We start from the raw sequence: 144,179 nt of genomic DNA on the forward strand, positions 1-144,179 counted from the left end.
CATGGCGGTGTTCACTTTAGCAATCTCACTGGAATAAAGATCTCATCCATTCCTGCCATATCTCAAAATAGGGCTACTTAATGTTAGATCCCTCACTTCCAAGGCAGTAGTGTCAATGAATGGAGAGATCATGAGCAGATGGGCTCCTGCATTTGCTCAGCATGATTTTACAAAAATATAGATTTAGAGATAGATTAACTTGGATTTTTCCACAAGGTCATATACAGGATACTACCCTCCACAACTTAACCATCACTCCAAATAAAAACTCCAAACCTGCAACCTGATTTTGGACAAAATTACCTGGAAGGATTCCTATCATCAAGGTTCTTATTTCCAAGGAATTTACAGCTAATGCTCTGGCAAACCAACGACCAGCAAACGAAGCACAACAGAAACCTGAAAACACCATCCAACCTGGAACTGAGTGAGTAATGTTTAGTCTGAAGCTACTTTTAAAGCCAAGAAGAAAAATACATTACAATGATATATTTTACTTTATAAGGACTGAATGCTATGTTAAGTCGACCAAGCTTGCTAGGACAGAACAGATCCGGTTGCAACTTCAATTAGCACTGAGGTGTCAAAGCCCTTGAGCCCAACAATGACAGGATGTGTTTTCTGTAATGACCTTAGTGATAAATGTTTTACAGCCTGTGTTCGTAGTGGCTGCTCAGTGAAACGACCTGTCCTGATTTGTCAAAAGTTTAATGAGCAAAGCCCTCCTTCATGACCTGGCCTCTGTAAATTGGTATAGAATATAGCATAGCATGATCCCCCTCTGTTGAAGACGCTTGGACCTTATTTTATTTTATTTTTCAGTGGTATTTTTAACAAATGCGCCCCCATAAATAAAATGAGAATTAAAAACCCGTTCGGACCCTGGTTCAACTGTGATCTGGCAGAGTTACTCCACCTCAATAATTCAATTTGGCGAAGGGCTCGGCACACGCATACTCAGACTGACTGGCTCTCGTTGAGAAATAAGTGCGCTCAGGCTATCCGGAAGGCCAAAGTTAGCTACTTTAAGGAACAGTTCTCTCTCTTTGGGTCTAACCCCAAGAAGTTCTGGAAAACAGTTAAAGACCTGGAGAATAAACCTCCTCCTCACAGCTGCCCATATACATTAATGTTGATGATGTAGTTGTTACTGACAAGTAGCACATGGCTGAGCTCTTTAATCACCAGGATTCCTATTTGACTCTAAAATTTACTCATTTCCCACCCCTTCTAATGCGACTATCCCCAATGCTCCTCTCACCAACTGTCTTTTCTGTTGGAATCCAGTCCGTCTGCTGGAGAGTATATCGACAGAAAGTCTCTGATTGTGTTCATAATGGATGGTTGTCGCATAGAATAGATGTTTTGGCGGTTGGCGTATTCTCGTACTAGACTTACGTAATTTCCAGCTGCAGACTAGTAATTATACGTTTCGGATTTGCTCTTATTCTGTCATGATCGATAGTCTCAGAGTTTAACCATTTCCAGCAGTGTAGCCAAAACTACAGCTGTATGGCCTCCATGGCCTGTAGAATTGTAGCCATTCCAACGTGGGGACTCTGTCCTGGTATTCTCAGACTTAATGTATTACACCCTGACTACACGCGCGAGCGTTGCAAAATACATTTAGAAATCTATATTATTAAATTATTGTACCCACAGTGCTCGTGGCGTCAACGAGCATCTGTGTTGCCAAGGGCTAAAATAAAAGTGACGCAGATCATGGTTATACCCACGTGGGTGATTGAAAGACGAACTGTGTTGTCAATCATCGTGGTAATACCATGAAAGTTTAGATGCCAATCACCATATAAGTTCAAAGAAGAAAAAGCCTGGAAGGAGGAGAGATGACTAGAAACGATTCGGTTGACTGTTTATGTGTGGATTAATTGGCAGAGTAGAGGACCTTGTTTATTTCAGTAAAATAACAACTCAATGTTTATATCCCAGGACAAATGAGCTAACAACAGCAAGCTAGCTAAATGGGACAAATTAGCTAGCTAGTGCAAACTAGCTAGCCAAATTGGCATAAATGTTTAATGCTTTTCGACCTGTCCGCAAATTAATGTAATTGGTTCAGAGTTTGTTTTGATATTTAAACACGCATGCCGTGATCACGTTTGGTGTGGGGGGGACTAAATAAATGTTGCACGATGGCGGACGATCACCACATGCACGCAGCCGGTATGGGTTCCGTGTTAATGTAAATTTAGTAGGAAGTGGGTTTTATACTCTGTGGAAGAAGGGGCGGTTCCATGACGTCGACTTAATGTCTATGCTCACGTGGGCATGACCACTAATTTGGTTAACTTTATATGAAAACCCATATTTTCTCATTTAGAAGGTTAACATCACATTACATCTTTTCAGAAATAGTTTCATGTTTAATCACATACGTTTCACAATATTTAGCTGTAAACCTGACAGCTGGATACACTTTAAGAGATACAGTTATGTGTGTTTCCCGTCCTTCATTGGATCACCAAAGGAAACACACTCGACATGACTGTCCCTTAAGTGTCCACGGACCATTCCCACATTCTCAAAAATAGATTTTATTATAAGAATTATTCAAACTTTTGATTTCCAAGGGTCTCTGTGTTCCACAGTTTACGTTCCAATCTCGAATACTACAGAGCACAGGGGCAGCATATTTTCTGACCGAGCATAAAACAGTCGACTTCCCGCTCTCCCCCTCTATGAGAGAGAGCACACTGTCCAGTCGTGGCCAAAAGTTTTGAGAATGACACAAATATAAATTTTCACAAAGTTTGCCACTTCAGTGTCTTTAGATATTTTTGTCAGATGTTACTATGGAATACTTAAGTATAATTACAAGCATTTCATAAGTGTCAAAGGCTTTTATTGACAATTACATGAAGTTGATGCAAAGAGTCGATATTTGCAGTGTTGACTCTTCTGGGCCACATCCTGACTGATGGCAGCCCATTCTTACATAATCAATGCTTGGAGTTTGTCAGAATTTGTGGGGTTTTCTTTGTCCATCCGCCTCTTGAGGATTGACCACAAGTTCTCAATGGGATTAAGGTCTGGGGAGTTTCCTGGCCATGGACCCAAAATATCGATGTTTTGTTCTCCGATCCAATTAGTTATTGCTTTTGCCTTGTGGCAAGGTGCTCCATCATGCTGGAAAAGGCATTGTTCGTCACCAAAACTGTTCCTGGATGGTTGGGAGAAGTTGCTCTCGGAGAATGTGGTACCATTCTTTATTCATGGCTGTGTTCTTAGGCAAAATTGTGAGTGAGCCCACTCCCTTGACTGAGAAGCAACTTCACACATGAATGGTCTCAGGATGCTTTACTGTTGGCATGACACAGGACTGATGGTAGCGCTCACCTTGTCTTCTCCGGACAAGCTTTTTCCCGGATGCCCCAAACAATCAGAAAGGGGATTCATCAAAGAAAGTGACTTTACCCCAGTCCTCAGCAGTCCAATCCCTGCACCTTTTGCAGAATATCAGTCTGTCCCTGATGTTTCTCCTGGAGAGAAGTGGCTTCTTTGCTGCCCTTCTTGACACCAGGCCATCCTCCAAAAGTCTTCGCCTCACTGTGCGCGCAGATGCACTCACACCTGCCTGCTGCCATTCCTGAGCAAGCTCTGTACTGGTGGTGCTCCGATCCAGCAGCTGAATCAACTTTAGGAGACGGTCCTGGCGCTTGCTGGACTTTCTTGGGCGCCCTAAAGCCTTCTTCACAACAATTGAACCGCAATTGAACCGCTCTCCTTGACGTTCCTGATGATCCGATAATGGTTGATTTAGGTGCAGTCTCTCTGGCAGCAATATCCTTGCCCTATTTGTGCAAAGCAATGATGACGGCACAGGTACGTGTTTCCTTGCAGGTAACCATGGATGACAGAGGAAGAACAATGATTCCAAACTCCACCCTCCTTTTGAAGCTTCCAGTCTGTTATTCAAACTCAATCAGCATGACAGAGTGATCTCCAGCCTTGTCCTCGTCAACACTCACACCTGTGTTACCGAGAGAATCACTGACATTATGTCAGCTGGTCCTTTTGTGGCAGGGCTGAAATGCAGTGGAAATGTTTTGGGGGATTCAGTTTATTTGCATGGCAAAGAGGGACTTTGCAATTAATTGCAATTAATCTGATCACTCTTCATAACATTCTGGAGTATATGCAAATTGCCATCATACAAACTGAGGCAGCAGACTTTGTGAAAATTATTATTTGTGTCATTCTCAAAATTTTGGCCACGACTGTAGAGTGGATCCCCTGTAACCTGATCCTTCAGATCATCACAGGAGAGTTATGACACCTCCAATTACCACAATGATATTGTAACTGTTCACATCCCTGACATTGCTTTCCCAGACATTATTTGTGCGCTGTGCATGTTTCAGCCATTGGAGTCAGTGGAGTAGTAGACAATACCGGGCCACTGTGGAATTCCATTGATTGCCAAAAGTCACCAATTGCATAGGAAAGACGTAATCATAAAGGAAGGTGTGGCAGAGGTGTGTCTAGAGACACACCTCTAAGACGTATTCTGACCTTGACTTAATTCCCTCGTAATTCCACCACCTTTACGAGTGAGGAAACCATGAATGATAAAGATGGCGCCGAAGAACATGGCTATTTTGTTCGTTTTTTTTGTGTTTTATTTTTTAACTTATTGTGTACATAATGTTGCTGCTACCGTCTCTTATGACCAAATATAACTTCTGGACATCAGAAGAGGGATTACTCACCGAGGACTGGAAGAAACCTTTTCCTTTAACGAATCTGACGAGAAGGATATCCTGCTTTCACTGGAACTGGCCCAGATCCATGCTTTTTGCATGAAAAGACGCAGGAAAAGCGGGCCGCAGATCGGGCAGCCTTATGAGAATCCGTAGGCAAGCAAGTAAACTCCCACAGCAATCCGTTCTTCTTACTAACGTGCAACATTGGAAAATAAAATTGATGACCTATGATTAAGATTATCCTACCAACGGGACATTAAAAACTGTAACATCTTATGTTTCACCGAGACACGGCTGAACGACAATACGGACAGTATAGAGCTAGCGGGATTTTCCATGCACCGGCAGAACAGAGACGTTACCTCTGGTAAAACGAGGGGTGGGGGTGTGTGTCTATTTGTCAGTAACAGCTGGTGCGTGATGTCTAACATTAAAGAAGTCTCGAGGTATTGCTCGCCTGTGGTAGAGTACCTTATGATAAGCTGTAGACCACACTATCTAGAGAGTTCTCATCTATATTATTCGTAGCCGTCTATTTACCACCACAGAACGAAGCTGGCACTAAGACCGCTCTCAACCAACTTGATATGACAATTGAGACACACAACACACTTGAGGCCATGCTTCATTTTATTCAATGCAAAAGAAACAAAACAAACCTACAATGTTCAGCAATATGTTGAATGACACCAGACGGTCTGATAAACAAAATGGAAGCAGTGCTTCATCAGGAGGATGGACAGACTAATTTACGCCAACACTGTACAATGTCCACTCATTTATAAATAAATAGCCATTAATCTTGGCCTTAAACGGCCTAATAAGACAACTGTAACAGTAGTCCCATAGCAATATCATTTTCTACAAAATTCCAGAGACACATAACTTCTCTTTTGGTAATTCTATAAATATACCCCAATGAAAACCAAACACCAATGTTTGAATCGTATAGGGTGTGGGGAGTACTGTATGTTTGTGATATCTTCATCCTTTAATCCCCAACCTACACAAGTTGTTGCTCGACGAGGCTACTTTAATAGACAAAAGGAAAGTGTTGACGCTGGTGGGAGACAGTAAGAAGCCTCTACCCGTATTAGAGTGACAAAGTTTGCCACATTCTGCCTTCAGTCAGCTATTAGAGGAGGGAAAAAAATATTTGCCTTACAGAACATCAGTAGATGTGGGGTCTCTAAAATGTACCAAATGAGTGTGGCATCTACCACAACATGTGATACATAATTGTCTTGAAATACTTAAATGCAAATAAATCAGTATTTTTCTATACCTGATAAGTATGCAAAATAATACAAGCTGTGTGTTAATCTCACTGTCAAGCAGTATCCTATAAACAAACTTTTGACAAGGAATTTTACATTGAGAATTTAAAAAATGATAAAATTCTGAAAACATTTTTGACTGAACTAAAACAGAATCAACAATAATGACTGTTTATGGTATAATACATGTAATGGTACCTAACTAGGGCTGTAGTCCATTTTCATAGTCCAAAATCTAAATCACAATCCTTAATAACATTAAATTGTTCTATATCATAAGTTTATATCCATAGTTAAGAAACTTCATTACAGACAGACATAACAGACATTTCACCAAATCTGGTCCATTTTGTGACAATTGAAAGGATGTAACGTAAAAACATACGTTTATTTTTAGTTCACAAACCTGCTGTGAACACACAGCATTAAGAAAGTACAGTGTGGTTTAAGATGTGTTCTTTAAAACACATTTTTCAAATGGAGGGATAAGCTGGAGAAAAAAAAAATTGGCCTAGTCGTGCAATGTATTGGGTGGCTAACACTAGCTGTGTGCTTGTTGGTTTTTTGCTCTTGTTTTTTGGCCCTCAATGTTGTGTGTAGCTTATGCAGACTTATCAGGTTGCATTTGAACCTAAAACATGGAAAAAGCGTTGTCACCTCAGCATACAGCATACAAAAAGTCTCTGAGCTGATTGCACTAGGTTTACAATCAGCTCATTGCACTGACATACAAAAACAAAACAAGCGTAAGGCCACACATTTGAACAGATAAGCAAAATTCTGTCTATACAGATGAGTAACATTCAGTGCTTCAGTGTGCCAAATAAAACATATGGCATCTTTTCTTTTTTGTCTCTCTTTTGGCATATACAAAACCACATACACACACACACACACACACACACTTGCTGTAATAAAATGGCTAAAACCAGACAATCTCTTGTACTAAACACATCAGTGATATCCATTTACAACTCTTAACTAAATAGTGTTTTACATTCCAGTTGTGCATATCTTTAACTGAGTCACCATGTCCAGTTTGGAATTTTAAAGGAAAATTAACAGGAATGAAAAGAGATAACAAAACAACACAAACAGAAGTATGCATTCATCTAACTGGCATTGCAGGTGCTGAATCCTCATGGATATGTACAGTGAAGTGCAAATTGAATGTGGACTGTTCCATTTGAAGGGAAATGGTGGGGGTGGCTGGGAGTGTACAGCAAGTTCCATTAGGGCTTGGCAGGTACCACTTTCTTCGGGGTGGCTGGTTTCTTTGTTTGCCACAGGTGGCCGTGGATCGTGATGGCGTCCACGCTCGCAGACATGGTTTTGGCGGGGATCTGGCTGAACTGCTTCCTGTCTGAATTGTACTTGTAGAGGCCCTCAATCATCTTACGGGTGATGCGATTGGGCCCAATGCCGGTCAGCTTGGTGGCCTCGTCCGTCTCGGGGCAGTACGTGTACAGAGAACGGAATTGGCAACCCCCATCCCGGAACAACACCAAAAAGTTGTTGGCCTCAGATTTCTCCATTTCCTGCAAAAAGGGAGCAAAGAAATTATCATTGTCCTCATACAGCATAGTAGAAGACAACAGACATGTCTAGCTGTCATCAAGGAAAGGGGTGGCTACTTTGAAGAATCTATATATACATTTTTTTTTATTTGTTTAACACTTTTATGGTTACTACATGATTCCATATGTGTTATTTGATAGTTTTGATGTCCACTATTATTCTACAATGTAGAAAATAGTAAAAATAAAGAAAAACCCTTGAATGAGTAGGTGTCAAAACCTTTGACTGGTACTCAGTGGTGTTAAGTCATTTTTTGGGGTATCTGTACTTTACTTTACTATTTATATTTTTGAGAACTTTTACTTTAACTCCACTACATTCCTAAAGAAAATAATGTAGTTTTTACTGGGTGACTTTCACTTTTACTTGTCATTTTCTATTACGGTATCTTTACTTTTACTCAAGGATGGCAATTGGGTACTTTTTCCACCACTACTGGTACTGTATATAAATATATTTACAAAAAATATATGGAGGATTGGAAATGATGCAGCCAATTACAATAATGGAAGCTACAATCTATAAGCAATATTAAAGCTTATCTACACCCCCAAAAATAAAATGTAAACACATTCCTAGTAAACATCACCATAATCAAATTAATATAATGTTAAGAAATTATTCATCTGAGATGTTATTACATTGTATTGAAGAGCTACCAACACCGTAGAAATAGAATGACTAGATTGTAGAGAACACATTACCTCTAGAATCTTGTTCTTCTGGCCTTCGTTGACCTTGCCTGCCAGGCAGCAGTGGGCCAGTGCGTTCTGAATGATATGCTTGTTCGATTTGGAACTTGGCTCCTTGTACAATTTGGGTCCTGTGCACACAAGGGGAAGATTATCAGTCATCATAGCAACCATTCTATCTGGGGCCTCTGACTTGTCCCAGCTGTTTGTCAATAAATAATTTATAGGCATTATCTTAACATTACTCATCATGTAATCTTAAGACCAAGGGCCCTCTACACTATCATCATCTCGCTCCTCTGTTTTGTTTGTCTCAAGTCAAAAACATAATAATTCATGCTGACCAATCATGGCATTAGATTCAACATGTTACCCAACCAATGTGCAGTGACAAAAACATAAACTGAAGCTGTTAGTAGTACTTCCAACTTTGAAAGGGTCTCTTTGTAAAATGCACCCCCCTGGTGGAAACTAGGTGAATTGCAACAACAGCCTGAACTAAAACAACTCTTCCCCCACCTTAAAGCAGCAATATGTAACATTTTTTGGCGACGACCAAACTCACATAGAAATGTGAGTTATAGATCTGCCATTCTCATTGAAAGCAAGTCTAAGAAGCGGTAGATCTGTTCAATGTGCAGCAGTTCTATGATTTCTGTTCTTACTTTCAGTTTTGTACACCAGCTTCAAACAGCTGAAAATACAACATTTTTGGTTTGGTCTACAAACTATATTTGCTTGTTTTGTCACAAACTGAAATTAGAGGAACTATTAGAATTTTAGCAACCAGGAAACGGCAGACCAATTTCTGCATAGTGCATCTTTAAGTTTAGCTTTGCATCATTTTACTTTTGGTTTAGCACACCAGTTTCAAACAGCTGACAATACAATATGTTTGCTTATTGAAAATATATTTCACATCAGTTTAGATGGTACAATGATTCTCTACACTGCTTGTTTTTCCTCACATAAACTGAAATTAGGCGAACATTATAGCATTTTAGCAACCAGGTACTGGCAGGGCAATTTCAGGGGGTCTATACTTGCAAACATCAGAAAAGGTTTAAGTTTAAAATGTGCTTCAGCCGATTAAAATCGTCCACCTAATTGCGTGTGATAAAACGCTACATGTTAGCTGTTCCCATTAGATAACCTGGCACATCTAGCCCTATGCTAACCTGACCAGCTGGCCGTGATTGACCACTTGTTCATAAAATCAAAGATCATACCTCCAAGAAATGCGAACCATTACAAGTACTGTAACAGGGGAGATCTTAAGGGTATGATCTTTCACAGTATTCACGATTCATTCAGGATTATCCGTAATCATGGTAGCATCCACATTAATTTGGAAGTGTTCAGAAACATATTCTAATTTATTTACAATAAAGGTGACTCCAAAATGACACAATACATGATTTACCGTACTGAATAGCATACTAATGGGCACAAGATAATCTGTAACACAACCAAAACTAATTGCAAATGCATCCAACAAGTTTGGAGAGTCAAAAGCTCGGTGTAGTCATTGTGTGATAGGAATATGGGACAAAATACTACACTTTTGACTACCTTATTTTACAAGAATCTTTAGGGGTGTCAATCATTTAGACGCTTACCTTTTACCATTCATTGTCTTTCAAAAGAGATATTGAATTGTGTTTGGTTGTCAATGCAACCAGGAGCGTTATGCACCCATTATTTTAGAGGCAACATGAAGTACGTATGGATGGATGGGGGGTGGTCCGGAGTGGGGCTGATGTTGGAGAAGGGGGACTGATGTTGGTGAATTTAGAATTTTTCAAACACCTGAAACAACTTTTCCTTGCAATCTAGAGCCATAATATTATGCTTTAAAAAAATGACAAATCTGAGGGGGAACATGCCCTTTCTCCCCCTTATGGGCATGATGCCTCTGAACGTAATCAAATATCAACAAAGAATATAACTAAATATAGACAAACTGGAATTAAATCCAGAGTAAATATGTGGCACAGATGGAACTATGCAAGCAGAAGATACATCTCCTTCAAATCTTGCTATTTGGTTGCGGTGACAACAAAACACATTTCAATATCACTTAATATCATTAAACTTGAAATCAACCAGAGCTTGAAATCCTAGGTCTATTTATTGTCTATTTTTAGTTTAATTCTAGGGTTAATTGAAACAATAGTTGTTGATGACATTGTAAATGCTATATAGGCCTAAATAGTATAATTAATGATATATGAGTGATAAAGTACGGTCACATTTAATTTCCTCTGTAAAACCTACCTTTTGGAAGGACTTTGATAGCAACAGTGAATACATTTTGTTTTTAAGTGGAGATCTCTCAACAATCATTCTCACCATAGCACATTGGTAATAGTCAGTGACAAATTTTATAGCGAAGCAGGGCTTGATTAAACCCCATTGGGTAACGTGTATTCTGTTGAGTGTGGAATGTACAGTGTCTATTTTGTATACAGCAGTACTGTGTCTCTAAGACAATTTCCCCTCACGGACATTAAAGTTAATCCTATATCCTAGCCTATATAAAAGCAGTTTTTAGATTAATGAACTGGACCCAAATCAGATATCTTAAAAGCATGAAGTACACTCAGTTAGCAAAGCCAATCATGAAGAATTATAATACAGCTAATACAAATGATCCAATAATGTGCCACTGGTGTGTGTAATGAGTTGATCACCCACCGGTGTACTCTGTGTTAGATTTAACAGACGAGGTGGTGGAACCGTTCTCCCAATCGTCCTCCCCATTCCGGCTCCCAGATCGACAAGGGGACAGAAAACCATCTGCAGAATCAGGCCTGACACACACACACACACACACACACACACACACACACACACACACACACACACACACACACACACACACACACACACACACACACAGACACACAGACACACAGACACACAGAGACACCAACACAAGCACTTAGGTCACCTCTCTCCACAGGTATTGCCTTTGTTACCACATATAGAATGATGTAAGAACTTCTCGCTTGCCATGGGAAAACTGTACAAGCTATTTGTGTGCACAGTATAAACAGTGTGTACCCAAGTCATTTGAACATCGCTAACAGGGATTGGCTTTGGCTACTGCGGTCCTTTGCTTATCGAAACCTTAAGTTCAAGTTCTCTAAAGGGCTTTTCAAACAGCTGAACCAAACCAAGCTGTACTGAGCTGGCCTGAATACCGATCCACCATAGTTGCTGGAACCATACTGAAAAGGACCATGTGTAAACAAAATATCTGAGCCAGCACAGTTTGGTTCGGGTCGGAACAATAGCGTGAAAAGGGTATATCTTTACTCTCATACAAGCATGGGCAGCAGTGAAGCAATGTGATGCAATCAAGTGTTCTTGAGGGATAGATATTACAAGCGCCTATATCACGAAGCATCTTATCTAGGTACACTTAGCATAGGGAAGAGGTTAAGAAGCAGTAGTAATATAGGCAGTGACAATGTGACATAGGGAAACAGAACAATGCTGTTTATTGTTCTGTGTAATGCATTGGGGAAAAATGCATTTACGCAGGGGTTGATGCTGAGATCTCTGTCACATTGAAGGATGTTGGTGGGACCATGAAGCAACACATGGGTCGTGTTCATTAGACACCAAATGGATAAAAATGGACTAAAACAGGAGGGAATACCTGGACTTTCCAATAAGAAACACATATTTTAGTTTTCTGTTACAAAATGTTTTCCTTTGCGTGTCCTAATGAACAGGACCCTTGACTTGGTATTGGCCCAGTGTCTTAAGAATTCCCATAAGGACTCTCATTCTTATGCTACAGAAGCTGGGACAGTGAGGTGGATTCAGAGTTAAACTACTACACAGGAACTAACCTTCTCCTTCTCAGTTTAGGAGAGCTCAGAAAGAAGCACAGGCTGCCAGAATGTAAGCTAGCACTTCTGACAGTTCCAAAACATTAGTGGTCAAAGAGAGTAGGTAGGAAAAAAGAGTGTAGAGAATACAGAAATGTTAGGTTGAAAGCTGTTGGCTAGAGAGAGGGTTAAAAAGCAGGTCAGAAGTGATACTCAAATTCAATGAAACAAAGTATGAATAAACATTTTGGGACATTTTTCAAACTTTAACTTAGGTAGAATTTTCACTTGTCCCATTGACATCAATGCATGACTAAGTGAAAATGAAACTTAAGTCAAAGTTAGGATTCACCCCTTAAAGTAGAATAAATGCTAAGAGGAAATTCAACTAGGAATATGCAGAAATGTGTTTCATATACTGTTAATATAAAGGAATCTCACCTTGGTGTTCTCTTCTCAGAGTGCACACTGTCACTGTCTCCCAGGTTGAGCGAGGCCAGAGACAAGCTGGAGACTGAAAAAACACGAGGTCGTGAACCTGGATGTGAAACAAGTTTTGCACAAGATGGGACAACACCGTTACACCACGATCACAACACAGTCCGTCCACAGTATTTTGTGCCCACCTTGTCACAGCTATCTGCAGCATCATTTGATGTTTACAAACACACACATATAGCTGTATGGCTCCTTAAATTTGGCAGGATTTTGATTTTGAGTTCACTTTCGTAGTCAAAGAATGACGATGGATGCCATGGAAACCATACAGAGTCCCACATAGCATAATGAGATGTCCTTGCCAGATTATCAGAGATCGATTCAAGCCTCACATTACATTACATTACAAGATCAAATTGGTTGAATTGGTTTGGCAAAGCAGTTAAGAAATCAGGCAGGGTTAGCTACTGAATTGAAAAGAAGTTGCTTTCATAATGAAGCAATTTCTTAATAGTACTAGTTGGCATGCAGATCTCAACCAGAACTAGTACACTCTCTAGTCTACCATAAGAAGCCACACTGAGCTGCAGAGAAATCGTGTTTTATTGCAGATGGCACAAAGCTAGCTGTTGTGCCAGATGGGTGGCACTTGGGCAGACACGTCACACCAACACGACACCGACGGTGAGCCCTGAGAGTGGCTGTCTCCATGGTTACCTGCCACCCTGGTCGGGGTTCTGGGGGAGTCCATGCTGTCCCGGTGGATGGACTTGGGCCGGGCTCTCCTCTGTTTGGAGCCGGCCAGCCGCGGCTTCATCACTGTGTCCATGTCCTCCATGAGCTTGAGCTGCTTCCTCCTCATGTACTCCTGCTTGATGAACTCCCGGCGGGCCTTCTCCTCCTCCTTCCTCACGTGCTCCTCCTCTGCTTTCACTCTGAAAGGAGAAATAGATGATGACCAAGAATCAAGAACATGTAAAACTATGACCGGGACACAATCATACATAGACAATGGTATGCAATTGATCAAAGTATTTGAATATTGATTGATGCACATTACCAGACAATCAGTAGTAATGTACTTTGATCAATTGCATTAGCATTTCATGCTTCTACACATGTATTGCTTGCTGGTTGGGGTTTTAGGCTGGGTTTCTGTACAGCACTTTGTGACATCAGCTGATGTAAGAAGGGCTTTATAAATACATTTGATTGATTGATTAATGTACTTTGACAAATACAATTTGATTGACTAACGTCAAACAGCTCAAGTGTGAGTCTTTGTATGTGGGTGTGAATATGTGCATGCTTGTGCATGATTGTAGTGGAAGGGAATACAGACCGTGCCTCCTCCTTCTTCTGCTCTAGCTCCGCCTCCTGCTGCAGCTTCTTCTGCTGCGTCTCCTTCTCCCTCCTCAGCCTCTTCTCCACGAGAGCAGCCCTCTTCTGAGCCATGTTGTTCTCCCCCTTACCGTCATCCTGGGGACAGGTACACACAGTCGGTGGTGTTCTTTCATAACCAGTGGTGTACAGTTACAGGAACTCTCAGGACTTCCCTGGTTAATGTGAGATGTTATTTCTTCTGGTACATTTAAAGGGGCAGCTGCACAGACCAAGATTATACCTACCACTCAGGACTTGAAAGCAGTTTTAGTGGAGACTTTTCGCTGAACATGCTAGCACTTTCAATGGAGACTATTAATTGAACGTGTTTTTTAGTCTAACAGTAGGCCGCCCTAGGCAGAGGCCCCTTGCTGGGTGTATTTCCTAAGTAATTACAACTAAACTGGGAGCGATGCTCTCTCTAATAGCAATACGCCTCTACTGACGACTATTTCTTACTATGGCACACAAGATCCAATACCATGTGCAAAATCTGATCATTTGATCTGAATGCTGAAAATTGCATGTGAACCTCATCACAACTATCCTACAACGAGCTCAACATCTCTATGAACCCACTTCTCAGCAGCTGCATCTGAATTATTCACAAGCTCCAGTTTCCTGACCTAGATAAAGGCACAGACAACTGTAGCTAGCTAGATACCCTCCCCAGAACAGGAAAGACCAAGTTGTCCTTGGCTTGACCTATTTAAAAAATAATTCATCTCATATTATAAACAGAGTATTTCCTTCCAAAAAACAAAGCACAGGCTTTTTCAATTACATTAGAAAATAGTCATTTTTGGCGGCCAAATATCCAGAATCTGACATTTACACACTAATGTAACAGTTATTGTTTTGGAAATTATTCCCAAACATAAAAAGGTCCCGAACAGTCAAAAAAGTGGTCTCTTGGAACAACTTACACCGGGTTAAGCCGCCTTAAAATTGCTGTACTGAATGAAATATTACCACTACCATGTCTATTTTTATTTACCAAACATATTTCAACATAATCGCAATAGCTTCTTTTTTTTTCGATTACAGGCTCAAAATGGCTAGAAACAAAGACCTTTTTTCTGAAACTTGTCAACTTGTTCTGAGAAATGAAGGTTACTCCATGCGAGAAATTGCCAAGAAACTGAAGATCTCATTACAACGCTGTGTACTACTCCCTTCCCTGGCTCTAACCAGAATAGAAAGAGGAGTGGGAGGCCCGGATCACAACTGAGCAAAAGGACAAGTACATTACAGTGTCTAGTTTGAGAAACAGACGCCTCACATGTACTCAACTGGCAGCTTCATAAAATAGTACCAGCAAAACACCAGTCTCAACATCAACAGCAACATCAACAGTTCCTCTGTCCAGTGTCTGTGTTCTTTTGGCCATCTTAATATTTTATTTTTATTGGCCAGTCTGAGATATGGCTTTTTCTTTGCAACTCTGCCTAGAAGACAAGCATCCTGGAGACGCCTCTTCACTGTTGACGTTAAGACTGGTGTTTTGCTGGTACTATTTAATGAAGCTGCCAGTTGATGACTTGTGATGTGTCTGTTTCTCAAACTAGACACTCTAATGTCCTCTTGCTCAGTTGTGCACCGGGGCCTCCCATTCTTTCTATTCTGGTTAGAGCCAGTTTGCACTGTTCTGTGAAGGGAGTAATACACAGCGTTGTACGAGATCTTCAGTTTCTTGAAAATTTCTCGCATGGAATAGCCTTCATTTCGCAGAACAAGAATATACTGACGATTTTCAGAAGAAAGTTCTTTGTTTCTGGCCATTTTGAGCCTGTAATCGAACCCACAAATGCTGATGCTCCAGATACTCAACTAGTCTAAAGAAGGCCAGTTTTATTGCTTATTTAATCAGCACCACAGTTTTCAGCTGTGCTAACATAATTGCAAAAGGGTTTTCTAATGATCAATTAGCCTTTTAAAATTATAAACTTGGATTAGCTAACACAACGTGCCATTGGAACACAGGAGTGATGGTTGCTGATAATGGGCGCCTATGTAGATATTCTATAAAAAATCTGCCGTTTCCAGCTACAATAATCATTTACCACATAAACAATGTCTACCCTGTATTTCTTATCAATTTGATGTTGTTTTAATGGACAAAAATTTAGATTTTCTTTAAAAAACAAGGACATTTCTAAGTGACCCCAAACTTTTGAACGGAAGTATAGGTATTTTCAAAGAACCGTCAGTCAAGGTAAGCTCCCCGCCTACTCAGTCTAATAGCTCCCCGCCCACTGTCTTTTCAGACTTCCCGGTAGTTTGACATGAGAGAAAAAGTACTTTTTCTAAAAATGTTGAGTATTTATATATCGGGAAGAAATATTATGGGTGATGTTTTAGTCACTCAAAATGCTATTTTACATGGGAATCAGAATGATTGTTCGGGATCTTTAAATTGTACAGAACGTTTGCCTCTGGGGATACTCTTGAGCCAAAAGGGTTCTAAATGGACAGAAATATTGTGTCAAAATTAGCTCACAACTATTAGCAAAAAAACTTCTATCATGTATCTTTAACTTCCTACCTTAAAGAAAAAGCCACAGGACATTTTCTCGTCATCGCCATAGATCCCCTCCATGTCTCCACTCTCCTCCATGCCTTCTCCCTCAAGAGGCTTGAACACATACAGAGGCACCTCAATCAGGTTGCTTCTTGCCCCGCCAAAGAGGTCTGAGATAAGGGGGGTCTCGGTGGGGGTGACCGTAAAGGTCTCTTTCACTGGCTGGGCCAGTACTTCAGATACAATCGACACTATTATGGGTTTGAGCTCATCCATTTTCACCTGCTTCTTCTCCTCTACTTCCATCTCCTCATGTTCCTCTGCTTCATCCTTCTTGGCAATCTCTCGGGTCCCTTCTTGTCTTTTCTGCTTGTCTTTGGCTGGGGAGGAGGGAGAAGAGGCACTACCTGCCTCTGTCTCTGGGGATAGCAGTGGTTCAGTGTCCCTGTCCCTATCCTTGTCCTCTGTCTCTGTGGTTTGACCGGCGGGTTTCTCCCCCATGTAGGCAAAGGCCATGGGCTGGAATGGGGAGAACCGGCGCAGGCGGGGGAGGCTGTCCACAGACTGGGGTGCTGTCAGGCAGCGGTTATAGGGGGCCAGCTTGAGCTCGCTGGGGCGCGGTGTGCGGGGGTTCCGTGAGTGAAAGGAGGCCGACTTCCTCTTGATGCTCGTGGGCGAGCGGTGGGTGGAGCGGGGTGAGTCGGCCGGGGAGGGTGAGCCGGAGGAGCGGGTGGAGGCGCGGGCGTATTTCTGTGGCGAGGTCTGGGGAGGGGGGATGACCCAGGCCTGTTGTTGCTTTTGTTCTCTCATAGCCATGATGACCTCCTGTTGTTGGGCCAGGCGCTGCATCTCTGTCTGCAGGAAGCCCAACGAGTGGTTCAGCTTCTCAATGGAGCGTGTGTATTCAGCTAGATCCACCTCACCGGGTCCTTGACCTCCGGCGGGACCTTGTCCTCCCTCTTCTCCTCCTCCTCCTCCTCCGGAGGATTTCAGCCAGCGGGCCCCAGAGAGTCCCTGCCCCTGCTCAGCCCCGTCGGGCGTGTCCGCTTTGCTCCTCCCTGTTTTTCTCTCATCTTCCGTTGTCGTCTTCCCCCCTTCCTCCTGTCCTCCTACCCCCGAGGCACCGTCACCCTTCCTCTTGACCACGTCCAGGAAGATGGAGCGGCCCATCCTCTGGCGGTGGCGAGTGAATGCGGCCTCCACCTTCTTCTTCTGCGCCTCAATGGCTTTTCGCTTCTCCTCCAGGCGCATGCGCAGCTCCACCATCTCTGTCGCCATGGCCTGGGCCGGGTCGCTAGGGAGAGGGGCCTGGGCTGGCCCAGTTGGAGTGTCTTGGGTGAGAGGTGCAATCTGTTGATGCACGGGGCTGTGTTCCGGAGTGGGTGCCCAGGAGACGGACAACGGGAGGCCCAGTTCTGAGCCCTCGGGGGTGGTCTTGAGGGAGCTGCCGCCCCCGCTGCTGCTGCTTCTTCCCCCCGATTCGGGGACACTGAGCTTCCGGAACTTCTGCTCGGCAAAGCTGGTCATCTTGGTGCCGGCGCTGGTGGAGGGAGATTTGGCGTAGCCGGAGCTGCTGGGGCAGGGGCTGGGCGTGTCCATGTCCAGCTCCATGCTCAGAGCTTCCCTCAGCGATGAGTCCTCGTCCAGGGTCTCAGCGATGTCCTCGGTCCTCACGTGGATGCCCGTGTCCACCTCCGTAGTGTCTGTGGTGCTCAACGAGTCCAGGTCCCTCTTCTCCGGTCGAGCATTAGGATCCAGGCCAACTTCACCACCTCCTCTGCCCTGGTTTGGACTGTGCAGGAAGAACCCATTTTTTATGCCCTCTGTCAGAGGGCGCTGTGGGGCCTGCCTACCGGTGTTGTGGATTATCTGAAGGGCTTCCTCCATGCTGGGGGTGGCGATGCCATTTCCGTGCCTGTCCAGGTTTGAGCCACCGTTGGGGAACCTCAGTGGGCCTCCAGGGGGTTCAGGCCTGCCAGGCTGTCTGGGCAGATCGGGCCCTGCCAGGTTGTCCAGGCGGCCTTCCTCCTCGATGCCCGTTCCCTGCCCGTTGATGGGCTGGAAGGACAGGTTCCTCTTCATGCCCCGGGGCATCTGTTGAACCTTGAAGCCCTCTGTGCTGGCAGAGCGAGTCATGCTACGGCCGGGGGGAGTGGATGTCTGGGCGGTGTCCTCTTTGTCAAAAGGGATGTCGAAGGATACACCGTAAGGCCCAGACCTGGCAAAAACAAACAGCCAGTCAATCAGTCAAATGCTATTAGAATTGCACTTTTTTGTTGTACCAAACAATAATTGTATTTTGTCTGCTACAAGTCATTAATTGACTTGCTCCATGATACTAACCTTTTCTCCTTGGGCCAAGTTCCTACACAGCCATCCACAAAGGACATTGAGGTTGATCTCTTTATTTCACCTGGATGAGAATATGCATCTCATATTAGATCCATCAATTGTTATTATACTTTAATCTGTTTAATGATCAATTGGTAGAAGCCAAAACTTCTAGTGATCAAGTTACCTGAGTTCCTAGGTTGTGGTTGGAGAGGCAGGCTAGAGGGGGTGAAAAAAATACATAATAATATTGTCAATCGCGGATGCCTACAAAAGTTAAAACATGCAGGTTTCCAGATGACCAAGACATTATCACCTCTGTTGAGAGATTGTGGAACGGGGTCTTTTTTTAAGCTTGGCACCATAGCTTGAGCGCTGTATGTACAGTATGCGCCCACCCCAGACTACTTATACATTCCAGATGGGTTTGCTTAACCTCTTTGGCCCAGCGCTGTCCGGGTTAGGGGCGGGTTTTGCCGGGCCGGGATGTCCTTGTCCCATCGCACTCTAGTGACTCTTGTGGCAGGCCGGGCGCATGCACGCTGACTTTACTTGTCAGTTGTACAGTGTTTCCTCCGACACATTGGTGCGGCTGACTTCCACGTTAAGCGAGCAGTGTGTCAAGAAGCAGTGCGGAGGACGCATGGCTCTCGACTTTCGCCTCTCCCGACACCGTATGGGAGTTGCAGCGATTGGACAAGACTGTAACTACCATTTTGGGAGAAAATGGATTACATTTACAAAAATAATAGTAAAAAAAAGTTCCAACGAGTCTTGTTCCATATAGACCTGGTTCGATTCGGAGGAAGAAGAAGAAAAGTCCATTTTTCAGCTAGCTGATAAAGTGCGAGGGGGAGGAGGTAGAAAGAGCCATTCTTACAATAACAGGGGAGGTTAGCATTTGTTGGGGGTATGATATTGTACATCTGTAACTTTCTCACTCATCATTATTCACAATTCATTTAGGATTACCCGTAATTATGGTAGCATTCACATTCCTGTAAGAAGTGTTTAGAAACATAATTCTATTCTTATTTACAATCAAAATTATTTTCCATTGGGCACAAAATCATCTGAAACACAATCAAAACCAACAGCAAATGCATCCAACAAATTTGTAGAGTCACAAGCTTGATGTAGTCATGCTATGAATCTGGACCAAATACTACATTTTTACTACATTAATACACATATAAGTGAATTTGTCCAAATACTTTTGCTCCCCTAAAATATATATGCGTGCATACATTTTCGAATGTGTGCCCCCAGTGTGAATCGAACATGACGTACCAACTTAGCCAAACAGGACCATAATTTAATAAGAAATAGTACCTGGGTCGTTCTGGGCTGGGCGGTCTCTCCATGAAGCTCGTCTTGGTGACATTGGAGATGGGAACAGAGGGCATGTTCCTCAACGATGTGAGGGCTGGCTCTAAAAACCAAACACAAACACATTACTTTCATTAAAAGCCCAATAGAGCTGTTTTTATATCAATATCAAATCATTTCTGGGTAACAATTAAGTACCTTACTGTAGTAGATTTCCATTAAAATGGGCAAAAACTGCTTTTCAGCAACAACAAAAAATATCTTGCTAGGACTATCTGGGAGTGGTCTGAGTGGGGAGGGGAAAACTGAAAACTAGCTGTTATTGGTTTGGAAATCTCGTTGTTATTGGTCTATTAACTCATTTACTGCATTTACTGTGATGTCACCATATAAAGACAAAACTCCTGCCCATGCAAACCTGCTGATTAGAAGGTCCAGTGTAGATTGTATTTTCAACCAACAACTATCAGGAAATAACACAGATAAAATTGTTTCACACTTTTACAGTAATAGTTTCATCAGCTGTTGCAGAATATGATATAAAACAGAGGGAAACCATATATTTTGACTGTACTGGGCTTTTAAAACCATTAAATAGAACAGGAATGATTTAATCTGAATGTCTGAAGTTTACAAAAATACAAAACAGTTCTGAAGTACAAAAAACTGCTTTCCTTCTGTGTCCAGAACTCTTGGTTGTACAAAGGAGGGCTTAACCACTTCAAACCACCAGAACAGCTCGGCCATGAACACAAGGTAGTTATTCTGGAAAAGACAAAAACAGACAGGATGTGGTGGTAAAGCTAAGGTTAATAGAAACAGGACTGCAACATAAACATTACACACCAGGCAAAAGACCACTGCAACATGAACTCTTGTAGAAAAACGTAACGGTTCAAAACTGTCAAATGCAGTATACCTGAGCTTCCACAAGATGTCTCTGTTAACTTCAAAAAGACAAACTATTATACACATCATAAATACTTACTTGAGATCAGTCAATTAAATACATTGACATTTTCTTTACGAAAACCTTCATAGACCAAAGAGAACCCAACTGGTTAGAGTAAAGAGTGAGCTAATTTAGTCACTTTGCTTACCTTGTTTATACAGTGTTTCCCCCATCAATTTAATAACCCTCAAAACAGAGGAGCTGTTACACATATCACGTGTCACAATATTTTACAGTACACAGCCAGATCCCTTTAGTTAATATATAATTTACATAGTGGTATCTGGTACTGTTGGTACTTGAATGTGCCTGTGCGTGAAAAGAAAACCATTTGCCTAGTTTCTGCTCCTCTCGAGATGGTCACAGAACCAATGAATAGGGTTGACCCACAAGGACCTGTTTGGCCAGATCGCCTGTACACAAAGAGGGGAAAGCCTTTCTTCCTTTCCCTTGCTATCCTTATAATCGGATTGATACACCATTGCAACTCATGCCCTGGTCAGAAACCAGGTCAGAAAGAACAGGAACGAAAATATATTCAAAGAGGTGCTGTCAAAAATATTGATTGATGACACTTACGAATTATGATAAAACACAATCAACGAGTCCCAGAAATGGAATGTGATATATGCCTAGTACACATTTAGATAGATGGGAAAATGAACGATGGCCACATCCTCATGACCAATCATGGTGTGTTATTGTTATTCCTTTGTTACCATCCTCATCCACTGACACTTAGCCCAAAGTCATACTCATTAGCCAAGAAAACACACTGCAACAGGAAGGGACTATCTTGACTTGTCCAGTAAGAAATGCTTATTTCCATTTTCAGTTGCAAAATGTTTTGCTACGATTTGCCCTGATGAACATCACCCAGGGTTCCCCAAGGAGGCGGGCACACACACGTGTTCCGATATGACCTTGAGTATATGCAGTGTTCATCAGGTCAGCAACACAATTTTTAACAAAAGGAACATTCCCTTAATCGGTGCAAAAGCAGTGTGTGTGTGTGCATCTACAGTTGAAGTCATAAGTTTACATACACTTAGGTTGGAGTTATTAAAACTTGTTTTTCAACCACTCCACAAATTTCTTGTAAACAAACTATAGTTTTGGTAGGTCGGTTAGGACATCTACTTTGTGCTTGACACAAGTCAATTGTTTACAAACAAATTATTTCACTTTTAATTCACTGTATCACAATTCCAGTGGGGTCAGAAGTTTACATACGGTAAGTTGACTGTGCCTTTAAACAGATTGGAAAATTCCAGAAAATGATGTCATGGCTTTCTGATAGGCTAATTGACATCATTTGAGTCAATTGGAGGTGTACCTGTGGATGTATTTCAAGGCCTACCTTCAAACTCAGTGCCTCTTTGCTTGACATCATGGGAAAATCAAAAGAAATCAGCCAAGACCTCAGAAAAAAAATTGGAGACCTGCACAAGTCTGGTTCATCCTTGGGAACAATTTCCAAATGCCTGAAGATACTACGTTCATCTGTACAAACAATATTACACAAGTATAAACACCATGGGACCACATAGCCGTCATACCGCTCAGGAAGGAGACGCATTCTGTCTCCTAGAGATGAACGTACTTCGGTGTGAAAAGTGTAAATCAATCCCAGAACAACAGCAAAGGACCTTGTGAAGATGCTGGAGGAAACAGGTACAAAAATATCTATATCCACAGTCAAACGAGTCCTATATTGGCATAACCTGAAATGCTGCTCAGCAAGGAAGAAGCCACTGCTCCAAAACCGCCATAAAACAGCCAGACTACGGTTTGCAACTGCACATGGGCACAAAGATTGTACTTTTGGAGAAATGTCCTCTGGTCTGATGAAACAAAAACAGAACTGTTTGGCCATAATGACCATCGTTATGTTTGGAGCAAAAAGGGGGAGGCTTGCAAGCCGAAGAACACCATCCCAACCGTGAAGCATGAGGGTGGCAGCATCATGTTGTGGGGGTGCTTTGCTGCAGGAGGGACTGGTGCACTTTAAAAAATAGATGGCATCATTTAGAACAATTATGTGGATATATTGAAGCAACATCGTGGTCGCAAATGGGTCTTCCAAATGGACAATGACCCCAAGCATAGTTCCAAAGTTGTGGCAAAATGGCTTAAGGACAACAAAGTCAAGGTATTGGAGTGGCCATCACAAAGCCCTCACAGACCACAATCCTATAGAAAATGTGTGCAGAACTGAAAAAGCGTGTGCAAGCAAGGAGGCCTAGAAACCTGACTCACTAGCTCTGTCAGGAGGAATGGGCCAAAATTCACCCAACTTATTGTGGGAAGCTTGTGGAAGCCTACCTGAAACATTTGACCCAAGTTAAACAATTTAAAAGGCAATGCTACCAAATACTGAGCCACTGGGAATGTTATGAAAGAAATACAAGCTGAAATAAATACTTCTCTCTACTATTATTCTGACATTTCACATTCCCAAAATAAAGTGGTGATCCTAACACCTAAAACAGGGAATTTTTACTCTGATTAAATGTCAGGAATTGTGAAAAACTGAGTTTAAATGTATTTGGCTATTGTGTATGTAAACTTCCGACTTCAACTGTATGTGTGTGAGTGTGTTAGTGTGTGTGTGAGAGATTCACCTCTTCAGCAATATTTACCCTCAGCTGTTTAACAGTATGTCAAGACAGCAGAAGCAGCTAACTAGAGGTGACTCCCCAAAGTGACTACACTGCATTTAAAATAATTGGTACCGTGAGCAGTTTTTGGTCATGCAGAGCATAGCTCCCCGAGTTAGCATGTGTCCATATCAGACCACAGCCAATAATCTCTGCAATCCAAACAAACAGTGATGCAAAACCAGAGCACAGTAATCATCTTTGCTCATATTCCAGGGTGTTATGTCATAACAGGCATAACATTTTAATGTTTTTATCTGTCATGACAGATTATACAGTAGCCAAAACACTGACAAACACAATTATCCAAATTCAAACTCTGTAGCAACTGAACTACAGTAAATTATCATAATAACTATGATCAATAAAATGTAAACCAAGTTCAATGATTCAAAACAACACATAGCTACATCTCAACAGAATCTCCACCACAGCCATCGTTAATCCTAGAACTCCATCTATATAACATACAGTATAGCAAACAATCACAACAACCATTTTTATAGCCTGGTTGCAAATCTGGTAATGTTGTTTTGCCAACCCCTGTCTCACCAACACCAGATTGCAAGACAGCACAAACTGATCTGGTACCAGGCTACAATTTCCATTGCAGTGAGCTACAGTAGCCTACCTCCTCTAGGTCAATTCAGCTGCAGCATGAGTGGGGTCCTCCCAGTCCCAGTCTGATAGAGAAACGGTAGATAAAAGAGAAAGAGAAATGGTCTCCCCTAGCCCAGATAGCAAAAGCTTGTCTGCTCCCTCCAGATGTCTGTCTACCTGCTTCCTCTCACATTCGATAGTGAGCGTTATCTCTCCTAACGCCACTGCCAGTCAAACATCCATTCTGTTCTGCCCCTGATTTTCTACTGATCTCCAACTCACAACACCGCAACCCTGTCGCCTGATATTACCCCGCCCAGTTGCCAGATTGTCAGATTTGACTGTCACTTACTGTTCTCTGGCGGGTTGCCAGGTTTGGAGATTGCAGCGTGTCACTCCATGTCTGAGATGAGAGCTGATTGGTGCTGAGTGCAAACAAATCTGACGCTAAAGCGTTGGAATGGATAATCTGTTTAGTAGGGACCACACTGGCAACCCCACCCCTCTCAGTGGGTGCCCACACACAGGCTACCATGGGCTATGATGTCATTAATCACTTTACATTAGCCAAAGGGCTGATTAGACCAGAGACCTGTGCGTCTGAGGCCATATGCATAGTCTCAGGTCCCCCATGTCCATAAATGATTTCTCTCTCTCTCTCTCTGTGTCTCTCTCTGTGTCTCCCTCACTGTGTCTCTCTCTCCGTCTTTAAATTATTATAAAAGTAAGAGGTTTGGGCTGAGTGAGTGGATGATTTTGTGGTCAAGCTGCACAGAAATAGCAACTAGAAGCTCAAACCCCTAAGAAGAGGTTCAAATGAAGTGCACAGAGACTATATCTATAATATATATCTATAATATATATGGCTTTTGTCAGTGGCTAGTATACAGGTTGTTGTGAAATATAATTATGAGAAGGGACAAGCCTCTCAGACTACAGCAATTTGACTGGAACACTCGTGGGTACACTCAATATGGCGGCCGGTCCACCTATCACAGAACATTGACTTGAATGGGAATGTAATTCTAATAATTATATTTCTACTGTGGCTAGCATAAACTCAATGTCAGTGTCATGATAGATGCAGTAGGACTGATTTGCCTCTTCAGCCCCAGGGCTCTGTTTTACTTGACCCGCAGCCTGAATCATCTCCTTCCTAAGCCTTCTGTGAAGTGACTTATTCAGAATCTGCCAGTGTGTCTGGGGTTGCTTAAAGGACCATGTCAGACACAGCTGATTCCAACTCACTAGTATTCCCCCCTCCCCTTGTGAACTGTGTGCTTTAATAGCTACTAGCAACACTTCTCCACTGAAACAACCAGCACAACTGACAGCTGGGTAGACGCCAATACTCAACACCCAGACAGGGCCAGTGGTACACTGTTGTTTGCAGCACACAAACACACAAACTCAGCCCCGACTCACCTTTTCTCCACTATGACACTTTTCTGCCACAAAAAAAGCAACACATACCATTTTTAACCGTTCATCAGTTTTCAGTACAGTACTTGTGAAACCATTAATGTACAAGAATAGAGAAAATGGGGAATGCAGAGATGTTTGTTTCCCACCGGTTTCTATGACTGTCCTAAAACATTGGCAACAACACACGTGGCCAACACCCACTATTCACATCCTGGGAGCCAAGACAAAGACACAAGCCAAGTGTTATGTGTCCATCCTTCCTGCACATAGATACAATACATACCAATATAATAGCTTCCAGTGAAAAATGGAGAGAGAGAGAGAGAGAACGAGAGAGCGAGGAGCGTAGAAGAGAGAGATGAGAGAAAGGTATATAATGAGAGGAAAGAAGGAGAGAAGAGAGAGGAAAGCGAGAGAAATAGGGAAGGCAATACAGACAAAAGAGAGAGGGACAGACATAACAGAGACACATCTCGCACAGACAAACCAGATCTGTGGTTTGTGAGGACAGAGAGTTTACAGAATCCATTTCAGACAGATCCCATTTTCCACCAGGCTTTCTCCAGCTGTATTACATAATATGAATATACACGAATCACCAACTCTGGCAATGCTGCACACACTGTAGCTGCCAAGCCTTATGCCTAGTTTTACCCATTGTCCCATTGCTCTTGGACTATCTTCCTTCCAAATGTATTATTTTCTTTGCAAAATCTCCTGAAACTTTTGCTGCCCTTTAAAAATCAACAATTCAAACCGAGTTGGCTGAACTCTGTGTGCAGTAACACCTTTTCCACACTACTGAGCTGAGCCAAGCCATGCTGAGCTGTACTGCGCTGGCGTGGTTACACATGCAGTCTAGTTGCTGGAACGGTGCGGGAAAGGACCATGTGAAAACAAAATATCCAAGCCAACACTGTACGGTATAGACACAATAGTGTGAAAAGGGAATACATTTGTACCTCAGAGATTCTTTCAAAACACACTTCAAAAGCCATAACTTTGCCTTGTGGACTTACTTTGACTGAAGAGGAGGCGTAGACCATGTCCTCCAGACTGAAGTGGCAGCAGCGGTTGAGGTGCTGCTGACAGAACTCCTGCACCAGCTGCAGGTTGTACAGGCTGTCCACCAGTGACATGCTCTCCTTAAGGCAGATATCTGACAGGGACAGGCCACATGGACACATAATTGGCTAAGTTGGTTAAAGGGGGTCTGAGAGACGAGTGATGCACAAATCTCTTGGAAGTGAATCAGAAAGTTAATATCCTTTAGGAGTAAGGCTTCTGGAGGTATTTGTAAGGTATTTGTCCCTTCTTTGTATGGGATTGACCAATCAGGGATGAGAATACTGGATGTTTTCCAGAAGGTAATCAAGCTGTTTTGATGTGAAAACAGAATCTAATGGAGTGCATTTAAATCAATCATCACTCTGAATTTGGGGTACTGAGCCTTGTGTGTGTGTCCACATGAGATCCCATCCACTTCATCAGTGGATTGATGGTTGATGAGATTAAGGGTGAGTTGAGACTTGATGTTCATCACTAATGGATGGCTCACTCACTCCTCCTGGAACATGAAAGGCTAGCCAGGGGAGAGCCCTTAACACCTTCAGGCTAAGTGATTGAATAACTCAGACAGCTATAGGCCTCTCAAAAAGGTAATGTGTTGATAGGGAACCACAGACACCCCCCATCCCCACGGTCAGAATACAGTTTAGTGCTGTCTAGTTAGTGTACCTTCCAGTTTGACTAGCTGTGGGCAGTAGAAGTGCAGCAGAGTGGCCAGGGCGCAGCCGTCAGTGGTGTCCTTCAACAGGTTGTCCACAGGGGGGATCCAGGGCACCTGCTGTGCCACCGCCTGCTCCTTCCTGTAGCGAGCCTGGAGCACCACAGGGAAGACAGACAGACAGACAATGGGTCTGGGAATGGAGATAGATGGTGCAAGGGAGATTCATACACACATGGACAGACAAAGAAATACACTGGCAGAGGCGGACATGTGGGAATGCAGATTTCCATATCGATGGAGGGCATCTCTCATTGGAGTTGAAGAAGGATGATATTGTATCATGCAGGGACTAACGACACACAAACCATGGGAATACTTCATCGGACCTCAAAACATGACAATGTAATATCGACTTCATAATAGAGAACATCACCATGCATCAATCAGATGTTCAGTTACCTCCAAGTAACACAAATGATCTTTTAATGAAATCAAATTCAGGGAAACAGAGTTAACTGCACAAAAAAGCAACACCAATAACTGCAATCACATGCTGACGTTCACTTATGGAATGATGACATTTACTACGGTGACAGTCACCATGGAGACACTATGGAGATGGCGGTGAGAGACATTTCACTATGGAAATGGACAGATGGAAGAGGAACATATAAGCTGGTCATCTGACTTACAGGCACTAGTTTCATGTACCATTTGGTCGGAGACTTCAGGAGCAAGACAGAGAGAGAGAGAGAGAGAGAGAGAGAGAGAGAGAGAGAGAGAGAGAGAGAAGGAAATACAGAGACACATAGGAGAGAGTGGAGATCGAGCGATACATGGACAGAGGGGCATAGAGAGAGAGAGAGAGAGAAACAAACAAACAGACAAGAAAAGATGAATAATCCAGTCAGCATTGGACTTTGGGTATTTTTTTGCCATGCTGGCTAAAATGTCAAATAGAGGATTCTCTCAAGTCAAACAGACATCTTTCCTTGAGACAGCTAGTAGAGTACACCCGCAGCAGCAACCAGGGGGATTTGAACCAGGGGGATTTGTCATGAAGCCTAAATTGTGACTGTTCTCCTAGTTGAAGAAAAACAAACCATGTTTGTGTATTTGTACTGCGTTTGCGTGCTTGCAGTCTGTTTGCCTGAAATGGTGCTGAAATTGCTTTGTGCTGCCTTCAGTGACACTGGCCCTTTTTGTGTCTGTTTCCAAAGGTTTGAGACAAGTATTACAGTACATTGGCAATAAGTGTTGACTGAGTTTGTGTCAAGTCTGACATGACTTGTTTCTCACACACTTTCAAGGCTACATCAAAGACGCGTTTTGTAAGAATCACTCCTATTGGGTGGCAAAGGCTTTCTTAAACACCAACCGTCAATGGTAGCAAAACAACTAACCTACAGTACATTTTGAATGTTGCAGTTCCAGGTTGATGAAAAGGTCCGATTCTTGCAGTCCCGGCTGATTGAATAGCACTGTTCTTTGAATACTAATGTGAGTCATTCATAGACTGACCTCAAAGGGTCACAATAAGAGATATGTGCCATACTTCGTGAAGTGGACGATTAGAAGGTATAATCTCATTCACAGGCAATCTATTGATCACGCTGATCTTTCATAGTGTTGGCTGGATAATTTATTCAACCACACTACATCCAAGCCGAGGTCTTGAAAAGTCTTTGGTTTGGCCGTGTTACTTGTGAAACACTAACCAGTGTTTAGGTTTCAAACAATTTAGCTACATTTTATGTTTTTTTTAAGTATACAGAGATCCTTAAGGTTTAGCAAGAACAACTTCTGGTGTCTGAGTGAGTCCAGACAGTGAGAGTAGGATTGCAGCGACACATAGTGGCAGAGCATGAGGACTAGCGATAACTTAGTACACCTTTATTCAAAGAGATACAGTGCAAATGGATCAAACCCACAATTGCTGAAATCATAATAACGGCTACTAGGCATTACTTCACCTCTCCAGGCACAAATGGCCCATAACATACTGCTACCCTTAATTGACACAGCAGAATAAACACAAGCTGAACATTTGGCAGGGGGAGACTAGGGAGTGTGTGTGGGAAGGGGGGTTGGTGGTGGTTATGGAGTGCCAGTAGGCATGTCCCAGCAATGACCCAGGTTGTGGGACTATGGCAGGAAAGGCTATAGGGCCGGGCTATGTCAGCGCTATGTCAGGGCTAAACCACAGCTAAAAGACAGGGCAGGGCCTCCTGGGTGGCGCAGTGGTTAAGGGCGCTGTACTGCAGCACCAGCTGTGCCACCAGAGACTCTGGGTTCGTGCCCAGGCTCTGTCGCAACCAGCCGCGACCGGGAGGTCCGTGGGGCGACGCACAATTGGCCTAGCGTCGTCTGGGTTAGGGAGGGTTTGGCCGGTAGGGATACTTTCAACCTTCCTCTCTCCCGAGCCCGTATGGGAGTTGTAGCAATGAGACAAGATAGTAGCTACTAACAATTGGATACCATGAAATTGGGGAGAAAAAGGGGTCAAATTCAACAAAAAAACAAAAAAAAGACAGGGCAGCCACGACCACCACTAAAACCCCCTAAAGAGCGCTTAGGCTTAGCCCCAATCCCAACCATCCACCACCACATCAATCAACTCGCTGTCCTGACAGTGTTCTCCCTCTATGACAAATCACATCCTCTCCAACCAGACATGTTCAATTCATCCCCGCACAGATTTGCAACTTAAAGGGATTACTTCTCTTAGTTCTATTTTTTGTATTTTTTTTTACTTCTCTGCCCTGCCATTGCCTTTGACTCCACATTGACCACAAGTGTTTATTGTGTTTCGCAGCGTACTGTGCTGCAGCTTAAAATAAACCCTGGGTCGCACTCAGCTCTTCTTTGTTCCGATGACTGCAGCACATCTGTCCGTGGAGGGTACGCGTCCCTCAACGAAGTCAGCGACTCAAAGAGCGTGACCGATTTAGGAGGTGTCTGGAGCTAGCATCCAGGTCAGAGTGCCGGGGGGAGGCGGAGAGGGAGAGGGAGCTGGAGAGAGAGAATGTGTGTCTTTTCACTGAATGCGGGCCTTTTAACTGAAGAATTTGTTTGCTTCATATGATTGTGTTTTGCGTTTGCTTTTCATGTATTCTGTAATTGATGTGTATATAGATACAGTATGTATTGTGTAATTGATGTGTATATAGATACTGTATGTATTGTGTGATTGATGTGTATATAGATACCGTATGTATTGTGTAATTGATGTGTATATAGATACCGTATGTATTGTGTAATTGATGTGTATATAGATACAGTATGTATTGTGTAATTGATGTGTATATAGATACCGTATGTATTGTGTAATTGATGTGTATATAGATACAGTATGTATTGTGTAATTGATGTGTATATAGATACCGTATGTATTGTGTAATTGATGTGTATATAGATACAGTATGTATTGTGTAATTGATGTGTATATAGATACCGTATGTATTGTGTAATTGATGTGTATATAGATACAGTATGTATTGTGTATATAGATACAGTATTGTTTTGTGTAATTATGTGTATATAGACACAGTATGTATTGTGTAATTGTTGTTTTTTGATGTGTTCATGCAGGGATCATCTGCGAAAGAGACAGTGGTCTCAGCATGACTCCCTGCTTAAATAAAGGTTAAATAAAAAATATATATATTTAGCAGACATTACAAGTCCAGCACAGCTCACTGTGCCCTTGTATGCCATCGCTAGCCTGTGATGCCTCATATACAATAGCTGCTTAACAAGTGGTATACAGAAGATAGCCCTATTTGGTAGAAGATCAAGTCCATATTATGACAGCTCAAATAAGCAAAGAAAAAATTACAGTCCATCATTACTGTAAGACATGAAGGTCAGTCAATACAGAACATTTCAAGAACTTTGAAAGTTTCTTCAAGTGTAGTTGCAAAAACCATCAACCGCTATGATGAAACTGGCTCTCAAGAGGACCGCCACAGGAAAGGAAGACCCAGAGTTACCTCTGCTGCAGAGGATAAGTTCATTAGAGTTACCAGCCTCAGAAATTGCAGCCCATATAAAAGCTACACAGAGTTCAAGTAACAGACACCTCTCAACATCAACTGTGTGAATGGTCGAAATGCTGCAAAGAAATCACTACCAAAGGACACCAATAATAAGAAGAAACTTGCTTGGGCCAGACCTTTGAGAAATTTGAGACTTTTGGTTCAAACCGCCATGTCTTTGTGAGACGCAGAGTAGGATTCCAGGTGAAGCTGGTTGAGAGAATGCCAAGAGTGTGCAAAGCTGTCATCAAAGCAAAGGGTGGCTACTTTGAAGAATCTAAAATAGAACATATATTTAGATTTCTTTAACACTTTTTTGGTTACTACATGATTCCACGTGTTTTTTCATAGTTTTGATGACTTCACTATTATTCTACAATGTAGAAAATAGGAAAAAATAAAGAAAAACCTTGAATAAGTAGGTGTGTCCAAACTTTTGACTGGTACTGTGCATGTGCCAGTACAATGTCATAGTAACATGGTTACAGTAACATCTATTGAGAAACTTGTTAGGCAACTTGACTTGTAATAAGTGAAGGGTCAGGGAATCAGACAGGCCTATAACCAGACTCAGAGGTGCTTTTCATGAAGATAGAGGGGTTAAAGTGAGTCATCTACAGTGCTGCAGTCATGTTCACATACATTATATATACCAATGTATGTGGACACCCATTCAAATGAGTGGATTCGGCTATTTTAGCCACATGCGTTGCTGACAGGTGAATAAAATTGAGCACACAGCCATGCAATCTCCATATACAAACATTGGCAGTAGAATGGCCTTACTGAAGAGCTCAGTGACTTTCAACGTGGCACCATCATAGGATGCCACCTTTCCAACAAGTCAGTTCGTCAGATTTCTGCCCTGCTAGAGCTGCCCCGGTCAACTGTAAGTGCTGTAATTGTGAAGTGGAAATGTCTAGGAGCAACAACGGCTCAGCGGTGGTAGGCCACACAAGCTCACAGAACGGGGTCGCCGAGTGCTGTAGCACGTAGCCCGTAAAAACTGTCTGTCCTTGGTTGCAACACTCACTACTGAGTTACAAACTGCCTCTGGAAGCAACGTCGGCACAAGAACTGTTCATCTGGAAATTCATGAAATGGGTTTCCATGGCCGAGCTGCAGCACACATGTGCATTGCCAAGTGTCGGCTAGAGTGGTGTAAAGCTCGCCACAATTGGACTCTGGAACAGTGAACATGCATGGAATCACACTTCACCATCTGGCACTCCAACGGACTAATCTGGGTTTGGCAGATGCCAGGAGAATGCTACCTGTCCCGATGCATAGTGCCAAATGTAAAGTTTGGTGGAGAAGGAATTAACGGTCTTGGGCTGTTTTTCATGGTTCGGGCTAGGCCCCTTAGTTCCAGTGAAGGGAAATTTTAACAGCATACAATGACATTCTAGACAATTCTGTGCTTCCAGCTTTGTGGCAACATTTTGGGGAAGGCCCTTTCCTGCTTCAGCATGTCAATTCCCCTTTGCACTGGTTTGACCCTCCTTTGGCAGCAATAACTTCAACCAAACGTTTTCTGTAGTTGCGGATCAGACCTGCACAACGGTCAGGAAGAATTTTGGACCATTCCTCTTCACAAAACTGTTTCAGTTCAGCAATATTCTTGGGATGTCTTGTGTGAACTGCTCTCTTGAGGTCATGCCACAGCATCTCAATTGGGTTGAGTTCAGGACTCTGACTGGGCCTCTCCAGAAGGCGTATTTTCTTCTGTTGAAGCCATTCTGTTGTTGATTTACTTCTGTGTTTTGGGTCGTTGTCCTGTTGCATTACCCAACTTCTGTGGGGCTTCAATTGGCGGACAGATAGCCTTACATTCTCCTGCAAAATGTCTTGATAAACGTGGGAATTCATTTTTCCATCAATGATAGCAAGCTGTCCAGGCCCAGAGGCAGTAAAGCAGCCCCAAACCATTATGCTCCCTCCACCATACTTTACAGTTGGGATGAGGTTTTGATGTTGGTGTGCTATGCCTTTTTTCTCCACACATAGTGTTGTGTGTTCCATCCAAACAACTCAACTTTAGTTTAATCTGTCCACAGACTATTTTGACAGTAGCGCTGTGGAACATCCAGGTGCTCTTTTTTAATACTTCAGACGTGCAGCAATGTTTTTTTTTGACAGCAGTGGCTTCTTTCGTGGTGTCCTCCCATGAACACCATTCTTGTTTAGTGTTTTACGTATCGTAGACTCGTCAACAGAGATGTTAGCATGTTCTAGAGATTTCTGTAAGTCTTTAGCTGACACTCTAGGATTCTTCTTAACCTCATTGAGCATTCTGTGCTGTGCTCTTGCAGTCATCTTTGCAGGTCGGCCACTCCTAGGGAGAGTAGCAACAGTGCTGAACTTTCTCCATTTATAGACAATTTGTCTAACCGTGGATTGATGAACATCAGGCTTTTAGAGGTAATTTTGTAACCTTTTCCAGCTTTATGCAAGTCAACAATTCTCAATCTTAGGTCTTCTGAGATCTGTTTTGTTCGAGGCATGGTTCACATCAGGCAATGCTTATTGTGAATAGCAAACAAAAATTTTGTGAGTGTTTTTTATAGGGCAAGGCAGCTCTAACCAGCATCTCAAATATCGTTTCATTGATTGTTCTCCAGGTTAGATGACTCCTGACTCCAATTAGCTTTTGGAGAAGTCATTAGCCTAGGGGTTCACAAACATTTTCCAATCTACACTATAAATGTTTAAATTATGTTATTAGTTTAAGCACAGTATGTTTGTCTATTGTTGTGACTTAGACGAAGATCAAATCAAATTTGATGACCAATTTATGCAGAAATATGGGAAATTCCAAAGGGTTCACATACTTTTCCTTGCCACTGTAGATCTGGTAAAACACATTACCTCTCATACTCTGAGATGTATGTTTTGTTGTATATTGTCCCTGCCAAACACACACAAACAGCCAGGTGTCTAGCCTATCAGGCAGCACTTCGTGCAAGGTCTCTGCAGGCACATACACGTCTGTTCTGGGATGGGACATCTGCCTTGCCGCAGTGGCATTGCCTCCTGGGAACTATCCAAGATTTTCTCAAGGCTCCTTTATAGACGTACCTTCTCTCCAGGTTCACTAAAGGTGTTGTGTCACAATTACCACACAAACTGTGCCCTCCTCTGGATGGGAGGCCCAGCCAAAGTATGAAAAGAAAGACTACTATATGTTCGCAACAATTTAATGGGTAAGCCAACATTTCGGCACACTGTGCCTTCTTCAGGCTTTCTTAAGGTCCAGCCACGGGAAAAGGATGGCGTGTTTAGATGGGAAAGCAAAGAAGACTGAGAAAGCGATGGGGGAGATGAGAGGAGGGGGAGAGAACCGAATGGGAGAAGAGGGAAATAAGGAGAGGAAAAAAGGAGTAGAAGACAGAAGAGAAGTAGAGAAGAGGAGAGAGGAGGGCAACAGAGCGGAGAGAATGACATCATCTCTCTCTCTCTCTCTATTGTCACTTTTGCTGTGTCAGAGGCCATGTTCCCATGTCAACCCTGCTGCTCGGCAGACCATAATACTGAACCAGCCTGCCTGTGATGACAGAGCATGATTCAGCAGGTACAACAGACACGCAAACAACAGCCTGTCATAAGGCATTAGAGTCTGCATGTAGCGAGACGCAACAACTCCTAGATAGGTGGCCAGTTTAGTTTCTGACCTGTGTGACCCTAGACTAAATGACAGTTGTCTTTGTAATTAGCATTGAAATGACTTGACTGTGTGGGGTGTGAAGAAAGTAGGAGAGAAAGTACAGTAGTTGTTTGTGCCAATGGCATGACAATTAACATCTGCCTGTACTGGGTCTGAAGTTCAAATGTATGCAGATGATACAGTGATATATGTGCATGCAAAGAGCAAACAACAAGCTGCACAAGAACTCACTACTGTAATGGTCCAGGGTACAAAGTGGCTCAGTGACTCATGTTTGCATCTCAATGTGAATAAAAAAACTGTCTGCATGTTCTAAACAAAGAGGGCAACTGATGCTACTGAGCTAGATGTCTATGTGTCAGGGGAGGAGCTGACACATACCTTGGCATCATACGTAATTCCAACCTCTCTTTTAAAAAGCAGGTGAAAAAGGCAGCAGAACCACAAGGTCTGCCATGAGAGGTGACAGTATAGTTCCCTTAAGGAAAAGCACCTTTAGTCAATCTGCTTTCTCTGTGAGAGCTTCCCATGCCTGGAACACACTGCCATCAGACACACAGAACTGCACCACCTATCGCACCTTCACAAAAAAACGTTAAAGGCCAATCAGACTTGTGAACATAATTTCTAGCTGTGTATTGTCGCTTTCCATGTTGTCTGTAGCTTGCGAGGTGTGGAAACACGTTGTTTCTTTGATGTATTTTGTTTTGTTGCTCTTTTTGCTCTGTCTGCATGCTACGTGTTGCTTGTCCTATGTTGCTCTGCATGTGTATTGTTATTGTAATTGTTTTTAATAACCCGCCCAGGGACTATGGTTGAAAATTAGCCGGCTGGCTAAAACCGGCACTTTTACCGAAACGTTGATTAATGTGCACTTTCCCTATGAAAAATTAAAAATAAACACAAAGATAGGATTTAGCAGGACCGCACAAACAGATCTGGGATCAGGCTGAGAAAGGGAATTGCACAGAAATATTATGTTGTTCATGTTGAATGCTGCTATGTAACATACAGTATAAACATTGAGGCATAAAAATGGAGAGATATACACTGAGTATTCAAAACATTAAGAACACCTGCTATTTTCATAACATAGAATGACCAGGTGAATCCAGGTTAAAGCTATGATCCCTTATTGATGTCACTTGTTAAATCCACTTCAGTTGGTGTAGGTGAAGGGGAGGAGACAGGTTAAGAAGGCCTTTTATGCCTTGAGACAATTGAGACATGGATTGTGCATGTGTGCCATTCAGAGGGTCAATGGGTAAGACAAAATATTTAAGTGCCTTGAAATCGGATACCACCTGGAGCTCCTCCCCTGTGTATCAAGAATGACCCACCACCCAAAGGAAATCTAGCCAACTTGACACAACTGGGGGAAGCATTGGAGTCAACATGGGCCAGCATCCCTGTGGAACGCTTTCGACACATTGTAGAGTCCATGCTCCGACGAAATTGAGGCTGTTCTGAGGGCAAAAGGGGGGGATGCATCTCAAAATTAGGAAGGTGTTCCTAATGTTTGGTATACTCAGTGTATAAGTGACAGCAGAGGTTGAACCAATGACGTGTATAAACCCTGGATTGCTGATGCTATGTAATGGCCAAGAGAGGCTTTGAAGCCACCAGCTGCCATATTGATACTCCCCAGAAGTGTATTGTATGTTTTATTTAACTAGGCAAGTCAGCTATGAACAAATTATTATTTTACAATGACGGCTTACCCCGGTCAAACCCTCCCCAAACCCAGACAACGCTGGGCCAATTGAGCACTGCCCTATGGAACTCCCGATCACGGCCAGTTGTGATACAGCTGGGGATCAAACCAGGGTCTGTAGTGACGCCTCTAGCACTGAGATGCAGTGCCTTAGACCGCTGTGCCACTCTGTAGCCTTTCAAATGGAAGGTGCAGTCCTCCTTAGAAATTCGTGGAATTTTACAGTATTTCAGTCAAAAGGGACAAAATTGGAAAATTACATTGTAGTGGGGATAGTAACATTAGTACTCTCTAAAATAATACTTTAAGGAATATGTTTTTATATTATTTTTAGATCACATACTATAATTTAAAGTATGCATCAAGGTGTCTGTAATAGAACATACTTGGCAAAAACAAAATGTAGACATTAATAAATGCATTTTTATAGCTTCCAAAATATTTCTTTACAATGGAGGAGTACCAAAATGGCTCAGCGGTGCATTCAATACAGCGCCCCTGTCAGTCATCCAGGGTTTATACACATCATTGGATTGAACTTTAATTTAATCATTTTCAATTCAAAGAAATTGAATTTGAATTCAATAGTTTTAAATTGGCATTACACATGATGAATTACTAAATTCATACATGCAGTCACGTGCACAGATAGAGCCCTAGGGGTGCTGGAGTATCTGTCCTTTTGCCCTCCTATGGAAAAAGTGTCCTTTTGATCAGTGCTATTTTTTTAACTAATGAACCCCTCCCCGCCCTACTGCCCCCGGGAGCTGGCAGTGCATTGCTGCCAGAGCCGCCGGAAAACATGTGGCGAGAAAGCATTTGCCCCAGTACTTTTCAATCCACTTTCAAAGCAGCAGCAGAAACAACGGGGCCAGTTACTTCTCAGTGCAATTTTGCATTCTGGTTCAACATTTACCTGCTCTGTCGCAGTCTACCATTGAAAACTATTGAAGACTAGATGCAGAAAAGTATTATTTGTATTTGAGTGAAGTATTATTTGTATTTGAGTGAAGTATTATTTGTATTTGAGTAATATGATTTCCTGAAAATTCTGAAACATTATCTACTCAGATGTTTTTTTTAAAACTACACTTACAGTGGCAGCCTACAATGCAATGCAATGCAATGCAATGCAAAAGAGTAATATGATTGGCCATTCATGAAAAGGTTGAAGACCTCTGATCTAAAGGAAATAGCAATGGTGAACTTGATCAAATGTCTGGAGGTGTTTGTAGAATGTTTTCTTTTGCAGTGACAGTTGCTGTATCTGACCGTTTCGGGAATAGACAAAAACAGTTTCAAATTGTGGATGACATGTATACAAATAGTTTCAATTCAAGAAACCCGAACCTAAATATGCTGTACTGCCTGAAAAGCAAAAGATCAACTGTCATTTCACCTGTTAAATTCTACTGTAGCGTACAGTGCATTCGGAAAGTATTCAGACCCTTTGACTTTTTCACATTTTGTTAAGTTAGTCATTCTAAAATGGATCAAATTGTGTTTTCCCCCCTCATGTACACACAATACCCCATAAGGACAAAGCGAAAAACAGGTTTTTGAACAAAAAAGATTTGTACATTTATAAAAAATAAAAATAAATAAATATTACATTTGCATAAGTATTCAGTCCCTTTGCTATGAGACTTGAAAATGAAATCAGGCGCATCCTGAGGTGCATCAGGCGCATTGAGCTCAGGTGCATCCTAAGGTTGAGCTCAGGTGCATCCTAAGGTTGAGCTCAGGTGCATCCTAAGGTTGAGCTCAGGTGCATCCTAGGGTTGAGCTCAGGTGCATCCTAAGGTTGAGCTCAGATGCATCCTAATGTTGAGCTCAGATGCATCCTAAGGTTGAGCTCAGATGCATCCTAAGGTTGAGCTCAGGGGCATCCTAAGGTTGAGCTCAGGTGCATCCTAAGGTTGAGCTCAGGTGCATCCTAAGGTTGAGCTCAGGTGCATCCTAAGGTTGAGCTCAGGTGCATCCTAAGGTTGAGCTCATGTGCATCCTAAGGTTGAGCTCAGGTGCATCCTAAGGTTGAGCTCAGGTGCATCCTAAGGTTGAGCTCAGGTGCATCCTAAGGTTGAGCTCAGGTGCATCCTAAGGTTGAGCTCAGGTGCATTCTCAGGTTGAGCTCAGGTGCATCCCAAGGTTGAGCTCAGGTGCATCCTAAGGTTGAGCTCAGGTGCATCCTAAGGTTGAGCTCAGGTGCATCCTAAGGTTGAGCTCAGGTGCATTCTCAGGTTGAGCTCAGGTGCATCCTAAGGTTGAGCTGAGGTGCATCCTAAGGTTGAGCTCAGGTGCATTCTCAGGTTGAGCTCAGGTGCATCCTAAGGTTGAGTTCAGGTGCATCCTAAGGTTGATCTCAGGTGCATTCTATGGTTGAGCTCAGGTGCATTCTCAGGTTGAGCTCAGGTGCATCCTAAGGTTGAGCTGAGGTGCATCCTGTGAATCCTGGTGAACGCTATGATCCCTTATTGATGTCACTTGTTAAATCCACTGCAATCAGTGTAGATGAAGGGGAGGAGACAGGTTAAATAATTATTTTTAAGCCTTGAGACAATTGAGACATGGATTGTGTATGTGTGGCATTCAGTCATGTTCAGTTTTGATATGTTTTGGGGCATAAATGAGGCCCCGTCAGTGGTTCTAGTAAAGTTGCTGTTCTTTTTAAATCCCTTTCATCTGTGGTTCTAGCTTGTTTAACCCTTTTTTTGTGCAGAAAATGAAGGCCTATGTTTGAAAAAAATCACTTTGAGCACCAGCCCCATCAAATGTTCTGTGCACAGCACTGCATGCATTGAATTTGAAACAAGTGCTTATTTAATTGTAAGACCAGGTCATTTGAATGTAGAAGACGCTTCTGAAAGCAGAATCATAAGAGAGAGTGGAGTGGGTAGGGGGAAGGAAGAAGACATAAGAAGACAAGAGAAAAGAGGAGAGGGAGGTACTCACCCCTGGCTTGCCAACTGGCTCAACACTCTGCATCTCTCTCCTCAGCTCCTGAGAGATGATATCTTTCAGATACTCATTTACCTGGTTAACAAAGGACAGAGAGAGAGAGAGAGAGAGAGAGAGAGAGAGAGAGAGAGAGAGAGAGAGAGAGAGAGAGAGAGAGAGAGAGAGAGAGAGAGAGAGAGAGAGAGAGAGAGAGAGAGAGAGCAGGATTCTTTACAAACGGCAACAGGGAGAGTGTATGTCGCAAGATAAAGGTAAACCTAATCAGTTATCCAATGTTCTCATAACGTAACATCTATCTTGTAAATTGGAGGGCGTCCACCTTAGACTGTATAAAATCAAATTTTACAACATAATGTATGTCAACCCATTTTTTTCCTTCCTTACTGCCATGTGAAATAACAATATGATTTAAGAAATCTTTACAAAAACACAGTCCCTTCAAAACATTTTTGAGCCTTCCAGCAATTTCCTTGATTTGAGTATTGGAGTTCATTGTTTCCTGGAGACTCCCACAGTTTGTCAACATCTGCAGAGTACACCACATGGTTCCCCCGAAAGGTTCCATGACAACACCAGTATGTATATTTGACGTTTGGGTGTGTGTTGTGTCATGTGTTTGTGTGTCTATATGTATACTGTATGTCTGTGTACAGGTGTGTAGAGGTGCCTGTGTGCATCTGTAAAATGGATAGCATTCATGACAGTGTATTTTAGTGTACGAGTCTCCAGCAGGCCAGAGCTGGCAGCCCCCGAGTGTTCCCAGCAGTGGAATGTAAACAACAGCCTGTACTGGGCCATAATGATGAGGAGGTGGAGTGTCTCCCTTGACTGGTTCAGCAGCACTCACTAAGCCTGCGTCCCAAATGGCACGCTATTCCCTAATTTAGTGCGCTAATTTTTGCCCAGGGTCCATAGGGCTCTGGCCTGAAAATAATGCCTATACGTTCCATTTGGGACACAGACTAACACCCCCCTACTACTGTCACACTGCAGAGGCAGCTGCATAGGGACGGGCCCAGGGCAAGACCGCCTCCTCACAGGACAACATGCGCAGGCGGTCCCAATTCACTCCCTAGCTCTTCTCTGTTGTATTTGTTTATACAGGAAAAAATTATGCCAAGTATACAGTTACTAATAATATTTTTGAATTTTCGAAAACTTGAACCCTTCTCAGTAGACCTACTGATTTTCAGTGAATTTCCTGTCCTACATAGAGGAACGAGAGAGCAGAGTAATAAGAACCAGTGCTGCACAGATTGGCTTAGCTTAGCTCAGTTCGGCTACGTAGTGGGAAAAGGGAACAAATGTATGGTGTCCAGCTGGTCTAGACTGTAAATGGTCCTACTTGTGTGTGTGTGTGTGTGTGTGTGTGTGTGTGTGTGTGTGTGTGTGTGCATTAAATGCCATGCAGATATCTACCTTGTTGATCCAGCTGGTCATGGCGTCCTCTGTGTCGTATGGGGTGTCGGCGTCTTCGTCGTTGTGGGAAGAGTACTGGAGGACGCACGCCACCACCTTCTCCAAGCTCACAGTCTCCACCGTGTACGCAATCATTAGTGTGTCGATCACCGCCAGGTGGGCGCTCTGACAGGGGACACAATAAACAGAAATTTGGCTCATTATGTACCGTGGAGTCATGGACCTCCTTCTAATATGGTTATGTAGCTTCCTTATTCCCTCTGCACTTGTCAAATTGGCTAACTGTTACCATGGCCCTAGACTTTTTTGGGGGGGCCAGGCACAGAAACACAAAGCAGCAAGGTAAAACCTACACAAAGCATCAGTGTAAAACCCCAATTACCAGTGTGAAACCCCATATTGGAAAAACCCTATAAGAGTTTGGAATATTGTGGAATCTACAGAAGACCAGGCCTATCAGAAGGGCGTGGCCATCTATTTCCATCTTGATAAGACCTATCCAGATCTATCCAATCTACGAGGGGGCACAACAAGGATAGAGGGAAGGGAGTAGGTTATGGGAATGGAATTGAACCATGGAGTGCTATTCCTCCTCCACATATTGCCTGGCAGATCTGTCTCCAGTTGGCCGCTCCCCAGTGGCTGCTGCCCTGGAAACAGTTGGGTCCGTCCCTCGTTGTGCGACCCAATTAAATTTGTGTTCACGCACACTGACAGGGAGCGAGAGAGGGGCCTACACCAAGCCTGCAGCCTGAGTCAGGAGTTTAGAGTGTGTCTCTGTCTCAACCACAGACTGAAATAGAACAGTAATATAATGTACCTCTAAGGTCTCAACATCCCACTATATAATATTAATATCATCATTCCTATTCATATTGGTTCTAGGAAATATAGGATGCTGGTGACACGTTTAGAGTGCATAATAAAGCTGTTGAAGACTTAAAGAAAGATGAATTACTATAATAAACACAAATTAAGAGGCACTACTTGCCCTGAGACATGGCTGTGTAGACTCATTAGAAGCCATATGCTGCCATGTTTTAGGGCAATGGTTACAGCAGGAGAGTGTGGCGTATAGTACCCCGTCCCTACAGGCACTCCGTTCAGCTCAAGGGCTTGACTGGCTCTGATTATAGCCATGTGCAGAGGCCTTCAGTGGAGTACAAACCCGTCAGAAACACACACACGCTAAAAGCAGAAGCCGCCCACGCCAAGCCAACAATGGATTCCCCAATGAATACACAGAGGCAATATGAAAAGTGACTCACCCCCTCCCCCTCCCCGTCATACTGGTGTCCATGTGTACAGCTCTGGCTAAAAGTAGTGTACGTTCGGACTCTGTCATACAAGAGCAGTATCCTGAAAGCCCTATAATGACAAAGACACTGGCTACCCTGCAATTATGTTATTTTAAGTCCCTCTGCACTGTAGCCAGGTCATGGTAGCGTGCTAGGAATATGGGACCAAATACAACACTTTTGACAAATGTATTTTCAGAATCTTTAGGGGTGAGACATGTCAATAATTTTGACCCCTACCTTTTTGAGAATATTTTGTATTATTAGTTTTAAAAAAAATCTCTTTCTCTGAGCAAATTTTCCTCTTTTTTTTGCACAAAATATAGCTCAGTACACAGTCATTATTTCTCATCTTTATCAAGTGTCAATATTTTTAAACCCCTCTGTATACTATCTGGGATGATGCATTACACCATGTGGAAGCCAAATGAAACCACTCAGCGGCAAAGAGACTTGAGTCATGGGTTAGGATTGTGTTCATTAGGCACCAAATATAAGAAAACAGACTGAAATAGGGAGGGGCTACTTGAATTTGTCCAATAAGAAACACTCATTTTTGTTTCCCATTGCAAAACATTTTCCGTTGTTGTGCCCTAATGGAGATGTGGCATACTCAATTCGGCTTCATTTCATGTTGAAAAAGTTTCTGTATAATGTATACCAGTGAATTTCCATATAAGGCCTAAATAGGGTTTGGAATAGTGGGGTAGGATTAGTCTGAGCCATATAGATTACGATTGAATCTAAACTGTTGGCTATGTAATCCCATTTTTCAGCAGCCATATGAAACAATGTTTAAGGTGAGTTTTGGGGGTTGGGTTACCTTATCCCATATCTATGATTAAGGGCAAATCCTGCTAACGCTAGCATTTCAATAAACTAACCTGCAAGCATTTCTATACGCAATCAGCACATGCTAACGCTAGTAGCCTTGCAGTAGGCTAGCCTGCGCTCGCATCTGTAGCAGTTTGTTACTGACTGTGACACCCAGTGAGTGTACTGGCTAGCTATATAATTACACACCACTCCAACCTAGCAAACCAAACACCATTGGAGGACTTTAACCCCAACAGCATTTAATAACATACCGTGAAGACACTTTGCAATGCCCTCAATTTAGCCATCTAAACAGAAGGGCAACAACACACTACTCTTCACACACACCCCTCATTACCGAAGAGAGCACAGCGCAGTGAGAAATGAATCTGGCATGTCAAAACAAATTAACATCCCAGACCGGCCTCATCTGGAAAGGCCAAAGGAGCAATGTCATTTTTCAAAGGGCTTTTTCCCTTTGGTGCATCCAGTGGAAGGATATTGATTTTGATCTGCTTTGCTGCTGAGACAAAATGACAACAATAAAGATCTTATTATGTTGTAGAGAGTGTCTGGGATTGCTTGGGGGAATGTTGCTATCCGGTATGAATGGGATCATAAAAACACCTGCGGTACTACCAAGGGTGGTATTACTATGTGTGCATCCAAAATGGGACCCTATTCCCTATAGTGCACTCCTTTCCACTTAAAAGTAGTGCAATATGTAGGGGGGTAAGGTGCTATTTCAGACAGAGTCTATGACTCTTGTCCATTGAGATCAAGGGCAAGATTGTTTGAGTGACAGCCGAGCTGTTTACCTATGCTTTTAAGTGTTTACTTGGTAATACTGACACGTCACTACGAGCGTTACTGTTATGTGGACCTGTGACCCACAAGTCTCCTTGATCAAAGCAGCTATGAAAACTGATATACAGTATATCCGGTAGTGATCTCATAGTAGGCTACATAAACCTATCTATCGTATTAAACAAACATAATGGAAAGCATATTGGGTCGTTCCACTTGATTTCAATCACTTTTTGACCTCACCCCTTTTGATTTAAACAAAACTTTCGATACATATTTGCCAATGGTAGATGTGGTCAGAAAGTGACTTTTTTGACCTGAGTGCTATAACATTTAGGAGATAGAAGTGCTCAAAGTTGACCCGTTTCACATACCCCACCATACCATGAGACATCCATGTCTTCATCACTAGAAAATAAAAAAGGTTGAGTTTAATATAATTTAAAAGCTTACAAACAGGGTTGTCAAACTATTTTGTGTCTCAATCCACCGCATCCGCTTGTGTCGGTGGCCGAGCTACAAAACGTTTGTAGCGTCCGAATGGTTTGGCCTACAAACTTTTACACTCTATGGGAAGGGGAGACTCTCTGTTTTACTCTACGACCCTCACAAGTAAATACAGGATTGATCTGAAGTCAGGTATGCTGATGTGCCAACTTCTGTCTATAGCTTCAGAATCGCAGTTTTGCTCTATGTGTCACGGGACTCATCTGAACGTAGCCCATACAAACTAATGGAAGTATGGAGTTAGTTTTGTGCCAACAAAAATAAGGGGTTAAATATGTGTCCAAAAAACTAAAATATTTCCTGAGCTGTCTTATATCTCCTAAACATAGGACAGACACTTTACAACCTTATTCTTTTTAAATGTTATTTAAGAATGTGTTATTCAATTAGTTTTTCTGAGCTATAGTAGTAAAGGCCAAATTCAATATTTTATCAATATCATTTTTTTGATACCTAAAGGGGTCTTAAAATTCTAAATAAAATAGCTAAATGATCCATGGTATGACTATCTTAAAACAATTCCAGATGTTAGCTTAGCACTAACCCAATTTTGGAGGTATTAAGGCCCGCAACAAACTAAAATTGCAGTGGAAAATGAATGTTTCTTATTCGACAAAGTCTAGATTTTACATCCAAGTTTCAGTCCGTTTTTCTATTGTTTGGTGTCTACTGAACATGACCCAGATGTGTACTTTTCTGCAGAGCTGTTTGTCTTCCAAATGGCTAATTTGGAAGGTATTGAAAGCAATGTAGACAACCCTCTATTGAAATCAGCTTAAACTGAGCACAAATGAGGGACAAATATGTACAGTCTCAGTCTCTTATGTAATTTGGGTGATACACAACAATGTTTAATTGTTTGATCAAACATTTGTTGCGTAAGAGGCTTGACCTGATTGTAACCTCCATTGGGAGAGCTGTAACCTGCTTGTGGAACATTAAGCTAGGGCCTTACACATCAAGCACTGACTGGCTCTCAAAGCACACTGTACCAGGATGAGGAGACAGTATCACAGTATGTACTGTACATAATATTGTCATTTAGCAAACGCTTTATCTATGGTGCTTGCGGTGATGCAAGCACCATGCTCCAACCAGAGCCAAATACAGTGCCTTGCGAAAGTATTCGGCCCCCTTGAACTTTGCGATCTTTTGCCACATTTCAGGCTTCAAACATAAAGATATAAAACTGTATTTTTTTATGAAGAATCAACAACAAGTGGGACACAATCATGAAGTGGAACGACATTTATTGGATATTTCAAACTTTTTTAACAAATCAAAAATGGAAAAATTGGGCGTGCAAAATTATTCAGCCCCCTTAAGTTAATACTTTGTAGCGCCACCTTTTGCTGCGATTACAGCTGTAAGTCGCTTGGGGTATGTCTCTATCAGTTTTGCACATCGAGAGACTGAAATGTTTTCCCATTCCTCCTTGCAAAACAGCTCGAGCTCTGTGAGTTTGGATGGAGAGCATTTGTGAACAGCAGTTTTCAGTTCTTTCCACAGATTCTCGATTGGATTCAGGTCTGGACTTTGACTTGGCCATTCTAACACCTGGATATGTTTATTTTTGAACCATTCCATTGTAGATTTTGCTTTATGTTTTGGATCATTGTCTTGTTGGAAGACAAATCTCCGTCCCAGTCTCAGGTCTTTTGCAGACTCCATCAGGTTTTCTTCCAGAATGGTCCTGTATTTGGCTCCATCCATCTTCCCATCAATTTTAACCATCTTCCCTGTCCCTGCTGAAGAAAAGCAGGCCCAAACCATGATGCTGCCACCACCATGTTTGACAGTGGGGATGGTGTGTTCAGGGTGATGAGCTGTGTTGCTTTTACACCAAACATAACGTTTTGCATTGTTGCCAAAAAGTTCAATTTTGGTTTCATCTGACCAGAGCACCTTCTTCCACATGTTTGGTGTGTCTCCCAGGTGGCTTGTGGCAAACTTTAAACGACACTTTTTATGGATATCTTTAAGAAATGGCTTTCTTCTTGCCACTCTTCCATAAAGGCCAGATTTGTGCAATATACGACTGATTGTTGTCCTATGGACAGAGTCTCCCACCTCAGCTGTAGATCTCTGCAGTTCATCCAGAGTGATCATGGGCCTCTTGGCTGCATCTCTGATCAGTCTTCTCCTTGTATGAGCTGAAAGTTTAGAGGGACGGCCAGGTCTTGGTAGATTTGCAGTGGTCTGATACTCCTTCCATTTCAATATTATCGCTTGCACAGTGCTCCTTTGGATGTTTAAAGCTTGGGAAATCTTTTTGTATCCAAATCCGGCTTTAAACTTCTTCACAACAGTATCTCGGACCTGCCTGGTGTGTTCCTTGTTCTTCATGATGCTCTCTGCGCTTTTAACGGACCTCTGAGACTATCACAGTGCAGGTGCATTTATACAGAGACTTGATTACACACAGGTGGATTGTATTTATCATCATTAGTCATTTAGGTCAACATTGGATCATTCAGAGATCCTCACTGAACTTCTGGAGAGAGTTTGCTGCACTGAAAGTAAAGGGGCTGAATAATTTTGCACACCCAATTTTTCAGTTTTTGATTTGTTAAAAAAGTTTGAAATATCCAATAAATGTCGTTCCACTTCATGATTGTGTCCCACTTGTTGTTGATTCTTCACAAAAAAAGACAGTTTTATATCTTTATGTTTGAAGCCTGAAATGTGGCAAAAGGTCGCAAAGTTCAAGGGGGCCGAATACTTTCGCAAGGCACTGTATATATATATATATTGGCTTCAACCAATTGAGCCATTAGAACCCACATTCTGCCGGTGCTTTCCAAACAGCGGGTAGCAGCAGTCCCCCTTGAGATGCTCCTAAACACTGAGTGGTTACTTACTAGAAACATGGTTCAGTCTATTTTGGGACTCACCAGGAAATGTTAAAGTTTAGGCAAAAAAGTTTGGGCATCCTATGCAATGCGTGCAGAAAGCTGGCACTGACACTAAAACAGATCTATAATGCAGTGTGGGGATTCAATATTAACAACCAAAACGGATATAATATTGAAATAAGGACTGGTTTTAGAGCAGTCAAAAAATGACTTGTCAATGTCCAAAGGCTCTCTCTCTGCCCGACGGATTTCTAAAAATGGAATCCTTCCCATTCCAGGTAACCGTGGCAATAGCCTCACGCCATCTCGACTCGACACAGAATAGCACTCAACGTTGGATGTCTGCAGGACATCAGTATGGTTGGAAAAAGCTGTGCTATAGAAGGGGTTGTTTGGTTAGCAACTTAACCGATGAGTGTGCAATTATGGGGTAAAACAGACAGGGTTGGCTTAGACTGCTGACATCGTGAACTATCTCTAATGTTTATTGAAAACATTAAAATTGATTTGCACAATGAGCACTTGTTGTCTCTCAAATACATTGCTACAGTTGTTGGTTAGCTACAGCTACTATATTTGAGCCATATTAGCATAGACGTGACATCAGTAAAAACACCTCAAAATGAGACATGGTATGAAGAACAAGATAAAACTAGCTGAAACAAGCCACATATGATTCCCCACGTCAGCTTCTTGTCATCGTATCTAGCTATCTGGACATCCAGAATCACAACAACAGTCGGCCTTCTGCCCCATTGAAGCGCGCGCATTGGTTTCATGATGTTGTCAACTAACCCGTCTATTGGAAGGCTTGAAACTGCTAGTTTGAGAGTGGAAGAGGTTCGAACTGCTCAATACAATTTTATTTATAAATATATAGAGGAAAACTATTTTATTCAATACAGCATCCCAATAATTAACTGTGAGAATCAAGAGTCTCACGAGTGGCAATACACTTCCCATAGAAGAGATTATAAAGAGCACTGAACATCAATTTAATTTTGGAAGAATTCCACCACTGGGCATCCAAACTCTTTGTAGTATATAGATCTCTTTCGCTCTCTTTTTCCCTTTGAAATAGATGGAATGGATCCTTTGAGAGAGTGCCCAGATGCAGGCAGACACACATACTCGTGTACACACACACACACACACACGCACACACGCACTCTGCAGGAAATAGGCCCACTGTAAGAGACAGGAGAAGACCAGCAGGCAGGATTGTTCCTTTCTAGTGTATACGAGTAGACAAGGCCTTCAGTGAGGGTTTTATAACCATTTGGGTAACATGGTTCATCTGTGCATCTCAAGAACACATTTGCCTACTGAGCTAAAGCCTATCAGCTTTGGGAACCAACATCACACAAGAATAGTTGACCAAACATCCTAAATTACAGTTGGAAGGTCCACAGTGCCAAAGTGAACCGAAAGGAGAACAGTGTGTGTTATCTAAAAGCATGCTGTTCAACGAATCCCAACCTTTTCATATCCATCCTTTGTAATAAGATACATTTGAGGAAATCTTCCCTGATCTAGCAAAAATCCTCTACTCTGATTTCAATAGAGTGACGTGAAAATGAGATTTTTCCATAATCTCCTGGTTAGGTACTACAACCAGCTTAGCCTACTGCGGTATTACTATGAATCAAACAAAAGCTTTAACAATGAAAGACTATAGTTCTCTCTAGGTACCAACAGATCATAAAGGAAGAAATTGTCAGATACTACATTACAGTAACATGATGTTAGCTACTGGAATTCTGTCTTTGAAATTCCAGGTAATTATGCATTTTACCACTTCCTTCTTCAGCATGAGGATTTTTTAGAGAGAGACAGTTAGGTATATCAAACAGCTACTATCAGGGTTGACAGCACAAGTCAAGTTCCATTCCGGTCTTGGTGCCACACTACAACCAAACCTTAATCTCTGGTGCCATACTCTTTATGTTATCTGGCTCTGAAACCTGGGCATTGTTCGTTAGCCATAAATGGAAATCTTGAAAAAGACAGGTTCTATTGAACAAGTTCAGGTATCCATGCTTCCCACTTGAAAACGTTTCCTTCCATTTGGTGTTTATTGTGACAAAAAAAGACTCCTTTCACTCAGGGGTGACGCCTCGGCAGGGCCTGGCAGGACATTGGCCCTGACAGTTTTAATCCAGGCCCAGCCAATCAGCTATAGAAACGACAGGTGCACTTGGTTTCTCTGCAATGTAGGCGAAGTGTTCCCATTTTGAACCATTTTATTTGTCTGAAGATACAAACTACGCCTACTCGGCCTACTCGGCGGGCCCTGAGCGCTAAATCATGTGCACTTGTAGGCATACCACTGGTCAATATGATAGCTAGATCACCGTGTCTAAAGCAGCTTCCACAAGCCTACAGCAAAGTTGATACTGTCTGTATCATGGTTTTGAAATTGTAAGATTTCAAAACCATGCCTAGAGAGTAGTCATTAAAAAGTTCATGCAACTTCTTATGTGACTTGTTCAGTGGCGATTTTAACATGTAAATCTTGGTGGGGTAAAACATTTATAAAAATGAGATGCATGCCTGCAACGCCACTACACAACGCAACACAACAGAATACATTAATTGCACTATAACGGTGACAAACGGTGCCCAAATAATGTTGTCACAACAGCAGAGCTTTATTTTCAGCACCATGGAGTGAATCCTTACCACCGCTGCACCAGAATCCTGCACCACCGCTGTCTGTCAGTGAAACAGTTAATTCAGTTAATTTACTGCCTTTTTTAAACCATAGCTGATATGGCTGAATTGCTCAAACAGATGTGGTTTCTACTGACAAATGAGATGTACAGACTATGGCATAACGACAAACGGATTACGACAAGCGGATAAGAGGCAATCCGTAATTTCGATAAAGACATTCCTGACCGAGCTAGGACGGTCGTAGTCAACATAACTATTTGTTCAGCACTTTTGAAATGTACAGCAACAGAATTCTGAACATAGGCGTTCTTACAGTATTCTCCACGTACACCAAATCAGAACTGTAGGATAAATAAAAGGGACATATAAGCAGACAATGAAATCTCTTACAATATTCAATGATTACTATTCTCTAAAACAGGCTACATGTGCACCACCAAGTCGGAACAGTAGGCTAAGTTATGAAGGGGAAAGTTATCAAATAATTAGGGTGAGTGTTGGGTGGTGTACGTTTGGGGTGATATACGTTTCCATCAACAATCAGTCTTCCAGATAGATGACACAGACACAAGAACCTTGGTATAAAACTCTTTAGTAATAAAATGCAATTGCAGACAGAGATTCACATACATAACACCTCAGTAGTCTATAGTAAAGATCTGTGTGGCGAAACAGGAGACAACACTCTTTATACTAGTTGGTGTAGACAACCTACCGTTAACATTGTTGCATTGGATTAGATACAAAGTATCTAAGATGAGAAAAACATGTCTAGACTGTGGTTTCTCACTTTACTATCTTGGCCTTGAGGCTGCGTGACTACACCTGACCCCCAGGGTAACCCCCAACATCCTCCCCTTTGAGACTACCTAGTCTCATATAACCATGTACAGAAATCGACGTTAGACATCTGGAAATTTTAACCATTCGCATATAGGTAGTATAGTAATCATCCTCTGGGTCAGTGGCATCATAGTATTCATCATAGGAGGCAGGTAAAGCCAATACCTTTAAATGGTCTGTCTCTGCCATTGGTCTACTCATTGAACCAAACAACTCTCTCATGGATTTGGGTTTAGACAAAACAACAACAAAAAATTAACACTGCAGTCCCGTTTGGAGCCACTTTTCAACCTAAGTCTCGAACAAACTTTACCCACGTGTTGACAGGGCAGGCTTCACCCACACAAACAAGTAGTGTGGATAGAGCCAACATAGTCAACCACCAATGACCACATGCTGTCGTCTTCCCTCTCTTATACCCCCTAAGGGTTTGTTTATTTACAACATAACCTTGCTGATCATGTAAAATAGTTGGTTCTTCAGGGATTTGTTATTGCCCTTCATCTTTTTCAAGTCTTTGGTCTCGACTCACATCTGCTTCTGCATTTTGCTTCAGGCTGCGTCTGGCTCCATCCTCTCCTGTGGGCTGAACACCTTCTGGCAATGGGACAGGTGGTGCCAGCCGGACATTTCCTGAACTGCCGTTGATGTTGCCATGGTTACCTTGAATGGCCCCCTCCATCTTGGCTGGTTCCATTTTCTCTTGTGGACCCGGATTTTGACCCAGTCTCCAACCTCCACAGGCAGGCAGTCGGGGTCCTCAACTGGTACCTCCTCCTGAGCTTTCCTAGTGTGAGAGTGGAGAGATCTGACAATAGTAGTTAGCTCTTTCATGTACTCCAAGTGTTCTACTTCAGCTAGAGTGAGGTCTATTTCTGTGTCAGTCATGGGTCTGTGTGCGGGAACATTCATGGGTCTTCTTTTCAAAATTTCATGTGGTGTAACACCCCAGGCCTTTATTAACACTACTGCACATTTTCATTAACATCAGCGGTAAACAATCCAACCAAGATTTCTTGGTGGAGTGGCATGCCTTAGCTAACCCTTGTTTAATGGATTGGTTAGCTCTCGGTAACCCCATTACTCTGGGGGTGGTAGATGGACAAAAACTTCTGGTCCACTCCCATCATTATGGCTACCTGCTTCACTACATCACCAGTGAAGTGGGTACCATTGTCTGCAGATAAAACCTCTGGAACAACAAATCTAGGTATTATCTCCAACACTAGTGACTTTGCTACTGTCTTAGCATCACAGTATGTGGTGGGAAATGCCTCCACCCACCTGGTGAACCTGTCAATAAGGACTAAACAGTACCTTGTCCTTTCTTTTCTTTCTGCAAGATCTATAATATCCATGGCACGATGGACAAATGGTCCTCTTGGCGTAGGGAAATTACCTAGTTTCAGAGGTGCTCCTTTGGCAATGTTAAATTGCATGCACGTAGCACATCGAAACAGAAACTGTTTCACATGCTGAGTCAAATTTGGACAAAACCAATCCAAAGAAACTGCCTCTATCATATCCCCCCCTTCACAAATGGGCCATACCATGGGCCACTTGGTAAACAGAGGCGATAAGACAAGTCTGTCTTTTGAAACAGGGTCAAGCTGTTGCCATACCAAATGAAAACCAACATCCAAAGCCTGCTTAGATGCCAAATTATCAGTGTCTTTCCCAACAGTAGCAGAGAAGAACATGGAGTGGCTATGAGATTTGGAGGCAGCCAATTTAGCATCCTCATCTGCCATGGCGTTACCCATACTCACAAAATCTTTCCCCTCAGTGTGAGCAGCAACCTTCACAATAGCTAAAGCAGAGGGCAGCACCATAGCCTCCAAATGATCTAAAACCATAGTTCTATTATGAATAGGAATTACACAAGCATTGTGAAAACCCCTACTCCTCCAGACAAAGGAGAGACAAATCCCTATTGCATAAGCAGAATCAGAAAAAATTGTAACCCTTTTCCCTTCTCCCATTTTACAGGCAGTGGTTGTGCCAAAAGTTCAGCCTGTTGAGCTGAGAAAGTATCTGGTAATGGTTGTTGTATGTGAGTGGTTCTATCAACTGTCACAATACCAAACCCTGCAAGTTTCTTCCCTGTAGTTTGATCCATATATGCAGAAACGTCAACAAAAAGCTCCAAGTCAGCATCAGTCCATCAGGCCAGTGTCAGAGAGGTCAGGCCCAGCCTTCATTGGTGTGGGATCCACTGTCTCTGCACTGCCTTTAGTTGAATCTGTCATGGTGACCTGTGATTTTGTTTTAATCAGGTTCTATGTAATGTGGACTGAGTGACTTATCTGTATGGTACTGTATAAAAACCCAGTTCTATCCCCGTATACAGGTAGTAGGATGATATACCCAACACAGTTCTATTTCCTCTAACCCCTCTTCTTTAGTTTCACTACATTTATTCACTAACCACGCTCCTGTAAATGGTTCCACATATGTGTGGTAAATAACCACAATTGGTTGCTGTTTTCTCAATGACATTCAATCCAGCATTGAAAAAATGCGCAAGTTTAAGTTTGTTCTAGTCCTACCTGAAAGAGTCTGACCACAAGTCAGAAAACACTATGATGACACACCCAATGCGTTCAATGGATCCTTTGTAACTGAAAGTAATGATATTACATTACCGAGTTTGGGTAATCCAAACGTACGTTACTGATTACAATTTTGGACAGGTAACTAGTAACTGTAACAGATTACATTTAGAAAGTAACCTGCCCAACCCTGACTGCTGTGTAGTAGTAACCGTTACACTCACTGAACAAATACCCCCACAGCATTCCCCATTTATTCCAGTATGCACAAATATTTTATAAACCTGAATTTAAATGGAAGTTTCAATATACACATAGCAGATAAGGACAACAGCTGCATCTAAGAATGTAACACCACCATCTCAAAAACAGCACAATGTCACTAACTACTTTGTAATGATGTATGGCTAGCAGACAACATTCAAGTCTTAATAGAGAAGACCTACTTATACCTAACCGTACATACCCTGTCATACATATCCTAGCAGCACCCCTTATAGCACAGATAGAGCAACAGAGAAACCATATACAATGGTTCCCCCTTTAAAAGTTGCAAGCTTACACCGCTTAGAAGTACCCAGCGTCACAGCTTCATTGCTCCAGACCACCACAAGGGGGAGTTAGAGCACTCATTATGCATTTGGGCCCCAAGGTTTTTACATGACCAACCATATCGAGTGGTTCCAATGATGAATTTGACATGAGCCACCCCTCCTTGGTGACTTTCCTCAGCAAATATGGCTGACAAAACATTACGGGGAAGCAAATGTAAGTAGTTATAACGTCATATCGAGTCAAGCAAAACATTTACAATTGAGAGGAATATGTTAGTTAATGTAGAGACAAACGATTGTGCATATTTTTTTGTCATAAAGTTAATCTACGAAAATCGCTATTTAGCAAAAAACAATTCTGTCATATCCAATACCAGGTATTGGCCTGACAAGATGGCTGAGGGAGTCTGATGAGGCGCTAATGTGCTAGTAGCGTCCATTGTGCAGGTAGTGTCCACCCGCTCTGAGACCAAGAAGTAGTTGTTTCCCTTGCTCTGTGAGGGCTATGGTTTTTGTGGAGCGATATTTGTAATGCAGGTTTGTGAGTGTGAAGTGTTGTTGTGCAGAGGGTCCCAGGTTCCTGCCAAGTGAGGGAGAGGGACGGAACCTACTCTGTTACAAATGTATAGCCTTAGTTAAACTTTCACAAACAACCAAACTACAGCTATAATCACAGACCACCTAGGAAAATAAGAGTCTTCCTAACTTAACAACATTTTTCAAAAACCAAAAAATACTTTCCTTCCCATATCAGCAAAACCGTTAGGAATGGTTACAGTAGAGCTGCTAATTCATTGGTATTCTTTGCAAACACAGCAAACCAGAAAGCCTTGACAGAGAGCAGAAAAACTTCTGGACCCAGCCTCAGCAACTTCTCCCATGTAGAGCTTAGCATCCATCCTTTCATCCCTAGACAGAATTGTCAAGCTCTGCCCCATTGTCTTTCCCACTGCTAACTCTCCTTCAACATGGCACGAGGAATGCTGAGTTACAATTCAAATAAAGTAAGCTCTTGTATTGTAGCTTTGTAGCTTTGGTGTATCTAATTGTAGACTTGAGTCTGTCCTATGGACACCGTTAGAACTGGTTTAACGCACAAAGTAAAAAACCCTTTGGGAGAGTCCAATGGTTTTGAAATAATACAAAGAGATATTGTGACAATAGAAATAATGTACTAGAGTGTGTCCAAAAGCAGAACACGTTGCTCAAATGTAGCAATGACCTTGATCTACAGCTGTTGGTCATCATATGACGTGTAGGCTATAATGCACGTCATTACAGTAACATGCTAGATTTAGACCGGACATGAGTGTGTTTGTGTGGTGCGTTTGTGTATGTGTGCGCGTGTGTATACCATAAGTGTGAGTGGCAGGAAATGTACAATATGTGTGTACCATAAGTGTTTATGAGCACCAGAGTACCGTTGAAGTTTACATACACCTTAGCCAAATACATTTAAACTCAGTTGTTCACACTTCCTGACAAAATTCCCTGTTTTAGGTCAGTTAGGATCACCACTTTATTATAAGAATGTGAAATGTCAGAATAATAGTAGAGAGAAGTATTTATTTCAGCTTTTATTTCTTTCATTACATTCCCAGGGCTCAGAAGTTTACATACACTCAATTATTATTTGGTAGCATTGCCTTAAATTGTATAACTTCGGTCAAACGTTACAGGTAGCCTTCCACAAGCTTCCCACAATAAGTTGGGTGAATTTTGGCCCATTCCGCCTGACAGAGCTGGTGTAACTGAATCAGGTATGTAGGCCTCCTTGCTAGCACACGCTTTTTCAGTTCTGCCCACAAAATTTCTATAGGATGAGGTCAGGGCTTTGTGATGACCACTCCAATACCTTGACTTTGTTGTCCTTAAGCCATTTTGCCACAACTTTGGAAGTATGCTTGGGTTCATTGTCCATTTGGAAGACCCATTTGCGACCAAGCTTTAACTTCCTGATGTCTTGAGATGTTGCTTCAATATATCCACATAATTTTCCTATCTCATGATGCCATCTATTTTGTAGAAGTGCACCAGTCCCTCTGCAGCAAACGGTTGGGATGGTGTTCTTCGGCTTGCAAACCTCCCCCTTTTTCCTCCAAATATAACAATGGTCATTATGGCCAAACAGTTCTATTTTCTTTCATCAGACCAGAGGACATTACTCCAAAAAGTACTTTATTTGTCCCCATGTGCAGTTGCAAACCGTAGTCTGGCTTTTTTTATTGCGGTTTTGGAGCAGTGGTTTCTTCCTTGCTGAGCGGCCTTTCAGGTGATGTCGGTTTAGGACTTGTTTGACTGTGGATATAGATACTTTTGTACCTGTTTCCTCCAGCATCTTCACAAGATCCTTTGCTGTTGTTCTGGAATTGTTGATTTGCACTTAATGCACCGAAGTACATTCATCTCTAGGAGACAGAACGCATCTCCTTCCTGAGCGGTATGACGGCTGTGTGGTCCCATGGTGTTTATACTTGCATACTATTGTTTGTACAGATGAACGTGGTACTTTCAGGCATTTGGAAATTGTGCCGAAGGATGAACCAGACTTGTGGAGGTCTGCAACTTTTTTTCTGAGGTCTTGGCTGATTTCTTTTGATTTTTCCCATAATGTCAAGCAAAGAGGCACTGAGTTCGAAGGTAGGCCTTGAAATACATCCACATGTACACCTCCAATTGACTCAAATTATGTCAATTAGCGTATCAGAAGCTTCTAAAGCCATGACATAATTTTCTGTAATTGTTCAAGCTGTTTAAAGGCACAGTCAACTTAGTCTATGTAAACTTCTGACCCACTGGAATTGTGATACAGTGAATAATAAGTGAAATAATCTGTCTGTAAACAATTGTTGGAAAAATTACTTGTGTCATGCACAAAGTAGATGTTCTAACTGACTTGCCAAAACTATAGTTTGTTAACAAGAAATTTGTGGAGTGGTTGAAAAATGAATTTTTATGGCTCGAACCTCAGTGTATGGAAACTTCCGACTTCAACTGTATGTGTGTGTATACCATAAGTGAGTAACACAGCATGTGGGTGTGTGGGTGGGAGGCAGCTGCAATTTGTAGTGAGTGTCTTTAGATGTGTGAGTCCATCACAGAATCAAAGAAAGGAGTGAGCGACAGAATCAAAGAAAGGAGGGTGCGACGGAGAGAGAGAGAGGAGGGAGCGAGAGAGCTGCATTGCAGAGAATTTCTGTTTGCCAGACGAGCAGAACATACAGTCAAATCTGTTTAACGTGCAATATCCCATTACATAAGAGATCACAGCATCACACAGCAGATAAAGACAACAGCTGCATCTACAAATGTAACACCACCTCTCAGAAACAACGCAATGTCACTAACTACTTTGTGATGTATGGGTATAGTACACAAAACACAAGTCCTACAAAGAACATCTATTTGATGCAATAACTAGCTGACACAATACACAACCAAGTAAACTGGATTACAAATATATTTGGCTCTTTCTTTATTCCTCTGTTGTATAAAAAAACTGTCCCCTGGGTAAATTTTTTTTGAAAACTATCCCTTTAAAAACATTTTCACACTTGTGGTGACAGATCCTTGCCTTCAGCTCTCCACACAGACAATCTTTAAATAGACTCTTACTTAAATAACAGATGCTGCTCAATCTCCTGAGTTGACATTTCAATGCTGCAGCCACACACCTTTGCAATCTATACACATTACAATGTCTCCACAGTACACACCGGTAGACAACAATACAGGTCAGTCAGTCTTTCGGACTGCTGTGGATTGATGTGTTTCCACTATTCAATCAGTAGAGAATGGGGATTTCAGCGGGACTACAATTTCAGAATTGCTTATTTGTTCTGAACAGTCTTGAGGCGTTGTGTCTTGGTCCCCTGAACTTTCTTGGGATGTTGTGTCACGGTCCCCTGAAGGTGTTGTCTAGTTGCCGGTTTCTCCCTGGGATGTCGCAGAGGACGTTTTAGCACGTTCTTGGGACATTGTGTCATGGTCCCCTGGAAGTTTTTGTCTATTTCCCAGTTTGCCCCTGGGACATCCCTGAAGAAGTTTTTAGGACGTTCCTGAGACGCTGTGTCATGGCCACCTGGACATTCTTGGGACGTTGTGTCATGGTCCCCTGGAGGTTTTTGTCACGTGATGGTTCCAGGTGTCCCAAACCCTTATACAGTACCTTCATAAAGTATTTACACCCCTTTACTTTTTCAAAAGTAAAAGTTTTTTTTTTTTCACCTTTATTTAACCAGGTAGGCTGGTTGAGAACAAGTTCTCATTTGCAACTGCGACCTGGCCAAGATAAAGCATAGCAGTGTGAACAGACAACACAGAGTTACACATGGAGTAAACAATTAACAAGTCAATAACACAGTAGAAAATAAGAGAGTCTATATACATTGTGTGCAAAATGCATGAGGAGGTAGGCGAATAATTACAATTTTGCAGATTAACACTGGAGTGATAAATGATCAGATGGTCATGTACAGGTAGAGATATTGGTGTGCAAAAGAGCAGAAAAGTAAATCAATAAAAACAGTATGGGGATGAGGTAGGTAAAATTGGGTGGGCTATTTACCGATAGACTATGTACAGCTGCAGCGATCGGTTAGCTGCTCAGATAGCAGATGTTTGAAATTGGTGAGGGAGATAAAAGTCTCCAACTTCAGCGATTTTGGCAATTTGTTCCAGTCACAGGCAGCAGAGAACTGGAATGAAAGGCGGCCAAATGAGGTGTTGGCTTTAGGGATAATCAGTGAGATACACCTGCTGGAGCGCATGCTACGGGTGGGTGTTGCCATCGTGACCAGTGAACTGAGATAAGGCGGAGCTTTACCTAGCATGGACTTGTAGATGACCTGGAGCCAGTGGGTCTGGCGATGAATATGTAGCGAGGGCCAGCCGACTAGAGCATACAGGTCGCAGGGGTGGGTGGTATAAGGTGCTTTAGTAACAAAACGAATGGCACTGAGATAAACTGCATCCAGCTTGCTGAGTAGAGTGTTGGAAGCTATTTTGTAGATGACATCGCCGAAGTCGAGGATCGGTAGGATAGTCAGTTTTACTAGGGTAAGTTTGGCGGCGTGAGTGAAGGAGGCTTTGTTGCAGAATAGAAAGCCGACTCTAGATTTGATTTTAGATTGGAGATGTTTGATATGAGTCTGGAAGGAGAGTTTACAGTCTAGCCAGACACCTAGGTAGTTATAGATATCCACATATTCTAGGTCGGAACCATCCAGGGTGGTGATGCTAGTCGGGCGTGTGGGTGCAGGCAGCGAACGGTTGAAAAGCATGCATTTGGTTTTACTAGCGTTTAAGAGCAGTTGGAGGCCACGGAAGGAGTGTTGTATGGCGTTGATGCTCGTTTGGAGGTTAGATAGCACAGTGTCCAAGTACGGGCCGGAAGTATACATAATGGTGTCGTCTGCATAGAGGTGGATCAGGGAATCGCCCGCAGCAAGAGCAACATCATTGATATATACAGAGAAAAGAGTCGGCCCGAGAATTTAACCCTGAGGCACCCCCATAGAGACTACCAGAGGACCGGACAGCATGCCCTCCGATTTGACACACTGAACTCTGTCTGCAAAGTAGTTGGTGAACCAGGCAAGGCAGTCATCAGAAAAACCGAGGCTACTGAGTCTGCCGATAAGAATATGGTGATTTACAGAGTCGAAAGCCTTGGCAAGGTCGATGAAGACGGCTGCACAGTACTGTCTTTTATCGATGGTGGTTATGATATCGTTTAGTACCTTGAGCGTGGCTGAGGTGCACCCGTGACCGGCTCGGAAACCAGATTGCACAGCGGAGAAGGTACGGTGGGATTCGAGATGGTCAGTGACCTGTTTGTTGACTAGGCTTTCGAAGACCTTAGATAGGCAGGGCAGGATGGATATAGGTCTGTAACAGTTTGGGTCCAGGGTGTCTCCCCCTTTGAAGAGGGGGATGACTGCGGCAGCTTTCCAATCCTTGGGGATCTCAGACGATATGAAAGAGAGGTTGAACAGGCTGGTAATAGGGGTTGCGACAATGTTGTGTTATAAGGTGGGATTAAAATTGATTTAATTGTCATTTTCTAACAACAGTCTACACATAATATTCTGTAATGTCAAAGTAGAAGAAAAATTCTAAAATTTGTAAAAAGAAAGAGAAATGAAACACTAATATATATGTAAACATGTGTTTGAATCACCTTTGGCAGTGATTACAGCTATGAGTGCTTCTGGTAAGTCTCTAAGAGCTTTGCACACCTTTGCACAACAATATTTGTTTAAAAAAAAGGTTTAATTCTTCATGCTCTGTCAAGTTGGTTGTTGATCATTGCTAGACAGCCATTTTCAAGTCTTGCCATAGATTTTCAAGCTGATTTAAGTCAAAACTGTACTAGGCCACTCAGGAGCATTCAATGTCATCTTGGTAAACTACTACAATGTATATTTGGCATTGTGTTTTAGGTTATTGCCCTGCTGAAAGGTGAATTTGTCTCCCAGTGTCTGTTGGAAAGCAGACTGAACCAGGTTTTCCTATGCTTAGCTCTATTCCATTTATTTTTATCCTAAAAAACAATACCGAAACTAATTTCACACGTATAACAACAGATTAAATAAACAAAGTATGATGGGGGGGAAAGGGGGAGAATGTTTGAGGTGGTGAGAGTGGGAAAGCGAATGATTCATCATTATGTAATCACCGATTGTGAATGAAGAACAGGGCCATTTTATTGTATTGGTGTATTCTAATTATAATCTCAAAATGGTATGTACCCTGTATCAGTCCACTAAATCCAAGCAGTCTGCTCTGGCCTACTTGCCGTACACAGTGAGAGAGTGCAAAATGTACAATGACAAGAAGACCAAGACGAATGGATGAACAGGAATGAAAACAACTCAGATGGTGGGGAAGAAATTAAAAATGAGGATTATTCTACTGATTCTGAACCTACAACTGAGACCTAAGTGCAAAAAAGCCAGAACGGTAAGCATTGAGCAGGGGCCACCACCAAACGAAACAGTGACAGGAGAGTGGAAGGGACGGCACCGTATGGATCCGATAGAACAAACCGGTGCTAATGCTACAAAATGTCATCACCGAGAGAGCAGGCCCTACATCTCGAAACAGTGACAGGAGAGTGGAAGGGACGGCACCGTATGGATCCGATAGAACAAACCGGTGCTAATGCTACAAAATGTCATCACTGAGAGAGCAGGCCCTACATCTCGAACAAAAAACAACGTCAGCAACGCACTCACCAGCTTTTGTTGTTTATGTGACATGGACATCAGGGACTGTACTGTGGATGAGTCGCACAGGGAGCAAGGAGATACTGCCTGTTGATGAGATGGAAGCATTCATGTCAATCCTGTATGTCCGTAGAGCATTTGGTGGAAAGAGCATGTATATGGAGAGCTTCTGGTCAGACATGTAAGGGATTCCTTTCTTTTTTTCTTTTTTTTGTGTGAATTTTACTCCCCTTTTCTCTCCCCAATTTCGTGATATCCAATTGTTAGTAGCTACTATCTTGTCTCATCGCTATAACTCCCATACGGGCTCAGGAGAGACGAAGGTCGAAAGTCATGTGTCCTCTGAAACAAAACCCAACCAAGCCACACTGCTTCTTAACACAGCACGCATTCAACCCGGAAGCCAGCCGCACCAATGTGTCGGAGGAAACACCGTGCACCTGGCAACCTTGGTTAGCGTGCACTGCGCCCGGCCCGCCACAGGAGTCGCTGGTGCGTGATGAGACAAGGATATCCCTACCGGCCAAACCCTCCCTAACCCGGACGATGCTAGGCCAATTGTGCGTCGCCCCACGGACCTCTCGGTCGCGGCCGGTTGTGACAGCGCCTGGGCGCGAACCCAGAGTCTCTGATGGCACAGCTGGCGCCACAGACGATGCAATCTCCACAAACGATGCAATCTCAACCACACTGCACAATGCCCTAACCCATCTGGACAAGAGGAATACCTATGTGAGAATGCTGTTCATCGACTACAGCTCGGCATTCAACACCATAGTACCCTCCAAGCTCGTCACCAAGCTCGAGACCCTGGGTCTCGACCCCGCCCTGTGCAACTGGGTACTGGACTTCCTGACGGGCCGCCCCCAGGTGGTGAGGGTAGGCAACAACATCTCCTCCCCGCTGATCCTCAACACTGGGGCCCCACAAGGGTGCGTTCTGAGCCCTCTCCTGTACTCCCTGTTCACCCACGACTGCGTGGCCACGCACGCCTCCAACTCAATCATCAAGTTTGCGGACGACACAACAGTGGTAGGCTTGATTACCAACAACGACGAGACGGCCTACAGGGAGGAGGTGAGGGCCCTCGGAGTGTGGTGTCAGGAAAATAACCTCACACTCAACGTCAACAAAACTAAGGAGATGATTGTGGACTTCAGGAAACAGCCGAGGGAACACCCCCCCATCCACATCGATGGAACAGTAGTGGAGAGGGTAGCAAGTTTTAAGTTCCTCGGCATACACATCACAGACAAACTGAATTGGTCCACTCACACAGACAGCATCGTGAAGAAGGCGCAGCAGCGCCTCTTCAACCTCAGGAGGCTGAAGAAATTCGGCTTGTCACCAAAAGCACTCACAAACTTCTACAGATGCAAAATCGAGAGCATCCTGGCGGGCTGTATCACCGCCTGGTACGGCAACTGCACCGCCCTCAACCGTAAGGCTCTCCAGAGGGTAGTGAGGTCTGCACAACGCATCACCGGGGGCAAACTACCTGCCCTCCAGGACACCTACACCACCCGATGCTACAGGAAGGCCATAAAGATCATCAAGGACATCAACCACCCGAGCCACTGCCTGTTCACCCCGCTGTCATCCAGAAGGCGAGGTCAGTACAGGTGCATCAAAGCTGGGACCGAGAGACTGAAAAACAGCTTCTATCTCAAGGCCATCAGACTGTTAAACAGCCACCACTAACATTGAGGGGCTGCTGCCAACACACTGTCAATGACACTGACTCAACTCCAGCCACTTTAATAATGGGAATTGATGGGAAATGATGTAAATATATCACTAGCCACTTTAAACAATGCTACCTTATATAATGTTACTTACCCTACATTATTCATCTCATATGCATACGTATATACTGTACTCTATATCATCGACTGCATCCTTATGTAATACATGTATCACCAGCCACTTTAACTATGCCACTTTGTTTACATACTCATCTCATATGTATATACTGTACTCGATATCATCTACTGTATCTTGCCTATGCTGCTCTGTACCATCACTCATTCATATATCCTTATGTACATATTCTTTATCCCCTTACACTGTGTATAAGACAGTAGTTTTTTGGAATTGTTAGTTAGATTACTTGTTCGTTATTACTGCATTGTCGGAACTAGAAGCACAAGCATTTCGCTACACTCGCACTACATCTGCTAACCATGTGTATGTGACAAATAAAATTTTATTTGATTTGATTTAGTACAGCGCCCTTAACCACTGCGCCACACGGGAGGCTCATCTCCTTTGTTTTGTTGACTTTGAGTGAGAGGTTATTTTCCTGGCATCACACTCCCAGAGCCCTTACCTCCTCCCTGTAGGCTGTCTCATCATTGTTGGTGATCAAGCCCACTACTGTTGTGTTGTCTGCAAACTTGATGATTGAGTTGGAGGCGTGCTTGGCCACGCAGTCATGGGTGAACAGTGAGTACAGGTGGGGGCTGAGCACGCAACCTTGTGGGGTCCCAGTGTTGAGGATCAGCAAATTGGGGGTGTTGTTTCCTACCTTCACCACCTGGGGGTCAGGAAGTCCAGGTCCCAATTGCACAGGGCAAGGTTCAGACCCAGGGCCTCGAGCATTAATGATGAGCTTGGAGAGTACTATGGTGTTGAATGCTGAGCTATAGTCAATGAACAGCATTCTTACACAGGTATTCCTCTTATCCAGATGGGATAGGGCAGTGTGCAGTGTGATGACGATTGCATCGTCTGTGGATCTATTGGGGCGGTAAGCAAATTGAAGTGGGTCTAGGGTGACAGGTAAGGTGCAAGAGATATAATCCTTGACTAGTCTCTCAAAGCACTTCGTGATGACAAAACTGAGTGCTACAGGGTGATAGTATAACTAGGATCTTCTGTATATAACATGTGTTGTTTTTGCTATGAGAAAATAATCCTAATGTTCTCTACTTTACTCTGCTCCATAGGGTGGTGTGGATGTTTTGGATCAGATGGCACGGCTTTACTCTGTGAAAGGAGGCACCTGCCGCTGGCCTGTTGCTTTGTTTTACAACATGCTTGATTTGGCTGCAATCAAAGCAAACGTGTTGTTCAAGAAATGCATGAACTACACCCTTGCCCATTAGAGACTTCCTCATGAGTCTGACATACGGGTTACGTGAGAGACATATTAGGGCCAAGGCAGCAGCAAAGATTCCACGCAAGCCTTTGCGCGAGCCAAATTGTGCACTGCTCCCGAGGAGGAGACAGTGCCAGGTGGCCAAATGCACAAAAAACCAAACCCAAGACACCAGTGTCACCTGCAAGCGAATTGTTTTGTGGGAAGTGTGTTAAGCAAGTGAAAGTGGCTAAGATTTGTATCAACTGTTAGGACAAGGAGTAACCGTTAAATTAAATCCAACTGAAGCCATTATGTGAAAAACGCACACCATGTAAGCACGAGCTGACAATAATTGACTGCTGTCATATCGACACTTACAGTATATTCATTATAATTCCATTATTGCTTTTGTGCTGATTTGCTTTTGCTTCTGATTGCTTTTGTGCTGTATCAAGCACACTTAGTGCTTATAATGATGTTTAGGTCACTGTTTTCATCATTTGACCACAGATTTTGCTGACAGTGCATCTTTGTAGTTGGAGTATAAAAAAAAAAATTTGCGTTATAAAAATAAGCTGTTACCATGTTCCAAAACATATGGTTTCTGTTTCATAGTTGAATCAAAGGCACTCCACTAATAAAATGGATTGAACAGTTGATTTTATTTTATTTTACATATATCCTACAGCAACAAACTAATTTTAAATTAAAGAAAGAAAGAAATGGTATCCTAACGCTACCTACTGCATAATACCTGACACCTTCATGAACACAACCAAATTATTATTTTAGCAATAGCATATATGAAATGTATAAATTACACTGTCAGAATGTGCCTTCACCGTGCTCTGCCACTTTAAGAGCGCGTCAGCAGTCAGAAAGGAGAAAATAAAGACAGCACTTCCGGCTCTCTGTGGGGAGTAGCTCTTGGTTGGCGTGGCAGTTTGATAGTGTGTGCAATGCTGCAGAAGTCTTGTTATTTTCAGTGTGCTTAGGTTGTAAAGTGTTTAATTCGATCATCGGTGTTACCGCTCTAGGTCGTGGTTGTTATATTTTGGGACCGCACCGGTTATTGATCGCATGGATTAGTAGCAACATTGTTGCAAATCCTCTAATGTTGATGACTAGGTTCTTTCTTGTAAATTGTTTATATGAAGTTGCTGTTAAATAGCTCTGCCATTTATTATTGTATGAGGTATTTTTGGTTGGGTTCCCCTGTGCTGTGACGTGTTTTATATGGTGTGTCTTGTCTTTTCTCTCCACTGGCTCCACTGGAAGAGGTGTCTCTGTGCTCACTGGACAAATGGAACAACAATGGACACACACCAACCATAGTTTGACAATGCAGGAGAATGCCATTCACAGTGAAAGTGTGGAGGCTCATCAGAAAGATGCGCAGCTGAGGTTGGCTCACCTCCTCCGTCAAAGGAAAACCAACAACAAACTGTTCAGAGACAGAAATATTTACAAGATTCTCTGAAGCAGGATGTTCAAGGGAAAATGCAAAGTTTCAAAACATTCATAGAAACTAACCATCATCTAGTCATAACTTATCTTGAGGAGGAACAAGAAAAGAGAGCAGAGGAGTCAGCCTCTGTTGTGAAGGGAGTGTGTTATCATCTCAAATAAGTTATGGAGGACATGAAGAACTCTCTCACAGGGAAACTACGATTTTTGATTGAACAGACTCAAAAGGAGACCTTATAATTAGATGGAAAAAGCACAGGCCACAGATCTTCAACAGGAGGAGCTGCACCATGAGCTAATGCAGTGCTTTTCCCTTGTGGACAAATCATCTGCACCTCCCTCTGGGTTTACCTCTGCCATTAAGGGAATAGGAACAGGTAGCACTACAAACCCCCTTTTGAAGATACTGTTAAACAGAACTCACATTTCCCAAAGACCACTTTCCACTGTCATGCCTCCTCTGGAGAGCTCTCTCTCTATCAAACTACTTTTACCCACTTTTGGCAGCCCAGAAGAGGATGTTGAGCCACTGTCTCCCACCAGTGTAATGATTTCCTTTCTATCCGGCCCCTTACTGACTGTTCTCCATGGTACAGCAAGAGACTGGTGGGAGATTTTTATTATTATTATAATATTTTTTTTTACCTTTATTTAACCAGGCAAGTCAGTTAAGAACACATTCTTATTTTCAATGACGGCCTGGGAACAGTGGGTTAACTGCCTGTTCAGGGGCAGAACGACAGATTTGTACCTTGTCAGCTCGGGGATTCAAACTCGCAACCTTCCGGTTACTAGTCCAACGCTCTAACCATTATGCTGCTACCCTGCCGCCCCAGATTGAAGGAGTACAAACCAGCAGGGGAGACAAAGGCAGTCTAATGGCTGGCGGGATCCATTGCCGCTGTTCAGATCCAAATTACTGAAGATGGATGCCCCTGCCAGAGATTCCAGTATGTCATTGATGTTCAGTAGAGGGTAGGCATAATTTTCTGTTAGTGCATCCGGCTTCCTGTAGTCTACACAGAATCGATATCCACCATCTTTCTTTGGAATCAGGACAACCGGAGAAGCCTATCTGAATAAAAGAAGGTTCCATAACTCCATTCTCCAACATGCTTTTGAGCTGTTCATTGAGATTTGCCAGTTTGGCGGGGGACAGCCTGTAGGGATGCTGTTTAATGGGGACTTGGTATAGATTTTGTGTTTGAAGACAGTTGTACGGCCGGGTGTAAGAGTACAGACCTCACTGTTCATCTCCAACATCTGGGAGAGCTGCCACCTCTTGTCCTCCGACAGACATGCCTGTTCCACTGCTTGTTTGATGTAGAAATCAGGGGGGACGGCTGTAATCAGGGTGATAGCGTGGTTCTCTGGCTTCACTGGTGGAACGTTTTTGTCTTTTCTTTGTATTTTCTTTGTCATTGTCTTTGTCTTGACCTAGCCAGGATTCTGAATAAGGTAGCAGGCTCCACCCTGAAATCAGTATTTCCAGATTGAAATGAAGGATTCCGGGAATGGTCAGAACTCAGCCGATAGGATGGTTCGGACATCGAGATGGTCAGTCCACTGAAGAACATGAAGTCCAAGGACTACAGCAAATGCAAGGCTCGGATCTGCAAGTATAGCCACAGGAAGGTTAATAATCTCATCGTGCAGCTGTATTGTCATATCAATCCAGCCCAAGGGAGTGGTAGGTTCTCCATTGGCCAAGTACAATGGTCCTTCCTCCCAGGTTCTAAGCTCCTCGTGATGTAATGTCATGTTTCGCCACAGGGGCTCTTGCATCAGGGTGGAAGTCGATTATGGCCTTCCCTCTCCAGTTCCTAACAGTCAGAGGAACCAATAGTTGTTGCGGAATAGGAATAAGACAGATAGTTGTGCTGTCTGAAGGCTTCATGGTGGGCATTAAGGCCGACCCAATTGTATGCAAACCACCATGCCTGTCTAGACTGTCAGTCTTCTGACCTTTTCCTGAATCCTAACGCTGGCCATAGAGGAGGCAAGAACCTGTAGGATGTTGGACTATACACCTCCAGCACATCACTGGTCTTTTGTCTTGGATCTTGGGCACAAACGGCTGAGACGTTTTAGCCCCAGGAGAGTTATTGGGTTACCGGGATGAGGGAACAAAGTTTTGAGTTTGGAGGTGGTGCTTCCAGTCCTTCTCAAACTGAGTCCAAGATGCACCAGATCATCCACATTCTGCACACATTCCCGAAGTTGACTGGCAAGGCGGGGAACCATGTTTTTAAGAATAAGTTTGACCATCTCCTGCTCAGTAATGTCAGTCTTCCATTTCCTACATAGAACTCAATAGGAGAAGGCAAAGTCCCGTATTGGCTCTGCTTCACCCTGGACTCTGTTACAAACCAGTTCCGCCAGTTCATCCTCATAGTCCTCTGAGAGGAAGGCTGAGAGAAATGTATATTTTTAACTCCTCCCAGGTTGACACATGTTCACGGGCTATGTTCACGGGGTGGCAGGGTAGCCTAGTGGTTAGAGCGTGTGACTAGTAACCGGAAGGTTGCGAGTTCAAACCCCCGAGCTGACAAGGTACAAATCTGTCGTTCTCCACAGTCCTGTCTTGGAGCTCTACAGACAATTCCTTTGACCTCATGGCTTGTTTTTTGCTCAGACATGCACTGTCAACTGTGGGACCTAATATAGACAGGTGTGTGCCTTTTCCAAATCATGTCCAACCAATTGAATTTACCACAGGTGGACTCCAATCAAGTTGTCGAAAACTCTCAAGGATGATCAATGGTGAGCTCAATTTCGAGTCTCATAGCAAAGGGTCTAAATACTTATGTAAATAAGGTATTTCTGTGCCCCAAAAAACTAACTGTTTCGGCAACATTTGAAGTCATGGACAAACCTGTGGTACCATCCAGCCGTACCCAGGAAGCACTGAACAGCCTTGAGGGATGTGGGAATTGGGAATTCCTGCACTGCTGCTTCTTTGGCTGGATCTGCATGGATACCTTCAGCATTAACCACATGACCAAGGAACTTGAGTTCTGGCAAACAGAAATTACACTTCTTCAAGTTCAGGGTCATACCTGCAGCATTTAGTCTGTTGAAGACGGACTGTATGTCTTGCAAATGATCCGTGACAGAGGAGGAGTAGATTTTTTATTTTATTTTTCCTTTATTTAACTAGGCAAGTCAGTTAAGAACAAATTCTTATTTTCAATGATGGCCTAGGAACAGTTACTAGTCCAACGCTCTAACCACTAGGCTACGCTGCCGCCCCAACCTAACAATTCCAAAACTACTACCTTATACACACAAGTGTAAAGGGATAAAGAATATGTACATAAAGATATATGAATGAGGATCGAGGCAAAGATGAACAAAGATGAACAAAGCAAAGTACAGGTAACCATGATGTAAACCTGCAACGGAGCACTCAGGACCTCAGACTGGGGTGAAGGTTCACCTTCCAACTGGACCATGATCCTAAGCACACAGCCAAAACAATGCAGGAGTGGCTTCAGGACAAGTCTCTTGAGTGACCCAGCCAAAGCTCGGACTTGAACCCGATTGAACATCTCTGGAGAGACCTGAAAATAGCTGTGCAACGACACTCCTCATCCAACCTGACAGAGCTTGAGAGGATCTGCAGAGAACTGAGTAAAGGGTCTGAATACTTATGTAAATGGGATATCAGTTTATTTATTTGCAAGCATTCCTAAAAACATTTTTTTGCTCTGTCATTATGGGGTATTGTGCCTAGATTGACGAGGGGATTTTTTTTTTTAAATCAATTTTAGAATAAGCCTGTAACCTAACAAAATGTGGAACAAGTCAAGGGCTCTGAATACTTTCCAAAGGTACTGTATGGGGTCTCCTATTGCCCTGGAATAGGTGGTCTTCACTAATATACCCCTTCAACAATGTAAACCATTTCTATTTGGTTCAAAATGTATAAACAATGAAACTGGGAATCAAAATGGCATGCCCATATTCCAATATTTCACAATAATACCTTGCGATCAGGAGGGTGGCCTTTTGCATCCCACCTAATGGTCCAAATGTGGAATCTGTACCTTTACCGATATCATGGACAGTAATGGTTTGAGAAAATTACAAGATTTGAAAGATCCATACACACGACCAGGCAACTCCTTTTTTCAGCTATGCTGACCTATTGAGTCCCTTGGGAAACCCAACTACCGAACCATCCAATGATAGGATTTATAAATAAATTATTTGGGCTGCCGAAAGGACTGATCTTTATACTATATAAACAAGTTTTGGAAAGCTCATATTCTGAGCTAGCCTTTAAAAAAGAATGGTCCACAGATTTAACTGAATCCGAACAACCCTTTAACTGGAACAGAATATAGTAAAATCCCATAATCGAAACCATCAATTTAGACATTTTAAGTTTGTTTACAGGGCTAAATGTTTTAAATACAGATCTATTTTTTATTATGTTGATGTCACAAATGAATCATCTGTACATTTCTTCAGAAAAAATGTAGTTATTCGTTACACAGTACTACTTATTTCTCTGAGAGTGAGACAGATATATAGCATTTAGCAAAAAACATGGTTATTTGTCTCTCTGAAATGAAACCATCAAGTGACAGATTTTAAACAAATACCATGTCTGTCATTCAACAACCCCCATGCCCTGATTTAGATAGTGAAAAAACAAACCAATCTCTTTCATAATTTCTTTAAAACAATAAAATCTATTTTAGCAGCATTTCTGAAAATGGATATATAGCATCTTGGAATGAAACTTCACTCATTTTTTCTAATTTCTTTATGCATTTAATGTATAAAATACATTTATTAGCATCTCTTAAAAGTTGGTGTGAGAGACTTGTTTTATGGGTCACATCAACAACAATGCTGTTTTAGAGGAGTTAAGGGGGAGGGAGAGGAGAGAACTAACAGCAGCAGCTCCTGTATTAAAAATGAAGAACATTCATTACTGGCTACTGAGGAAAACGTAAAGCAATAGAGCAATACACATACAGCATACTACAGAAAAGTACTACAGGGCGTACGGTCTGTGGATAAGGTGTATAGTCAGTCATCGCAGTGATATCTCACATTCCATATGATATATTTATGAAATCTCTGAGTGATTCCTCATGATGCTGGCCCATGTTTACTCCAATGCTTCCCACAGTTGTGTCAAGTTGGCTTGATGTCCTTTGGGGAGTGGACCATTCTTGGTACAAAGGAGAAACTGTTTGAAAAACCCAGCAGTGTTGCAGTTCTTGACACAAGCCGGTGAGCCTGGCACCTACTACCATACCCCATTCAGAGACACTTAAATATTTTATCTTGCCCATTCACACTCTAAAATGGCACACATACACATTCCATGTCTCAATTGTCTCAAGGCTTAAAAATCCTTCTTTAACCTGTCTTCTCCAGTTCATGTACGCAGATTGAAATGGATTTAACAAGTGACATCAATAAGGGATCATAGCTTTTACCTGGATTCACCTGGTCAGTCTGTGATGGAAAGAGCAGGTGTCCTCAATGTTTCAACGTCCCAAGAACCCATATTTGTATCTAAAAGCATAATTGAGACATAATCTCATTCCATCTCAATAGGGCTGCCTGCCTAGCCTAGTCACTTCTGTAGTGCCTCGACAAAGCAGCCTAGCCTAGTCACTTCTGTAGTACCTCGACAAAGCAGCCTAGCCTAGTCACTTCTGTAGTGCTTCGACAAAGCAGCCTAGCCTAGTCACTTCTGTAGTGCCTCGACAAAGCAGCCTAGCCTAGTCACTTCTGTAGTGCCTCGACAAGGCAGCCTAGCCTAGTCACTTCTGTAGTGCCTCGAAAAAGCAGCCTAGCCTAGTCACTTCTGTAGTGCCTCGACAAAGCAGCCTAGCCTAGTCACTTCTGTAGTGCATCAACAAAGCAGCCTAGCCTAGTCACTTCTGTAGTGCCTCACAAAGCAGCCTAGCCTAGTCACTTCTGTAGTGCCTCGACAAAGCAGCCTAGCCTAGTCACTTCTGTAGTGCCCCGACAAAGCAGCCTAGCCTAGTCACTTCTGTAGTGCCTCGACAAAGCATCACAATAAGAAGCAACATAGAATCTGAATCACAAATGGCACCTTCCCAAAATAGTCCACTACTTTTGACCTGAACCTTAGAGAGAGAACTGAGGGAGAAAGTGGGAGAAAGATACCGAAAGATAAAACAGGGGAATACAGAGAAAGAGCATTAGAGAGAATATGGGTGGATGGACAAAAAGACAGCCACAGTACTGGGGACAGGGAGAAAAACACTGACAGTCAGACAGGGTTAAAATTCCATATAGACTCTGGGGAGGACCGTCAAAATAGTGGGTCTGGATTTGAAATGATTAGGGGGATGCCCACATTCCCATTCTAATGCTTATGATGGTGTACTGATTCGTTATGGAAGGGAACCCCTGTCAATTAAACCCTGTAGATTGAGACAACACACTGAGAAAACAGAGGCTATAGAGATGTACAAAGAGACAAAAGGGAGAGTGGAAGATAGAAAAAGACGCATGCGCAACCCGTGCACACACTTTTCTTTCCCTTACATGCTGACCCCACAGAGTGAGTGCGCCATCGCGCATGTTGATTTTTTTCCACCCACACCACATGATCAGGACATGCAGGTTGAAATATCAAAACGAACTCTGAACCAAATATATTAATTTGGGGACAGGTCGAAAAGCATTAAACATTTATGGCAATTTAGCTAGCTAGCTGTTGCTAGCTAATTTGTCCTGGGATATAAACATTGTGTTGTTATTTTACCACCACCGACTGGACTGTGAACATCAGTTCCTCTTTCAATCTTTCAATCAGACATGGGTACATGCTCCTAAAATCCAATGAGGAGATGGGAGAGGCGCTACTTGCAGTGCGTCAAGTGTCACAAATAGAACCAAGTTCTATTTTAGCGCATGGCTAAGCAGACGGTTGTTGATGCGCGTGAGCAGTGTGGGCGCAACGCGGGCGGTGTGGTCAGCATGTTAGGGCGCCTTTTTAGTCATTCAGTTCCTCTTATGTTTGTTGTGTAGTAAATCTTTTTATTTATTTTTTCCTGTAAAAGCACATTGTGTTGCATTCCATGTCTGAAAAGTATAAATAAGCTGTATAAATAAAGCTTGATTTGATTTGATCTGATGTGAAAGAAATCCACAGTAGCTGTACCCACAACCAAAACAAAGATGGCCACCTAGCCATTATCCCCCACCCCCAATCCATCAATCAAACCCCTCTTTCTTACCATCTGTATGGGCCTCTTGCGGAGGTCACGCTCTGTGACCAGCCTCTCCTGGTCTGTGATGTAGAGGCCCTTCTGAGCCAGGGCCTGGATGACATCATCGTGGCCAACCAGGGGCTTGGCGGCGTCATTCTTCAGGATGAGGCTCCCGGCTCTACAGTAGAGATCAGCAGACAGCAGCAGGTTGGCCACTGGAGGCTTCAGGTGCTCCTGATCATACTGGTCTGTGTAGAAGGGCTCCTTCAGGTCGGCCGGCACACTGTCTGCATAGGAGAGAGAGGGAGAACGGTTCAAAACGATGAATATGAATACGCAGTTTGTACCAAAGTCAATTTTAATTCATTAACACTTAACATTATGTGAGAGAGAAAGTAAGGAATGATAGAGGGGAGGAGCTTCAGTTTAAAAGCATGCAGGCCTAAACACAGTGGAAGGTCAGCCTACACCACCTCATATTACCTCCTACTGCATTTTTGTCACATTCCTGATATGATGAGAATCAATCAATTTGTGAATCTAGAAGATCAGTACGTTTGAAGGGTTATTTGAAGGTTTGATATTTCACTACATGACTGATGGTAACTCAGTGTTTAACTCTGGCAAGTCTACTTCATTCTTTCCTCATCCAAAGACATGGGCGTGATCTCCATAGGATGGAGCACACGGTGCGTTACCATGGAAACTACAGTAGGAGAGGAACCCGATCGATTCATGTGCACTCCATATCTCTCTAGCTCCCAGGGAGCTTCCCTCAGTCTGCTTTATCAAAGAGAGAGAGACGGATAACATAAGAGAGTGTGTGCGCATTTGTGGGGGCGGGCACACACGAGCTGACAGATTCGAGTGGGCCTGATTTCAATAATTCAGCTCCTTATTGTCAGACTTACAGGGTGTTGAGAAAATGGGGAAGGTATAAAAACCAGAGAGACTGAGATTGCTCAAACAGCTACGAAAATAACCAGATTTTCACACCGCTCAAGTGGCTGCACATTAGAACAAACAAAGTGTGGTTAAAAGGAGATTGACCCCCACCCTGTAATGCTACATGGGGTAACGCTCCCACACACACAGACACATGCATACACACACACAGACCGATCTCCGGATATGCAACACACCCATATCAGAAGTGTGTAAAGCCACGGTGACAGAGGCTTTCGCAGCTTCACACTGCTCATCCCACCCTCACACCACTCAGCGAATCATTTCAGACAGGCCAAGTCAGCAGCTAATAACAGAAACACGTTATCTGATCAGAGACAAGGTCACCAAAGGGTCCTAGAGGTATAAATGTCTATTAACTGCAGATCTAGGATCAGATTACCCTATCAATAATCCTCACCTAAACCATTATGTGGATGAAGAATACATCTGAACTGGTATCAGTGGTTACATTTGGGGCAACTTTGACCTACGCCTTGAGGAGAACGCAACTGAACAAAGGAATAATTGGAGGAATGGTGGGCGTGGCTCCGACAGAGGTGAGGACAGGGCCATGTTCAGTACAAAAACGTTTTGGAACGTTGCAGATAGAAATGCTATGAATAGAGCCAACGTAATTCTTTATTCTAGATATCAGAGGCATTATTGTTGTTCTAGATAGCATATTTATGCTGAGCACACCCCAGGTTAGGTTTAGTGACGGGGCTAGAGCTCAATTACACAATAATGCACCCCTTGATCAAAGACTCTACATTGACAAGGGATAGCCTACTCCTCTCTCACTGGGCTTGCCCTTCAAAGAAGACCCAGATAAGATAGTAAACAGTAGCATTCACAAAGAGGCAAAGAAAAACACCAAAAGGAAATCCATACCTGTCAATAGGTCAATTTTAAGCAAGTCGGAATCAAGTATCAAGTCACTGAGGACGACTTCGAGTCGAGTCCCAAATCTAACAGGTTACGTTTAAGTCCTCAGGTCTCTCGCCTCTCTAACCTCGGTTGGTACAATGCAATTAGTGAGGAGGAGAACTGCCTTATTATGTTCCACACAGGTTACCATTGCAATCAAACCTCAGTACAACACCAAAATCTGAGAGAGAAAAAAATCCTATTCCAAACTCCAGATTAATTTCAATATGTGTGTGTGTGTTTGTGTGTGTGTGTTAATGTGTTTAATTGCTTATGTGCCTGAAAGTATTCTGAGCCTTGAGCAGTGTTCCCTGGGATCTGAAGACCAGCTCTGCCTCTCTACCTCTGGGAACGAAAGAGACCGTATTTATGGTATCATCCCATTTCATTCAGACCTAATTAAAAATACATGGAGGATCTGGTTAGAAGTTCATGTACTGTATTCTCTAATATTAGAGCAGCAAAACATAATCTGCTCACTGGCACTGCAGTAGAAAATTCTGTCTGCAGCTTGAATCAAATTGCATCACTCTTGGTCAGAACATTTGGGAAAACTAGTTAAAAGGATGTGTCACTAAAAATACATAATAAGGTTGTATATTAAGTGGTACATTCCTTTATGAGGAAATGTTTGACTGTTCTTTTATGCTAGATGTAGATCTTCAGATGTTGATCTTTATGAATACCAGCTAGATAATATTATCATTTGGTTAGTTAAAGACCCAGTGAAGTCCAAAACTAATTATATATAAATATATACACACACACACACTACATTCAAGTATGTGGACACCTGCACTTCGAACATCTCATTCCAAAATCATGGGGATTAATATGGAGTTGGTCCCCCCTTTGCTGCGATAACAGCCTCCACTCTTCTGGAAAGGCTTTCCACTATATGTTGGAACATTGCCGCGGTGACTTGCTTCCATTCAGCCACAAGAGCATTAGTGAGGTCGGGCACTGATGTTGGGTGATTAGGCCCAGCTCGCAGTCGGCATTCCAATTCACCCCAAAGGTGTTTGATGGGGTTGAGGTCAGGGCTCTGTTCAAGCCAGTCAAGTTCTTCCACACCGATCACAAAAAAAAAATTCTTATGGACCTCGCCTTCTGCACGGGGGCATTGTCATGCTGAAACAGGAAAAGGCTATCCCCAAACTGTTTCCACAAAATTGGAAGCACAGAATCGTCTAGAATGTAATTGTATGCTGTAGCGTTAAGATTTCCCTTCACTGGAACTAAGGGGACTAGCCCGAACCATGAAAAACAGCCCCAGACCATTATTCCTCCTCCACCAAACTTTACAGTTGGCACTATGCATTAGGGCAGGAAGTGTTCTACTAGCATCTGCCAAACCCAGATTCATCCGTCGGATTGCCAGATTGTGAAGCGTGATTCATCACTCCAGAGAACCTGTTTCCACTGCTCAAGAGTCCAATGGAGGAGAGTTTTACACCACTCCAGCCAACGCTTGGCATTGTGCATGGGAATCTTAGGCTTGTGTATGGCTGCTTGGTCATGGAATGCCATTTCATGAAGCTCCTGACGAAAAATGTGTGTGCTGATTTTGATTTATTGTGCTGATTTTGCTTCCAGAGGCAGTTTGTAACTCGGTAGTGAGTGTTGCAACTGAGGAAAGAGGATTTTTACACGCTACATGCTTCAGAACTCGGCAGTCCCGTTCTGTGAGCTTGTGTGGCTTACCACTTCATGGCTGAGCCGTTGTTGCTCCTAGACGTTTCCACTTCACAATAACACTTACAGTTGGCCGGGGCAGCTCTTTCAGGGCAGAAATTTGACGAACTGACTTGTTGGAAAGGTGGTGCCACATTGAAAGTCACTGAGATCTTCAGTAAGTCCATTCTACTGCCAATGTTTGTGTATGGAGATTGCACGGCTGTGTGCTCGATTTTACATATAGTTGAAGCCGGAAGTTTTGGGTAGCCTTCCACAAGCTTCCCACAATAAGTTGGGTGAATTTTGGCCCATTCCTCCTCTCAGAGCTGGTGTAACTGAGTCAGGTTTCTAGGCCTCCGTGCTCACACATGCTTTTTCAGTTCTACCCACAAATGTTCTATAGGATGAGGTCAGGGCTTTGTGATGGCCACTCCAATACCTTGACTTTGTTGTCCTTAAGACATACGATCTTTGTCCCCATGTGCAGTCGCAAACCGTAGTTTGGCTTTTTTATGGGGGTTTTGGAGCAGTGGCTTTTTCCTTGCTGAGTGGCCTTTCAGGTTATGTCGATATAGGACTCATTTGACTGTGGATATAGATACTTTTGTACCCGTTTCCTCCAGTATCTTCACAAGGTCCTTTGCTGTTGTTCTGGGATTGATTTGCACTTTCGCCCCAAAGTCTGACCCATATATTTACACCTGTTGTGACATATATTGTGTTATTTTATGGCTGGTTATGACACCTACATGATACTATCAAAACCCACATTTATTCAAATGTGTTTTTTCCCTGCCAAGAAGTTTCCTTTCATTTGAAAGTTTGTTTTTCTTAAATCCTTAAGTCATGTTTTTTTTCTATCATATTTTATAACTTGTAGAAAATGCACTTTCTGACACCACAAAGAAGCATTATGACCACCATATAAGCCAGATAGGCCTATCACGTACATGCCCTTAAGTCAGTCATCAGTCAAAAGAGCATTGGGGTAGGTGCATGTCTGACATCAATGTGTAAGCAATTACAATGATAATTGAATTTGGAACATTTCAGAAAATGTTATATAACATAAACATACTGTTGAGAAGTAGGCTATGGTGTAATGGAATGTTTTGCCTTGTGTGGTAGGTTTTGTGGGTGTTGACACTCTAATGTATCTGGGGCGGCAGGTAGCCTAGCGGTTAGAGCATTGTGGGCCAGTAACCGAAAGGTTGCTGGATCGACTCCCCGAGCTGACAAGGGAAAAATCTGTTGTTCTGCCCCTGAACAAGGCAGTTAATTGTAAATAAGAATTTGTTCTTATCTGACTTGCATAAATAAAGGTAACATTTTTTTTAATGTAAATGTTATATAAGAAGGTTTTGTGGGTTTTGACACTTATGTAGGAGTCAAAATCGGACATAAAATACCATAATATATCTCACAACAGGTATGTTGTGGGGTATATATGTATATATGTGTCATGACAGTGTTATGACCAGGTTATATCAGGTGTTATGACATTATGACATGGTTATGACAGTGTGTTACCAATTAGTTGTTATTTTCAACCAGTCTCAACATCAACAGTGATGAAGCGACTCCGGGATGCTGGCCTTCTAGGCAAAGTTGCAAAGAAAAAGCCATATCTCACTGGACAAACAAAGAAAAGATTATGATGGGCAAAAGAACACAGAGGAACTCTGCCCAGCACCCGGAGTCGCCTCTTCACTGTTGACGTTGAGACTGGTGTTTTGCGGATACTATTTAATAAAGCTGCCAGTTGAGGACTTGTGAGGCATCTGTTTCTCAAATTAGACACTCTAATGTACTTGTCCTCTTGCTCAGTTGTGCACCGGGACCTCCCACTCCTCTTTCTATTCTTTCTGTTCTGTGAAGGAAGTAGTACACAGCATTGTACGAGAACTTCAGTTTTTGTCAATTTCTCGCATGGAATAGCTTTCATTTCTCAGAACAAGAATAGAGTTGCAGAAGAAATTTCTTTGTCTTTGTTTCTGGCCATTTTGAGCATGTAATCGAACCCACAAATGCTGATGCTCCAGATACTCTAATTGAGGTAAAACAGTAAATCTGGTCATAGATTATGCATGTAGGAACTACACATTGAATCATCCAGCCTAAAACAGGAGGTTTAAATAAAATGTATTGTCACCAACGTACCAGAAGATGTCTTTAAAACACAATTATATAATTGTCTAGCATCAGTGAGCTGATGTGTACTGTACTACTTTGTTACCTCTATCGAAGTAATCTCTGCATCCGCTATATGCCCTTCAATTTAGTAAACAGTCGGCTTGAGTACACTGAGTACAGCACAATCCTGAGCCTCTGGCAAACTGCTGGCTATTACTAAAAACAAAACAAAACAAAACCAAGGATCAAAACAGCTCAAATAAGTATACGATAGGAATTACTTTTATATCAGAACATGTGCTGTTATAACTGCTTTCAAAAGTCAGGTATTGTCCCCTAGACTACCAGGCTTATAGCAATACCACATGCCTTGGAATGAAACTCAAGGTGCAGTAACTAAAATGCATCGCAAAGACCCCTAGGGCCACTTTCCCAGACACAGATTAAGCCTTGCCTAAAATGCACTTTCAGTGCAGAATCTCCTACTATTGAACATGCCTTTTAGTCCAGGGCTACTCTCAATTTGTGTCCGGGATACCAGCCCCTAAGCATTCTACAACTTGACCGGCTCAAAGCTACATTCCACATTATTGAGCTGGGCCTTGCCGCACAGATGAGTCAGAAGCTCTCTATTCTTTTCTTCAGTGACCATTGAGACTCAATGGTTTACAGCAACGGACTGGGGTGGAAAACATTTGGGCTGCGATGATTCACATCAGTCTGTCTGCCCCCCTAAAGATTGACAGAGGTTTGGGTTCTGGTTGGAGTTTATATAACAAATAACTTATTTGGGCATACCTCCACATTAATAAAACTGTTGTCTTTATTGAAGAACCTATTGGTCATCCAAACGTGACTCCTATTACTCTTCTAATACTTTGAACTATGTGAAACAGTACTATTTCATTACTATTATGTAATATGAGCCACATTTGCCAACTGTAAGCTTACTGATAACCATGGTACAGCAATAACCATGTGATAATGAATTTAACCCCATTATGCCCATCTAGATTTGATTTTATGGAGTGGGCCTGTCATACTCAGGGTCACAGCTTTCAAGCAAGGAGACATCCACAATCTGTTGAGATTGATGAGATCATTTGTGGCATCCCTTCACAACTTAATGTTTACAGTCCACTGCAACTGAACTAGATAGGAAATGATCATGCAACAGTTATTTTTCTTAGCATAGGTCTCTTTGGGAATTATGTATGTGTGTTTGTAATGGAAGGATATTCTCCTCTTGGGTATTCTAAATAAAGTGATTCAACATATATTTATATAAATACTACATACACATCCATTGTACAACAATGTACATACACATATTGTAATATACATACAATAATTGTACAGTAATAGATTGCAAGCTTGAATGGTCTGTGTGTTATGTTATGTATAGCTGAGCGATAATATCGCAGGGAAGAATAGCCAAATTGTTGACCAATGTGTTTGAAAAACAATTCAAAGGTAATTATTGACCAAATACATTTTTAAACCACCTACCTGTCACAAATGCTTTGGCCACTAGCCATGTGAGGCTACAGCAGATTTTTGCTCGTGAAAAATCATAATGATCAAAAGACTTTATTGCGGGAACAATAAAGGTATTTTTTAATTCCTTTGCGTCCGTCACTTCACCCATTATAACACCCTGAGTGTCAATACCAGCCGTCGGAAACCCAAAGGTTACTATGTAGCAATAGAAGTCGATGACATCCCACCAAAGGAATTTAATGCAGCAAACTTGACTTGATTTGCAGCCTTCAATGCCTACGTCAATTTACAATTCGTTGGAGGAGACATGGATAATTGACTGCAAGCCATCGGTAAGGTATCGTCTAACTCCTTTGAGTCAATATGAATCGTGGAAGCAGTGCCTCTCCTTGTATTTTTCATCCATACCGCTGCTACCATTTGAAATGGAGCTCGCTGAATAGCTGTCAACCAATTTCTGAATCTCAAAGAGAAATACGCATATTTTCTTCAGATAGAGAGGAAAAAACATTCCCATTATTCAGTCTTTGTTCTTTCACCTTCCTTTACATGTTCCCATTTGGATAGCTTTTTTTCTCCACTATTCAATCTCTGCTTTTCTTCGCTTGTTACGGTTTTCCTGCCGCACTGTGGCTATAAAAGAGCTGCACTATTGCGCGTGCGCATACCACCCAGCCACTTCTGCGCCACATGCAAAAGAGGAAAGCATGCCTTTACTACAGAGTGTAAATAAAACAGAATGTACGCATGCATAGTTTGAATTGTTTGGATAAAATGCTGTGTCTGCGTATATGTAGAATGTACCCCTGGAATATAACAATTTTAACTTTCAGCAATGAGATGGATTATTTAAGTGTGTCTTAGTCAGGAGTTATTCTCATAAATAGATGGTTCTCATAAATAGATGAATTTGCCTAACATTTTGTGGTAGGTTGGCTATGTAATGTCAGTTGCAAGTATACACAGTATACTTACCCTCTTGCATCACTCCTTTATTATAGGGATTTGTAGTCCTAATATTCACCATAGATAAGAGGCTTGTTGAATTCGACATTGACTAACTGAAATCATGTTTTTTTTTTAAAGCTACAAATCCAACATGCAGAAGCCTACTTGTTTCCTGTCATGAGAATATTTGGCCTGAACTACATTACCCAGGATGCACCTAACTGGAGACGTCATCAACATTAGTCTGCGTTCTGAGTTGGTGGAGAGTGGACAAGATACAGTACATCAGGTATTCCCAAACTGGGTTACCGCAATACCGTCGGGGGTACGCCAAATAAAAATGTGGTTCACATTAAAAAAAAATTAGACCAGGAAATTCTAGGGTTCATTTATTTTTATTTGTTCACATTTCAAACAGTCCATTTATATTTTCCAACGGGGCTATACATGTGGTTGAGTTTTTTTGTAGCCTGAGAAGCCTCGTTTCAATGCCAAAATTAAACCATCTAACTTAAACTCACCCCATTCCGTACAAATGTGCCCAACATTCAAACGAGGCTACAAAGAAAACTAATGGGACTCTAGCGACTGTGTTGACTTCAAAATCGGGGGTGTGAATTACGTTTCAATTTAAGCGTTGATCGACCTAGTAATGGCTCTATAGGATTGGAGAAAAGTTGAAAAAACGGACCCTCCGTTACATAGTGACGTGTCATGCCGTAACAACAGCAAGCATAAAGCAACTATTTCTGTCTTACAATCTTTCTCCACCAGGTGTAGCACTACTCTCATCCTTTAAAAACAAGAAATGGACAGTGACGGGGGTAAGGGGGGGGGGAGCTAGTCATTTTTTGCGTCATCATTGCATGCGATCATCATTCTCAAAGCTGCTGTTAACTTCTAAGATCACTTTAGCACCGCCCTAAAAACCCGATTCAACTGCGACACAAACCTTCAAATAGGTATGCAATGACACATTATATAAACTCTTTATAGTGTTTTATTTACATTTTAGATGCGATAAGGGGATAAGTTGGACAGATCGAGTGAAAAAAAACTATTTTCACACACAACATCTCTCCTTCTCACTATCACGCATTAGTTTTGCTTCCCCACCCGCCATTTTTAAAAAGACCCGACGGGGCTCATTGTCTTCTTGAATTATGCAGAAACGGACAGCGTTTAGGTCATGTAATTTATTCTCTTTGAAAGGGGAGAGATTGTGCTTTACAATGGTATTGACATTACAGTTGATCTGGAAGTATTATGTTTTTGGGGCGCTAAAATAAGGGCAATTGTACAGACCAAGGCAATGTACAAGTTTACGTTAGTGTTCAGCGAAATAACAACAAAATGTAAAATACAGGTAACCTAGTCAAATAATTAACAACCAATCACATTAACCGTTACTCTCTCGCAAGAATTCCACTAACGGTCTGTATGTAGCCAAAGGTAGCTGCTGCTCATTCCGTTTGCTCGAAAATTGATAGATAGTTGTTTTTTTTAAAGGTAAGGCCCGAGTCCATAGAGACACATGCCAGCTCTACTGGTAGAACTGCCACTACTAGCAGTCCTACACCTGCACCTGTTGATGACACAAATTGTTCTGCTTCCATGAGCACATCCAATGCTAGAATCAGTAATTCTGCATTTGTTGTTAGCCCAGCTAGCATGGACACTTGATAGTTGGGAATATGATGCAGCTGAAGAGCTACTGCCCCCTTACCCGAGAAAGCACCGAACAACAGACACGGACATTGGACCATCGAAGAGGTGCAAGTATGATGAGAACTACTTTGATTTGGAGTTCACTTATATTGGGAGTAGTGCCTTTCCTCAGCCACAGTGTGTTATATGTGCAAAAGTACAATCTCACAACAATCTCACAACTCGATTAAACCTTCACTCTTGTGCAGACATTTAGAAGCCACAGGAGTTTTTTGAGTGAGAATTAAGACGACTTTCAAGTAGTAAGACATGTATAAAAGCAACAGATACAATTAATAAGAACGGTCTAGAAGCATCTTATATGGTGAGCTAACGAGTGGCTAGGACAGGCAAGCCCCATATTATTGTGGAGGACTTAATTCTTCCTGCTTCCGTGGATATGGCAAGGATAATGCTGGGGGAAATGGCCCAAAAAACTCTACAGACAATGCCTTCATCAGACAACACTGTTTCATGACGCGTCAGTGACATGGCAGGAGATGTTTTGAAACAATTACTGCTTTGCATACAAGCCAGTAAATTCTATCCATTACAGATGGATTAGTCAACAAACGTGGCAGGCCTGGCACATCTCCTGATATACAGTTGAAGTCAGAAGTTTACATATACCTTAGCCAAAAACATTTAAACTCAGTTTTTCACAATTCCTGACATTTAATCATTTAATCCTATCCACCACTTTATTTTAAGAATGTGAAATGTCAGAATAATAGTAGAGAGAATTATTTATTTCAGCTTTTATTTATTTCATCACATTCCCAGTGGGTCAGAAGTTTGTATACACTCAATTATTATTTGGTAGCATTGCCTTTGGGTCAAACATTTTGGGTAGCCTTCCACAAGCTTCCCACAATAAGTTGGGTGAATTTTGGCCCATTCCTCCTGACAGAGCTGGTGTAATTGAGTCAGGTTTGTTGGCCTCCTTGCTCGCACACGCTTTTTCAGTTCTGCCCAGAAGTTTTCTATAGGATGAGGTCAGGGCTTTGTGATGGCCACTCCAATACCTTGACTTTGTTGTCCTTAAGCCGTTTTGCCACATCTTTGGAAGTATGCTTGGGGTCATTGTCTATTTGGCAAACCCATTTGCGACCAAGCTTTAACTGATGTCTTGAGATATTGCTTCAGTATATCCACATAATTTTCCTCCCTCATGAAGCCATCTATTTTGTGAAGTGCACCAGTCCCTCCTTCAGCAAAGCACCCCTACAACATGATGTCGCCTCCCCCGTGCTTCACGGTTGGGATGGTGTTCTTCGGCTTGCAAGCCTCCCTCTTTTTCCTCCAAACATAACGATGGTCATTATGGCCAAACAGTTCTATTTTTGTTTCACCAGATTCCGCCAAAAAGTACGATCTTTGTCCCCATGTGCAGTTGCAAACCGTAGTCTGGCTTTTTTTATGGCGGTTTTGGAGCTGAGGCTTCTTCCTTGCTGAGCGGCCTTTCAGGTTATGTCAACATAGGACTCGTTTGACTGTGGATATAGATACTTTTGTACCTGTTTCCTCCAGCATCTTCACAAGGTCCTTTGCTGTTGTTCTGGGATTGATTTGCACTTTTCGCACCAAAGTACGATCATCTCTAGGAGACAGAACGTATCTCCTTCCTGAGCGGTATGATGGCTGCGTGGTCCCATGGTGTTTATACTTGCGTACTATTGTTTGTACAGATGAACGTGGTACTTTCAGGCATTTGGAAATTGCCTCCAAGGATGAACCAGACTTGTGGAGGTCTACAATGGTTTTTCTGTGGTCTTGGCTGATTTCTTTTGATTTTCCCATGATGTCAAACAAAGAGGCACTGAGTTTGAAGGTAGGCCTTGAAATACATTCACAGGTACACCTCCAATTGACTCAAATGATGTCAATTAGCCTATCAAAAGCTTCTAAAGCCATGACATAATTTTCTGGAATTTTCCAAGCTGTTTAAAGGCACAGTCAACTTTGTTTATATAATCTTTTGACCCACTGGAATTGTGATACAATGAAATAATTTGTCTGTAAACAATTGCTGGAAAAATGACTTGTCATGCACAAAGTAGATGTCCTAACCGACTTGCCAAAACTATAGTTTGTTAACAAGAAATTTGTGGAGTGGTTGAAAAACAAGTTTGAACCTTTTTGGGAGGGGTGCAGCATTTTCACTTTTGGATGAATAGCGTGCCCAGAGTGAACTGCCTCCTACTCTGTCCCAGATGCTAATATATGCATATTATTATTAGTATTGGATAGAAAACACTGAAGTTTCTAAAACGGTTTGAAAGATGTCTGTGAGTATAACAGAACTCATATGGCAGGCGAAAACCTGAGAAAAATCCAACCAGAAAGTGGGACATCTGAGGTTTGTAGTTTTTCAAAGCTTGGCCTACCAAATACACATTGAGATATGGATAAGGATGCACTTCCTAGGGCTTCCACTAGACGTCACCCGTCTTTAGAAACTGGTTTGAGGATTCTACTATAAAGGAGGGGCTCATGAGACCTCTTTGAGTCCGTGGTCTGGTAGAGAGCCTTAGTCTCATGACGCGCGCTCCCGACAGAGTTACTTCACGTTCCAGTGCAAAGGAATTGTCCGGTTGGAACATTGTTGATGTTTTATGTTAAAAACATCCCAAAGATTGATTCCATACATCGTTTGACATGTTTCTATAGGACTGTAATGGAACCTTTCAAATTTTTGCTCTGGACGAAATGCTCGCGCCTCATGAAGATGGATTACTGGGCTGAACACGCTAACAACAAGTGGCTATTTGGACATAAATGATGGAACTTTATGGAACAAATCAGTCATTTTGTTTTGTTGAACTGGGATTCCTGGGAGTGCCTTCTGATGAAGATCATCAAAGGTATGTGAATACTTATGGTATTGTTTCTAACTTTGTTGATTCCAAACTGGCGGATATTCCTCTGGCTGTTTTGGGTTCTGAGCGCCGTTCTCACATTATGCTTTTTCCGTAAAGTTTTTTTGAAATCTGACACAGAGGTTGCATTAAGGAGAAGTCTATCTTTAATTCTATGATTAACACTTGTATCTTTTATCAATGTTTATTATCAGTATTTCTGCTAAATCACCGGATGTTTTGGAATCATAACATTACTGCATGTAACGCGCCAATGTAAACTGAGATTTTTGGATATAAATATGCACATTATCGAACAAAACATACATGTATTGTGTAACATGATGTGCTATGAGTGTCATCTGATGAAGATCATCAAAGGTTAGTCATTAATTCTATCTATATTTCTGCTTTTTGTGACTCCTATTTTTGTCTGGAAAATGGCTGTGTGTTTTTTCGACTTGGCTCTGAACTAACATAATCATATGTTGTGCTTTAGGTGTAAGGCATGTTTGAAATTGGACAGGATGGGTAGATTAACAAGATGTTTATCTTTCATTTGCTGTACTGGACTTGTTAATGTGTGAATGTTACATATTTCTAACCCTGTGCTAGAAAGGTTAATGACGCCAACTTAAGTGTGTGTGAACTTCCGACTTCAACTGTATGTCCGTTACGTTTATGGGGGGTCAATTAAGGAAGACATCCTCTTCTGCAAACTACTGGAAACCAGGACAACAGGAGAGGATATATTTAAAGTACTAGACAGCTTTGTGACATCAAACAGACTTTGGTGGTCAAGATGTGTTGGTATCTGTACTGATGGCGCAAAAGCCATGACAGGGAGACATAGTGGAGTGGTAACGCGCGTGCAAGCAGTTGCTCCCGACACCACTTGGGTACACTGCAGCATCCACCGAAAGGCTCTTGCTGCCAAGGGAATGTCTGACAGCTTGAAAGATGTTTTGGACACTACAGTGAAAATGGTTAACTTTGTTAAAGCAAGGCCCCTGAACTCTTGTGTATTCTCTGTACTTTGTAATGATATGGGCAGTGACCATGTAACACTTTTACAACATACAGAAGTGTGCTGGTTATTGTGGTATCCCAGGAGGTCTAACCCGGGGGTGGTAATTGAGGGGCGGTACGTGATGCGATGTTGGCTCCATCTGTTGGGAATACACGAGCTGGGCACCCCGACATGGATAGCTCCAAGTGGAGGTAATTAGGGGAAGTGCTAACCTGCCGTGAAGTTTGGCACATAAAAGAAGCACTGTGGCACACCACGGGAGAGGACGGAGAGAGAGATACACAGAGCCAAAGCTGAGAAGAAGGACCGAGCCAAACCTACATGATTTTCTTTGTTATGTTTAATTTATGGCCTAGTAAAGTAAAACCTCCCTGTCTCTGTGTTAATCTCTGCATGATCAACCCAACACCCAACGGTTTACCACATTATCAAGGGACAAAGTATTGACACGTTTTTTTTATTGAGAGACTAGCTTAAAGTTCTCATTTACTGACCATAATTTTCACTTGTCTGACCGCTTGCATGATGACGAGCTTCTCACACGACTGGTCTATCTGTGTGATGTTTTTTCTCGCCTGAATGATCTGAATCTAGGATTACAGGGACTCTCCTCAACTATATTCAATATGCGGGACAAAATTGAGGCTAAGAAGTCTGAGCTCTTCTCTGTCTGTATTAACAAGGTTAACACACAGGTCTTTCCATCATTGTATGATTTTTTTGTGTGCAATTGAACTCAAGCTTACGGACAATGTCAAACGTGATATATAGCGCAACACCTGAGTGAGTTGGGTGCGCAATTACGCAGGTACTTTCCCGAAACGGATGACACAAACAACTGGATTCGTTATGCCTTTCATAACCTGCCTCCAGTCCACTTACCGATATCTGAACCATGGCAAAATTGCAACAAGCGGTTCTGTGAAAATGTCATTTAAATCAGAAGCCACGGCCAGATTTCTGGATCGGGCTGCGCACAGAGTATCCTGCCTTGGCAAATCGCGCTGTTAAGAAACTGATGCCCTTTGCAACCATGTACTTATGTGAGAGTGGTTTCTCGGCCCCCACTAGCGTGAAGACTGAATACAGGCTCAGACTGTGTGTAGAAAATTATTTAAGACTGAGACTCTCTCCAATACAACCCAACATTGCAGAGTTATGTGCATCCTTTCAAGCACACCCTTTTCATTAACCTGTGGTGAGTTATTCATAATTTTCGATGAACAAATAATATATGTAAGATGGTTTTAAATAAAGAGCAAAATTATTTATTATTTGTGGCCTGGTCCTGTAAGAAGAGCTCTTCGTCACTTCCCATGAGCCGGATTGTGACAAAAACTCACACTCATTCTTTAATAAATGTATCGTATAGTGTGTGTGTAGTAGGCTTACAATGATGGAAAAATCAACATTTGAGAGTGCGCTGACCCTGGTGCTAGAGGGGGTACGCAGCTGGAGGTTGAGTGTTTGAAGGGGTATGGGACTATAAAAATGTGGGAATCACTGCACTTCATGACCAAAGGTCAGTGGTGTAAAAAGTACCCAATTGTCATACTTGAGTAAAAGTAAATATTACTTCATAGAAAATTACTCAAGTAAAAGTGAAAGTCACCCAGTAATACTACTTGATTTAAAGTCTAAAAGTATTTGGTTTTAAATGTACTTAAGTATCAAAAGTAAATGCAATTGCTAAAATATACTTAAGTATCAAAAGTAAAAGTATAAATCATTTCACGCTCCTTATATTAAGCAAACCAGATGTCACGATTTCCTTGTTTTTTACATTTACGGATAGCAAGGGGCACACTCCAACACTCAGAAATAATTTACAAACGAAGCATTTGTGTTTAGTGAGTCTGCCAGATAAGAGGCCGTAGGGATGACCAGGGATGTTTTCTTGATTTGTGTGAAGTGGACCATTTTCCTGGGAAAATGTATGGAGTAAATAGTAAATTATTATCTTTCGGAATGTAGTGGAGTAAAAGTAACAGTTGTCAAAAATATAAATAAACAAAGAGATCTTCTGTTGAATCTGACAATTAATCTTAATGGTTGTAAGTCGTCTCAAATAAAACTGTGAAGGACCTCGGCGCTACTCTGGACCCTGATCTCTCTTTTGACGAACATATCAAGACTGTTTCAAGGACAGCTTTTTTCCATCTATGTAACATTGCAAAAATCAGAAACGTTCTGTCCAAAAATTATGCAGAAAAATGTATCCATGCTTTTGTTAGTTCTAGGTTAGACTACTGCAATGCTCTACTTTCTGGCTACCCGGATAAAGCACTAAATAAACTTCAGTTAGTGCTAAATACGGCTGCTAGAATCCTGACCAGAAACCAAAAAATTTGATCATATTACTCCAGTGCTAGCCTCCCTACACTGGCTTCCTGTCAAGACAAGGGCTGATTTCAAGGTTTTACTGCTAACCTACAAAGCATTACATGGGCTTGCTCCTACCTATCTCTCTGATTTGGTCCTGCCGTACATACCTACACGTACGCTACGGTCACAAGACGCAGGCCTCCTAATTGTCCCTAGAATTTCTAAGCAAACAGCTGGAGGCAGGGCTTTCTCCTATAGAGCTCCATTTTTATGGAATGGTCTGCCTACCCATGTGAGAGACGCAAACTCGGTCTCAACCTTCATCTCTTCAGTGGGTCATATGATTGAGTGTAGTCTGACCCAGGAGTGTGAAGGTGAACGGAAAGGCTCTGGAGCATGAACCACCCTTGCTGTCTCTGCCTGGCTGGTTCCCCTCTTTCCACTGGGATTCTCTGCCTCTAACTCTATTACAGGGGCTGAGTCACTGGCTTACTGGTGCTCTTTCATGCCGTCCCTAGGAGGGGTGCGTCACTTGAGTGGGTTGAGTCACTGATGTGATCTTCCTATGTGGACACCTGCCACTCAAACATCATAATCCAAAATTATGGGCATTCATATGGAATTGGTCCCCCCTTTGCTGCTATAAAAGCCTCCACTCTTCTGGGAAGGCTTTCCACTAGATGTTGGAACATTGCTGTGGGGACTTGCTTCCATTCATCCACAAGAGCGTTAGTGAGGTTGGCACTGATGTTGGGAAATTAGGCCCGGCTCGCAGTCGACGTTCCAATTCGTATCAAAGGTGAGGCTTAACCACAATATTTATTGTATTATTTGTTCAGTCTTTTCTGGTGGATTAAACTGAAATTGCAACCAACTTTCTATGGCTTGTTTAAAAAATAACGATATTTTAGAGATTATTTTGTTTTCAAATAACCAAAAGTGAGCGGTTGTAATCTGAATAAAGGGAAAAAGGCCAATCTTGAACATGTGTTGAGACATTCTAACTAATTTGGTAGAGAACCAGTATGGAATTAAGTATAACTTTTGTATGACTGATGCCTTAAGTGAGAGGTCTAATGCTTTAATATTTAATCATTTCTGCCCTCTGAATTCATATTTATTATATAAATAGGCCCTTTTAATGTTGTCTGGCATGCCATTTGCTCATTTAATTTAAGAAACTGGTCGCTATGTGTAGGCAAGACCATAAGCAAATAGGCCAACTGGGATATGACTAAAGAGTTAATCAGGGTGATTTTTCCACAAATAGACAGGTATTTTCCTTTCCATGGTAACAAGATCTTATCTATTTTTGCTAAATTTCTAGAACAATTTATTGGAGTGAAATCATTTCTTTCTTTCGGGATATGTATACCGAGTATGTCCACATCCCCGTCAGACCATTTTATTGGTAAACTACATGGTAATGTAAATGTTGTATTTTTTTGTGCTCCAATACATAATATAGCACACTTGTCAAAATATGGTTTTAATCCAGAGAGGTTAGAAAAAGTATCTAGATTCTCTGAGGCTGTGGATCTGATTCTAATTGTGGATTTACAAGAAAACATGAATCAGCGTACAATGACACCTTTGTTTTTAAGCCCTGGATTTCTAATCCCTTAATATTATTGTTGGATCTGATTTTAACAGCTAACATTTCGATGGCAATAATAAATAGATATGCCGATAGTGAACAACTTTGTTTTACTCCTTTTGACAGTTTAAAACTTGATATGTAGCTATTATTTAACACCTAGAGGTGCTATACATAACTTTAACCCATTTCATAAGAGATTCTCCAAATTTGAAATATTCCAGGCACACATATATATATAAACTCCAGTCGTACTTTATCAAAGGCCATTTCAAAGTCAGCTATGAATACCAGGCCTGGTTTCCCAGATATTTCATAGTGTTCTATTGTTTCCAGTATTTGTCTTATATTATCTCCAATGTATCAACCATGTAAAAAAAACCTGTCTGATTAGGATAAATAATATCTGACAAACCTTTTTTTTTACAAAACAAATTCTAAAGGTCTTGGCTGATTTCTTTTGATTTTCCCATGATGTCAAGCAAAGAGGCACTGAGTTTGAAGGTAGGCCTTGAAATACATCCATCCACATGTACATGTATCAGAAGCTTCTAAAGCCATGTCATAATTTCCTGGAATTTTCCAAGCTGTTTGTAGGCACTGTCAACTAGTGTATGTAAACTTCTGACCCACTGGAATTGTGATACAGTGAATTTTAAGTGTATTAATCTGTCTGTAAACAATTGTTGGAAAAATTACTTGTGTCATGCACAAAGTAGATGTCCTAACCGACTTTCCAAAACTATAGTTTGTTAACAAGAAGTTTGTGTAGTGGTTGAAAAACTAGTTTTTATGACTCCAACCTAAGTGTATGTAAACTTCAGACTTCAACTGTATAAATGTAAATCCTGCTCATCTTAATTTCCATAATTAACCATTCATATTTGTAATAATGTAAGTAGTTTATACAGTATGGCCATTACAAAAATTACATTTTGGCAAGCGATTATTATTTTAGAAATCTATTGTGATTCTATACTCCCTAGCAACAGTTGTGGGATACACACACACACACACACACACACACACACACACACACACACACACACACACACACACACACACACACACACACACACACACACACACACACACACACACACACACACGCACACTCTACCCCTTTACCCCACAAACAACCATACACCCAAGTATAGTGTTTCCGCTATATTCATTTAAATCATTGCCGCCACTCCAAAAAGTATATATTTAACGGGGAACTGCACCCGCTGATTTGGCCTGTTTTTTTGGCTTACTGCCCTTGCCACCGCCTCTGTCACCCATCTTACAGAACCTTGCCCGCAGTGGTTTCACCCCACTCAATCACAACAAACAAACTGCAGATTGAGGAAGCTTTTATTTATTTATTGAGGGAAAATCCATTGACACCAGAGTCTCATTCACAAGGGATGCTTTGATCACAACAGACACAATATGAAACAAAACAGCGATCAAATTACAGAAAATTAACATGACCAATTACCATCAGTAGCCTACAGAGTAATATGAGAAGAAGGCAATTGCTGAATTTATGTAGATATTCTAAACTAAGTGGTTTGATATCTTTCAAATGTAGTAGCAGGTCCATTTAGAATAATCTACCCTTTACCATAGAAGTTATGGTTATGCTAATATAACAATGTGCACAATGTGCACCTGTCATTGTTGTTATCAGCCGATGCAGATACTGTGCCTATCAGCATTTTGTCAGGTGGTAATGGGGCTACCTTGACAAACATGTCAGTGGTCATACCTTTCTGTGTCGTGTCCCATATACAACAGGAGTTCCCTGATCCTGGTTCAGAATACACAGGGTTTCTCCCTCCCCATATTGACTGCCAAAAAAGACAAGACAAGTAAACGTTATCTAGTAAAATGTTAATGCTGAGTGCCAGTTCTCTCTCCATTCAGAGTCATCAGTATCAAGCATGTCTGTCGGTCTAGACTTCATCACATCATCTAGAAAGTCTCCATGTGCTGGCTCCATACATGTTTTTGTGAACACATAGAGTACCCACAGTCACTTTTCTATTACCAATAGCAGTTAGGATGGGTAATATCTGACACACAAACAAGTACTACGTAAAAGTTTGAAAAGGTCAGACTAAATCTACCTAATTCTGTTTTCCCCATCCACGACAGTTGATGAGAGGCAAGAGATGGTGAGGTGAGGGTCTTTGCCATAGCCCCATTTATGGGCATAGCAGCTGTAACTCTTGTCGTCTGGGGAAGGAGAGGAGGACCAAGGTGCAGCGTGGTAAGTGTTCATAGTATTTAATGAAATATGCAACACTAGACAAAACAACAAACACGACAAACAAACAGTCCTGAAAGGTGAAACAAAAACACTAAACAGGAAACAACCACTCACAAAACACAATGGAAAACAGGCTACCTAAATATGGTTCTCAATCAGGGACAACGATAGCCTCTGATTGAGAACCATACCAGGCCAAATACAGAAATAGAAAATCATAGACAAATTAACATAGACAACCCACCCAACTCACGCCCTGACCATACTAAAACATACTAAAACACGCCCTGACCATACCCCCCAAAGGTGCGGACTCCGGCCGCAAAATCTGAACCTATAGGGGAGGGTCTGGGTGGGTGTCTGTCCGCACTGGCGCGGGACGTGGACCCCACCATAGTTTTTCTCCGCCTCCTTAACCGCCTCCGTGGCCTCTTAAGAGCGGCGACCCTCACCGCCGACCTCGGACTGGGGACCCTAGCCACGGGCCCCGAATGGACGGGAGATTCCGGCAGCGCCGGACAGGTGGGAGACTCCGGCCACGCCGGACAGGCGGGAGACTCCGGCAGCTCCTGGCTGACTGACGGCTCTGGCAGCTCCTGGCTGACTGACGGCTCTGGCAGCTCCTGGCTGACTGATGGCTCAGGACAGACTGGCGGCTCTGGCAGCTCAGGACAGACTGGCGGCTCTGGCAGCTCAGCACAGACTGGCGGCTCTGGCAGCTCAGGACAGACTGGCGGCTCTGGCAGCTCAGGACAGACGGGAGACTCTGGCAGCGCTGGGCAGGAGGAAGGCTCTGGCAGCGCTGGAAAGGCGGGAGCACCTGTAGGGAGAAGACGGGAGCACCTGTAGGGAGAAGACGGAGATGTACACCGGCCCTAGGAGACGCACTGGAGACCAGATGCGCTGAGCCGGCTTCATGGCACCTGGCTCGATGCCCACTCTAGCCCGGCCGATACGAGGCACTGCAATGTACCGCACCGGGCTATGCACACGCACTAGGGACAGCGTGCGCTTCACGGCATAACACGGTGCCTGCCCGGTCCCTCTCGCTCTCCGGTAAGCACGGGGAGTTGGCTCTGGTCTCCTACCTGACTTAACCACACTCCCCGTGTGCCCCCCCAATACATTTTTGGGGCTCACGGGCTTCCAACCTCGCCGCCGTGCTGCCTCCTCATACCACCTCCTCTCAGCTTTCGCTGCCTCCAGCTCAGCCTTGGGGCGGTGATATTCCAGCCTGTGCCCATGGTCCCTTGCCGTCGAGAATCTCCTCCCATGTCCAGGAGTCCTGCGATTCCTGCTGCTGCTGCCCGTTACCATGCTGCTTGGTCCTTTCTTGGTGGGTGGTTCTGTAACGCTTGTCGTCTGGGGAAGGTGAGGAGGACCAAGGTGCAGCGTACAACGATAGACAGCTGCCTCTGATTGAGAACCATACCAGGCCAAACACAGAAATAGAAAATCATAGACAAACTAACATAGACAACCCACCCAACTCACGCCCTGACCATACTAAAACAAAAGACAAAACAAAGGAACTAAGGTCAGAACGTGACAGCAGCGTAGATCAGCTCCTGGCCCCTCAAAGATCTCTGTGTGTGTGTGTAACCTCCTAACAGTTATGTTTCTTCTCGTCAAGACCAGTACATGCAGGATCTAATTTCAGGCGTTTTTTTTTTTACGGCTGCTACGTTAGGTTACTATCAGTGGCCTCATGATGGAGTGTCCTTTTCATATGAGTCGAGGGAGACTGGCAACAAAGGAGGAAGTGTCACAATGGTACTTGTGTTGCATGACACACTTTTATTCTGAGGTCTTACCTGACAAGCTGTGAAAAATAGCAAGTGTACAGTGAATTAAGTTATATTTGGAGGTCGCTAAACCATTGCAATCACATTGCTGGACATGTTATGATACCAATTATTGCTCCTTCTGGTAGCTCCTGGCATCCGTTCATGACATGGGGATCAGTCTGGCCCACAACTGTGCACTTTGTCTAACAGAAAAACAGCTTCAACGGTTGTTATCATTCCTCAATTAAAGTTAGCTAGTACCACCATAGCTGCAACCAATATGTTATTGTGCCCTAGACATGGCTTGCACTGTTTTGTCTAAATTACACTAACTTAGAAATACTTCGAAATACGATGACATTGCTAAAGCAGGATAATAATTAGTAGGAAACAACTTTACCATTTTATGATGTCGTCAAATTTACTTTAGTGAGATAGCAATATTGTAAATTACGTTTACTTACAACATTTGTCAAAAATAGCTGCAATGCTAATGTTAGCTAGCTAAAATACGGTGTTATAAAAATAATGTTATTGTGTTTCCAAGCAAAATCAGAGTTGTATTGAATTAGGCTAACATTAGCCATCTAGCTAGGTGGGTAGCTAGCTAGGTAACTAGCTGGGTAGTTAAGTAGTTAGGTAGCTAGCTAGGTAGTTGGGTAGTTAATTAGGTAGCTAGCTAGGTAGCTATGGTGAGCAATGATAGCGATGATGATGATAATAATTATCAAAATGTACCTAACCAGATACATAACCAGCAGTCTATGGTCTAGCTATCGGTATACTTACCACCACTGGGACCAACAAACTCCAACCACGTATTCCGCAAGATAGGGTCCATCGGCTAGGCATGCAAATCATAGTTGGTCAATCCGTATAGCTAGAGCTTAAAAAGTTATTTGACATAGTAGGCTGCATTTTCACTTTTGGATGAATAGCGTGCCCAGAGTGAACTGCCTCCTACTCAGTCCCAGATGCTAATATATGCATATTATTAGTAGTATTGGATAGAAAACACTCTGAAGTTCCTAAAACTGTTTGAATGATGTATGTGAGTATAACAAAACTCATATGGCAGGCAAAAACCTGAGAGAAAATCCAAACAGGAAGTGGGAAATTTGTAGGTTTTGAACTCACCCCTATCGAATACACAGTATGGGTTATTTTGCACTTTCTACTGCTTCCACTAGATGTCAACCGTCTTTAAAACGTTGTTTCAGGCTGTGAAGGGGGGCCGGATGAGAGCTGTTTGACTAAGCGGTCTGGCAGCAGCCTCGTTCTCAGTCACGCGCATTTCACATGAGAGGTATCTCTCGTTCCATTGCTTGGAATTCTCTGGCTGGAACATGATTGAACATTTATGATAAAAACATCCTAAAGATTGATTCTATACTTAGTTTGACAAGTTTCTTCGACATGTAATATAACTTTTTAAACTTTTCGCCCGACTGGACCAGAACGCGCTTTTGGATTGTTTACCAAACGTCCTAACAAAAGAAGCAATTTGGACATAAATGGACATAAATGATGGACATTATCGAACAAAACAAACATTTATTGTGAAACTGCGATTCCTGGGAGTGCATTCTGATGAAGATCATCAAAGGTAAGAGAATATTTATAATGCTATTTATGACTAATGTTGACTACCCAACATGGCGGATATTTCTCTGGCTGGTTTGGGATCTGAGCTCCGTTCTCAGATTATGCTTTTTCCGTAAAGTTTTTTTGAAATCTGACACAGCGGTTGCATTAAGGAGAAGTGTATCTAAAGTTCCACGCATAACACTTGAATTTTCATCAACATTTATAACGAGTATTTCTGTGAATTCATGTGGCTCTTTGCAATATCACTGCATGTTTTGGAACAACTGAACATAACACTCCAATGTAAAATAAGAATTTTGGATATAAATATGCACTTTACTGAACAAAACATACATGTATTGTGTAACATGAAGTCATATGAGTGTCACCTGATGAAGATCATCAAAGGTTAGTGATTAATTTTATCCCTATTTGTGCTTTTTGTGACTCCTCTCTTTGGCTGGAAAAATGGCTGGGTTTTTCTGTGAGTTGGTGGTGACCTAACATAATCATTTGTGGAGCTTTTACTGTAAAGTATTTTTGAAATAAGACACTGTGGCTGGATTAACGATAATTTTATCGTTAAAATGGTGCCTAATACATGTATGTTTGTGAAATGTGATTTATGATATTTATGTTGATTTGTATTGTCACGTTCTGACCTTAGTTCTTTTGTTATGTCTATGTTTTAGTATGGTCAGGTTGTGAGTTGGGTGGGTTGTCCATGTTAGTTTTTCTATGATTTGCTATTTCTGTGTTTTGCCTGGTATGGTTCTCAATTAGAGGCAGCTGTCAATCGTTGTCCCTGATTGAGAACCATATTTAGGTAGCCTGTTTTCTATTGTGTTTCGTGGGTGATTGTTTTCTGTTTTCTGTTGTGTGTCTGCACCAGCCAGAACTGTTTTCGGTCGTTTCTCTTTGTTATTTTTGTTATTTCCGTGTTCATTCTAATAAATATGGACACATACTACGCTGCACCTTGGTCCTCACCTTCTTCCACCAACAACGGCCGTTACAGAATCACCCACCACCAAAGGACCAAGCAGCGTGGTAATGGGCAGCAGCAGCAGGAGCAGCACTATAAGGAGGAATGGACATGGGAGGACATTCTGGACGGCAAAGGTTGCTACACATGGGAGGAGATCCTGGCTGGAAGGGATCGTCTCCCATGGGAACAGGTGGAGGCAGCCAGGAGAGCGGAGGCAGCAGGTAAAGGGAGCCAGCGCTTTGAGGGAACACGGCTGGCAAGGAAGCCCGAGAGGCAGCCCAGGTAGGAGACCTGTCAGGTAGGAGACATGAGCCAACTCCCCGTGCTTAACATGGAGAGAGAGGGACCGGGCAGGCACCGTGTTATGCCGTGAGGCACACGGTGTCCCCGGTGCGCAGTTATAGCCCGGTGCGGTACATAGCAGTGCCCCGTATCGGCCGGGCTAGAGTGGGCATCGAGCCAGGTGCCATGAAGCCGGCTCAGTGCATCTGGTCTCCAGTGCGTCTCCTCGGGCCGGAGTACATGGCACCAGCCCTACGCATGGTGTCCCCGGTTCGCCAGCACAGCCCAGTGCGGGCTATTCCACCTCGCCGCACTGGCCTGGCTACGGGGAGCATTCAGCCAGGTAGGATTGGGAAGGCTCGGTGCTCGAGAGCTCCAGTGCGCTGTCACGGTCCGGTCTGTGGCAGCTCCCCGCACCAAGCTGTCTCTCCGTCTCCTTCTTACAGGTGCTCCCGCCTGTCCAGCGCTGCCAGAGTCTCCCGTCTGTCCGGAGCTGCCAGAGTCTCCCATCTGTCCGGAGCTGCCAGAGTCTCCCGTCTGTCCGGAGCTGCCAGAGTCTCCCGTCTGTCCGGAGCTGCCAGAGTCTCCCGTCTGTCCGGAGCTGCCAGAGGCTCCCGTCAGCCAGGAGCTGCCAGAGCCTCCCGTCAGCCAGGAGCTGCCAGAGCCGTCCGTCAGCAAGGAGCTGCCGGAATCGCCCTTCTCTCCAGAGCTGCTGGAGTCCCACGCCTGTCCAGTGCTGCCGGAGTCTCCCGTCCATCCGGGACCCGTGGCTAGGGTCCCCAGTCCGAGGTCGGCGGCGAGGGTTGCCGCTCTATAGAGGCCACGGAGGCGGGCTAAGAGGCAGACAAGGACTATGGTGGAGTGGGGTCCACGTCCCGCGCCAGAGCCGCCACCGCGGACAGACACCCACCCAGACCCTCCCCTATAGGTTCAGGTTTTGCGGCCGGAGTCCGCACCTTTGGGGGTGGGGGGGAGACTGTAACGTTCTGACCTTAGTTATTTTGTTATGTCTTTGTTTTAGTATGGTCAGGGCATAGGTAACCCCAGTCCTACACAGGTTAAAAGGCCTTTGAACGCATTGTGGGAAATTAAACAATGGAGCCCCATTTCAATGGAGGGAAGCGAAGTGTGCGGAGCTTGGAAAAAAGGGGCATGATTTGTTTACATAATTGTAATCCAAACCAAATCTTCATATACTCATTGTGACGCACTGAGGTGACCAACATTATCATATTTACACTTTGTAGTCACTTTTGATACTAGAATAAATGTTTGACTCATATCAATGCCACATAGGCCGTTTTTCAAAGGGATAAGTAGGTTTTTAGGGGCTCTTAAAAAAAGTGGTACCATTTTGTATCTGCGGCCAAGAAGAGGGCAACTAAAACGTTTGGTCGGAGACCGCGTCATTGGCCAGGCCCACTACCAGCCCCCCTACACTAACTTTGCCAAACCGGCTGAAAAAAAGAAGTACTTCTGGAAAAAGCACCTAAGCTAAACTTTGAAAATCCAAAAGGCACAGCTGTTAACTCAATTTGATCCACTCCCTCACTCTGTCCCCCTTGAAGCAACAGTAATGAGTAATTCATAAGCACAGGCCTATTTATGTTCTGTGGCTTAGCTACCGTCTTAAATTATAGGCTACCGGTATGCTGCTACCCATGAGAAAGGAAGTCTACAGCCTTTCAAAAACTTAGGGAAAAGCTGACCTTTGTACAGTGGGAAAATTTGATAATATTGTCTCGATTAAATCTACACGCAAAGTACATTTACCTCTTGAATTTATAATGCTTTATCTGTGAAAACAAGTAGAGAGTGATTCCATGCCAGTAAGGCCCAAACATATTTGGGGTATCTCAGATTGTTCTTGCAATTGGGAGAAAGGATGTTAGATATGCTTTTTACATTTGTAACATATAGCTTTTTTTTTTCTTGGTGAAATTGGCAATTTTTTGCCGTTTTTAGACCTATACATGCAAGTATATGCATTGAAGTTACAATAAATATTATGAGCACAACCAACACAGTGAATGGGACAATAGATTCAAAGGCAACTCTCTCTGCTGGTGATTTGCTGAATGAGCAATCCTAAAATCCTGAATATGCAGGCATTTGAATTCATAAATTCAACTATTAAAATTGCATTGACCCCCAAACTGTGTACCAGTAATATTATATCAGCATTGTTTAGCTGAAGAAAAATAGGTATTCCTCTTACCAACATCATTCGGGCATACAGTATCAGTCAAAAGTTTGGACACACCTACTCATTCAAGGGTTTCTTTATTTGACTATTTTCTACATTGTAGAATAATCGTGAAGACCTCAAAATTATGAAATAACACAGATGGAATCATGTAGTAACCAAAAAAGTGTATTTTAGTATTTTAGTAACCAAAATTAGATTTTAGATTCTTCAAAGGAGCCACCCTTTGCCTTGATGACAGCTTTGCACACTCTTTGCATTCTCTCAACCAGCTTCACCTGGAATGCTTTTCCAACAGTCTTGAAGGAGTTCCAATATATGCTGAGCACTTGTTGGCTGCATTTCCGTCACTCTGCGGTCCAACTCATCCCAAACCATCTCAATTGGGTTGAGGTTGGGTAATTGTGGAGGCCAGGTCATCTGATGCAGCACTCCATCACCCTCATTGATCAAATAGCCCTTACACAGCCTGAAGGTGTGTTTTGGGCCATTGGGCCAAATGATAGCCCCACTAAGCGAGCGGTATTACTGCAGAATGCTGGGGTAGCCATGCTGGTTTAGTGTGCTTAGAAATCTAAATAAATCACTGACAGTGTCACCAGCAAAGCACCCCCACACATCACACCTCCTCCTCCACGCATCACGGTGGGAACCACAAATGCGGAGATCATCCGTTCACCTCATCTGCGTCTCACAAAGACACAGCGGTTGGAACCAAATATCTCAAATTTTGACTCATCAGATCAAAGGACAAATTTCCACTGGTCTAACCAATACTCTTCATAATTTTAATGCTTCTGGTATTTTTGCAAATGACATAAGGGATCACTGTGCTATTGTGCCTATGTGAGAGATGGTACAATTCCTAAGCATTCACCACATGTCATTACGAAAAGAAACTGGAAGCGGTTTCATATTCAAGGTTTTTTACATGATGTATCTAGCATTGAATGGAATAGAATGGAATTAATCCCTGATGTTGTAACTAGACTTTTCTTCCTTCCACATTGCATTCCAGGATGTATGCAATAGGCATGTCCCTTTAAAAAAATCAGGATTAAGGGCAGAGAGAACCATTTGTTTACTGAGCAACTTACTAAAATCATAAGGGAATGAAATGCTAAAGCAAGAGGGTCTGGTTCGGTTGATGATTGGATGGCTTTTAACCGTTTTCAAAATATAAGTGTGGCTATGATCCGTAAATAAATAATAAGCTTTACGCATTGGCCTCATGGCCTTCGTCAAAGCTCTGACGAAGTCTGTGAGGCCGATGTGTAAAGCCTATTGGAGAGCGGTGATACTATCAAGAGCGGTGTGCGGGTTTCTTATTTTTTCTCATTTTATTCAACTGTTACCATGCACCTGCCAAAAAGATAGCTCAGATGTGTGAGAGCCTTTTGAATTAGGATCCGTAAATTGAAAGCAGACCACTACCTGAAATCTACTACGGATCATTTAAATTATCCATCAACATTATGGCAATTAGTGAAAGGTTGGGAGTGCAAAAAAGATACACAACTTCCCAAACAATTGTTGGTAGACACACAGATTGTAACTGAGAGAACCTGCATTCTGAAAGCCTTAAATCAGCATTTTCAATATGCAGACAGTTTATTTGAAAAGGTCAAAAGGTATCATTGAGCCCCCTATGAATTTACCTGACACCCCTGTGCACTCCTGCGCCAGGTTCTCCTTTTCATCCTTCTCTGTTTCAGAATTGCGTAAAGCCCTGAAATAAATTGATAGACAAAATCCCCTGGCCCTGATGATCTAGACCCCCGCTTCCTACGCCTAGCTGTAAACATCATTGCTCCACCCTTAACATGTATTTTGAACCTCAAGCTTAATGTTAAGGAAATCCCCAAGTTATGGAAATCTGCTTTTGTACTGCCTCTCCTGAAAGGTGGAGATCCTTCGCTACTTGACAACTATCGACCCATATCAAAATTGTCTGTACTGTCTAAGGTACTGGAGTCCTTAGTTAGTAGGCAGCTGAAGGCCTACCTCCAAGAAAACATAATCTTAAATGGAATGCAATCAGGTTTTAGATCTGGCCACACCACTGTTTCAGCAACATTGAAGGTTTTTAATGACATCCACTGTGCTCTTGACAAGAAGTTACATTGTGTGTCTGTCTTTATTGATTTGTCGAAGGCATTTGACACTGTGGACCATGCTGTGTTATTGCAAAGGTTAAAATGTTGTGGAATTACTGGTCATGCTCTAAATTGGTTTATAAATTACCTTTCAAATCGTACACAATGTGTAATGGCAGATGGTTGTGAATCTGAGTCCATAGAGTTGTGCTCAGGTGTTCCGCAAGGTTCTATTTTGGGCCCATTGTTGTTCATTTTGTATATCAACAACATTGGGAATCATATTAAAACAGCGGATGTTAATTTTTATGCAGATGATACTGTTCTTTATTCAAATGGTAGTGGTTTATCTTTAGGGAAAATTCCCAAAGAGCATTTAACATCATACAACATAATCTGTATGATTTAAAGCTGGTTCTGAATTTGGGTAAGACAAAATGCATGGTATTTTCAAATACCTGTTTGAGAGAATGCCAAGAGTGTGCAAAGCTGTCATCAAGACAAAGTGTGGCTACTTTGAAGAATCTCAAATATAAAATATACACTTTTTTGGTTACTACATGATTTCATAGTTTTGATCTCATCACTGTTATTCTACAATGTAGAAAATAGTAAAAAGAAAAAAAGCCATTGAATTGAGTAAGATGTCCAAACTTTTGACTGGTACTGTATATCATGATAACTCAATTTTTTTTTTTTATGAAGGAGTGGGCCTTTAATATTATTTAGGCTGGTATTATAATGACTCTTGTATTTAGTTTGCAGGCTGACACCATGCTGAAGATGGGCTTCCAGCAGCAGGTCCTGGAGGTTCTGGAGCATGTCCCAGAGGAGCAACAGACCCTGTTGATGTCCGCCACAATCCCCAAGGGCACAGAGGTGGCCCGACTGACCCAGGACCCGGTCTGCATCGCTACTGTGGACCAGAACCAGGACTGCGCCAACATTTGCCAGATTGGCATTTGTTTACATCCTTGTTAGAGAGCTATTCTTCTTTGCCAAGATAATCCATCCACCTGAGAGGTGTGGCATATCAAGAAGCTGATTAAACAGCATGATTATTACACAGGTGCACCTTGTGCTGGGGCCAATAAAAGGCCACTAAAATGTGCAGTTTTGTAACACAACAATGCCACAGATGTGTCAAGTTGAGGGAGTGTGCAATTGGCATGTTGACTGCAGGAATGTCCAACAGAGCTGTTGCCAGAGAAATGGATGCTAAGTTCTCTACCATAACGTTGTTTTAGAGAATTTGGCAGTACGTACAACCGGCCTCACAACCGCAGACCACATGTATGGTGTCGTGTGGGCGAGTGGTTTGCTGATGTCAACATTGTGAACAGAGTGTCCCATGGTGGGGTTATGGTATGGGCAGGCATAAGCTACGGACAATGAACACAATTGCATTTTATTGATGGCAATTTGAATGCACAGAGATATCTTTACAAGATCCCGAGGCCTATTATTGTGCCAATTATCCACCGCCATCACCTCATGTTTCAGCATGATAATGCACGGCCACATGTCGCAAGGACCTGTAGACAATTCCTGGAAGCTGAAAATGTCCCAGTTCTTCCATGGCCTGCATATTTACCAGAAATGTCACCCATTGAGCATGTTTGGGATGCTCTGGATCGAAGTGTATGACAGAGTGTACGGCAGTGTGCTCCAGTTCCCGCCAATATCCGGCAACTTCGCACAGCCATTGCACAGACAACATTCCACAGGCCACAATCAACTCTATGCGAAGGAGATGCGTCATCGCTGTTATCAAATGGACTCATGCTAGCCACAAGTTCTGACTGAGCTCAATTGTCATGAAACTCACATACAGTGATGAATTTCTCTCTCTTTCATACAAACTTTAAGAAATAACCAGGAGCGCCCACAATGTGTATTGTGCGGGAAGTGCTTGGTAAAAAAGTCTCTCAAAATGAACAAATTAATAAAACGACACGTCCTGACCAAACATCCACAGCATGATGGAAAACCCAGGGATTTTTTGTAGAACAGGGCAGAATGCTTCAGGAAACTGTGCTTCGACAGTGGAAAAGTAAGTCAGCTAGCAAGGCATTGTTGTCATTTGTTAACAGGTGTTAATAAGCAGAAATACGAGAGTAGTAGATGTCAGTTTCTCTTTCAAACAACCCCTGGCCTTTAAAAAAAAAATTCTCCCCAATTATTATATATATATTTTTTAATTAACCCCTTTTTCTCCCCAATTTCGTGGTATCCAATTGGTAGTTACTGTCTTGTCTCATCGCTGCAACCCCTGTACTGACTCCGGAGAGGCGAAGGTCGAGAGCCGCGCAGACTCCGAAACACGCTTCTTGTGTGTCTGCACTGCTTCTTGACACAATGCTCGCTTAACCCAGAAGCCAGCCGCACCAATGTGTTGAAGGAAACACCTTGCACCCGGCGACCATGTCAGTGTGCATTGTGCCCGGCCCACCACAGGAGTTGCTAGAGCGCGATGGGACAAGGCCAACTTGGCCCAACAAACCCTCCTCTAAACAGGACGATGCTGGGCCAATAGTGCGCTGCCTCATGGGTCTCCCGGGCGCAATGGGACAAGGACAACCCGACCTGCCAAACCCTCCACTAAACCGGACGACGCTGGGCCAATTGTACGTCGCCTCATGGATCTCCCGGTTGCAGCCGGCTGCGACACAGCCTAGGATTGAACCAGGATCTGTAGTGACGCAGCTAGCACTGCGATGCAGTGCGACACTCGAGAGGTCCCCAGGCCTTGTACACAGATAATTGCTAACATTAGCCAAAACAAGCTAGCTAGCACGATTGTGCAACCCTTAGTAACAGTACAGATTAAGATGAAAAATGATCAGGCCTACTGTACCTCATATTGTAGAAACTAGTCTAGGTTGGAACTGTCGTTGTTAAAATACAAGTAATAATTTTTATTCTGAACTGGAATAAACTTATTGAAGCAAGATGCTTTTTGAGGCAAACATACTCACCCAGTTCTGGGTTGCTCATCTACAGCAGGAAGCGAAATCCTGCCTGGCTGAGAAAGCAGAAGATGTTCTGATCCAGTTTGGCACCACATATCTACGCGAGTCAGGGTTCTTAACTCTGACATACTTAAAAAACAAGTACAGAAGCAGTCTCAATGCTGAACCTGACCTCAATGTTGCACTGTCAAAAACTGTGCCCAAAATAGACATGCTTGTTGAAAACTTCAACCAGCCACACACCTCTCATTAGGACTATGTGTGTGTGTGTTTTCTGGTCTACATCTGTGTGATGTGATCAATCAGTTTATTCCATTTCAGAATAAAAAATATGTATTGTATTTTAACAGCAACAGTTCTTACAGATATGTAAGAGTGTTTCTAATGGGGGAAAATAAACATGAATAGATATTTATATGGATATTTAATTTCATTGTTATTTGGTTTTGTCTATATTGCATTTGTTTTAGGTATAAGGGCAATGAAATGTACCAATATTTACATATAGTTGCATGTTTTCCTAAGCTTGGGTCCCAGGAAAACACAGAATTTCTCATTTGGTCCCAGGCTGAAAAAGTTCAAGAACCACTGGAGTAGGACCTTATGAATTTATTTCAAATGAACTATTTATATGAACTGTAACTCAATAAAGTCTTTGAAATTGTTGCATGTTGTGTTTATATATTTGTTCAGTATATATGAAAACTGTTAGTTTTTTCTTCAGTGTACTGGGAAATGTTCATTGGTCACTAAACAGAAGAAAATAGACTGAAACAGGGAGGTGCGTGTCTGCAAAATGATTTATAATGTTTTCCGTTGCATGCCCTCATGAACCCAACCCTGGTGTAGATTTTATTTAATGTTCATTTAAGTTTCCGGTTTGGTCAGTAATTTCTGTATAGAGTCATAAAGCAGACACTCTCGGAATGGAGTGTTTTTAAGTCTGAAAAATGGTCATTCCTGCTGTGTGAGGGCTGAGATGGCGCCGGAGGCGAGGGCTGCCGTCTTATCGGCTCTTCGCCAACCATGCTATTTTGTATGTTTTTTTACATTGTTCGTAACTTGTTTTGTAAATAATGTTGCTGCTACTGTCTCTTATGCCCGAAAAGAGCTTCTGGACATCAAAACTAAGATTACTCACCTCAAATTTGACGGGGAGTTCTTCTTCAATGAGTCCGACATGAGGGATATACTACAGACACCCAACCAGGCCCAGATCCCCGTAATTCTCTGGAAAAGGAAACGTAGGTTTCGTGGAAAGAGATCAGGATGCCTTGTGAGGATCAGCCGAAGAGTGGCTAATCTTCCCTTGCCTTTCGTTCTGCTAGCTAACGTTCAATTGCAGGAAAATAAATGGGATGAACTGAAAGCACGTATATACTACCAACAGGACATTAAAAACTGTAATATCTTATGTTTCACTGAGTCGTGGCTGAACTACGACATTAAGAACATACACCTGGCGGGTTATACACTCAATCAGCAGGACAGAACAGCAGCCTCTGGTAAGACACGGTGCGGGGGCCTATGCATATTTGTAAGCAATAGCTTGTGCACGATATCGAAGGACGTCTCAAGGTTTTGCTCGCCTGAGGTAGAGTATCTCATGATAAACTGTAGACCACACTGTCTACCTAGAGAGTTTTCATCTGTATTTTTTGTTGATGTCTACATACCACCACAGACCTAGGCTGGCACTAAAACTGTACTCAATGAGTTGTATTCCGCCATAAGCAAACAGGAAAACGCTCATCCAGAGGTGCACTCCTAGTGGCCGGGGACTTTAATGCAGGGAAACTAAAACAGTTTTAGCCAATTTCTATCAGCATGTTAAATGTGCAACCGGAGGGAAAACAATTCTAGACCACCTTTACTCCACACACAGAGACGCGTACAAAGCTCTTCCTCGCCCTCCATTTGGCAAATCTGACCATAACTCTATCCTCCTGATTCCTGCTTACTAGCAAAAGTGAAAGCAGGAAGCACTAGTGACTCAGTCTATTAAAAAGTGGTCAAATGAAGCAGATGCTAAACTACAGGACTGTTTTGCTAATACAGACTGGAATATGTTCTGGGATTCTTCCGATGGCATTGAGGAGTACACCACATCAATCACTGGCTTTATCAATAAATGCATCGAGGACGTCGTCCCCACACGACTGTACGTACATACCCCAACCAGAATCCATGGATTACAGGCAACACTCGCACTGAGCTAAAGGGTAGAGCTGCCGCTTTCAAGGAGCGGGACTCTAACCCGTAAACTTATAAGAAATCCCCCTATGCCATCAGATGAACCATCAAACAAGCAAATAGTCAATAAAGGACTAAGATCAAATCGTACTACACCGGCTCCGATGCTCCTCGTATGTGGCAGAGCTGGCAAACTATTAAAGACTAAGGGAAGCACAGCCGAGGGCTGCCCAGTGACACAAGCCATCCAGACAAACTAAATAACTTCTATGCTCGCTTCGAAGCAAGTAACACTGAAACATGCATGAGAGCATCAGCTGTTCCAGATGACTGTGTGATCACACTCTCCGCAGTTGATGTAAGTAAGACCTTTAAACAGGTCAACATTCACATTGCCGCTGGGCCAGACAGAATAGCAGGATGTGTACTCCGAGCATGCGCTGACCAACTGGCAAGTGTCTTCACTGATATTTTCAACCTCTCTCTGTCTAAGTCTGTAATACCAGCATGTTTCAAGCAGACCACCATAGTCCCTGTGTCCACGAACACTAAGGTAACCTGCCTAAATGACGACCGACCCATAGCATTCATGTCTGTAGCTATGAAATGCTTTGAAAGGCTGGTCATGGTTCACATCAACACCATTATCCCAGAAACTCTAGACCCACTCCAATTTGCATACCGCACCAACAGATCCACAGATGATGCAATCTCTATTGCACTCCACACTGCCCTTTCCCACCTGGACAAAAGGAACACCGATGTGAGAAAGCTATTCATTGAATACAGCTCAGCGTTCAACACCATAGTGCCCTCAAAGCTCATCACTAAGCTAAGAACCCTGGGACTAAACACCTCCCTCTGCAACTGGATCCTGCACTGGACGTCCCCAGATATCAACACATCCGCCACGCTGATCCTCAACATGGGGGCCCCTCAGGAGTGCGTGCTCAGTCCCCTCCTGTACTCCCTGTCCTCTCATGACTGCTCGGCTAGGCACAACTCCAACACCATCATTTAGTTTGCTGATGACACAACAGTGGTAGGCCTGATCAAAGACAAGGATGAGACAGCCTATAGGGAGGACCGTGTGGTGCAAGGACAACAACCTCTCCCTCAACGTGATCAAGACAAAGGAGATGATTGTGGACTACAGGAAAAGGAGGACCGAGCACACCCCCATTCTCATCGACGGGGCTGTAGTGGAGCAGGTTGGGCACGACAAAACCTATTCCCCCTCAGGAGACTGAAAAGATTTGGCATGGGTCCTCAGATCCTCAAAAGGTTTTACAGCTGCAACATCGAGAGCATCATTTAGTTTGCTGATGACACAACAGTGGTAGGCCTGATCAAAGACAAGGATGAGACAGCCTATAGGGAGGACCGTGTGGTGCAAGGACAACAACCTCTCCCTCAACGTGATCAAGACAAAGGAGATGATTGTGGACTACAGGAAAAGGAGGACCGAGCACACACCCATTCTCATCGACGGGGCTGTAGTGGAGCAGGTTGGGCATGACAAAACCTATTCCCCCTCAGGAGACTGAAAATATTTGGCATGGGTCCTCAGATCCTCAAAAGGTTTTACAGCTGCAACATCGAGCAACTGGTTGCGTTACTGCCTGGTATGGGCAATTGCTCGGCCTCCGACCGCAAGGAACTACAGAGGGTAGTGCGTACAGCCCAGTACATCACCGGGGCCAAGCTTCCTGCCATCCAGGTCCTCTATACCAGGCGGTGTCAAAGGGAGGCCTTAAAAATTGTCAAAGAGTCCAGCCACCCTAGTCATAGACTGTTATCTCTGCTACCACACGGCAAGCGGTAACAGAGCGCCAAGTCTAGGTCCAAGAGGCTTTCAGCTTCTACACCCAAGCCATAAGACTCATGAACAGCTCATCAAATGGCTACCGAGACTATTTTGAATTGCCCCCCCTGCTACTGCTGCTCTACTGCTGCTCTTTAATTATTTGTTATTCTTATCACTTACTTTTTTGGGAGGTATTTTCTTAAAACTGAATTGTTGGTTAAGGGCTTGTAAGTCAGAATTTCACTGTACGGTCTACTGCACCTGTTATATTTGGTGCATGTGACAAATTAGATTTGATTTGTAGCTCTTAAAGACTTCTCTCACTGGCCCATATTTAGAAAGCCATCACTGCAGCCCTGCCCCCCTTTCCAGAGGAAATGGGTGGGGCCCTAGCCATGACCTCGCTCCAGGAAACTAAGCAACGGTTTATACCATCTATACAAGGCAGGGAGCAGGAAGAGGCTGTGCTTTCATAAACCCATTGGAGAAATTGCATTACTGCCCAGTAATCAGACTATTTTTTGTTATACAGGGGGATATTGACTTGCACTCCTGCATTTTACCTGTTGTCCAACAATTCTGAAATAAAATGTAATTATCATGTTATTTTATAGGTTTAGTTTTGTAGGTTTTAGCAGACCGTCTTATCCCAAGCCACTTACATTACTTATGATGGCTTATAATAAATGCACAGAGGGGTGAAACATCAGCATAAAACACCAACAAGCATAATAAATCAACTCTTCCTTAGATGTAGGAAGAAATGTTTTTGTGACCGAGATGGCCATCATATTTTGTATAACACCACTGACCTGTGTGTTTATCTTGTATGTGCCCAGGATGGGAAACTGTACCAGCCTCCAGTGGTGGTGATTATAGACTGTAAGCTGGGGGCAGACCTGCTATGTGAGCCGGGATGTAGGTCATGGGCCTCAACACGGTGGCCATCCACTCCGACAAGACCCAGTGGGAACGCAACCGCATCCTCAAGGTGAGGCCAATGGCAGCCTTTGGTTCATTAGGCACCAAACAGAAGAAAACTGACTGAAACAGGGAGTGAGTGCCTGCACTGGTCCAGTAAGAAACACACATTTTCATTTTCTTTTGCAAAACATTTTAAAACATTCTCTTTTGCGTGCCTTAATGAACAAGACCCAAGGGAGGGGTATTCAGTTGAATGATCAAAGGGTTTCCCTAGATATGTTTCCCTAGGTCAATACCACACACACTAGGATCTAGGATCAGTTTAGCCTTTTACAGCATAATTAATAAGATTACATGGATAGTGGAGACCTGATCCTAGATCAGCGCTCCTACCATAAGATGCTTTATGAATACGGCCCAGGTCTGGCTACTATGGCTCAAAAAGTGAAGCAAGGCAAAGCTAGTGTACTTCCATAAAGAGTATGATACCTTTAATATGTTTTGTACTCCGTTCTCAGGGTCTACTTGAAGGGCACTTTGAAGTGATGGTCCACTGGTGTACTGGGCAGAGGGCTCAAACTGGTCAATGTCAAACTGGTGGTCTTTGACATCTCACCCAACATGGACAAGTATGTTCATCAGGTAGGTGAATTTGCAACTGTTGTTCATGGGAAAATCTGATGTGTTTTGTCTAATACCTTCTTGCATCTTGCACAGAATATTTTTTTGTATAGTATAGTCTACAAGTGTGTGTGTTTGTGTGTGTTGCCAATTATTCGGTGGTGACAAGCCATTTTAGGTGTCCGTCCTGTCACTCCTTCCTCACAGCTGAGCAGAGCAGGCAGACTGGGCCACTGGGGCACTGCCTTCACGTTGGTCAACAACATCAACAAGTGTCTGTCCCTGAAGGTGGTAAACTGGGTGAAGCCCACAGGCTCCCAGCTGCCCCCCCAGCTCCTCAACTCCCCTCACCTCCAGGAGCAGCAGAGGAAGGAAAAGCAGAAAGCCACGTAAAGTAGAGAGGATGATAAACACAGATGCACTTGTTATAGTTACTTTGTGTTTATATCTGGGTAATTTGTCATTTTTTAATAAATTAATATGAAAACTTGATTAAGTTGTCATTTGGATTTGACCCTCTTTTACATTCAATATGGTAATATACACAATATACTGTATAAATACAAAGTAGGTGGACACCCCTTCAAATTAGTGGATTCGGCTATTTCAGCCACACCCGTTGTTGACAGGTGTATAAAATCGAGCACATAGCCAAGCAAACACCATAGACAAACAGTAGAATGGCCTTACTGAAGAGCTCAGTCACTTCCAACAAGGCACCGTCTCATAGGATGCCACCTTTCCAACAAGTCAGTTCGTCAAATTTCTGCCCTGCTAGAGCTGCCCCAGTCAACTGTAAGTGTTGTTTATGTGAAGTGGAAACGTCTAGGAGTAACAACGGCTCAGCCGCGAAGTGGTAGGCCAAACAAGACGGACAGGACAGGACAGCTGAGTGTTGAAGCATTTAGCGAGTAAACATTGTCTGTCCTAGGTTGCAACACTCACTACTGAGTTCCAAATTGCCTCTGGAAGCAATGTCAGCACAAGAACTGTTCAGCGGGAGCTTAATGAAATGGGTTTCCATGGCCCGAGCAGCCGCACAAGCCTAAGATCACCATGCGCAATGCCAAGTGTTGATTGGAGTGGTGTAAAGCTCGCCAGTGGTGTAAAGCTCGCATTCTCTGGAGTGATGAATCACGTTTCACATTGGCGAATGCCAGGGGAACGCTACCTGCCCCAATGCATAGTGCCAACTGTAAAGTTTGGTGGAGGATTAATAGTGGTCTGGGGCTGTTTTTCATGGTTCAGGCTCCTTAGTTCCAGTGAAGGGAAATGTTAACACAACATCATACAATGAAATTCTATACAATTCTGTGCTTCCAACTTTGTGGCAACAGTTTGGAGAAGGCCCTTTCCTGTTTCAGCATAACAATGCCCCTGTGCACAAAAGGAAATGGTTTGTTGAGATCGGTGTGGAAAAACTTGACTGGCCTGCACAGAGCCCTGACCTCAACCCCATTGAACACATTTGGGATGAATTGGAATGCTGACTGAGAGCCAGGCCTAATCGCCCAACATCAGTGCCAGACCTTCCGAATACTCTTGTGGCTGAAAGGAAGCAAGTCCTTGCAGCAATGTTACAACTTTTAGTGGAAAGCCTTCCCAGAAGAGTGGTGGGGACCAGCTCCATATTAATGCACATGATTTTAGAATGAGATGTTCGACAAGCAGGTGTCCACATACTTTTGATAATGTAGTGTAGTTGTGCATTTTGTTGAGACGATGGATCTAGTTTCAAGCGTGGAAATACTGCCATCTACCTTTTAAACACAGGCTCTGCATGTATTTTGTTCCGCTGTGGACGGTGACGTAATATGTGTCTAGCCAATAGCACACCACTGATAGGAGTTTGAAATCGACGCGGGGCAGATGTCAACCACTTCAGTGAAATGGTAAACAAACTCAGAAGAAATTGTTAAATTCTTCGGTTTTGAGAAGTAGCTGGCAAATATAATTGTGAAAGTCCGAATTATATTAACGTTTCACGTTTACTTATTAAACTGATCAGATTATCATTTTCAGCTTTGCAATGTGTTATGGACAGTTAGCTAACGTTAGCTGGCTAATTTAGCTAGCTAAGCTAACGTCGTACACCAACTAAACGACCAAATAAAACTGCATGCATTGTTGTCTAGCCAGCTCATGTCCGAATGATCCATTTCTTAATACAACTAACGTTAACTTTAAACTTTTTGCAGGGGAAGATGTCCACTTTCATTGATTTGTCTACAGGATAACGTTGGTAACATTTTTCTTTTTGAATTGACGAAAGTTTGTAATACATTTATTATTATTTTTTAAATAAACTCAGCCATGTCTTTATATTCGACATCAGCGAAAAAGCACACCGCTTTTTATGACAATTTCTTGACATCAAGGGTTCCTGACATGAAAGACCAAAAAGCTGCGCGAGGAATGATCAAAGGGGACGATACGAAATTATTGACATTGGATAAAACCAAGGAGATAAACACGACCTATTTGAACTCTGCACTGTCAAAAACCGGAGGTCAGAGGAATGGCACCCCCGGTCGAGGGCGTCTCACTCTACAGAGGAAAACGGGTACGAACGGCGACACTGTGATGAGTGAAAATACAATGGAACTCACTCAGAATAGGACACCGGTACCCGAGAAAAGACTCACGTTGCAACGCAGAACCAGGACAGGTTCAATTGACAAAAGCGCAAGTAATGACACCAGCAAAGCAACAGAGAGCTCGAGACAACACTGGGTCAGCGGTACCGACTCTCATCATTACAAAGTTCTCTCTGAATCAAACCCTCGAACGCCTGTTAGTGCAGTTGTATTGCGGTCATTCAGTTTGAGGGACAGCTCATCTAGAAGTAAATCAAGAGAAGCTGTTCATCTTTTAAACACTCCTTCTAAAGGAGTCAAACTATTTGCACCAAAACAGCCAGCAGCCCCGGGTAAAGTAGATGTGACAAAACCTGAGGATCATACCAGAACTTTTTCAACACCCACAAAAATGACTCCATTCGAGAAAATCACAGCAAAGAAGGATGCCTTTGAGAGGTTGGCTGGGAAAGAGATCCCAAAAGTGGTGGCAGTAAAAACGGTAGGCCTAGAGAGGCCGAAGACACACGCACAGGTGACTGTGGAAGCTGCAAAGCCTGTTGCAACTCCCCATACTAACAAGTTTCTGGTCAGTAGTCAAAGAGCAAACGTGACCTCCAACTTGCTGCCCGGGCAGGTGAGAAAGTACTCAACCCATGGTGACCTGACCATGGCTAGGTCCTCGACTCCTGCGCCTACCTTCTCCACCGAGCTTTTGCTCCCACCCAGTGCGATGCTAAAGCACGAACAGGGTACCCTGAAAATGGAGAACAGTGCCGTGACAGTTGCGGTCAGAATGAGGCCATTCAACACCAGGTATAAATATGTAGCATCTGCTTGTGATAAATTGTTAATTGAAATTGCATTCAGCCAGCTCTTAACAACATTTTTATTGTTTGGAATAAATATTGCTGTCTTTGAACTTGTATTCTACTAATTTGTTTCTACAGTTATCCATAAATAGTGACTTAAATAATGACAATGAAATGTATGCCTTCATTCATATTCAGGGAGAAGACTGAGAAAGCATTGCAGGTGATCTTCATGGATAACCAGGAGACTCTTGTCCAACATCCAGACACCAAGCAGAGCTACTCCTTCACGTATGACTTCTCCTTCTGTTCCGTCGACAAAAGCGACCCCGGCTTTGCCAGCCAGCAGACGGTGTATGAAAAACTAGCAAAGCCACTTCTGGAGAGGGCCTTTGAGGGCTTCAACACCTGTCTGTTTGCATATGGCCAAACTGGATCTGGGAAGTCTTACACGTAAGGCTCACTCCCACAACTTGAAGAAACAATCAAATCGTATAATGTATTGGTTCTAATGCAAGGTTTCCCAAATTCGGTCCTGGGCCCCCACCTGGGTGCATGTTTTGGTTTTTGCCCTAGCACTACACAGCTAAATCAAATAATCAAAGCTTAAAGATGAGTTTGTTATTTGAATCGGCTGTGTAGTGCTAGGGCAAAAAACAAAACGTGCACCCAGGGCTAAGATTAGGAAACCCTGGTCTAATGTAATGTTCCTTTGTGGCGCAAGCCTGGTAAACTGGTTGCATCCATATGTTCAATTGGACTATATGTTCTTCTGTTACTCTCCTGCAGTATGATGGGTGTTGGGGAAGAGGCAGGTGTAACACCAAGATTCTGCGAGGAGCTCTTCTCTAGGCTGTCTGTGGTTGATAATCAGGAGGTACCCTATTAGCTATTAATTCAGATCATATTCCTACCAAGTTGCACATATTGTTGACTCTGTTCAGTTATCATGCAATGCATTTTTATGTGGCTGTCGATGTATTACAGGTTACATGTCATCTGGAGATGAGCTACTTTGAGGTGTACAATGAGAAAATCCATGACCTGCTCATTGCCAGGAATGAACAAAACCAAAAGAGGTGGCCTGTGAGTAGGACAAACTCCCTAAAGATAACCGATATGAATTGAAACATGACATTTCAATCCTGACATTTCTATTGAATGGCCCTATGATCTGTGTTGTTTCTCAATGCCATTTTACATCAATGAGCTTAGTAATGACCAAATGCTCTGTTTTTGTAGTTAAGGGTGAGGGAACATCCAGTCAACGGGCCTTACGTTGCTGAGCTGACAACGTGAGCAAGCTTACTCTTTCCATTCTTATCTTGTTACATGTAATGATGGATTGCTAGTGTTATGGATTCACTCACTGACTGACTATATGTTTGCTCACAGGAACGTGGTGAGCTCCTATGCGGACATTCAGGTAAGTTGCTTTGCAGACACAATTTCTTAACACTGGGCCACGTTCAGTTGCCAAACATGGTTGAACGTTGCAGATAGAAATGCCATTAATGGCCTCCCGAGTGGCGCAGTGGTTTAAGGCACTGGGTTCGAGTCCAGGCTCTGTCACAGCCGACCGGGAGACCAATGGGGCGGCACACAATTGGCCCAGCGTTGTCCGGCCTAGGGGAGGGTTTGGCCGGCAGGGATGTCCATGTCCCATCGCGCACTAGCGACTCCTGTGGCGGGCCGGGCGCAGTGCATGCTTACACTGTCGCCAGTGTAAGCGGCGGGCTGCGACAGTGTAAGCGGCTTCCGGGTTTAAGTGAGCCTTGTGTTCGTTTGTGTTTTCGACGACACACCGCTCTCGACCTTTGCCTCTCCCGAGTCCATACGGGAGTTGCAGCGATGAGACATGACTGTAACTACCAATTGGATACCATGAAATTGGGGAGAAAAAAGGGGTTAAAAAAAACAATATAAATGCCATTAATAGAGCATTAACAGAAAGGCATGTCTGTCTACATGGCATATTTCTATCTGAACGTTCCGAAACGTGTCCTGCTGAATGTTATGTAGCGAGCTCTTACCACTTTTGAACACTGCTCAGTAAATGTGTGGTGAATACACACTCTTACCAGGGTTGGCTGGAGCTTGGGAACAAGCAGCGAGCCACTGCAGCCACGGGCATGAACGACAAGAGCTCCCGATCCCACTCCGTATTTACTCTGGTTATGACCCAGACCAAGGTGAACTACCCGCCCTGTCTCTTTGTGTGTGTATGCTGTTAGCGTTACTTTGTGCATCTAAATGCATATTATCCACCCACTGATGACCAATTATTTGTTTCTTCTGATGATGATCTGGGTCTGTTTGTCTTGTCCTTTTGTGTTTGTGGTTCTTCGTGTTTCTGTTTTTATGCACATTTGTTTCATTTGTGTGTCGCTCATCTCCTTTTCTGTTTGAATACACACATACAGCTAACTGCGAAAATAAAGGAAACACAAACATAAAGGGTCTTAATAAGGCAACCACAATCCAAAACAGCTTCGATGCACCTTGGCATAGATTCTACAAGTGTCTGGAACTCTATTGGAAGGATACGACATCATTCTTCCACAAGAAATTCCATCATTTTATGTTTTGTGTTTGGAGGTGGAAAACACTCTGGCGTCGCTCCAGAGACTCCCATAAGTGTGCAATTGGGTTGAGATCTGGTGACTGAGACTTCCATGGCATATGGTTTACATAATTTTCATGCTCATCAAACCATTCAGTGACTGTTCTTGTCCTGTGGCTGGAAGCATGGTCATCCTATGGGACCTTAGTAGCTAAACTAATGGCATGCCCAGCATTTTTATATATCACCCTAAGCATGATGGGATGTTAATTGCTTAATTAACACCTACTTTGTATCCCTCATTTACTCAAGTGTTTCCATTATTTTGTCAGTTACTTGTATGTTTTGTGTGTGTGTCACTGTTCTCCCTTTGTCTGTGTAGACTGAGTTTGTGGAAGGGGAAGAACATGACCACAGGATCACCAGCAGGATCAACCTGGTGGACTTGGCCGGCAGCGAACGCTGCTCCTCAGCCCAGACCAGCGGAGACCGCCTCAGGGTAAGCACTGGTAGTTGGACTTGATTTCTTCATCCTGCTCTCGCTGACTTCTTGTCCGACTCTCACCCGCTCCTGCAAGAACTGGTTCGGAACCCGACGGCCTGAACCTGAAGGTTTGGGCGAAATAGAATAGGAGAGCGGACATTTGCACTTGACTCGATATACATTTGATTGACTTTTATGAGCGGGACGATTTGCACACAGTAAAATAAATGTGTTTATAAATATTTATTTCCAGTCAATGTCGGAGCCTAATTATAGCCTAGCTATCATATGTTTAGGAAGTTAATTTCCTTGAATATACAGCCTTGGGCAAAAGTTTTGAGAATTACACACATATAAATGTTCACAAGGTTTGCTGCCTCAGTTTGTATGATGGCAGTTTTCATATACTCCAGAATGTTATGAAGAGTGATCAGATGAATTGCAATTAATTGCAAAGTCGCTCTTTGCCATGCAAATGAACTGAATCCCCCAAAAACATTTCCACTGCATTTCAGCCCTGCCACAAAAGGACCAGCTGACATCATGTCAGTGATTCTCTCGTTAACACAGGTGTGAGTGTTGACGAGGACAAGGCTGGAGATCACTCTGTCATACTGATTGAGTTTGAATAACAGACTGGAAGCTTCAAAAGGAGTGTAGTGCTTGGAATCTCTGTCAACCGTGGTTACCTGCAAGGAAACACGTGCCGTCATCATTGCTTTGCACAAAAAGGGCTTCACAGGCAAGGATATTGCTGCCAGTAAGATTGCACCTTAAAATCAACCATTTATCGCATCATCAAGAACTTCAAGGAGAGCGGTTCAAATGTTGTGAAGAATGCTTCAGGGCGCCCAAGAAAGTCCAGCAAGCACCAAGACCGTCTCCTAAAGTTGATTCCGCTGCGGGATCGGGGCACCACCAGGACAGAGCTTGCTCAGGAATGGCAGCAGGCAGGTGTGAGTGCATCTGCACGCACAGTGAGGCGAAGACCTTTGGAGGATGGCCTGGTGTCAAGAAGGGCAGCAAAGAAGCCACTTCTCTCCAGGAAAAACATCAGGGATAGAATGATATTCTGCAGAAGGTGCAGGGATTGGACTGCTGAGGACTGGGGTAAAGTCATTTTCTTTGATGAATCCCCTTTCCGATTGTTTGGGGCATCCGGAAAAAAAGCTTGTCCGGAGGAGACAAGGTGAGCGCTACCATCAGTCCTGTGTCATGCCAACAGTAAAGCATCCTGAGACCATTCATGTGTGGGGTTGCTTCTCAGCCAAGGGAGTCGGCTCACTCAAAATTTTGACTAAGAACACCGCCATGAATAAAGAATGGTACCAACACGTCCTCCGAGAGCAACTTCTCCGAACCATCCAGGAACAGTTTGGTGACGAACAATGCCTTTTCCAGGATGATGGAGCACCTTGCCATAAGGCAAAAGTGATAAATAAGCGACTCGGGGAACAAGACATCGATATTTTAGGTCCATGGCCAGGAAACTCCCCAGACCTTAATCCCATTGAGAACTTGTGGTCAATCCTCAAGAGGCGGGTGGACAAACAAAACTCTACAAATTCTGACAAACTCCAAGCATTGATTATGCAAGAATGGGCTGCCATCAGATGTGGTCCAGAAGTTAATTGACAGCATGCCAGGGCGGATTGCAGAGGTCTTGAAAAAGAAAGGTCAACACTGCAAATATCGACTCTTTGCATCAACTTCATGTAATTGTCAATAAAAGCCTTTGACACTTATGAAACACTTGTAATTATACTTCAGTACTCCATAGTAACATCTGACAAAAATATCTAAAGACACTGAAGCAGCAAACTTTGTGGAAATTAATATTTGTGTCATTCTCAAAACTTTTGGCCACGACTGTACAACTGGGTTGTGCTTTTCCGCCTATGCATATAGCCTTCAGGCTATTTAATTGAGACGCACATGGGCCATAGGTGCAACAACGAGAGAAAGACGATTTGCAGGCATAGACAAATGTGTTATCAATATTTATTTCCAGTCAATGTCGAGCCGTAAAATATAGCCTATCCTATATTAGGAAGTGAATTTCCTCGGAAAGACATTTCCCACTATTTGTCATTTATTTTTTTGCAAAGTTCAAAACCAGTCAAATTGGAGCCAATCTGTTCTCTCTATCAAATCCATCCAGCCTAACTGTATCCTATTCCCCTGTATCCCAGGAGGGTGCCAGCATCAACAAGTCGCTGCTGACCCTGGGGAAGGTGATCTCTGCCTTGTCAGAGCAGGCCCAGACCAAGAGGAAGGTCTTCACTCCCTATAGGGACTCTGTGCTCACATGGTGAGTAAGAGAAACTTTACTGACAGGCTAAAGAGTTGAATGCTTGTTATACAAACAATTGGGATGGGCTGAATTCCATTATCAAGTTAGAGATTTAATTGAAATGGAATTCGACCCTTACCTTGCCACACCACAGTATTGTAAACTACAAATATATTTCATCAAGCTTTTGAAAATAATGAGAAGGAGGAGATATTGAGGTTTACATTCCTCAATAGAAACATTGGTACTATTTAACATGGATTAACTATCTGGGGACAAGATCATGGTTTGTGTTGTTGGCAATGCCACTACCTGTACAAGATATCCTTATGAAATTGCGAGAGGTTGGTAAAGTCAGTTTGTGAAGTAAGTCGTTTTGTCGAGAGGTAAACTGAATGTCGTTTGTGTCGCCCGTGTGTCCAGGCTGCTGAAGGAGAGCCTGGGTGGAAACTCCAAGACGGCCATGATCGCCACCCTGAGCCCGGCGGGCAGCAATGTGGAGGAGAGTTTGAGCACGCTGCGGTACGCCAAGCAGGCCCGCATGATCATCAACGTGGCCAAGGTCAACGAGGACACCAACGCCAAGCTCATAAGAGGTCAGCCTCGCTCTCCCTCGCCATGCCACCACCCATCTCTGTCTTTCTCGTTCTCTTTTTCCTATCTATCCATCACCAGATTGAATTAGGTAGCCCGGCTCTAACCTTGCCTTCGGGACATATTTATACACTGTCACTTTACACGGGGGCTAAGTCAACTGTCATGCAGGTATTATTGAAAGGAGATAGCTGCGCCACATTTGCAAATACTTTATTTGACCACGGAAGGGGAAACAGTGCAGAGATTGAGACCATCTACCTTCTGTGGTGTATCACCATATTATGTGTATTAAAGGGTAGGTTGCAAGAATAAGTTGTCTTTTGACATCATACATGTGATTGTTATGAACAAAAGCTCATACAAAATGGCTCCTCACTTCTCTGTTTTGGTGGCAATTTAACAAACAATGTCGTTTGTGTCTTTGTTTACTAGAGCTGAAAGCTGAGGTTGAGAAGCTGCGGGCTGCTCAAATGAGCTCTCAGGGCATCGAGCCGGAGAAAATTAACCTCTTCCAGCAGGAGATCTTAGCTCTGAAGAGCCAGCTAACCCAGCAGGAGAGGGAGATGGCCGAGGCCCACAGGTGACTACCATACAACCTCCACACGCCTTAGGCACTAGTACCAGAGAGGGTCTGATCTAGGTAGCAAAATATGAAAATGGGTCCGAACAACTGTTTTAGTCTTGGTTTGTTACTTTAATCTGATTCCTTTACCTCTTGTCAGAGCGTGGAGAGAGAAGCTGGAGCAGGCAGAGAAACGCAAACGTGAGGAAACCAAAGAATTACAGGTCAGTTTTAGTTTGTTATAAGTGGAAAATGACCTTTAGCTTCATTACTAGGGTTGCAAAGGGAGGGTATATTACTCAAAACATTTTAAGTTAACAGTAAAGTACCAGAATTTTGCTAACTTTCATGTTTTAATTTCATCAGATGACATCTTGTGGCCTTTTTGTGTACTTGATAGAGGAATTCTAAATTCCTATATGTTTTGTAGCCAAAACCAAATTCACACTCTCTCTATTTCATAATAAGTTGTAAGTTTATCATTTATGCATGAAATAGATCGAGACCAGTCTTAAAAGTCAGGTAACAGCGTTTAATTCAAGAGAGTACTGGTATATACACATTTTTCCACAGGTTATAAACTGAAAATGACGTCAGCGTTTTCTAAATGATCTATCTCTTCATGACACCGGTAGAGAGGCCCTATAGTTCTCGAGCCTTCCCTCCTCGCCTGTAGCCAAGGTCAATTCATCAGTGTAGATAGCATTCTAGACAGTCTAGAGATAGTCCGTCCCTGCCATCTGGAGATAGTTCATTCATTTGTACCAAGGCACTGTTCTAAACTCCTGACTATATTATATACAATTGGGAATGGGAGCAAGAGAGAAAATTCATATATGTACAGTACATAATAGCATTTGGACTAGTCAGTCCTGATTGAAATGTATACATAATTAGTCATCATTGATAAAAATTCCCTTAACATATCCACCCTTTGATTAAATATTATACATTCAAACACACATTGTAGTTATATTGTAATATTGAAAAGCCCATTTCTATTTTTATTAGAGATATTTCTTGTCATCAAAACATCACCTAAACATATCCCAACACTTGCATTCGCCATAACTGTTTCTCAGGCCTACATCAGAATCATAACTCTTCTTATCAGGATTTTTGTTACAATCTTTATAAAAAATCAGTCTAATATTGAGATGGGATACAACCTAGCCTCCCTAAACATCAAAAATGGTCTCATCAAATATAAATTCCCCACAAATAAAAGATCCAGATTCGTCCACTTGTTCTGTAGACATGCATTCAGTCCTCCACGGGTCAGAACCTGGAATCGGCCCATACCGCACCATCTATTGTCATCGATTTCTCCTGGAAACAAGGTCTCATACACAGGGAATTAGACAACAGCCCCCTAAAACTAAAACAGTCACACAGGTGAATGTAGCCCATAACACAGTGATCATAACATTTTTTCCATTTTCCAAATGTACTATCAAACCCAATTAGCCAGGGAAGTATCCACCCCAGAGTTTTCTGCCAAACCGTGAAGCCAGGGTGGTCAAACCAGCTGAGGCTTCGGGCACTGATTCGTCCGGAGCTGTGTTATTTGGGATGTAAGCACAAACATGGTCCCGATAATCACGCATACTTCTCCCTTTTCAGCCATTAACATATCTAATGCAATTCTATTCTGCCAAGCCATCCAGCTGGTTGCTTCAGTCTGTTCTGCAAAACCTTTAATAGCATCTCTGGTATACTTGTTAAAGCGCTGTTGATTTATCATAAATATAATTAATCCAGTCCACGTTCTTATTGAGAGTAGACCCCCCCGGAAATGCTTAACTCTAATCCTGCTAGGATCTGATTTCTTGCTTTGACTCATCTGGCACCCCCCTTGGAACCCCAATGTTATCAATGTATACTTAGTCAATAAGAGACCCGGATGGAATAGCTCTTTTCTCCCATTTGGCTATACTTCATGTCTTGGTGTTGAATGAGTGTGAAAGGCATTAGATTGGACAGGATTATGCTCCATTGTGTCGGTAAAACCTCGCCCTGACATCATTTCCCAAGAGTACTGTACCGGGCCAAACGGTAATAATCTCCTCTGGTCACTGTAAAGGGAGGAACCTGGGGATTTAAATAGTGCAAATCAATACAACTGGCATTCCTGCTTTCGTGAACAGCTTTACCATACCGGCCTAAACTCCTCTACCCAGAACCGTACTAGGGTGTCGACCAAGACCTGGTCATATCCATACCACAACCCTAGATCCTCCTTCATTTCTGTTTAATGGGTTAAGCGTATCTTTATGCAATACATCCCTCTCTCCTGATTACAATCAAAAACTCTCATCTTCACTCTACTCTACCTTTTTCCATACTGGGTGAGTGGATTCATATAGCCGTCTCTCTCCAAATGAGCTATGACCTGTGTCCACGATCAATATGGGAACCTGAACCGATATATGCCATAATGGCTCAGAGTCCTAGACTGTCATGTAGTTAGAGACTCCATTTTGGTCTACATAAAACTCCATTGAGAGATCCTTCCCAACCTCTACTCTAACTTCCTGTCTACCCAGATCTAGGGATCTCTTATGCTTATTTTGGAACAAAATCCTCATAGTCTAAACCATGGGTCAAATTACCACTCTCCGCATACTTAAGTAGGACGTGCTGTATCAGGAATATGTCACCCACGATAAAACAACTCAGACGAACAGCTTCCATGTGAAGCCCCACCCTCTCCCCGAGAACACATCACTTAGCAAGAGCCAGACACATCTTTACTTCTATGAACAACAACAGGGATGAAAAGACAGGGAGGGTTTTTTCATTCGAGAGATGGCCCCCGGAATTCTGTTAATTCCAGTTCTCCTCTCGAACACTGTTTATTGTTCGACAGTGTCATGGTGTCTTACCCTCCCGCCGTGCGATATGAATCCGGGTAGCTCTTTCAGCTAGCTGTCACCAGGGGTCCTTGGTATGGTCCCCCCAACAAGCCTCTGGGACTGGATTGAGTGACTTCACCTGTAATGCATCAAATCCTGGACATACAGGCTTGGTTAACAAACAGTTTCTCATTTGTTCTATCTGATTATTAGCTAATAATTTTTTACATTTTATTAGTTAATTATCCCGTAGGTCACATCCTATCCTAGAACACAATTGACCCATCCCCCCCTTTGTTACCTGGCTCTGCCCAGGTAACAACCTTGCCTACTCTTAAACAATGACTTAGGTAAGAACTTTTATGATCAATAGGTCATAAAATAAAAAAATGCACTTGTATAATTAAAACTCATAAACTAAAAACTCATAAAGTTCCATATGTGAGCGTGCCTCTTTAAAATACCTTTGCACTAAAACAAATAGTCCTAACAATTGTTTTATGTGTATATACTTGCAGACCTGTTTTAATTTGGTCATTTATGGCCTCATTCTCCCCAAGATTATAATCCCAGGAAACATCTAAAATTGAGACACCTAAACATCAATTTTCCCAGAAGAACACAACACGCCTAACTAGCATTCACTATGCTACTTCCGATTCAGAAACTCAAAAGTGAACTATAAACTAAACCTAATTATGATTCCCCTTTAACTCAAATCATTAATCATAAGTTTTAAACAACGTCAATGTATATGTTTACTTAAATGAACATGCTACCCTTAGATACAATTAACCCGATAACATTATTGTATTACTTTTCCCCCTCTGCCGCAAATGTCGTACATTTCTCAGTGTAAGAAATCCTAATCCCAGATATTTACTAAAAATTTAAACGCGTTTTCCCTTGGCTCCTTCAACTCACATATTTTAGATAAATTCCATCCGTCCCGGTATGAAGAATCCTACTCAAACACACCAGAACAAATGCTTAATTAAGTTAAATCAACTCCTAGAATAACCAGTCTCATAGGAACCAAACAAGTAGGTATATGGACATTTTTATCACCTTCTGAAAAGTGACTCAAAACAATAATGCACCCATTTTCCTTCTAAAAGACACAAACCATTTTCTCCATTACCCCCAGTCACGACATCATTTCCGTGGCGACGAAAGCCTCGCGAGTGATGTCATCATCAAGCGCTCAACCTCAGCCCAATTCGTAGCGACTTTCAATGAATTGTAAATAATTGTTGTTCGATAAACCAAACCTAATTTATCACATCTGTTAAAATCTTGAATTATAATTTATCACCCCATCGCTAATTTTATAAAACATTTCGATGGGTATAGATCGTAATTGTCTCTTCGTTATTATTTAGAATTCATTTTGATCTAAGTAACTGTCTCGTCTTTGACTTAGTATTTTAATTACGACTCTATTCCCAATACGTTATTCACTTATCTAATTAAAACTCATAATAATGTACTCATTTAGTATAGTGTACTCATTTAAAATACCTTGTCACTGGGAACAGGGAAATCCCCTTAACCCGAACTTTTACTATTACAACGAAACCTAATAATTCTGATAATCCATTCACATCATTTGTTTTAAATCTCTCGATGTTTCATGTAACTCATTCAGTCTCTTCAAATTGTCGTCCCAAAATATTTTATACACTGCCATACACTCAAACCACTGTGATTGACGTGCACTGTCCCTTTAAGATAAGACATTTGATTTTTTTCCCTGCAACGAAAACGGAAAACAGATCATGTTTAGAATACGTTACTTTTTGTTCGAATTCCCTGGCGTTACCTAACCAAAAATCAATACCTAGGAAAACAATCACAACTTTTCACGATGAAACTATTCTTACCTATTTTATAGTCCAAAGCGTTGCACCATATAGCCCATTGAGTGCCTGGCACTTCCGTTGCAAACTGTAGCATCTTTCCAGACTATCTTTACGATACTTCTCCTTTTTAAAATAAATGTATTTGGAACTTTTGGCCGCTTTTGAAAAGTAACTCTAAGCTATAATGCACGCATTTTCCCTCTAAATGCCACAACCCCTTTTCTCTGTTTAAATTTGAGGAACGATGTTGTTCAACGTGAAACGACCCCACACATCTGCCTGCCTCTGTAAAATATATATTCCCTATTCAGATTGCGTTCAGTTTTAAATTTTAATCATCAAAGTAAAACCAACCCAGCTTCTCAACTTACTATACCCTAACATCTGAACGTACCATTTTTTGTGCTATATTTATCATATGTCAGTCGATTCATAAATAGCTATAACGTCCGGATAGCACGAAATTGTATCGTATCTCTCCGTTATTCTCTACATTTAACTTTAGGTGACTTTTTCTCCTATGATACATTTATTTTCAATACGACTCCCCTCTCAATACATTATTATTATAATTGTCCGTAGTAGCAAAACTTCGACACCGGGAATTCCCAGAAAATCGTCCTAATTTAAAACCCTTCCTGGCTATATTCGTAATATCAGCTTCCATTCAGGTTCTTTGTCTGAGTCAGATTTTGGACGCCTCCCTTCCATTCTCTTTGTTCTCCTATTACGGTAATCTCCCGCTAGTTTCCGACACTTCTTTTGAGGAATTTCTAAACAATCCTTACCGTTACTGAGCTATGGTATTTAATCACTTATCTATGCCTTTTCTATATTTAATTTTAAATTCTATGTACTTCTATAAATTTGCAATTTACCGTTACTAAATCATTTTTGTTCCTTTTCTGTCTGACTATGTGTGTGTCTCTTTGATGGAAATCTTATCAATAGCTTTGACTTTTGAATCAGATATTAGGTCTTACCCAAGCCCAGGATTTGTAAATCCCTAGTTAATATCTTATTTTCCGCTTGTGTCAGAGGGCTTTTAAAGAACGCTAATAATCGTTATCTCACGCCACTAATTGTTAGACTCCCCTCTCGCATGGAACTATCCTGTCTATAGATTTGGCTTTTATCTAATTTCTTTAGATTTAAGTTCCCTCTCCTCCTTATTTGGATATTTCCGTAGTATTAGTTGAATCGGAACGATGATCAATACTGCCACAATTCAATTGGCCAATCCAGTTATCTTGCGCATTCTTGCTGTCTCCCCATGCCCAGTATTTGTACAAGATCACCGTCCTATCCCCCAGTACCTATTTAATATCCCGTCTTAATCTCGGGCGGGTGTGCCTCTCATGATTAAGTTTAGTTTATTTACGGTATTGCACATTACCACAGGTTATTTTCGAACCTGCTTCAGTGTATATCGGTTATACAAAACCCAGTGTATGTTGGTCATACAAAACCCTGTGGGAATAGCAAAGCTCCCATTATTGATGAATTCTGAACATTTTAGAACATCAATTAAATAACTCAAATCCCCCCAGAATCGAGAATAAAGGCTACTATACCTGCTGCCGACTGGGAAAAGCACTGTTCGTTTGAATCTAGTCACCTTTCCTGGAATCTGTGATAATACGCAGGCCTGAATTTTAACCTCAATTCAGAAGTCAGGTCTTTAGTAAAACGAGTCAAACTCTCGTCCGTGCACGATTTTCAGCGTACTACCTCCAGATAACAGGGAGGGGTATTTAGATCCAGCTCGAAAGACCAATTGATAGAGGAGTTCTAAATTCCTATATGTTTTGTAGCCAAGGTCAATTCATCAGTGTAGATAGCATTCTAGACAGTCTAGAGATAGTCCGTACCTGCCATCTGGAGATAGTTCATTCATTTGTACCAAGGCACTGTTCTAAACTCCTGACTATATTATATACAATTGGGAATGGGAGCAAGAGAGAAAATTCATATATGTACAGTACATAACAGCATTTGGACTAGTCAGTCCTGATTGAAATGTATACATAATTAGTCATCATTGATAAAAATTCCCTTAACAGTACTTCAGATTATCACAGATGTCTGTAATTATCTCTGGCCCTTTGGCCTTATCACATGTAAAATAATCAAATAATAATGAAAAAGCTGTTATCCTATATATAAACCAATTTAGTGAATACCATTGGTGTTTTAATATGAGGGTTTCAGCAAGAATGATCCTTAATATATTTTTAACACTTTTTATTAAAAACATTGTCTATTGTACATTTTTTCAAAGTCAATTCCTTCCTATATTTGTCTGCTTCCCTCTCCCTGTTTCCCTCTCAGAAAGCGGGCATCACGTTTAAGGTGGACAACCGGCTGCCCAACCTGGTAAACCTGAACGAGGACCCGCAGCTGTCGGAGATGCTGTTATACATGATTAAGGAGGGGCAGACCAAGGTCGGCCAGCACAAGTCAGCGTCCGCCCACGACATCCAGCTGTCTGGGGCCCTTATCGCAGACCACCACTGGTGAGGAGAACCGACCCACCTCTTTGGTTTTAAATAGCGTCTTTTAAAAAGGGGAAGCACAAATTTATTTTTTATCTTTATTTAACCAGGTAGGCCAGTTGAGAACAAGTTATCATTTACAACTGCGACCTGGCCAAGATAAAGCAAAGCAGTGCGACAAAAACAACAACACAGAGTTACACATGGCATACACAAACGTACAGTCAATAACACAATAGAAAATCTGTATACAGTGAGTGCAAATGAAGTAAGGAGGTAAGGCAATAAATAGGCCAATAGTGACAAAGTAATTACAATTTAGCAATTTACACTGGAGTTATATGTGCAGATGAGGATGTGCAATTAGAAATACTGGTGTGCAAAAGAGCAGAAAAACAAATATGGGGATGAGGTAGGTAGGTAGTTGGTTGGATGGGCTATTTACAGATGGGCTGTGTACAGCTGCAGCGATCGGTAAGCTGCTCTGACAGCTGGCGCTTAAAGTTAGTGAGGGGGATATGTCTCCAACTTCAGTGATTTTTTTGCAATTCGTTCCAGTCATTGGCAGCAGAGAACTGCAAGGAAAGGCGGCCAAAGGGAGTGTTGGCTTTGGGGATGACCAGTGAATCTTTTTTGTTTCACCTTTTATTTAACCAGATAGGCCAGTTGAGAACAAGTTCTCATTTACAACTGCAACCTGGCCAAGATAAAGCAAAGCAGTGTAACAAAAACAACGTGAGTTACACATGGGAAAAACAATCGTACCATAGCCTCGTATAGCCTACTAATTAGTCCCGTCTGTCACTTGCTTATATTTTAATGTTTGTTTGACATGAAATAACTTTATTCCAGTGTAATTTTGTCGTCGTTCTTGACCGGTCGTAGATTCTTCTGTCTGTAGATTTTTTCTTTCTTCTCCAGGTTATTTAATAGGAAACACCTCTATTCCAGTGTCCTTTTGTTGTCATTCTTGTATGGTTTAAGTTGCGTTATGGCTAGAATTGACTAAACTGTTCCTTTCCAGTGTAATTTCCAATGTGAATGGTGAAGTCAGCATCATCCCCATAGAAAACGCCAAGACCTTTGTCAACGGGAACCTGGTATCTGAGACCACTGTCCTGCATCATGTACGTATTGTGTACACACATACGATGAATAATAAAAAGCACAAGGTACAATATTAGAAACCTGAGTGTGAGCTCAATCATGAATCACTCACGTTTTAAAAATATTTTTTATATATCTCTGTGGTTTCTAGGGTGACAGGGTGATCCTGGGCGGCGACCATTACTTCCGCTTCAACCACCCGGCAGAGGTGCAGTCTGGGAAACGCGTGTCATGCTGGACGGGCGACGGAGATGGCCATAAGGACTTTGAGTTTGCCAAAAATGAGCTGCTCTCCGGGCAAAGAGCGCAGTGAGTCGACCACAAGATTCAGAAACGATTGCGATATGATTCCTGTCACACGTCAATGTGAATAACTGAAAGTCCCATGCGTACTGGGTGAAAATATTTTTAGATGATCACATCGATGATGCAATACTGCACTTGTTCGAAAACGTGTTAATGCAATTAGGAGGCCATTTTGTTTCTTTCTAGACTGGAAGAGGAGATCGAGGAGGCCAGGCTGAAGGCCAAAGAGGAGATGATGCATGGGATCCAGGTGGCCAAAGAAATGGCCCAGAAGGAGCTGTCTGACCAGAAGACTCAGTATGAGAACAGGATCAAAGCCCTGGAGAGAGAACTGGTACGCCAACCATGGCTTTACGCACATGTAGGACTGTGTGAATGAAAATCTCAGCCACTGCCTTCATGTTCACATCAGACCTTATGTAAAGTACCATGGTGTCTTCACTGTCTTGTATAAAGTGAGTCATTTGGTATAACGGTGTAATGTCAGGGCTACTGAATTGACCAATGACCAGCTAAATCAGACGCACCACAAGTGTTGGCTACTTATCCGGCATAGTCACTCGGTGTAACATTTTGTAGTCATAGGGATACCACGGCAGGTTTTTCTCTGCATAGAAAAGTATCGGGTGGGCCGCTTAAGTGTTTTCTCGGTCCAACGTTGGCCACGCCCAGCGCCTAAGTCCCATTTTGATCCAGAAAAAACCCTGCAACGGTGTAACATTTTGTAGTCAGTCATTCAGTATACTGTTTTGTGGTCATCTGCTCCAATTGCTGACAGATCTGAATGCGAATGTAGTTCTGACAATGCGGTAATATTTAACAAGTAATCTAACAAATTCACAACAACTACCTTATACACACACAATGTAAAGGGATGAATAAGAATATGTACATATAAATATATGGATGGCTGTGCAGCATAGGCGAGAGGCAGTAGATGGTATAGAATACGGTATATACATATGAGATGGGTAATATAATATGTAAACATTATTAAAGTGACTGGTGAAACCTTTATTAAGTCCATTTATTAAAGTGGCCAGAGATTTGAGTCAGTATGTTGGCAACAGCCTCTCTGTTAGTGATGGCTGTTAGAAGCTGTTTTTCAGTCTCTTGGTCCCATCTTTGATGCACCTGTACTGACCTCGTCTTCTGGATGATTGCGGGGTGAACAGGCAGTGGCTCGGGTGGTTGTTGTCCTTGATGATCTTTTTGGCCTTTCTGTGACATCTGGTGCTGTAGGGCAGGTAGTTTGCCCCCGGTGATGCGTTGTGCAGAAGGCACTACCCTCTGGAGAGCCTTGCGGTTGAGGTCGGTGCAGTTGCCGTACCAGGCGGTGATACAGCCCGACAGGATGCTCTCGATTGTGCATCTGTAGAAGTTTGTGAGTGTTTTAGGTGACAAGCCAAATTTCTTCAGCCTCCTGAGGTGGAAGAGGCGCTGTTGCGTCTTTTTCACCACGCTGTCTGTGTGGGTGGACCTTTTCAGTTTGTCTGTGATGTGTACACGGAGGAACTTAACTTTCCACCTTCTCCACTACTCTACCATCGATGTGGATGGGGGGGTGCTCCCTCTGCTGTTTCCTGAAGTCCACGATCATCTCCTTTGTTGATGTTGAGTGAGAGGTTATTTTCCTGACACCACACTCCGAGGGCCCTCGCCACCTCCCTGTAGGCCTTGTCGTTGTTGGTAATCAAGCCTACCACTGTAGTGTCATCTGCAAACTTGATGATTGAGTTGGAAGTGTGCATGGCCACACAGTCATGGGTGAACAGGGAGTACAGGAGGGGGCTAAGAACGCACCCTTGTGGGCCCCCAGTGTTGAAGATCAGTGGGGTGGAGTTGTTTCCTACCTTCACCTGGGTGCGGCCCGTCAGAAAGTCCAGGACCCAGTTGCACAGGGCGAGGTCGAGGCCTCGACCTTGGGTCTAGATACCCATTTTCGCACCGGAGATGTTTCAATCTCTAGACAAAAAGCTGTACGTGATGACGTTAATGCACACAATTACTTTTATGCTTAAATTCCCATGTACTGAACAAAAAATACAAGTTAAATGGGTTTCTATTGCATTTTCAACTGTGATGATGGATTTCCCACAAATGTTGCGTTACATAGCGAACAGCTTGCAGATACAGTTCGAGTAGGCTACCTACATGATGAGATTATTAAGAGTGGGATAATTTTGTATTTGTCAAACGGCAGCCAAGCATCGATCATGTCACCAGAATAAGACCCTTGATATTTAATTGAAAGGAGCATCAAGCTCCTCGTGCACTTTCACCACCCTGTGAAGTTCATCTGTAGCTTAATAACCTGCATGCTTTCCTAAGTCGTAGTGGGCGGACCACAGAACATATAATCACGTGACTCAAGTTTATTTCAATATGATGGTTATTATATCAATATTTGCGCATACATTACGCCATTTCTAGCATAATACATTTTACAGACACAAAAAGATCCCACCTTGTCTACTGTGTTTTGTCGACATTTGGAAAGTTTACAGACAAATTTGGTGTTTCCATCTGACCTTGTGACTTTTTTTTTTACCTGACCATGTCCTTTACTTGATTTTAAAGGTTAGGTGTAACATTTTGTAGTCATACAACGGTGTAACCTGAGAAGTTTGCTTTTTAACAACCAAATCTCTATGCGCTTTTCCTTTCTCAAAAACAAGTGAAATTGCAAAAAAAAGTGTCTGGATCCTTCTATAATCCTTTTATGCTGTTTTGAAAATACAATCTGCACAGGTTTCAGATTTCTGTGGTGACATCACCATGTGGTAAATTGGTTAATAGACAACTTAACTTTCAACGAATAACAGCTAGTTTTCAGTTTTCCCCACGCAGACCACTCTAGACAGCCCTAGCAAAATTCTTGCTTGAAATAGTTTTGATAAACTACTTTTGCCCTCTTTTCATGGAAATCTATTACAGTAATGTACTTAATTGTTTGTTACACAGAAATGATTTGATACATAAAACGACTGCATTAGGCCTGTAAGACCTTTTACTCATTGACAATGGTGCTTTCCTTCCCCCAGGAGGAGGAGAGCGAAAGGAAGCGGTGTCAAGAGATGGACCAGCAGCGGGTGGTCTCTAAGATGGAGGAGCTGCAGTTTGCCAAGGTGGAGCTGGAGCAGGAAGTGGACACGCACAAGACACGTCTCCGCCTCCACATGGAGGCCCAGGCCACACGGCAGGCCATGGCCGATCACGGTGTCCGACAGGCCAAGGTGGTGGAGGCCCTCGAGGCAGAGAAGAGGAAGATCGGCAAAGACCTTGAGGAGATGCAAAGGAAAGTGGCGCAGAAAGGAAGCCAGACTCTGAAAAACGGTAAACCATTGTTGGGAATTTTCATCCTCGGGTTGTATTCACGAGGAAACGAATAGCTAGCGCTGTGTTGTAAAGATAAGTGTCGTTTCCATTACGTCACAGCATGGTTCTAGTGTTGTAGCTAGTTACAGTTCTGATGACCTGGTGTGTATTCATTAGTCCACACCATAGCAAACTGTAGAAAAACTTTTTTTTGCAAAGGAAATTAGAGTTTCTATTGGACAAACTCGGGTACATCCCTCCCAGTTTGGTTCTGTTTGCTTTAATTTTGTCCCTAGGAAATACACTAATGCTCTGTGGTCTGTTGTCTTAAGTCCCTCCACAGTGGGACGCCATGAAGTTGTCTCTGATGATCGAGGAAGCCAACAAGATCAGTGGCAAACTCATGAAGAACACAGTTTTCAGCAGGTACGAGCGGAGAGAATCTATATTAAATATTTATATGAAATAAATATTTATATGAAATAGTCCTTTGTTTTGCTGCATATTGAGATATTACTGTAGATCCATCTATCAGGAAATTATCTCTTGTTTTATTTAATTTAACCTTTATTTGGGCAGGGTGGGGTCTCATTGAGTCCAAGGTCTCTTTCTCTTCCTTTTTAGATTAATCTCAATCTTCACTGTTTTTAGACACGAGGGGTCTGGGAAGGAGGGCGGAGGGGGAAAGGGAGAGCTGCAGGTCCAGGTGCAGAACACCAAACTGGGCATCTCCACCTTCTGGAGTCTGGAGAAATTCCAGAGCAACCTGGCTGCCATGAGGGAACTCGACCAGGTCAGTAACAGTCATTTGAGTTATTCCTTGCTACTAATGCATATGTTGTCCATCTGAATTTAAAGAGCTGTGTTGGGTGCATTTTTATTGAAATGTGGATACTCTCTGGTTAATCTAGTCGGTAGTTATCATACCACTATCAAGTCGATTTAGACTGCATTCTCCCACCCTGTGTTTGTCTCGCACTCAACCAGTGGAACAGTCAGTCCGCCCTTTGTAGATTTTGCCGGTGCACACCTAATTTACAAAACGCTTGTTTATGCATGAGGGGCATCCTCCGTTCCTGTAATTTCTCATTTAAGATGAATAAATGAGTCTGGGGTTAAACTGAGCAGTCATTTATTCTCCTTCCCCAGGGGGACAGCAGCGCCTGTAAAGATGACGACGTGTTTTACGACCCCAATGATGAGTGGGAGCAAGATATATCGGCTTCCTCAACCGCCTCCTTCTCACGCAGAAGGTAATTTCTAATGTGCATCCCAAAAGGCACCCTATTCTCTATATAGTACACTACTATTGACCAGGCCCTATGGGGCTGTGGTCAACAATAGTGCACTATGTACAGAATAGGGTGCCATTTTGGGACACAAACCTAGTCTCTACTCTTTCTCTCTATTCTCCTCAATTGAACTCACATGCAAAAATGTGTCAGAACTAAGTTGAATGTGGAAAACCGTGTTTTTTTTTTAGCTCACTTGAGTGAACATAGAAAACTATCATTCGTTGAACATATATATATATATATATATATATATATATTTTTTTTTTCTTCTACAGCGCTCGTAATGATATTTCCACTCTGTTGATTTACTACTTGGCACATCCTGGAAGTTCAATGTATAATTTTTCTTCACCTCAGTGTGAAGTAACCACACAGAAACATTTCCCAAATTTTTCCCCCCACGCTATTTCTTTTGTTGGCTATGTTTATGGGCCTGGTGGTGCCTGCAGTGAAGGAGAGGAGGCCAAAGGAAACATGGAAACCATCTCGGTCTCTCTCGCTACTCGCTACTCACTCTCACCTGAATCCTCTGGAGTCTACCCTGAACCCACTAGCAGCCACAGCTAGTGCCCTGTTTATCTCTGTCGGTCTGGCTGTGTGTGTGTCTCTGTCTCCCGTAGCCCTGCTTTTCCCAAAGTGTTCACTCCCCGTCATGGATTTTAAAAGCTTTGGATTTTTTGAAAGCCTTAGCTGGAGGGAATTCACCATTGACGGGAGTGTACAAAGTGTGAGTAATTGGGACGCTGCCCGAGAGAACACTCACATTCTGCCAACCAATGTTTGGCTCTCAATTATTTTAAATGGCCTCTCCTTCTCTGCTCCTGTCTCCTCTCCTTCATCTGCACTGATATGATAACAGGATAGGTGAATGAAATGTAGCTGGTGCGTAGTGCCTATCAGACATGAATTTGCTTTCACATCAGTGAAAGTCGGGGCAATGCTGTGTTAGACTGTTGAGATCCATTCCAAGAAACATTAGTAATGTGTGTTTTTTTGTTTGTCCCCCACCATTATAGGAGCAGAAGCCTGTTGAAGAGCAGGAGGATTTCAGGGCGTCTCTACGAAATCCGAGTGCACCCTATTCAAAGCCTTCATAATAGTAACACCTCACAGTCCTCTGGTATGTGTGTTGTGCGGTCCTGTGTGTGTAAGACACTGAAGTACTTCTAGTTTCTTTTCCAGTCTACTGTATATAAAAATGAAACAATGGTATAACATTAGGTGTATTTTGTTGCATTACAAGCTGCAATTTAAATGGATTTTATGTAATGGACATACACAAAATAGTCCAAATGGGTGAAGTGAAATGCAAAAAGTAACTTGTTTAAAAAAATTCTAAAATATCCAAAATTGAGATGTTGTGCGTGCATATGTATTCACCCCCTTTGCTATGAAGCCCCTAGCTGGTGCAACCAATTACCTTCAGAAGTCACATATTTAGTTAGATTGCGCACAGGTGGAATTTATTTAAGTGTCACATGATCTGTCACATGATCTCAGTATATATACACCTGTTCTGATATGCCCCAGTCTCTGCCACACCACTAATCAAGGGCTACCACCAAGCAAGGGGCACCATGAAGCTCAAGGAGCTCTCCAAACAGGTCAGGGACAAAGTTGTGGAGAAGTACAGATCAGGGTTGGGTTATAAAAAAATATCTGAAACTTTGAACAATAAGGTGTGTTCGCCAAAAGGCATGTGGGTGGCTCCCAAAACATATGGAAGAAGGTACTCTGGTCAGATGTGACTAAAATTGAGCTTTTTGGCCATCAAGGAAAACACTGTCTGGGGCAAACCCAACACCTCTCATCACCCCGCCATCCTCACCGTGAAGTATGGTGGTGGCAGCATCATGCTGTGGGGATGTTTTTCATCGGCAGGGACTGGGAAACTGGTCAAAATTGACGGAATGATGGATGGCGCTAAATACAGGGAAATTCTTGAGGGGAAACCTGTTTCAGTCTTTGAGATTTGAGACTGGTACAGAGGTTCACCTTCCAGCAGGACAATGACCCTAAGCATACTGCTAAAGCCACACTCGAGTGGTTTAAGGGGAAACATTTAAATGACTTGGAATGGCCTAGTCAAAGCCCAGACCTCAATCCAATTGAGAATCTGTGGTATGACTTAAAGATTGCTGTATACCAGTGGAACCCATCCAACTTGAAGGAGCTGGAGCAGTTTTGCCTTGAAGAATGGACAAAAATCCCAGTGGCTAGATGTGCCAAGCTTAGAGACATACCCCAATAGACTTGCAGCTGTAATTGCTGCAAAAGGTCTTGACTTTGTGGGATGAACAGTTATGCATGCTCAAGTTTTCTGTTTTTTTGTCTTATTTCTTGTTTGTTTCACAAAACATATTTTGCATCTTCAAAATGGTATGCGTGTTGTGATACAAACCACCAAATATAGATTTTATTTCCAGGTTGTAAGGCAGCAAAAAAATGCCAAGGGGGTGAATAATTTCGCAAGCTTACTATAGGCCTACAGTTATAGCTCTCGTAGTCCACGTGGAGTTTCCTTCATATTCCATGTAATTATTTTGGCCTACTTGTCTGTCTCTGTTCCAGGTCTGATGGGTGTGGCCAAAACGCCCTCGCTGCACCGCAGCTCATTAGATTCCACCCTAACGGGGATCTGCAAAGATTTGATTGGCCAGATGGTGGGCCAGCTGCGCGGGTGTCACAGCTACGAGGAGAGCATGGCAGACAGGCTGAGCTCTGACCTCTACTGTGTGTACACAGCCGTGACGACCATCTCCGGCCTGTACGATGGCCTGGATGATGACTGTCAGGAGAGTGGTAAGTCTGCATCTCAAAATTCACAATGTTCCATTCTTCAATGTTCCATTGCTCAGTAGGTTATGTGCTTGCAACACCAGGAGCCGGTTGCACCAGTTGATTTGTAAGTGGGTTGTCCAATGTAAAATGTGCTCTACGCTGGACCTAAAAATTATATCTGTTGCACCACCTGGGCGTAAACACTAATACGAGCTATGTATGCCTAGGCGTTGATTCTACACCTTGTAGGGAGCAGGCGTGTGGTGTTAAATTGGAATCTTCATCATGATATGCACAGAAAATAATAGCAATCTATATTTTCGAAAGGATGCGAGTCTCGTGTTCATATTTCACAAACTCCTGGGCCTTTTGAGTTTCCTAAGCACGAGTCATTAGCAAAATAATAAACTTGATTTATGCTACATTATAGCATGCCGAATGTGTCTGATCAGATATTAGCAAACTAATAGTGGAGCTGCCTCCACTTATTTGCCCAGCCAGAGATCAAATAACCAGACAGAGATTTGGTGAATCAAAATTACATTGATTAAAAGACCAGGGCTTTTAGTCTGGGATATAGCCTGGGCTACTATGTGAGTGAAGATAAAAATAATCACACCTTATTATACACTAGCTTAGGCTATAACATTCTTGCAAAATGTCCTGATAACACTGTTAGACGAACAAACTAGACGAGTCCACAGGCTTGTTTCAAAGCAGCGCTATAACGCTGTCCCAATCTTAGCGATGCTGAAATTATAGTTGACCACACACGGCTATTGCTTTAGTAGAATGGCGCCGGAGAGGATGGCTGATGTTTTATGTGCTCCTAACCGACTGTGCTATTTTGTTAGTTTTTTGCAACTTATTTTGTACATAATATTGCTGCTACCGTCTCTTATGACTGAAAATAACTTCTGGACATCAGAACAGTGATTACTCACCTCAAACTGGAAGAAGCTTTTTCCTTTAACGAGTCCGATGCGAAGGATATACTGCTTTCTCAGGAACAGGCCCAAATCCCTGTAATTTGTGTGAAGAAAAGACTGATAAAAAGGAGGCGGAGGTCAGGCTGCCTTTTGAGATTTCGTAGGCGAGCGAGTAAACCCCCACTGCCACCCGTTCTATTGGCCAAAGTGCAATCAATGGAAAATAAAATTGATGACCTACGATCAAGATTATCCTACCGACGGGACATTAACTGTAATATCTTATGTTTCACTGAGTAGTGACTAAACGACGGCGGGGAAAATGGAGCTGGCGCGATTTTCCATGCACCGGCAGGACAGAGAAGCTATGTCTGGTAAGACGAGGGGTGGGGGTGTGCCTACTTGTCAATAACGGCTGGTGCGCAATGTCTAATACTAAAGAAGTCTCGAGTGCCTTATGATAAGCTGTAGACCACACTATCTACCAATCGTTCTCATCTATATTATTCGTAGCCATCTATTTACCATCACAAACCGATGCTGGCACTAAGACCGCACTCAAACTGTATAAGGCCATAAGCAGACAAGAAAATGCTCATCCAGAAGCGGTGCTCCTAGTGGCCGGGGACTTTAATGCAGGCAAACAAATCAGAGGAACCAGAGGGGGAAAAAACTCTCGACCACCTTTACTCCACACACAGAGATGCATACAAAGCTCTACCCCACCCTCCGTTTGGCAAGTCTGACAATAATTCTATCCTCCTGATTCCTGCTTACAAGCAAAAACTAAACCAGGAAGTACCAGTGACTCGCTCAATACGGAAGTGGTCAGATGACGTGGATGCTACGCTACAGGACTGGTTTGCTAGCACAGACTGGAATATGTTCCCGGGAATTCATCCAATGGCATTGAGGAGTATACCACTTCAGTCACCGGCTTCATCAATAAGTGCATCGACGACATCGTCCCCTCAGAAACCGTACCAGAAGCCATGGAGTACAGGTAACATCCGCATCGAGCTAAAGGCTAGAGCTGCCACTTTCAAGGAGCTGGACACTAATCCGGACACTTATAAGAAATCCCGCTATGCCCTCAGACGAACCATCAAACAAGCAAAGCGTCAATACAGGATTAAGATTGAATCCTACTACACTGGCTCTGACACTCCACAGATGTGTTAGGGCTTGAAAACTCTCTTATGGACCACAAAGGGAAACCCAGACACGAGCTGCCTAATGATTCGTGCCTACCGGGCAAGCTAAATGGTCGCTTCGAGGCAAGCATCACTGAAGCATGCATGATGAGAGCACCAGCTGTTCTGGATGACTGTGTGGTAATGCTCTCGGTAGCTGATGTGAGCAAGACCTTTAAACAGGTCAACATTTACAAAGCCGCTGGGCCAGATGGATTACCATGACATGTACTCCAAGCATACGTGGACCAACTGGCAAGTGTCTTCACTGACATTTTCACACCCTGCCTTAGACCCACACCAATTTGTATATCGTCATTCATTTCTACAGTAATTATTGATTCATTTAATCCAGTTGTGGTTAAGAAAACGTACATGCGTAGCATTGGGCTTTGCAAAGTGATGGAACATGGCTCGCAAAGTTTATATGGTTTTTAAAATGTATTTTCTATTTCACCTTTATTTAACCAGGTAGGCTAGTTGAGAACAAGTTCTCATTTGCAACTACGACCTGGCCAAGATAAAGCATAGCAGTGTGAACAGACAACACAGAGTTACACATGGAGTAAATAATTAACAAGTCAATAACACAGTAGAAAAAAAAGGGGAGTCTATATGGTAAGGATGGTAACAGCCTAGTAATGGGCGCTGTCTAGCAACCATCATTATGAAGCATCAAATCTCATGTACGTGCATTGCTTACGCCGGAATTAGCTATGACTAGTCATATTTTTGGTTGGTTGGTGCAATAGATGTAAATTCTGATCCCAAAGTCGGAAGCTCAACACCCGACCAAGCATGTAAGACCAACTTTTTTATGCCCAACTGGTGCAACCGTCCCCAGGGTTGTTGGTTAAAGTATATCTCACTGTCAATGTTGAGAGTTGAGGTCGACCGATTAATCGTAATGGCCGATTTAATTAGGGCTGATTTCAAGTTTTCATAACAATCGGAAATCTTGTCTTTTTGTGCGCCTATTATTATTATTTTTTTAAATCTTTTTTTTTTTTTTATACCTTTTTTATTTAACTAGGCAAGTCTGTTAATTAAGAACATATTCTTATTTTCAATGACGGCCTAGGAACGGTGGGTTAACTGCCTCGTTCAGGGGCAGAACAGAACAGATTTTCACCTTGTCAGTCCGGGGGATCCAATCTTGCAACATTACAGTTAACTAGTCCAACGCAATAACGACCTGCCTCTCTCGTTGCACTCTACAAGGAGACCTAACTGCCTGTTACACAAATGCAGTAAGCCAAGGTAAATTGCTAGCTAGCATTAAACGTATCTTATAAAAAAACAATCAATCATAATCACTAGTTAACTACACATGGTTGATGATATTACTAGATATTATCTAGCGTGTCCTGCATTGCATATAATCTGACTGAGCATTCAGGTATCTAAGTATCTGACTGAGCGGTGGTAGGCAGAAGCAGGCGCATAAATGTTAATTCAAACAGCACTTTCGTGCGTTTTGACAGCAGCTCTTCGTTGTGCGTCAAGCATTGCGCTGTTTATAACTTCAAGCCTATCAACTCCCGAGATGAGGCTGGTGTAATCGAAGTGAAATGGCTAGCTAGTTAGCGCAATCTAATAGCGTTTCAAACGTCACTCGCTCTGAGCCTTCTAGTAGTTGTTCCCCTTGCTCTGCATGGGTAACGCTGCTTCAATGGTGGCTGTTGTGTTGCTGGTTCGAGTCCAGGGAGGAGCGAGGAGAGGGACGGAAGCTATACTGTTACACTGGCAATACTAAAGTGCCTATAAGAACATCTAATATTCAAAGGTTAATGAAATACAAATGGTATAGAGGGAAATAGTCCTATAATTCCTATAATAACTACAACCTCAAACTTCTTACCTGGGAATATTGAAGACTCGTGTCAAAAGGAACCACCAGCTTTCACATGTTCTCATGTTCTGAGCAAGGAACTGAAACGTTAGCTTTCTTACATAGCACATATTGCACTTTTACTTTCTTCTCCAACACTTTGTTTTTGCATTATTTAAACCAAATTGAACACGTTTCATTATTTACTTGAGGCTAAATTGATTTTATTGATGTATTATATTACGTTAAAATAAGTGTTCATTCAGTATTGTTGTAATTGTCATTATTACAAAAAAGTATTTAAAAAATCAGCAGATTAATCGGTATGGGCTTTTTTGGTCCTCCAATAATCGGTATCGGCGTTGAAAAATCATAATCGGTCGCCCTCTAGTTGAGAGTACTGTAAGTTTCTCTCCCATTAATCATGCATGTGACCCTGGTCTTATACACCTATAGTAAAGTCTTTGTCAGTGCTTGGCACTCCTGAAATAACAGGTTTAAGCCCACAGTGCCTTCAGAAAGTACTCACACCTCTTTGACTTTTTAAAACATTTTGTTGTTACAAAGTGGGATTAAAATGAATACATTTTTTTGTCAACGATCTACACAAAATACTCAGTCAAAGTGGAAGAGAAATTATAACATTTGTGAAAATAGAACTATCTTCATTAGATAAGTATTCACACCCCTGAGTCAATACATGTTAGAATCATCTTTGGCAGCAATTACAGCTGTGAGTCTTTCTGGGTAAGTCTCTAAGAGCTTTGCACTCCTGGATTGTACAATATTTGCACAGTCTTAAATAAACAATTATTCAAGCAGCATACCACCCTGCATCCAACTGCTGGCTTGCTTCTGAAGCTAAGCAGGGTTGGTCCTGGTCAGTCCCTGGATGGGAGACCAGATGCTGCTGGAAGTGGTGTTGGAGGGCCAGTAGGAGGCACCCTTTCCTCTGGTCTAAAAAAAATATCCCAATGCCTCAGGGCAGTGATTGTGGACATTGCCCTGTGTAGGGTGACGTCTTTTGGGTGGGACATTAAACGGGTGTCCTGACTCTGTGTCACTAAAGATCCCATGGCACTTATCGTAAGAGTAGGGATGTTAACCCCGGTGTCCTGGCCATCATACCATCATGGCCACCTAATCATCCCCAGCTTACAATTAGCTCATTCATTCCTCCCCCCTCCATCCCCCCCTTCTCAGACAACTCTCCTGGTAAAATAAGGCTACCGTCCTGGTAGCCATTTGATGTTCAGGAGTCTTATTGCTTGGGGGTAAAATCTGTTGAAGCCTTTTTGTCCTAGACTTGGCGCTCCGGTACCGCCTGCCATGCGGTAGCAGAGAGGACAGTCTATGACTGGGGTGGCTGAGGTCTTTGACAATTTTTAGGGCCTTCTTCTGACACGGTCGGATACCGAGCAGTTGCCGTACCAGGCAGTGATGCAACCAGTCAAGATGCTCTCGATGTTGCAGCTGTAGAACCTTCTGAGGATCTGAGCACCCATGCCAAATCTTTTCAGTCTCCTGATGGGGAATAGGTTTTGTGGTGCCCTCTTCACGACTGTCTTGATGTGTTTGGACCATTCTAGTTTGTTGGTGATGTGGACACCAAGGAACTTGAAGCTCTAAACCTGCTCCACTACAACCCCGTTGATGAAAATGGGGGGGGTGCTCGGTCCTCCTTTTCCTGTAGTCCACAATCATCTCCTTTGTCTTGATTACGTTGAGGGATAGGCTGTTATTCTCCACCACCCGGCCAGCTCTCTAAACTCCTCCCTATAGGCTGTCTCGTTGTTGTCCGTGATCAGGTCTACTACCACTGTTGTCGTCTGCAAACTTAATGATGGTGTTGGAGTCGTGCCTGGCCATGCAGTCGTGGGTGAACAGGGAGTACAGGAGGGGACTGAGCACGCACCCATGAGGCTCCAGTGTTGAGGATCAGCGTGGCAGATGTGTTGCTACTTACACTCACCACCTGGGGGCGGCCCGTCAGGAATGCCAGGATCCAGTTGCATTTTGAGGTGTTTTAGTCCCAGGTTCCTTAGCTTAATGATGAGCTTTGAGGGTACTATGGTATTGAATGCTGAGCTATAGTCAATTAATAGTATTCTCATGTAGGTGTTCCTTTTGTCCAGGTGGGAAAGGGCAGTGTGGAGTGCAATAGAGATTGCATCATCTGTGGATCTGTTGGTGCAGTATGCAAATTGGAGATGGTCTAGGGTTTCTGGGATAATGGTGTTAATGTGAGCCATTACCAGCCTTTCAAAGCACTTCATGGCTACGGACGTGAGTGCAGTCATTTAGGGAGGTTGTGCTCTTGGGCACAGGGACTATGGTGGTCTGCTTGAAACATGTTGGTATTACAGACTCAATCAATCATGTTGAAAATGTCAGTGAAGACACCTGCCAGTTGGTCAGCGCATGTCTGGAGCACACGTCTTGGTAATCCGTCTGGGCCAGCGGCCTTGTGAATGTCTTTTCACAGTTTTTTTAGGTTAATATTGTGGACTAACTACAATGTTGTTGATCCACCCTCAGTTTTCTCCTATCACAGGCATTAAACTAACAATTTTCTACAAATCAAATTGTATATTTCACATGCTTATTAAACAACAGGTGTAGACTAACAGTGAAATGCTTACTTATGGGCCTTTCACAACATTTAAAAATAAATAAAAAATAACAAGGAATAAATAAAAAAGCTCTTTTCGGTCGGTCTGACAACTGAGTTTGGAAGGACGCCTGTATCTTTGTAGTGACTGGGTGTATTGATACACCATCCAAAGTGTAATGACTCCACTATGCTCAAAAGGATATATTCTTGCCATCTACCAATGGTAGCCCTTCTTGGCGAGGCATTGGTAAACATCACTGGTCTTGTGGTTGAATCTGTTTGAAATTCGCTTCTCGACTAAGGGACGTACACAGATGGTATTGATTTCAAAAATCATGTTAAACACTTATTGCACACAGTGAGTTCATGCAACTTATTGTGTGACTTGTTAAGCGCAATATTACTCCTGAACTTTAGGCTTGCCATAACAGGGGTTGAATATATATTGACTCAAGCTTTTCATGTTTAATTCATTTGTAAAACGTTCTAAAAACATTACCCTAATTCAAAGTGGAATTATGTATGTAGGCCAGTGATGCAAAATCTCAATTTAATCAATTTTAAATTCAGGCTGTAACACAACAATGCGGAAAAACTCCAGGGGTGAAAATACTTTCTGAAGGCACTGTATATGTTATCCTCCTGACACTTCAGACAATAGGCAACAGTGTGCTGTGGGTGTTTTCTTGAAAAACTCATTCTTGAAACAATTCTGCAATAGACAATGTTTTCCACATCTAATATGTGGGTGAAGGAAGCGCTGTTGTAAGTGTTGTCACCAATAGTGCTGGGTGATGTCAACCTTTGTCCTCATAAAACCTTGATTGACCATTTTAATTTTTTTACTCCACTAAAACAACTGATGGGCTGTTGCGTGATTTAAAAAAATTCAAATTACAGATCTCTATTTCGTGAAATTGCATGCTACTACTATACGAATCATGACGTAGAATCATGGACGCATATTTTTGCTTTTTTCAACACTTGTAACTGACATTTCCTGCAATCTAGAGCAAAACGTTTTCTGAAATGGTAACAAATTTAAGTAAAAATGTGTATATATACAGTGTACAACTTTGTTTTTTACAGAGTTGCGCAGGCAGTCCAAATGCCCCACCTGTTTTGAGCCCCACTTCTGTCCTGGAGTTGTGTTCCCATACCAAAAC

The 144,179-nt window shown here is 42.6% G+C and overlaps 2 protein-coding genes across 8 annotated transcripts in view; one reads left to right on the forward strand and one right to left on the reverse strand.

Moving 5' to 3' along the window:
* Window positions 1-5,336: 5,336 nt before the first annotated feature.
* LOC109902930 (calmodulin-regulated spectrin-associated protein 2) lies at window positions 5,337-80,989 on the reverse strand. 7 transcript variants are annotated; one of them, XM_031786439.1, is made up of 19 exons: window positions 80,365-80,989; window positions 73,198-73,457; window positions 41,274-41,438; window positions 39,849-39,929; window positions 28,174-28,206; window positions 27,490-27,631; window positions 26,772-26,911; window positions 20,790-20,880; window positions 20,119-20,218; window positions 18,974-19,005; window positions 18,799-18,868; window positions 16,480-18,673; window positions 13,894-14,030; window positions 13,269-13,486; window positions 12,555-12,627; window positions 12,135-12,200; window positions 10,969-11,084; window positions 8,284-8,402; window positions 5,337-7,539 (listed from the first exon to the last, which is right to left on the reverse strand). In XM_031786439.1, the coding sequence occupies exons 1-19, from the start codon at window positions 80,501-80,503 to the stop codon at window positions 7,234-7,236; spliced, it is 4,482 nt and encodes a 1,493-aa protein (XP_031642299.1). In that variant the 5' UTR covers window positions 80,504-80,989; the 3' UTR covers window positions 5,337-7,233. The 7 variants fall into 7 exon arrangements, with proteins under 7 accessions (XP_031642299.1, XP_031642298.1, XP_031642300.1 ...); XM_031786438.1 differs by having other exon boundaries at window positions 12,555-12,651; XM_031786440.1 differs by lacking the exon at window positions 28,174-28,206 and having other exon boundaries at window positions 12,555-12,651.
* Window positions 80,990-112,326: 31,337 nt separating this feature from the next.
* LOC109902249 (kinesin-like protein KIF14) overlaps window positions 112,327-144,179 on the forward strand; it is a 60,993-nt gene continuing 29,140 nt past the window's right edge. The window contains exons 1-23 of the mRNA XM_020498458.2: window positions 112,327-112,432; window positions 112,739-113,932; window positions 114,127-114,381; window positions 114,718-114,805; window positions 114,916-115,014; window positions 115,171-115,223; window positions 115,324-115,354; window positions 116,013-116,120; window positions 116,874-116,990; window positions 119,168-119,286; window positions 119,692-119,864; window positions 120,298-120,445; window positions 120,588-120,651; window positions 127,476-127,660; window positions 128,664-128,766; window positions 128,898-129,055; window positions 129,239-129,386; window positions 132,097-132,388; window positions 132,703-132,796; window positions 133,022-133,163; window positions 133,520-133,623; window positions 134,682-134,785; window positions 136,237-136,467. Of these exons, the coding sequence (XP_020354047.2) occupies window positions 112,854-113,932; window positions 114,127-114,381; window positions 114,718-114,805; window positions 114,916-115,014; window positions 115,171-115,223; window positions 115,324-115,354; window positions 116,013-116,120; window positions 116,874-116,990; window positions 119,168-119,286; window positions 119,692-119,864; window positions 120,298-120,445; window positions 120,588-120,651; window positions 127,476-127,660; window positions 128,664-128,766; window positions 128,898-129,055; window positions 129,239-129,386; window positions 132,097-132,388; window positions 132,703-132,796; window positions 133,022-133,163; window positions 133,520-133,623; window positions 134,682-134,785; window positions 136,237-136,467 (3,895 nt within the window). The 5' untranslated portion in view covers window positions 112,327-112,432; window positions 112,739-112,853. The remainder of the gene's footprint in view (window positions 112,433-112,738; window positions 113,933-114,126; window positions 114,382-114,717; window positions 114,806-114,915; window positions 115,015-115,170; window positions 115,224-115,323; window positions 115,355-116,012; window positions 116,121-116,873; window positions 116,991-119,167; window positions 119,287-119,691; window positions 119,865-120,297; window positions 120,446-120,587; window positions 120,652-127,475; window positions 127,661-128,663; window positions 128,767-128,897; window positions 129,056-129,238; window positions 129,387-132,096; window positions 132,389-132,702; window positions 132,797-133,021; window positions 133,164-133,519; window positions 133,624-134,681; window positions 134,786-136,236; window positions 136,468-144,179) is intronic.

The sequence above is a fragment of the Oncorhynchus kisutch genome, linkage group LG13 (assembly GCF_002021735.2).
Source record: "Oncorhynchus kisutch isolate 150728-3 linkage group LG13, Okis_V2, whole genome shotgun sequence".
Taxonomy (NCBI): domain Eukaryota; kingdom Metazoa; phylum Chordata; class Actinopteri; order Salmoniformes; family Salmonidae; genus Oncorhynchus; species Oncorhynchus kisutch.

What these genes read in the sequence shown, in the direction of transcription:
- LOC109902930 (XM_031786438.1), bottom strand. Translation starts at nt 80,503, where the DNA reads ATGGGTGAAGTGACGGACGCAAAGGAATTAAAAAATACCTTTATTGTT. An exon ending in GGTACATGAAACTAGTGCCT is followed by an intron (nt 27,632 to 28,173) that starts GTAAGTCAGATG and finishes GTGGTGCTCCAG; the next exon opens with GCTCGCTACAGGAAGGAGCA. An exon ending in ACAGCTAGTCAAACTGGAAG is followed by an intron (nt 26,912 to 27,489) that starts GTACACTAACTA and finishes TGTCCCTGTCAG; the next exon opens with ATATCTGCCTTAAGGAGAGC.